Source organism: Botrytis sinoallii, assembly GCF_014898435.1.
Source record: "Botrytis sinoallii strain Bc 23 chromosome Unknown BSIN_006, whole genome shotgun sequence".
NCBI classification, from domain to species: Eukaryota; Fungi; Ascomycota; class Leotiomycetes; order Helotiales; family Sclerotiniaceae; genus Botrytis; species Botrytis sinoallii.
The window spans coordinates 542,401-683,655 of NW_024066033.1; the positions used below are offsets into that span (position 1 = coordinate 542,401).

Here is a 141,255-nt window from a genome sequence, read left to right on the forward strand (position 1 = left end):
TGTTTTAAGATCTGGTTTATATATGATACAAAAGTTGAAACCAGCTAGGAATTCAGTTTATCTAATTTGTTTTTAATTCAATATCTTTGTTGATATGAAGTACTCTAAATTTTTATAATCAGTAATAATCTCGAACGGCTTTTGAGTTTTATATAGTTTGGGTTTCTATTCTTTTAAGAATTTGATGATAGCTAGTAGTTTCTTATCATAGATTTCGTAATTATATTGGTAGCGCTGTGTTTTGAGGAAAAGTATGCAATCGGGTGTAGTCGGCTCTCATCGTTATATTGAGAGAGTACTCTACTTGTAGCCTAATCGGAAGTATCTGTCTTGATAACTGTGTAATAATAATAATTAAACATTGCAAGGACTGGAATGGAGGTAAAGGTATGTTTTAGATTTTCAAAGGTATTCTTTTAATCAACAATCTAATTCTATATATTCTCTTTTTTCGATAAATGATTTAAAGGTTCTGTGATTTTAGAAAAGTTGTAAATGAAGTATCAATAGAAATTAGCGAACTTTAGAAAGTGTTGGAGGTCTTTTAGTTTAGTTAATAATTTCTATTCGAGAATAATCTTAACCTTGTTGGGGTTTATCTCGATATTATTAGGAGTAATAATTAGGTTGAGGTATTTTGTTTTTCTTGTTTCGAATTTATATTTATCAATATTAATTTGTAATCTAATATCAATGAATTTCTAAATAACTTTGTGAACTTGCTTTTAATGATTTGTAATATTCTCAGAATAAATCAAGATATTGTTTAGATATATTGTATAATTTTTATCCAAAAGATTAAAAAGAATATGATTAATATAATTCTGAAATAAGGTAGAAATATTGTAAAGGCTGAAAGGTATCATTAGAGATTCGAATAAGTCGAAACGAGTTGTAAAAACGGTTTTCTATTTGTAATCTTCTATAATCCATAGTTTATTGAATACAGCGATGATATCTAATTTGATATAAACTTTAATATAACATAAAGTATCAAGAGTTTCTTTGATTAATAATAATGGATAATAGTTTTTAATAATAACATTATTCAGTTTACAATAGTTCTAGCAAATTCGAATGCTTTCTTTGGGCTTTATAGCTAAAAGGAATAGGGCGGTTGATTAGAAATAGGATTCGTAAATAAATCCTTTATTTAAATTATTATTAAGTTATTTGTAAACGATTTGAAGTTCGATTGGGAATATTGAACAATCTTTATTGTATAGAGGCTTTTTGTCTGGCATAATCTCGATCTTGTGATTCCAAAAATGTCATAACAAAAGCTTATTGGTAAGAGAAGATAAAAATCTAACAAATAGATTGTAAAACTAAAATAATAACTTACTTTAAATTTTTGTTGTAAATAATACGGATTGGTTAATCTTTTTCATAAACTTTTTAATATTGCTTTTTATGATATTATGATATAGTTAAATAGGATTGTTTATTATTATATAATATAATTCGCAAGTTCTATTTAATTCATTTTAGGTTATTTTTGTAATATAAGCTTTTTGATCTTTATAGAATTGAATAAAGCTATTAGCTATAAGGAACTTTATATTGTTCATTTTCTATTGGATATTTTGTAAGGCGTTAGTTAGTTCCTTAAAGGACTTCTATAACGATAGGGGGTTTAATGGAGATAAAACGTTTTGGTTTCGTGGCAGTCTTTTGTATATCCTAAAGCCTGTAATGATCTGCACTAAGGCCGGTTTCAGGATCGACCGGTTTGATATCATCTTAATATGGGTTTCTGTTTTTCTATTGATTCAGTAAATATAGCGGTGGTTTGAGTTGGGTAATATTGGATTAATAGGATCTATATTGTAAAGGTTTTTATTAGTATTCTTCTTCACAATTAAAGTCGGAGGATTGTATTCCAAAAGTATTAACTAGTTTTGGGATGAGAAGGAGGAAATCTGGAGATTTTTGTTGATGATTTTTTCGGTAAAGGTATAATATGAGGTTGAGGTAGATTTCTTCGAAGTAGATTTCAAAATAGATTTCCTAATGGGTGTATGTAGTATTGGATTGAGTATTGTATTTACTGGGGTTAGTATATCGTTACAATCAGGGATAACAGTTGTAATAGAGTTAATTGAATAGCAATATCTAGAGTAATATATGAATATAAATTTAAAAGTCATTGTTACTCAATTAATAATAGGGTTATAATGTTGAAGTCATAAAAGACCGAGGATTATAAAATCCGTATCGAAAAGATTGATAATATAGAATAAGCCAATTTCTTTATAATTATTAATTCGTAGATCTAATAGTGTATATTGAAATAGAATATCAAAAGTCCTTTTGTTTACAAATAATAGGTTACAGGTAGTAGAAAAGGAATGTGTAAAAATACCAAACTTGAATATAAAGGTTCTATTTATAAACCCATATCCCATAGCTCTACTATTTATTAAGTTAATAAATAGGATAATTATGTTAGGTATAAGGAAAATTTCTATTAAGATTTTAAAAGATTTACTATTCATTGTTTTAAGATATAAAGAATTCCTAGATATAACCGATCTCTTAATCTACAAAGGCAAACTTTCTATAAAGAATCTCGATTTGCAACTATAAATCAAAATTAGTCTTTTAATATATTTAACTAGAAAATTGAATTTCTATTATTATCTGAATATACAAAGCCTTTAACGAATTCGCCCAGATCTTTATTACTAATAGGGACTGGAAAGGTATATCGAAATAATACTGCGATAATCGGGAAACAATTAGCAAACAGAAATGTATTTTAGTAAATAGAACTATAAGTGTTGTGATAGGGTCCAGGGTTGTAATGATAATTGGTAACAGGAAAACGGTGAATATTCAGAGTGTATTGGTTTATAGCAAAGGGATAATCGGGGTATTATATAATTCCTAAATTGATATTATATTTTGCATCATTATATCGCTTTTCTTCGTAGTTGAATTTGATATAACCAGGCTTTTTGTAATAAAAATAGAGACTAAGATCTAGATATTGTTCTTTATTATAATATAATAAAAATCGCTGACCTTAACAAGCAATATTCAGTTACATAGGATTTCCAAAGGGATTAGGTATAAGTATTATAATAGTGATAACAAGCTTCTTTTCATTAGGTTTTTTCTGATCACTAAAGTTAGTACCTTGGTTTTGTATTGATTATCAAAATAAATCTTTTCCTCTAAATCATCATAGATATCTTATCACCAGACTACCTATGTGTCAATATCAGTGGTAGAAGGTTTATTAGGATGGTTAATTGAAATATCAATTAGTTTTTATAAAACTTTAAGTTTAAGATTAGCGACTTATTATTTAATAGTCTTCTTATATTTGATAGCAAATTGTTTGAATTTGATAATAAAATTATCAAATAGGGTCTTTTTCATTTTATATTTATTATAATCCATAGAAACTTTATATAAGAAATCTAGAGTCTGGTATTGCTTGTTTAATTCACATTAAATACTTGTTACAATATATTATTCAGAGGGTTAAAGATTGGAATTATGTGTGTTGTTTGTAATTATATCAAAGTATATCTAATTGTTTGTATAAACAGAATCAGAAAGTAGACTAACAAGAAATATGATTTTCTGAAACTCTAATTCATTTTTGTAATCCGTGGTCAACAGTGGATTGATTGTATTACGAAAAGTTATGTACTAATCTTGATATTTTGTGATATCTTATTTATTATTATTAAACTTTTCAGGAGTAGCGAGATACTTGTGACGAGGTGAAGTTTGTGAATTATTGTGAATAGTAATCTTTAATATCTCAATTGGTTTTTTCAATTCAACAATCTTTGATTAAGCATCAATGGCTTGGGTCTGAGCAGTGGCAGTTTAGGCTTATAATAAACCTACAATCGATTTGATCGATTCAAATATAACTTGAGTAGTAATAAAGTGGTATAGTATTTGGATTATTGAATAGATCTGTAAAAGGAGAGATATCGGCTTTGCAGAGTTGAGAACGTGGTTCAAGAAAAGGAATTGTGGAGGTTAAACCAATACAGGCGTTTTCTGGTGCAGGTGTTTGTTCATCTATCTCGGCACTTTTTGAGGCTCAAAACATCAGCGACAGGGTGTACAATAGATCAACAGTGAATGCAATCGCATGATCAGAATAAGACATTAATGGGGCTTTGGAAATAAAATAAGAAATAAAGCTGTGATAGCTTATTTGAAGATGGTATAAAACTGTTAAGGTACAGGTAAAGACTTATATTGTACTATAAAGGTAGAAGAGCTATGGAAGAGTGAAGCCCTATTTATAGGAAGTAGGGCGCGTTAGTATGCTGTGCCTGAGGCACGAAGGCAACTACAGATCATGTAGTTGGCGCCGTGACAGTAAGGGAATTCGATCTTTTTTTGTGATCCAATTAAGCTTTTGATAATTGATATATAATCAATAGCCTTTTCCTTTTTTAGAACGAATATAATAAAAGCTTCTACTGAGCTGATGAATCTTTTTATCTATTTTTTCTTTTGATATTTATTTAAATAGTTTTTGTAGTATTATTGATTCTTTTTCTAATAAAAAATAGATTAAGTTTTATAGAGGGGTTGAATCGGATTCAAAATCAATATAGTATTTTATAGAATGGTATTCAAGCAAAAAACTACTTTTTTCTTTAGAGAAAGCTTTTTTATATTTTGGAATTTCTTTGGTATCTTATATAAGGTTAATACGAGTATTAGATGACCCCCTTTTATCTTTAAATACAATATCATCTTATTCGGAAAGATTGTGAAGATTGCTTTGCTTTTTTTTATTTCCTAATAAAATTTTTTGTAAAAATAATTTCAAGTTTGCTTAAGATGTAATAGTATTAAAGTAATGTCGATTTCTAATCAATATTGGGATTGACTATTTATAATTATAGAAGATCTAGGATGGTATCTATTGTGGTAGGTTCAGCATTACTGATATGAAATTATAGGTATGAATTCTCTTTTCCCCTTTTTTATCTTTATTTCAATAGGGAATTTGTAATCCTTATATGATACAATTGCGGTACCATTTGCTGATATAAGGGAAGTGCTTTTTTTAATAGGAATCCAGTTCTACTCAATATACTTACTTTGCTGTATAATATTGGCTTGCATTTCTGAGTCGATAAAGTATTGAAATGCTATCGATTTTGCTATTGTTATTAAAGATTGCTATGGATTATGAAAATTATCTGCCTTTTTTTATATAGATCTAGTATCAATAGGATATTTATATAATTGCTTGGGTCGAGACGTTTTCTATACGAGTAGTTTTTAGGTGAGTTATTTTGATAGTTAGGTTTTTTATGCCTTTCTTTATAATGTTTATATATAATATTATTCTAATAGATTGTAATATAGTATCCTTTTGTTGGTATTTATAGTATAGTATTCCGAATGCGATCTGCATATAGTATTTCAATGGAATATTTCAGAGCCTTAAGGGATTTCTTTTGAAAGGGTTGGTTGGATTTTTGGGCCTTTGGTTTAACAATTAGGGTTAGATTGTTTTTTAGGTAGGGGTGTTTAAAAGGATTTCGATATTAAGAAAGTGATTGGTTATGTTTGTGAGATCATTGTAGCTTTTTTGTATCTTTTCTTTGGAACAATTTCTCTATATTTTTTAATCTACAAGCTTATCTTATAAGCTTATTGTGCGATTCAGATTATTATAGGGATTCTGAGATTTTCTGGTTATATTGGATAATAGATCTACTAAGAACCTTTCGATCCGAATATTCTCCGTTTCCTGCTCGATATCTTCTTCAAAGTCTTTCTAAATAGTTACAAATGTATTACAGTTTCTTTTTCCCTTTGTCTTGTATATACAATCTTTTGGATTGCTCGTTGCTGTTTAATCCCTTTATCCATAATAGTATTAGATATATATTCCCTAAAGGTTTTCTTAGTTTATTTTTTGTACACTCGATTGCTTATATATTGATACCAAATCACCAAAAGCTGTTTTCGAAGTATTGATGATATGTTTTATTTCTTCGTATTGATGGGAAAATAATATCCACTATTGTTTCAAAATATAATTTCTGTTTGGAAAAAGAAATTCTTAGTTTCTTCGATATTTCTTTTCTTTATATTATTTTAATCTTTACAATTTTGATGGTTTTCCTAAATTGAGATTGATAATCTGGTAAATTATATTCGATACAACTACGGGTTGGTTATGCTCAACCGGGATAATTGTATATAAGATATAGTTATAATTATTTTGTAAAGTTTTTTTATAATTACCATTTTTTTTTTTTTTTTTAAAGTTATTAAGTCAATAAGACATTCTGTTATTACTAGAAAAAATGTAATAAAACCAATAAGTATCACTGCTGATACCCTGCAGAGAAATTGATCAACAATTTTATCGGATTGATTTTGAATGTATTACAAGCATCCCGCTTTCCTTTTAGGATAAATGTTTTCTTATTGAAATTAAATAATATTGATAATTATTTGATTAAGAATAATTGACGAATTATTTTATATATAGAATGAAAAGAATTATTAAAGTAAAATAATAGTAATAAATCAACTAGACGTAATATAATACAAAGACTTTCATTAATTTCTTTAAACTATAAAAATTCTACAATTTATAATTGTACGCGGGTTGGCGTCGGCCCAGGGTAGGCCCGCAGGGCTACTCACATGTCCTCGCCAGCCCTTACGCGGATTGACCGTGACATTAATAGTTCAATAAAAACTTATATTAGAATTTGTTAATAAGATTTTAGAATAATTTATTGAATTATTTCATATTAATATTATCGAAATAAATTTAAGGTTTCAAAAAATATTGAAAGTAAAGTTTTATAAAAGTTTTTAAAAATATATATGATTTTTTTTGAAGAAGAAAAATAGTTAAAAAATAGTTTTTAAATATATATATATACTTTAATAAAATTTAAAGATAAAAAATGATTTTAAATTTTATTTATAAATGAAATATTTTAATAATAGAAATATATAGTATAATAATTGTGACAAGTCACATTATCTAGTATATAGACTCTCTTCTTTAAGATCTTTCGATCTTAAATTATCTCTTTTGGGGTTGTGTGGTTTAGTGGTAAAGAAGAGAGCTTTAGGTCCGTTATATTATTTAAGATCCATTGGTTTGAAATTTAGTTCGATTCAATCATTGGAGGTTATGCTAGTATAAGTATATTCTTTGTACAAAGATATCTGAGTCTGAAATCTCTCTTCTAAATCGAATAAGGTCATACTAATGTAAGTATATTCTCTACAAAAAATGTCTAAATCTGAAACTTATTCGATACTAGGGCTAGGTCGTATTAGAATAAACATATTCATTTACAAGTATTTGAAATCTAGTTATAATTGATTAACTGAATATAGAACTTCAAAGAACCTAGTCTTCTGAGAATATTTCTATCAATTGTATATTAGCTGTATATTAGAATATCGAGGAACTAGAGCAAATCCGTACATATTCTTATGAATAACTATTACTAATCGATCGGGGGATCGATCCTTGATGAGGGGGGTGATGTGATGAGTCATATTATCTAGTATATAGATTCTCTTCTTTAAGATCTTTCGATCTTAAATTATCCCTTTTGGGGTTGTATAGCCTAGTGGTAAAGAAGAGAGCTTAGGTCCGTCACAATAATGATAAAATTATATAATAATATAATTTTAGTTAGAAATGATATTTAATTTTATTGAAAACTAGTAAAAAGGAAGAATATATAAAAAAAATATATTCATTAAAATATTTGAATATAATTATTTGATATAATTTTTTAAAAAAAAATTAATAAATACTTTTTCAATTTTTAAAGAATTTTTTGTTAGAAAATATCTTCAAATTCTATAATATTCTCAATAATTTTGAATTTTAAATTCGATTTTAAATTGATATTATAAGTTATTTTATTGAATATTAATATAAATAATACAGATATATTATTTAGCCAAATCTATCCCTTGCTTATCATAAATAATATATATTCTATGAGCATTGTATACAGCTTTACAATTCACTTCATTATAATATATTCTAGAAATAGCCCAAGGAGCTTACCATAATACCATTAATGTACGGTCATGAGCGTTCTGCCACACCGCTAAGCGCACTGGGTCGCACCCGATCGCTCTCATAATAATAATAACGATTATAGCAATAATCAATACGGGGGAAAAGAATAATATACGATTTATTTACAAAGCAATAATTAATCAATTCTATAAGAAAAACAAAAGCAATAAGTAATCTTAAAAATCGCGAGTGTAATTGATATATATATTAAAACCTTAAGCAAAATGAAATTGAGCTATACTAACAAGCTAAAATCTACATATATGTCACGGGATCACCTCTGGGAGTAGTCAGAAGCTTTACCGCTGAGCTAAACGCCCAAAAGACTAGGAGGTAGAACTGGAAGTTCTACCTTACTCTCACATATATAGCAGGACAGGACAGGACAGGACAGAAAGGGCTTAGTGTCACCCCGTGACAATATATCAATAATATAATCAAAACTACAGAATAAGCTGAATCTTATAAAAGGCTTTGTATTAATTATAAAAGCAATTATAAAGGGATCTACTAAATCCTATATTAATATACTTAAGGCTAGGGAAGTGCTTTAGGCATTAAAGGGTACCAAAACGAGTGCACTCAAAACAATAGAAACATTATAGAAATATGAATAACAAAAGCGAAACAGCTATACAATCCTTATAAAAATAGGAAGTGGGCAATAAATGATTATTAATAATTCTTTTGAATTACAATTGAAAATAAAAAAAGCAATTCCTGAACTAAGATTTAAAACTAATCCCTTTGTTTCATTATAATAAAACAGGATGGACCCTGGAATACAAGGTATTAAAGAATTGCAAGAACTTTTTATAAGATGATAATTATATAAGACTAATCATTGCATTTGGTGTGGATAATGTTCAAGCTACGGAAACCTGGTATAACTATATTATACCCCAGATTCCTTATAATATATTAGATATATTCACAACACTTTCTGATATAATTATTCAAGAAAAAATCAAGATATAAATAGGAGAAAATCCAATTCAATATAGAACCTTTAAGTATAGGGTAAATCCTTTTATAAGGAAGGCTAATTGGATTATTAGCTTCAAGAAAGCTAGTAAAACTATTCCGATTATTTAAATATCAGCGAATACTCGAAGCCTCTTAATAGATTGCAATGTCTTCAATTATAACAGTACTCTAATGAGTACCAGCTATACTATAATCTGTAATATATGCTATCATTCAGTACATTGCTTTAGGTACAGCGATTAGCTGCTAAATATATTGATAGAAAGATTTATAAGCAATATCAAAACAATACTTAATGTATAGAATACTTTGGGCCGAATATGGCTATGTATTGATAGCACCTCAGTGATCTGGGGAATGCAAAAAAGCACTGCTGATTTCTTCTAATAGGTCTATCATAAATGTCATCAAACAAATACGACATTATAATGTCATAGTTAAGTAATCCTCTGGGTATATTGAGATAAAGGGTAACGAGGCAGTCGATCGTCTTACCGATTAGGATACAACTGGACCATTTGATTCTGATTTATTGTGCTTTTCTACTATCAGCAACTCTCATTCTATTCTATATATCAAATGTCAGTATTCAGAGAGTAAGTAATGGAATACGAAAAGAGATCTGATCTCTAAAATATATAATATATGAAAGCCAGCATATAATATCTTAGAGCTAGGAAGCCTTAAGCTTCTTTACAAAGTACTATATAGACTTATAGCGATGCGGATTGGATATGATAACTTTGTAGCCTATTATATCAAATTCAACCACAAAAATAATAAAAACATTTATATATGTAGAATCGAGAAAAGCTTATTATATTTTTTTTCGATATTCAATTAATAATCAGATATACATAATTGATTGCTTATATTAAATCGATTATAATCCGAATGAAATATAATAATATATATTAATCGCGTTTTGTAATCACAACATAGCTTTATTAATCTTTTTATCAGATCCAAATTCTATATTAGAATATATTCAAACCATATGTAATCATATAATACCAACCTGCTTCAGTACCCCAAGAACAAGTTTTTCATTTTAATCAATCTAAAATCTGTATCGACCAGCTATAAACACCCTGAATACTTTCCCGATTGATAACAATCGACCCGATCATCTGCCAATACCCAGATGATATACAAAACAAGGTCCCTCTAGAATAGGATGACAAACCCTTAAACAGAATAATTATAGGATTGCCATAAACAATATTGAGTAAGGGATACCAGAAACAATAAGCCTCTGATTAGCTATATTACATTACTATAAGCGACTAGAATGCTAGCGGCCCCGTAGGCCCATTCTTAGTATATCTAGAATACCCCTTGGGAGATCAGATATTAGATGTTAATCACTATAAATAAATAAATATAAATAATAATTATATCTCTAGAATACTATATTAAAAAATTAAAATTTGAAAAATATCTTTTAAATATTATATTATCTTATATTTTATTTATTAATGTTTTTCTTATTGTTACGGAATTCACCGTATAGTGTAACCCTACGGTATTAATCCTAGTACTCCTCCGGAGTACTCATTCCTATAATTACTAAAACTATTTCACTCAGTTCATTTGTGTATCCTATATACCTAATTAGGCGACTCCATTTGCCTGATCAAGGTATATAAAACAGATATAATCCTTATAATCACACTGTTACGTAAGCGGACACAATAGGAGTTATAAGCTTTACCACTACGCCACACACGCAATCTGTCCAAAAGGCACAGTATCAGGGATCCGTTTCCTGATAGCTTACTACTATATATATATCCATATAATACACACCTTAAGTCAATCTAGTTTATTATCACTCTATATATCTATCTCCTGATCAAAGTGACCATTAGACATAGCTATACCTCCGTGATACTTATAAATAATTATATATATATTTATAATATAAAATATGATTATTTATACTTTTTAATTACAATTAAGATATAAATATCAAAATGTAATTAAAATCTTTTAAAATATTATAAAATTATCGATTTGTAATTAATTTTTAATATAAAAAATATTAATTCAAAAAATTCAAATTATATATTAGTATAATTTCGAATTTTTAATAAGAAAAACCACTTTTCTCAATTATATATATTGAAATATATTAGAATTTATAATTTTTTTAAAAAAAATATTCTTTTTCATTTGTAATATTAAATAAATGAATATAAAGAATTTTGTATAGTTATTTTTAAAATTAAGATTTAGATTTACATACTAATATATTTGATATTTCAATTAGCTTTTAGTAAAGAATATATATTATTCTATTCATTTTATAAGTTTTAAGAGATTATAATAATTTGTTGATTATAGATTGAATTTAGAATATTGATATAAAAAGAAATACAAGTGTGCAAGATACAGGGTTGTGCAAGATGTAGGGATATCGGTTAATTTGATCCTAGTCAGATGTACCTAGTTTTTGGATCCAGTTTCGACGGTTTATATTGTTGGCCAGCTTTTGGATTAGCCTAAATTTAATATGTATCCACTAAAGTGATCGAAGATCGAAAATCGATAGACCTTCCCGTCATAAAATCTCCGCCCAAGTGCCCCTCTTTCTTTTCTGGAGAAGCTCACGCATATTGGACTGGAGTATCAAGAAACTCGTTGCCAATAACCAGATTAAGCAGGCAAAACAAGAATTTACGAGGCGGGATTCAAGGTTAGATTAATACAATGGTGCAACTGCAAATATGATACATTCTCAAGCATTCTCCTACAACCCATCCTATACGTTGGGTCCCAATTTTGAGGTTAGCCTCTACAACCCCACAGGCTATTTTTGTGGCATTCTTAGTAGATACCCAAAATGTTGCCTACCATTCTCTTGGGATTCCTTGCTCAATTTGACCGGTATTCTCGATTTGTGTAAGTTCGTGCTCAGACCCTGAATCTGTGGGCTGGGAAACCTTTGTGTTCGAACTTTTGCCAGTCTTGTAGTATTTTCCGCTGCTAGCAGTCGAACTGAAATTGTATCCTGTTGGCGTAGTAAAGTATCGGTCGTAGAGTGTCTTAAGAGGAGGAACACTTCCACACACAAGCACGACGAAATTCTCGGCACCACTCCACATAACGAGGTTATACGTTACCCCTGATCAAGCCAGCAATTAGAATGCCGTTCCCATGTGTGAAAGAAATCGACGCAAAAAAGAAGAATCTTTGTAACTCACAGGTTATATCGGAGTGAGCATTCAGAGAGTACAAATAGGTTATCTTTACGATGCCGGCAACCGCAGCACTTTAAGAGTTAATGAGCTTATCTGAACCTCAATGGGCTCGAGTAGACACAACTTACAAGAGTCCTGGTCCTAGCAGCAAGCAGAGGATCAACTTGTTCTTTTTTGGCATCTGAAGACCCCAGATAATGGTAGCAGGCAGAAGCGCAAAGACCGTGTCAGTGAACACATTGAAGCCTAAGGATGGAGAATTAGTAAACAAGATTTCAAGCTTGAAAATGTTGGACCTACTAGCTTGGAATATCGAGAAGTTGGCCTGTACTGTAGGATTCCAGCAGTGTGCCTTTACTGTTGGCTCCCACAACGCTTTAGGGGGATTGCATTGGGCATATGTGAGGATGCTATCAAGTGTATTGATGATGGTCATGAGCGTCATGATGGTGACGATTGTCCAAAATTTCCATCCACGGATCGGATGGAGAATGCGTATGAGAAGCAGACCGACAGACAACTTGCTGGGTGTAAAAGCACTTATGCCCCAGCACTGTAGTATGTAGTTCCATTTAATAGTTTCGGTAAGCTGTGATGGACTCAGGTAATAGAGATGCTTGAAACCGCCGATGGTTGCTTCATACGTGCAGAAACAGCTCAAGGTGACTTGGAAGATCTTTATAATCTCATTAGCAAGAACAATGATCGGCAGTGAAACTGCGATGGAGATCTCACAAGACTGATAAGCATGAGCCAGTCATCAGCACCAATGGCCCGAACGAGTCGACGAGAGTAGAATCGTAGACCAACTACTAGCATAGCTACTGCGGCTATTGACCAGTACACAGCAATGACAGCTCCACCACGATCTTGGTCACCATCTGCTGGTTTGGGGTAACCTGGGCTAGACATTGTCGATAATTGCTAGACAGATCTTTGATAATGCAGTGTCAAACGACTTTGAAATGAGACAGATTTTGAGCAGCCGTCTTTCCGTTGAATTGAAATTCAGCAGGTGGAAAGTGATTGCAAATCATATCAAGTATTTCTCAACGAGCACATCGAGTTACTTTGAGAACGCGAAGGTGTGAGATCGAGTCCGTGAATTGTAGTTTGAAGATTATGGCCCCTACAGTAGGTTGCCATCCTTCATTAAGCCACAAAATCGAAATGCAACTTCATTTTCTCTTCACTTATAAATAAATCATCTCTTGAATCACCCACTTACAAATATGAGTGCGTGAGCCATAATCAGGTGGTAAATTAGCAGCAACCCCAGCAACCCCTCATCCCCCTTAAAAAAAATCGACAACCATGCACCAACCGTTGGTTAAAATTGGGTCCACTCAGGTATTTGTCACAGTAGGGTTGCAGTGCGGCTCAGCAGCTCAGTAATCCAATTTCTAGGGTGTGTATTGTGCTGTGCCACCGCTAGAGTTTCCCGATTGGCTTCTTATTGCAGAAGCTCGGACAAAGTACCTCCGTTCGACAGCTCCTTACCAAAATCACTACATTCATTTACCCCATCAGCGGGAAAACCAGAGATTCCTCACTCTTTTTTTCTTCTGGTAGATACTCAATCCATTCACATTTCTTGATCTATTTGAAAAAGTCTTTGGCGATCATGGAGGCAGTTGCTACTCTTGCGGAGAAGATACGAAATGCAGCAGCTACTGCGGATGAAGCTGGCCGCAAAGAACTGCTGGATTCCCTCAGAGATTTGCAATATTCTATCGAGAAGCCAGAAGATACAATGCAGAGAGTGATTCATCTGGTAAGATACTCGCTCTCCATCCCTTAATTGCAAGTTAGTTTCTAAATTGATGACTGCGATTTTGCAGCACCTTGTCATCGCTATCACTCGAACTGCAATTGACCTAAAACTTTTTGATATTCTTGGAGAGTCCGAAGGCTCTCAACAGCTACGAGACTTGGCCTCCAGGACTGGTGCCGATCCAACACTTCTCGGTTAGTCATAGAAATTTCACTCTCAAGTCCAAATTTAAGAGTAACGGTTGTCATGTGTTAACATTTTTCTAGGCAGAATACTACGCATGCTTTCGTCATTGGGTATGATCAAAGAAACAGGGGAAGATCAGTTTGCCTCAAGCCAAACGAGCAAAAACCTTTCCATTGCTGAAATCCAGGCTGGTCTTTACCACAAGTAAGAGCGTCCCCGTGAATTATCTTCATCTTATCCTCTGACATGGTGTGTACAATGATAGTTACGATGTTCTTGGTCCCGCGTACCAGCTTCTCCCTGACTTTCTAGCTTCTACAAACTACCAAAGTCCCACAGAAACTCATAAAGCTGCCTTCCAGAAAGCTTGGAATACAGACTTGCCTTTGTGGCTATGGTTTCAATCGCGTCCCAAGGAAACAGCACAGTTTAATCGCTTCATGATTGCACAGCGATCTAGCACACCTAATGCGTTCAACTTCTTCCCGATCGAGGAGGAATGCAAAAATTGGCCTGCAGATAAACCACTCTTTGTCGATGTAGGAGGAGCTTCGGGTCAACAATGTATTGAGTTTAGGAAAAGGTTCCCTGAAATTAAGGGTCGCGTTATATTCCAGGATCTACCTGGAGAAATTGAACACGCCGTATCACAAGACCTGCCTGATGGAGTCGAGGCCATGGTCCATGATTTCTACACTCCGCAGGTTATAAAAGGTGTGTGACAAGAAACTGTTGTGTGAAAAAAGTTATTAACATCATCCAGGGGCAAAGTTTTACTACTTGCGTGCTATCCTTCACGACCATCTTGACGATAAGGCAATTCTCATTCTGAAAAATATCATGCAAGTCATGGAAAAAGATTCACTGATATTGCTCGACGAAATGGTGTTACCAAACCACAATGTTGACTGGTTTGCTACTCAAACGGATATGACAATGTTGACAGCATTTGGTTCAATGGAGCGAACCGAAGCACAATGGAAAAACCTTCTAGATGGTGTTGGATTGAAAATCCGGAAGATTGTTACTTACACGCATGCATTCAGGCTTAGTGTGATTGCAGCAAGCCTTTGACAGGTTTCATTTCATACAGAAATGTATCTTCGTACAGAATAGATAGATTTCGCGAAAAGGTCATCTGGAAATGGAATTTACATGCATGAAACTGACTACTTAAATTGAGTCGATAATGACAAACCATTGATTTTTTCATGAGAGATGGGACAGTACTAAAATGCATGGAAAAGATCGTATTTTAAAATATGGTTGGTAGCATCCTTAATGGTGCTCGTGGTGATCCGTTGCACCGTGAGCTTTTACTTTCTCTCTCTCTTCCTCTATTTTATAGCCCTGCCACTTTTCAACCCATTGTGTGACCTGGCCCCAGTCCTTGCACTTGTGTTCGACACCAAATCCAGACACCCCTCCTCTCTCTTGATCCTTCTCTTCGATGGCGAGATCGGGTTGGCACATGAGGCTTTGTCGAAGTAGATCGATACAATGTCTAATATGTGGGGGAGAAGCCATCATTGGGATTTCATCTTCAAGAATAGTAGGCCCGGTTGTTGCAGCTGAGAACAGTAACCAATATGTGTTACGAAGACCGTTCTTTCAATCTGTCAGAATGTTACAGCCATCTTATCAAGGCTCGACGCCTTACCAGGCAATGCAATTGATGAAACACAGAGAGCGCAGAGCGGTGAGGTGCAAGCGTAGGATGCTGGAAGTATCCTCCTTGAGAAGGAAACAGAGAGTCCCATGCAGCGTCTGTCTGATTAGATGGCTTCTCGCCATAAGTTTGATTGTACACAAACGTCTTCGACTTGCTAGCGACTAGTATATTGTCAGGGTGCTCTTATAATATAATATACTCGGGTGCAGGTCACAACTTACGATGAAGGAAGCCATCAGGCTCTAATTTTTCATAGTACCTTCCAGTAAGAAATGAAGCTACAGTCAGAAACATTACCAGTAAACCCAGAAGAAAACGTGACATTGTGCTCGGTGCACAAGTATTCCGAGGTTGCTTCTCCAAAGGACTAAGCAAGGAGTGATACCGAGAAGATTGCATTGCAAGTATTCTTACCATTCTGGACCTTTGTGATTACAAAAATAAAAAGAGCAAGAAAAACACGAATACATTCCTCTATATTAATAGGACTGTCGTGAAGCAAGTCGCCGAAACTGTTCATGCAAATATTCGTTACGACCCCAAAACGTAATCAATTTATGCACTTCGCCTCTCAACGACACCCTGCCCGGGCAAATTGGTGCCGAGGACAAATAAAGAACCCCAAGTAGGGACAAGGTTACCTGGATAAATAGGTACACTAGGTACACTAATATTGACAAATACGATACCCCCATCAGCTTCCGCCAGTTCTTAACCTTGTTCATCTCCCAGAAACGTGAATAAAACCCCAAGTTTGTCTTCTCAGACTTTGCGTACAGTCCAGCAACTTCATTATGAGTCTCTCAAAAACAATGCAAGCAATCTATGCCTCCCGACCTTCAGCAACAGCACAACTCCAACTTACTCTCAAATCTTTGACTGTCCCAACTATTCCGTCGGGTCCCAACACAGCTTTGATTCGCGTCCACGCGGCAGGAATCAACCCTTCCGACGTTGCTAACGCAATTCTTGATAGATTTGGTGGAAAGAAACCTATAGTTCCAGGTCGCGATTTCGCTGGTACAGTCATCCAAGCTCCATCTGACGCCCAACTTGAAGGTGCTGAGGTGTACGGAACTTCTGGTCGAGAACTTAGTCTCTCCATTGATGGGACTCATGCCGAGTACGTCGCTGTACCTGTAGAAGGCCTGGCTATCAAGCCCAAATGTCTCAGTTGGACTCAGGCATCGGCTGTGGGTGTTCCATACTCAACAGCTTATTTGATGCTGGAGAAAGCTGCCGCACGTGCTGGGGATGTGGTCCTGATCTTTGGCGCGAGAGGAGCGGTCGGGAAGGCTGCAATAGAGCTTGCGAATGCCAGAGGGCTCAAGATCATTACTACATCGAGGATAGATGGTTCTGATGTAAATGTTACAACGGATGAGAATTTAAAGAGCGTGTTGGAGTTGAACAATGGAAGAGGACCTAGTATTATTCTTGACTGTGCAGGATCTCCCGTATTGATGGAGAAGGGTCTTGCCATTTTGGGAAAGTCTGGACGATATGTTTTCGTATCTGGCATGAGAGGAGGTGGACCAGAAGTGAAGATCAATGTCATGAAGATGCTAGCGTTGGATCAAAGCTTGCATGGAGTCAATAGCTGGAGCCTCACTTTAGCTGAGACAAAGGATATCATGGATGAATTGAGCAAAATGTTTGAAGATGGAAAAATCAAGGGCCCTGAGGAAGAGTCTTTGACCAAAATCAAACTTGCAGATGCGGTTGAAGCATATCAGGAGGTTGCAAAATTTGATGGAAAGAAATTCGTGATTGCCGTGGAGGATCAGTAATCTGATGGTTGGCTTTTATGGTAGATTTGGGATGTGGTTCTCTCCGCAATTTCTGGCTACCCAGGCAGTAATAATTATGGTTTCTGACTGCACACTCAGAGTTCACAAACCTTGAAAATATCTTTTTGAATCTCAAAACAATATCGTCAGTACACGTGATTTTGAAGCACGTGGTGACGCGTTTCGTGTTGTCTAAGATTTTGTAGAAACTCGTCTTGTCTCCTGCTAACCTCATACTTGTCATCGCCATCATAGTCATCTTCTGATATAACTTTCAGCGCTGTTGATAGATCTTGTCATCAATGCCAGCAATGATCTTTGCGAGCGAAAGAAGTGTTGAGGCTAATCTCTTGCTTAACATATTTGAATGATATCCCAGAGCAAGCTTTCGGCTGATAAAACCTTACTCGAGGTTTTGTCCTTGGATTAGGAAAAAGCCGACGACGAGCCAGACAGATTGCCTGAATTATAGCCAATGTGCAGAAAGAAAACTTCGGCTGAGCATTCTTTCAACTGTCTCGGAATATCATACACATCCAGGAGAAATGCTACCAGTTACGAAAAGCTCTTTGGCACGTGATATTTGACGACGTTATTTTCGCGCTGCTTTCTTCGTATCCGTTCTGTCATCCCACTCTCACACAGTTCAAATGCCGAAAGCACTCCTCCAGTGATTAAAGACTTGGAAGTTGGAACAAATCCTGCAGAGCACCGCAACACAACACAAAAATTAAATCGGACTTATGAACTGAACGTCGTTGATTGGTGCCAGGAAACGATGAATCGTAGGGAATAATCGATCTTTAGACATGGTGGACCTCAGATTCTCAGATGCTTTATAGACCTCTTTTGATTGGCTGAAAAGCTGACTAATATTCTGTGCATCACCATTCATGACATCAACCCTGATTATCCCATCCACTTATTCACTATTTGGACGGAGCACAAGCTCCTTCCTAATGTCCCGGCCCAGATGGAACAATGAAAACATGGATCTTTTTCAAATATTCAGCATCGTATTCGCTGTTTCGTGAGTAGTTCTCTGTAAAGAGAAATGAGAACAAAAGATTCTGCGGAGAACATGTTCCACAATGCTCTTATCGCCGCAAAGCTGCGTCACCCATGATGTAATATGCTTGACTAGAATATGGGATTTTGCGCAAAATCCCATTGTCTATTTATTTGCCCATCTTTCTTCCTTTTCTTCGTCTTGAACCTTATTTGGATGTTCAGTTTACGATAATCTAACTTTGATCATAATAATGCAATCCGTTATTGGAGCCACAGTACAGAAAGCAGGAGCAGCAGTATCTTCCGCCATGTCCGACAAGAAGACGGCAGATATGCTGCCTGAGATGAGAGAACCAAATACAAAGGAACCTCTTACCAGTGACTTCGGTGTCAAACACGGTAACCATGACAATTGGCTATCTGCTTCAACCGGCGATCGCCAAGGTCCCTTATTGTTAGAAGACAACTTTGGTAGGGAGAAGATCATGAAATTTGATCACGAGCGTATACCAGAAAGGGTTGTTCATGCACGTGGAGCTGGAGCTTTTGGTACCTTCAAACTCTACGAGAGCGCCGATGTAAGTATCTCATTGTTTTACTCGGTGCCAAACAATCAAAGCTAATATCAGGCATAGGATGTTACAAACGCTGGAGTTCTTACAGATACTTCTCGCACCACACCTGTTTTCGTCCGCTTTTCGACAGTCTTAGGTTCTCGTGGCAGTGCTGATACTGTTAGAGATGTACGAGGTTTTGCCGTGAAGTTCTATACCGAAGAGGGCAACTGGGATGTTGTCGGAAACGACATTCCCGTTTTTTTCATTCAGGACGCTATTAAGTTTCCCGATGTCATTCATGCCGGGAGTGAGTGCTCTTCTCTTAAACGTACATTCATAGTCACTAACTTTGCATAGAACCTGAGCCAGACAATGAGATCCCTCAAGCACAGTCTGCACACAATAACTTCTGGGATTTCCAATTTCTGCACACAGAAGCAACACATATGTTCATGTGGGCCATGTCAGATCGAGGTATTCCAAGATCTTACCGCATGATGCAAGGTTTCGGAGTGAACACATATACTTTGATAAACGCCGAAGGCAAACGATCATTCGTCAAATTCCATTTTACTCCAACTCTAGGTGTCCATTCACTAGTTTGGGATGAAGCATTAAAGATTGCTGGTCAAGACCCAGATTTCCATCGCAAAGATCTTTGGACTGCTATTGAAAGCGGGTGTTATCCCAAATGGAAGTTTGGTATTCAAGTCTGCGACGAAAGTCGCCAAGATGAATTCGACTTCGACATCCTAGACGCCACGAAGGTTTGGCCTGAAGATGTTCTCCCAGTCAGATATATTGGTGAACTAGAGCTCAACAAGAACGTCGATGAATATTTCACACAAACTGAACAAGTTGCTTTTTGCACTGCTCATCTTGTTCCTGGCATCGGTTTCAGTGACGATCCACTACTCCAAGGCCGCAACTTCTCTTACTTCGACACTCAACTCTCAAGACTTGGTGTTAACTGGCAAGAACTTCCCGTCAACCGACCAGTATGCCCGGTTATGAACAACCACCGAGACGGTCAAATGCGACACCGAATTACAAAAGGCAAAATCAACTACTGGCCCAACAGAGAAAGTGTTGTTCCTCCATCCAAGCAATCAGAAGGTGCCTATTATGAATATCCCGACAAGGTTGTAGCAATGAAACAACGACTAAACTCCATAAAGTTCAAGGAACATTTCTCCCAAGCTCAGTTGTTCTGGAACTCAATGTCTGAAGTTGAAAAATCTCACATCATCAATGCCCTAGGTTTTGAACTCGATCATTGCGACGACCCTGTTGTATATGAGCGTATGGTTGAGCGACTGACTGATATCGACCTTGGCCTCGCACAAGCTGTAGCCGAGAAAGCTGGTGCTCCTACACCCACTCAAGCCGGACGCCCGAATCACGGCAAGAAGGCCAAGGGTCTATCACAATTTGATTTCACCCCTGAAGCTCTGGGCTTACCAGCTACCATTGCTTCTCGTATGGTCGCAATCATCATTGCAGATGGGTTCAACTTCCTCGAGTATGAAGCAGTGAAGGGAGCATTGACTGCAGCCGGCGCTCTTCCATTCACCATCGGCCCCAAGAGACAACCAATCAAGAGTTCCGGTGGCAAGAGCGTAAGCGCAGATCATCATTTCGAAGGTATGAGAAGTACCATGTTCGATTCGATCTATATCCCTGGTGGCGAGCATGTATCTACTCTACTTAAACAAGGACGAGTAATCCACTGGGTTCGCGAGGCTTTCGGCCATTGCAAAGCTATCGGAGCTACTGGCGAGGGAGTCAAACTCGTACAAGTTGCATGTGCAGTTGATGGTATGACTTTCAGCACCTCCAGTGAAGTAGTCGACTCGTATGGTGTTGTGACTGCGCAAGGATTGGGCAAAACAGAGGAAGGATTGAATATGGTGAAGGGAGCTAAGAATTTCTTGGATGCGTATACGTATAATATCTCGCAACACAGAAACTTCCAAAGAGAGTTGGATGGATTGACTAGTATGGTTGCTTTTTAAGTTGGCTTCTGTGAGTGAATGATTAGCATAGGGCTTGGGATGATGGAGTGAGTAGTATGTGTTGTTGAGGGATTTTGGACGTCTTCAAAACTTTTGCAAGAATACCTTTATTTCTGTTAGTTGTGGTAATGGTAATAGTTAATAATATCTTTCCCCATCAACTTACATGTCCTTTTGTATCTTTGACTCTCGCATCGAGAGGTGAAACCCACTCTGCTTATATAAAATGTTGAATAACTTTCCCAACCAAGTAGTTCATATACTGGCCCATAAGAACAACAGGTTATCACTACCCAGTTTATTTTCTTTCTCAGAACAATCCACTTTCTCCCCATCTGTACTTCTCAACCGAAATCATCCTTCTAATTCACTTCCTTCGCGCGATGCAGAACCATGTGGAGAAAATATCAGTTTGCTGCAACCGTTCATTCACCTACAAGCGAGGTGATTGGAAAGTTGAACTTCAGCGTATGATGAGGGATTTAGTGCGATACCTATGTATGGAGCAGGGAATTCACTAGGAAGTGAATTTGAAAGCGTATCCATCTTGCAATGAGAACTACCGCGGCTGGTTGGGGCGGCTCAATTTGATGGCTTGGGAGAGTTTGTTAAGAAGAGAAGAGGGGTGTGATAGATGTGTGCCTGGTATATATGATGTATTGCGGGCTGCTCTATATCTTGAACTCTGGATGTCTCCTAGGCTTGGTTTTTATAGAAGTGGAATGATGTCCATACCTAGTGTCGGTATCACATTCAGACAATGAAGCTCACAGAGACAGTTGAAATATGGCAACATTAACGAATATACCAATTTGCCGTGTGCTTTCCTCCCATGGAAACCCCAAAAATAGAATTCCAATTCCAACTCCAACTCCAAATATCGTTTCCCCCACACCAGCTGCGCTGTAGGTAATTAAGTATGACATTCACCTCTGCGCCCCTACAAGACTTGAAGTGAAGCGCATACCCTATCGCATCATTTCTCTTCGCCTTCCGATTATCACAAACATTCACTGTTTAACCGATTCACAATTTTCTCGGTAACCGTATCTTCGCTAGCTGGAATTCGCACTGTTGATATTCTGGAATTGCAAACTTGAGTTCTTTTTATTCTGTCCTCTCTTGAAATTCAGATTCAGAGAGTATTCAAGACATAATCTGTTCCAAGTATATCTTGATCCTAACTGAAAGTAAAGACTTTTCCATATTAAGAAGTTCTTAACTCTCTGATCTTCTGGACATATATCAGTGTGAAGATCCCAATCAATAAAGAAAGTAAGTTTCCATCCCACACAAGAAAAAAAAGTTCTTTTCCCTCTAACATTTTTTCTTCTTTCTCTCAAGAAATGAATGAGAAACCTGCACCCTCCTACTGCTTCAAATATTTCGTGCATAAATGGGTTCGATCTCAAACTACACGCGGGTATATCTCACCTTATGCAATACCTGCTTACCCCGCTTTACGAAGGTATAAATCTACGGTCGAGCCATCTCATCCGGTTATTTCAAGTACTTCCCCGCCTGTACCAAATAATCCTCGTACACGACCATACCTCTCATCACTCATCCCTGATACACATCAGTACGTCCCACCTTACAACCAACCCACCATGCCTCCTCCATCTCAATCTCGACGAACAAAACGCACCCGCAAGAACGGCCCCGGCAAATCCAACAAACCCGCTGTTCTTCCCCCACCTATTTCACCACCTTCCCCCCCTCTTCCCTCTCCTCCCCAACAACCCCAGGATCCCCGCTACTCACTAACCTACATCCTCAACTCCTCCACCCCACCCATCCACCACCACAGCAACCCCACCCGTTCCCTCCAAAGTCTCCCTAACAAAGTACGCCATCTAATCTGGAGCTACGCGCGTTCCCGCACCATCTGCATCACCATCTCCGATGATCTCATCTACAGTCGCTCGCCCAGCCCCATCACCTTCCGCATTAATCGGGAATCTCGCTCCGCAACGATAAACCACTATTCTGTTCATCCACACTTTTATATCCTGGATACGCAACGCAAGAACAAGAGGATTTACTATCCATTTTTTGATCCCAGTGTTGATAGCGTGGTATTGAGTGATATTCCTATGGATTACACTTCTGCTCTGAGTAGTACCATTTTTGGTTTCTATGACTCGGGCACGAGAGAGGTTGCGTATCAGAAAAGAGAAGTGCTAGGTTATGCACACTTGGATGTTCTGCAATCTTTGCATATTCCAGCACGAGCATGGGATTGGAACCGAATTCAAAGAGCGCCAAGGACGGAGATCAGGTTTCGAAATTTGACGGAGATTGTTTTGGAGGGGGGAGCGATGGGTTTGAAGACAAAGAGAGATGTGAAGAAGTGTAGGGAGTTCATTAGGGGTTGTTTTGAGAGAAGCGTTGGGGAAATTGCCGAGGAAGAGAAAATTGTCGATACGGATGGCATGCAATTTGCGAGTCATGGGATGGCGAGAGATGCGAGGACTACGAATATGGGAATCAAAGTTCCGGAGGTGAGGGTCATTATGCCTAATGGCCTGGACCATGAATGGATGTTCGAAGAAGATCAGTTGGGGATGGAATCGATTGAAGAGCGGACATGGGTGATGAATTTTATTAGCAAGGTTAAAGCGGGTCGCTGACGATAATGGAAGACTGCTTGGCGTTGAGATTATGAGAGGAGACGGTACTGCAGTTATGATGGCAGGGTTCGCAGATATAACAGTTGTCCCTAGAGGGTTGTTGATGGATGAAGAATATTAGCATAATCGTAATAAACCTTGAGTCGTATAATTGATCTTATCTTGAGATGTGAAATGTCAGTCCAAAAGTTGTAATACACCCCACTCATAAACTTGTGCACCCCCTTAGAGATACTACATATGTTAGTTAATAATATCAAATGCCACGAAGCAAAAACGCGAAAAATTCAATAGGACAAGAACTCTGCTTTCAAAAACGACAACAGCATAAATCAAGGGTGCCACAAAATAACTTTTGTGATATCGACATAAATTTAAATCGTACAATAAACAGTTTCCTCCATAATACATCAAATCATTATTACAACGATACAGCCATCAAGCATACTGTAATCTCTCCTCAGTCCATCCAGGCTGCAAGTATGTTGCATCAAAGATGGGCTCAAAACTACTTGCAAAAGCCCCTGTAACCTTCCATCCAACATCAACACCCATATTCTCACCACCCTCTTCTTGTCTCCAAACACTCAAACCAATAACATTATCTCCATCGTAATTTAAGATTCCAGGTGGTACAGGGAATTCAACTTGGTTTCCAATCCAGGGACTAAATCGTCCATATTGGTATCCGTTCACGAAAAGAAGGGCACGAAGAGCTGCGTTTGAGGGTGAAGCGTTGAGTGTGAAAGATATTGCCACGTCAAGACCTGTAGGAATGGCTAAAGGAACGGTGGTGCGGTAGAATGTTACGCCGGCTGAAGAAGAAACGTTGCCTGGGGATGCGGAGGACCATTCACTGTCGTCGAAACCTGGAAGATGCCATCCGAGACGTTCGGCGTAGAGACCACCCTCTGAGAGAATACCACGGACAGGATCGATTGCTGTGTCTGGCTTACCAGCCGTACCGGTGACTTTCCATGATGTGAAATTCTTGGCAGAAGAACTGATTAAGGTTGCATTATTGATTCCTCGTGGATTGAGTGCCTCACTGGTCTCATCATGACCAGAGTTATCCTGAAGAACGAGAAGGATATTGGTAGAATTTGAGTTGACGGTGACATTACTGAAGGAAAGTGTCAATTTTCCTGTATCTGGGTAAGCAGCTCCCAGATATGAGCCGATAAACTCGCCATTCAGCCAGGCACTGTAGCCGAAAGCACGACCTCCAGTGACGCTGAGATATACTCCGCTTGCTGAACCTTCGAATCTTCCACGCCAGAGATGATTTCCAACATGGTATCCATAATCATCGATGTAGAGCACTGGAAGTGTTTCTGGCTTGGTTGGATTTGAAGTGTTCATGTGATCGGCAGCGATCCACCAGCTATCATCATATGTTGATAGACGTTCAGGTAAGCTGTCGTTTGCTTTCCAGCCAGAAATCTCTGGTAAAGTCAAAGAATCAAGTGTGGGACCGGTAAGACTGCCGATTAAGCTACCGTAATCTGTCTTGGATGTCGTAATGGATTGACCGTTCCATGTAACTTTGCTTACGACCTTGGGTGGGAAAACCTCGATCTGTGTCGAAGTTCCATTGTTGTCTCCGGTGAGCTCCAAAGTTGTACCATCGGAGGAGTAGGCAACGCTTCGGACTAGACTTGGGCCTTGAACAAACACAGTTTCGTTCGCAGGACTGAATGGATCTGCTGTGAGAACTGGGACCCAGAATTCATATGCGTATGATCTATCCATGACGAGAACACGGAGTCCATCGTCAAATGTCAAGATACTGATACCTTTGGATTGAGAGATGGTGACGAGGAGATCATCCCCCTGGGGGTAGAAACCAACGGAAGAACAACCTCCACAGCTGGAAACTTTACCGGATTTCGCACCAGTGATAACGAATTCGCCAGCTTCACCAGTTGGCATCCAGAGAGCTAGAATGTCTTGCTCACCTACAACAGAATGGGATAAAACTTCAGCTGTTGAGTATAATAGCGAGTGAGATCCAAAGCTGAAGTCTGTGACGATAATCTTAGATTGGAAGCCATCCAAAACAATGGGTGCAGCCTTTTGAGGAATCGTGAACTCTCCTTTGGATGTGTTAGCGTGGATGTAGAACTCCTCTCTAGTGCCAACTGTAGATTCCTGGTGGATCGTAACGTAGAACGCACCATTTGTATCTGGATTGCGTAGTTCGGAGTATACGATATTTGGGTTGGTAGAAGCGGTTTGGTTTGTGCCAATTCGATCAGTCTTTGTCAAATCTTTGGCTACACGAAGGAATTGGCCGAACAATTTGGTTTCGGCATACTTGTCATTGATCATTCTGTTTTCAGAGATTGGACTCGAGTAATCGTAACTAGTTGCCACGACGGGGGCTGCTAACCAACCCCAGTTTGTTCCTCCGTAAAGCATGTAAAGACTCATGGCTGTCACTCTTTGTCCAACGTTATTGCGATAGAAGAGATTTGCGAAATCGGGGGGAGAGTTTTCTGGACATCCACCTTCGGGGCCACCCCAGGGATTGAAACTACCACCTTGAAATTCTGGAAGAAATGATGGCTGGGTTGGCGAGATTGCTTCGAAATGATCATAATAATCGATGACGTTGAAAGGTTTGTATGCTCCGTTTGTGGAATCGCACTCTGTCAAATTGCAAGTCCAGCATGCTGGATAAGAATCCATACCATAGATGTCTACTGAACCATAGCCATCATAGAAATCCTTTGACCACGAGTCTGAGTTGAGATTAGGATCGTTGGCTTGAAATGGTATTGTAATACCTTGAGCTCGTGCAGAGGCTTCCAACGCTTCCATATACTGAACGGAAGATAGATTGGGGACTTTTTTGGATGGGGTTCCACGCCATTGTGAGCCCAGCTCGTTCTCAATTTGATAAGTGAGAACATTTCCTCCATTGGTAAGTTGATATGGGGCAACTATAGAGGCAACCTTTTCCCAGAAAGGTGTCCAGGCTTCAGTATAGCGAGTATCATTATTTCGAAGAGCTCCATAAGCCCCGGTCGTCAACCATAATGGGAAAGCTCCAGCATTGGCCTCGGCATTGACATAAGGCCCTGGGCGAAACACGACATACTAAATATGTGATTAGCCAAGTCTTTTTCGTTTTCGAACCGAGATTAGATCATTTAAACCATACCATTCCCAATTCTTTAGCAAGATCAAAGATCTTTGTGAAATCGTGTGCTGCATTCTCGAAGTCGAGCGTTTCAGAATTTGGATTATGAAAGTACCAGTGTGTATAAATCGCAAATGTATTGAAACCAGCAGCCTTGATCTTTTGTAGAACATCAACCCACAGTTCCGGCACGGGAATTCGCCAATAATGGAGCTCGCCGGACCATAAAAAGAAACGTTGTCCATTGACTATCATACTATAATGATCCCATTCAATCTGCGTAGTGAGACCATTGTTGTGTATTGGCCATGTGCCATTTGTATTGTTCTGGGCGACGCATGACCCTAAAGTCAATGCCCACGCAAATAGTGACTGCAGCAGCATGGTGCGTAGGAGATGAGCAAAGGACCTGATTGCTTGCTTGAGAAAACAACATCTAGGATCAAGCTCTTTTATACACAACTTTGGTTATATATGACTACATAAGTGCTTAATATGTAGCTTTCGTATAAGCGACCCACTACGAGGTAGTTCAAGGTCGTTTGTACCGAGGATGGTAATATATCCCAAGTATGCATATCTTTAAGCTGCCCAATAGAACAAGAGAAATCGGACGATTCTGGCCCGAACATGGATTCTGAGAGGGGTAGTACATTGGCGATCTCGTAGACATATTAAAGTTTCGAAATTCCGGAATATGGTTCTACCGCAATTTGCCAATCATATAAACCAACAGGAATCAAGCCACATATAAGTCCCGCAGGAACCAAATTGTTGGCAGATTCCTCGGCAGGCGACAACTTCGATCGGGACGGTGTGGATTTCTTTGACAGTTGTATGGTTACCCCCGCGAGATCACGGAACAACTTGGTATATTTTTTCCACCCAATAAATTGATGTATACATCAAGTTGTGGAGTAAGTAATTTCTTAGCTAACCTTGGAAATAGAATTTGACAGTTCAAAGAATGGATGTGGCAGGTGCAGGGGAGTTTCTCCGCTTTTCGGCACTACCCGAGGTGTACACGTGACACTGTGATGACATGTCTCCAGATGCCGATCAATATTAAAGATGGTCAAGGGCAGAAGAGTATCTGAAGGGAGTGAAAAGTTGAGAATGTGCACCACCATCAAGCTACTCTCCTAATAAGTGATAACACAACCAAATAGAAATAAGTCCGATCAGGTGATACACCGGATCGTTTCCATTGATCAAGAGCTCAAAGGTTCGGGGGTGAGAGGGCGAGAAGGTACGATTAGATTTTCCCGATAGCACTACTCTTACGTTCCCGATTTCTTGTTTTCTTAATCGGGTTTCCTTTCGAAGGGCATTGATAAACTGGATGAGCCTTCAGCATTTAAGATCGGATTCTCAATAGACATCCGAAGAGATTCGTTGAAGAGTAGGGGGGCATTCCCATCTGACTATCCACATTGAGCAACTCTACAGCCAAGCAATGAATGATCAAGGTGGACAACAAACATTGCCAGGATTCGGTAGGAAACTGGCGTTAAGCTTTCATGTAGGTACATGAGTGAGAATGATCTCAGGAAGAAAGGGAGACAGATGGGAGAATGGATTGTATTGAATCGTGTAGAGCAAGCAAAGACTAACATGAAAAACTTTAGAAAGGTTTTCCATAAGATTTAGATGAACTAGATCATGTTTGACCAAGGCCAAATAGTCAGTTGAAAAATGATTGCAAAGATTCACATAAGGCTTTCCATATATACTTCCCATACAGAGAGTAGCTGTCAATAGAACTTTGATGTTTAGTTATGCAGTTGAAAATTGGATTGATGTTTTCCTATCCTGCCCTGCTTAATTTGTAACTTGATGCCAATCTTATATCTGCCATTGCTTATGTAATAATTAAATTTGTTGGTGCAACATCACACAACATAGGTCTTTTTTGCAATTGCTCACCAATAAGCAATACCAATACCTCAAGATTTCTTCGTTCGCTCGTCCTCTCATCTTATTGGAACAGCAATCAGAAAACTGTTTCTTTATGCAAATAAATATATCTTGACAACTTTTCTCCACAGCATTTTTCATCGTCTTACAAGATATCGCAACTCATGGACAATAGGACGCCAAGACTCAAAATCTGCCAGGGCCAGTTACTACAAAAGTGGATACATAGCAGCATCGAGACGCGAAGAGAGTATCAAATCGCGTACTCCGGATTCATCTAGTTGACACGATCAACTCCAGACCTCCTCCAATCTGTGGTCTTCGGATCTCAACTCTAGATTTTGGTCCATTAAACTATACCTCCGATACCTCACATCATAACACTTTCACTTTTCGCGAACTATCGCATTATAAGATCATTCACTTCCCGATTATTTACACAAAATCACGTTACTTGAGGTCTTCTTGGCCTCCCCCTGTCAACTCGTGAGACAATCAGAAATCGGTTTCGAACAAATTTTCAATTTATTATCATGCGTTGGATATCCAGTTTCAAAACCTGCTTGTCCAAGAGGTAGCATATCGCCGTGATATACGATAAAATTGATTTTTGAAGCGAAATCGGATTGAAGATGTCGGGAGTTAATGGGGGCAGCGCATCGCGCTCCACCAGTAGCATTCGTGGTTATCCAGCTCAGTCCGTATTTATTGATCTCACAGACGATAGTGATGAAGATAAGAAGCGCAATGGGAATCGTAGTGAGGAGCGTCAAGAGAAATTCAAAGAGATTCCCACGCAGAACCCGAGAGAGATACCCAAGGAGAAAAGTAACAAGTCTTTCATTGACTTGTGTTCATCGTCTGATGATGAACCTTCTGCGCCGCTAACATCAAAGGCGAAGGCGAAGTCAACCAAATTGTCAGCCAGTAGTTCAGCAACATCGACAGAAAAGCTGCCAGTAAAGACACAAAAGTATAAGACTGGGGGAACATATAGCCTTTCATCGGACGGTGAATCTGATGATGAATTCCATAAAAACCTATCAGAATCAATTTCAAAGCAGAATAGCGGTGAGCGGAGCAACGATTTTATAAATAGAAGGTCGCATTCGGGCTTGAAGTCTAATGGATCAAGGGATGCAGGCAACGTTTTCTTCTCCACGACAAGACACTGGCCGCACTGCCCGCAAGACAGTGGTCTCACATCGAAAGTCTAACTCAGGATCAGTTGGTCCAGTTGGCTCCGATTTAAATCAAAATAATAACACTTCTTCGCCCAGCTCAATTGGATCAACGCCGGCAGCATCGAAAGGTTTAGATTTGCAACAAAGCCATCAGTCACTTCAATCTTTCCCAGGTTGTGGGCCAGCAGTCAAGTCCAAAAGCTAGTGCGCAGCCAGCATCCGATCTCTCGAAGATGGATTCAAAGATTGCCAAGGAAGTTAGCACAGAAAGGCTCCCATCCAGCAACGCTGTTGCACCGCTCCCTTCGGACACTTCGTCTCTGAGAAACGACCCTGCTACAAGTAGTGTTCCTACCAGACTGGTGCCTAAAAGAGTTTCAGCGACGATCAGGCAATACTCTAGATCGCCCGAGATCAAAGAATCTCCACTTTCTACGAGAACATCCACATCAAGAATGTCAGACAAACAAAATCAAAATGACAATGATGAATTTGCAATTCAAAACGATTTTGCAGCTCAGAAGGAACTTGAGTCGCGAAAGGCTGCAGGGCACTTGCGAGGATCGCGGACGAGAGGAGCAACTGGGTCTTCTGAATCAACAGCAAAGCGAGACAAGAGCCCCAGCTCATTTATAACAAATGAGCTCTCTGAGCCCAATCTTAAAGTCAAGGGAAGAGATATAGAGAATGGTGCTGATATGCATAAAATCCGAAAGGGTCCTTATCAAAAGAAGGGGAATCATGGCGGTGCAAGACGCGGGCCAGCTTGGGAAAAACAGAAGATCGAAAGAGAGGAGCGCTCAAAATACCGACGAAGAAGCTGTAGATGATGACATTGGTGATGGTGAGGATGATTTTCGATCAATACTACAGAAGAGAATGACAAGAGGTCAAACATCAAGCAACGTAACTTCGAGGCCTGCATCTACCCGCTCTAATTCACCTTCTCTCAGAGTGCAAGAAGGGGAGAGACGTGGACGATTGGCATCATCTATCCCGAGATCAAGAGGAAAGTCCCCAGTCCTAGATGCATTGTCTGACATGGTATCGCGAGAGTTGTCCGCAAAGGAGATCAAAGCAAGTTTGGTAAAACTAGGGGAGACAGGAATGGAAGATTGGGGATTCAGCCTTGAGCGTCACTTGGAGAAACTACAATTGCGGCCCCTTGCAGCGTCAAATATATCTTTACATGATGATGGCGAGAATCCTTTTGCATCTTTCACGGCGCAAGACGAAACTTTTGATGATGCTATCGATCTAATCACACGAGTATGTTCTAATGAAATCATGTAATTCAGTATTTGCTAACCGCAACAGACATCCAAGAAAGCGAAAACTTCAAATTATGTATGCCCACAGATAATGGGAGATGGTGACGTAAAGCGAACGCCGAGCTACACTCATCACATCAACGTCACACGAAATCATATAACAGGAGATGATGATATCCTGCGGTATGTTCCATTGGTTGTTCAGAATGAAGAGAAAGCTATGAATAAATTCGAAAGGGAATTGAATACAGCGTACACAGAAAGGCTTGATAACCCAAGAGTGAAAGAACAAATAACCCAAATAAACAGGCGAGTAGTTGTCGCATTAAGCAACATAGGATTCGACAACAATTGTGATATGGACACGCTCGTTCAATACTTTTTGGGACATCAGTCTGATAAAATACCATATCCTACCAGAGAGAAACAATTGGTCCTAAAAACACTTGGTGGCCCTCTATCTGGCCACTTATTGAAGAGAATGGCTATGGTCGCTGAGGTATTGGCTGAATACTTCAAGATTGATCTGGAAACTGTGGTACTATCTCAATCCCAGTTCAAAGCTTACATTGAGAGATCAACTTCTGAGTTGCACAAACGATCTGACGAACCATCAGCTCGATTAGAGACAACGGCCCAATTTACCTGTTTAATATGCCAAGGTGCTGCATGCACAACGCATGGTGAGTATAATTACCAAAGGATCAATAAGGACATTCCTAGTGAAGAGAATTCCTCTGAGATTGGTTCTCCTCAGCAATCATACTTCAATAAGTTTGATTACGAGTATGCGTGGGAGAAATCTATCATGCATTTGCCAGATGTCTTACGGAAACATAACGGCCGAGACCATAGTGATGAGGATTGGCATCCGGAGCTTTGGAACACAGAAAAAGACATTGTCGAAGCATGTAATGATGAATGTTACAGTGGATGGAAAGACTGGACAAACTATTCTTGGACCGAAGAGGAAGAAAATGAGTTGAAAGATGCACTTATAATCAAACCTAGTAGACCATGCGTTCTTGTGGAGATTCTCGAAAAGCCCTGCTGGCAGATTTATTCCAAGATTCTAGAGCTCGAGGACAAAGCCCCTATGAGCAGAAGTAAGAGTCACCAGCCGAGCGAACGAGTAGAGTGGTACAATCCCAAGGCCGTACCTCGCAATCGTGGCCTCAAACCGGGTTGGCAAGATAGCACCATGGCACACTTGCACGAACTACGCTCCCAACCTGTTCCTTGCGTACACGAAGGGCCCTGTAGTCGGGAGATGAAATGCTATTGCGCTCTCAACAATCTTCTCTGCGAACAATTCTGTGGTTGTTCAGATCGTTGTGAACGACGATTCGCCGGTTGTTCTTGTCATTCGACGGGTCTTGCTTGCGCCTCTGATACATGCATATGCTTCCAAATGAACCGCGAATGCGGCGATCAATGCAATACCTGTGGAGCAATCCCTCGGATTCGCCCGCAGAGCCGTCATAAGAACGAACTTTTTCAGTATGGTTGTCAAAATATAGCCTTGCAACGGGGCGTGAATAAGAAACTAATTCTCGGGAAATCTCCAATCGAAGGAGCTGGCTTTGGACTTTTCACTGCAGAGCCTGTCAAGAAAGGGGATTTCCTAAGCGAATACACAGGAGAATTGATTTCTGATAACGAAGCCGAACGCAGAGGAGTGGAATACAATGCAAAGTTCATGAGTTTTCTGTTTAACTTGAATAAAGAATGGACGATAGATGCTATGCGGATGGGCAATAAAACGAGATTCATAAACCATGCGGGATCAGAAGCCGATGGGATGAACTGCGCTGCAAGGATTCTATTGGTTAATGGAGAGCATAGAATTGCGTTCCGGGCCACTCGAGATATTCTCATTGGGGAGGAATTACTTTTCGACTACGGTCGCAATTTTGCGGAGCTATACGGCTTGAATAAGAAAAGTGCGAAGGGGAAAGGAAAATTACCCAAGACGAATAAAGCCACGTTGAATAGACTGGGTGGAAATAGCGGTAAAGGAACGGTGCCGAGAACAGTAGCAGCGAAGAGAAAGGGCTGGCAGAAAGGAAGACCAAGAAAAGCGAGTAAAAAGGCGAAGGTTCTAGAATATGATATTGCGGGACCATCGAATGCTGCATACCCCGGTGAGGAAGAGGCTGGTAATGGCGATGAGATGATGGATTCTACTCGCAATCTCAACGACAAAATGATACAAGATAGCGATGCCGAAGACGAGATGTTGCGTGGTCAAGGTTCAGATATCGAGATGGGCGATGCGGACGAGGAAGAAAATGAAAATGAAAATGAAAATGAGAATGAAGATGAGGATGAAGAAGCAGCAGACTTTGCGGTGAGAAGAACAGCTCGTCGGGCAAAGATTCCTTTGAGGTATACGCGATGAAGAGGGAACAAGAATTTTATCGCTGAAGAAAGAGATCTTGCTATATAGCTCTCGTGCTTTTTTTCGTTCTTTTCTTTTTGCGTAACTTTCGGTGTATTCATATTGAAGTGTGTATAGTATCATATTGGTGAGGTAGCTGCATGATGGACTTGGGGGGTGGTGGTTGGTTATTGAGAAGTGTGGGCGGATGGATTTAGAGCAGTTAAGTACATAGGTACATACATACATAATGGAACGAAGTTTATATCTGATGCGATCCTTCTACTTTACTTTGTGTGGCAGTGAGCTGGAAAGTTCCCTGGCGTAGTGCAGAGCAAAAATCCAGAGTTCACAGAAGGGGCTAAAATATTGATGAATTGTAATGATAACATTGGATCATCTAATAACTACTTAACGAACTGAACAGAGGTTTATACAAGCTAACCCAAAAATGTAGCTACGACATTAGCAAACTCCTCTGGCTTTTCAACCATCGGTAAATGTCCCGCTCCTTCAATAACCTTACACTCAACACCCTTTCCATAATTCCCCGCCATCTCTTTCATTGTCTTGGGTAAAACGCCATCACCACCACCAACTACAAATAACGCCTTCTCAACCTCTGGATTCTTCATCTCTTCTCTAATGTCATACTGATAAAGAGCCTTTACACCTTTCTGGAATCCTTCAAAACTATTTTCCTCAACCTGTTTCTTCACATCCTCAAATCTTTTCTTCAATATCTCATTTTCGTAATTTTCTGCTACAAACCATCTGCGAGTTGTGACCTCGGCCAACTCTGAGCCTACAATCTGTTCATCATTGGGCGATTTGGCAGATTCGGCGGCAGACATGGCGATGCGCTCATCCCATGCTTTGGGGTTAGAGGGAGGAGCATAGGCATTTGTATCGCAGGATATAAAAGCATTAACACGATTGGGGTATTTGAGGGCAGTGTTGAGAACGGTGACACCACCGAGTGAGACACCGATTAGACAAGCTGCTTTGGGAACACGCAGAGTATCTAAGATGTGGATGATGTCGGAAGCGAGAAGATCGACGGTTACGGGTAAAGAGCCGGCGTTGGATGTGCGTCCACGGGAGTTGTAGCGGAGAATGCGGTAACTTTTGCCAGTGGGTGACGCAAGGAATGCTTGAATGAAGGGTGTCCAGATTGAATAGTTTACGAGGATGGAATTGCTGAGGATGATAAGGGGAGCAGCTGGGTCAGAAGACCCTTCGAGTCGGTATGCAAGATCAACTCCATCTTTTGTTGTTATGTGAGACTCGATGGCCCCCCCTTCAGCAATCGTATTTGGTCCAGTGCTTGTTTTCCCGTCAATCGATTTCCAATTCGTCGAATAGGATTTTGAAAAGTTGGAGATATCTCGGGGTGCGGCGCCGAATGTATAGTATAAATTGTATTGCCTAGAATTAAAGGAATTCAAAGCGGTCGATGTGAGTTTCTTGGCCCATTCTGTGGAACCAACGGCTTTAAATGCATCCCCAAATGCATCGTTTTTAGGAGCGAATTCAGTGACATTCAAATACTCCTTTCCTTCTTTGCCTCCCAAGATACTGCTTGTAACAAAGCGCCTTGTACGTCTCCAACCTGGAATCTTCGCAATCATTGATAAATGTTCTTCTTCCATCCACTTATTGAATTCCTCATCAAATTCCTCCTTGACTTCTGCCGTAGAAGTCACCACGTAATTGCCCTCATCATACCCCACTTCCTCCACTTTCTTATATCCGTCAATTTCCTTGCCACCAATGTAATCATACAATTTCCTGTCCACCTTAATCTGTGCCATTGTTTCCTTTTCTCTATCGGTCTTTACTTCGGGCCCGCGGAGTCGAAGATAGGTATCGGTGTTCATGGCTGCCATATCTGTGACATCGTAAATGGCCATCCATTCTGGATGGGATGGAGAGGCTGGCTTCGCGGAAGACAAGTCGCTTGCGCGGTAGCGAAAACCATTTGTGATGAAGGGAAGACGCAATCGGAGAGGTCCATGTTCATTGTTGTACCAGTCGTGCCATTGAGAATCTGGAAGAGATTCTTGAGGCTGCATGGTAACATACAGGATACCGGGTATGGGTGCCATGGTTGAGTATGATGTAGTGGGACTGTTTCGAGTCTTCTGTATGAATTGACTTGATTGTAAGGTTCAATCGTTTGGATAAGTGAGAGATATCTTGATGAGAGGATTCCTCGAGGTGAATTGCGAATAATTTCGCATAGTGGACGGGACCGAGATGATTAAGGGGGCAGAAGGCTTAACCGTCTCACATGGCCATATCTGCCCCTCCATGTTTGTTCGCCATGAAATATCGTCCCCATATTATTGAGGGGTGGCTCGAGGGTGGTTGAATAGCGGTTAGAAATCCGGTATGTGTTTGACACGGAAACTTCTCCGGCATTTTCCAAGTGAGGGGATTAAATTCATGCCTTAACCTTGGAGGTTTTGAGGCATTAAATAAAAGGTTCATCATGGTTTCTAATTGACATGTGGAAGGAAATACTTGGAATATTTTTTGTAAAATTATTACATTTCAACAATTTACACTCTACGTCGTGTATACCATGTCACAAGTATCATTTATTTCTGTCTTCTATATTCTTCAATCATACCAAATGGCATTCATACCAAACCCAGGTTCCGGGATATCAATTCTCGCAACCCTATACAAAAACTCCTCATGCCATCTATAAATTTCAAATCCACCATCTTGATCGTCTGTCAAAGCCAACCACTCATCACTCCAAGGGCAAGGACTGACTGCATTTGAATGACCTCCACTTGTTGGCGTCGGATTCAGACAAATCTGTCTTTCGATATTTCCAGCTGGTCCGAGTTTGAACGCTGCTATGTAACCTGTAACCTTGAAATCGTTCGATCGTGATGTCGCAAAAAGATATTTGCCGCTATGTGATATGAAAACAACATCGGATCGATATAACTTCAGATTCGGAACCCCTATTATGAAATGTTAGTCGCTAAGCGGGAAATCTTCCGTGAAAATGAAAGAAAGGAGGAACGCATACCTGGGGGTACCAGAGGATATGTAATGTTTGTGAATACTGGCAGATGAGTTTTCTCATCAATGACATAAACTGCCAGATTATTTCCTGCTTCATTCAAAGCATAAAGATACTTTCCATTTGGGTGTATTTCAACCCATCGAGGATGATCTCCCTTCTTCGGCGCATCTACACTTCCCACCAACTCAAGTAAACCTGTTTGGCTATCTTTTTTATGTGTCCATACTTTGTCCCCCCACATATCTGCGGAATAAAGGTAATTCTCTTCTGCGTCAAATACCATGCCATGTATTGCAGATTCGGGACTATATTCATAATTTTGAATGTTCTCCTTCAATGCGCCATTTTCATCAACAGAGAAAACATTTCCATGGCCAGCGAATTCATAGAATGGATTGCCGTAAACATTATAAGGTGCTTTCTTTGATGCTAAGCAGAAAATTGCTCTCGTTCTCGTGTCAAATTTCGATGCGGATGCTATTTGCAAACGCGATTAGAATGTTTTCGCAGAGAATACAGCGACCGAGGAAGTTACATACGGTCATGGGACATAGGATGTGAAGTGGTATGTTGGATTTCCGCAGGGCTTGTGACAGAGTGACTTGACCACTTCTTCATTGAAGCTCCATATATGTTTTTCTTCGCATGCTATTCAAGAAGATGTTGGGTCAGCCTACTGGCGCTCATTAGACTCCCACCCGACAGAGATCCCAACTTACATCAAAAGTCATCCAGGAAATTGGCTCATCTTCTGGAATTGGTGTTCTCTTGAGCAATTTCAAAGTTAATGCTTCATCATCAAACTCAATGGTAAAAATTGCACCTGGAGGGGTCCAAGTTCCCACCATCAAATGATGAAGCATTCTTCTCGGTTGTAGAGGGTGAAGTCGGCGAACAAACGAATTTTTGAACATACACGTTACAACCAATGTAAGGCGACCGACCAACTTTGAAATTTAGAATTGGAATCTCGTAACGACTTCTCTCAATTATGAGCTGATGACGGGAATAGACCGTAATATTATCTTGTAGAAATGGAAATTGTTTTGTTATCGAGGCATTCCCGTCATACAACCCCCTGGCTTGCTGTTGGCGGGGCCAAAGCTAGGTTATAGGAGTGCGGGGCGTAATCCGGGGACTTCGCACGGGAAGTTTGGTGCTGGCGGTTAAAGACTTTCCCGGACAGTTCCAAGAGGATAACAGAACTCTGTTAGCAAAACTTTCACACTCACACAGACACTTAATCGTAGTAAATGCGGAGGGCGAATTAGATCAATTCAATTATGAAGCTAAGACAGATGGTTTGACATACAGTCTAGTGATCGCGATTCCATTGTCGAATGATTTTTGGACAATTCATATGGCAAAAGATACTTCCGGTCAAACCCGTGACTTAGCGTTAGCTGTAGCAGCGTTTCCGAAGATCAGTGCCGTGCTATTTTCAATGCTAAACCACATTATTCTGACACTAACAGCCGACTGAACTACCGTCTCAACCATCGCTAGAACTTTGGAGGGGTCACTCGATCACCAATTCTGGAGCAGGCATTGCGGACTACTCCCAAGATGCTTGTTGATTCGTTCCCATCGTTGGGGCGAATATCGTGAGGATACTTGGGGAAATAATCATATATAGGTAGGCCTCTTTCCTCGAGCTAAGTTGTTCCTCTCCATCATCAACATCTTCTTTATATTCATCCTTCCATCGCAATCTCCTTTGAGACTATCATTCAAACACTCCATCCACATCTTCCCCAATCAATATCAATATGTCAACCCAACCAGAAACCACCGGTACCTCCAAGGGATTCGAGAGATTCGACCCAACTTTCACCACCAATGTCATCAAGTCTATCGGTCCCAAGACCGATGCTCGATCAAGACAATTGATGGGCTCTCTCATCCAACACATCCATGACTTCGCAAGAGAGAACGAACTCACAATCGACGAATGGTTGACCGGTGTCAACTTCGTCAACACTATCGGACAAATTAGTACCCCCACTAGAAATGAAGGTCACAGAATTTCCGATGTTCTCGGACTCGAATCGTGAGTAGCCAAATCCATTACCCCACATTCACATCTAACAATGTTCTTAGTGTCGTCGATGAAATTGCACACTACATCATGACCGAGTCTGGCGAGACCCCTACATCTTCCTCAATTCTCGGTCCATTCTGGAGCCCCAACGCCCCATTCAGACCACTTGGTGGTAGCATCATTCAGGACCCCGTACCTGCAGGTGGACAGACTACTTTGATGCACGGAACCGTTACCGATTTGGTTACAAAGAAGCCAATTCCAAACGCAGTTGTTGACATCTGGCAAGCATCTGCCAACGGAAAATACGATTTCCAAGACCCCGAGAACCAAACCGATAACAACTTGAGAGGAAAGTTCAGAACCGACGAGAACGGACAATATCACTTCTACTGTCTTCACCCAACTGCCTACTCTCTGCCAACTGATGGACCAGCTGGTGTTCTCTTGAAATTGCTTGATCGTCACCCAATGAGACCTGCTCACATTCACTTGATGGTAAGTTACTCCGCATATTTTAATATGATTGGTAAGCTAATGCAGGAACCCGCAGATCTCAAACGAAAACTACAAGCCAGTCACAACTCAAATCTACCCAAATACCGACCCATACCTCATCACCGACACTGTTTTTGCTGTCAAGCCAGATCTCGTCGTTGACTTCAAGCCCCGCCACGGTGACCCCAAGGCAGAATTAGACCTCGAGTACAACATTATCTTGGCACCAAAGGATTTGAAGATGTAAATGATGAAGTTCGGATTAAAAGGATGAATTAAAATGCTGGATCATAGATGGAATGAAGAATTCTACATGGGACGGGGTGTGGTGTTTGTGTATATAGCCTTGGGTTATCGGCGTTTTATATGTTTACGATTTTATGTTCGAAATGAGAAATCCTCTTTCACCTTTTATATCTATCATGATCCTTTCACTTTTGATTTACTCGCTTTTTAAATATCTTGTGGGGATGTGCAGAATATTTTTGTTATGAATTCCACATAATAAATACATCCAGAAATTTCAGATATCCGAGACAAGTATCATACATCGACACAAAGTCGTTCGAATAGTGTCATTTAAACTGTGCCTATTCATTCAGAGCACAAGTTGTTTCTTGGGCTAGGAATCAAGACAATAACAGAGTTATACCTCTCTAACGCTATTATTTGCGATTATACTGAGGCAGGCTCTCAAAGGAAGGGCAAAGGAAGAGGTTTTTAGCTCACTCTGATTCTGAGGGTCACATGAAATAGGGACGGTGAAGTAGCAGGATAGAATTGTATCAGCCTGCTTTTTGCAGGTGCTATATAATCTATATCGAAGTACTGATTTCATTTAAGGTTCTGGTCAAATTCACTGTTCATTGGATGGATTCACTTTAGGGCCTAAATTTTGTAGTTTATTGCCATGACAGGCTTTCGATATTTTGATTTGATTTTTGCGCTTTCGCTGCGAAGGGAGATCGGTTATTTAGGTGCGAAAATTAAGGGAAAGTTTTCGATTTGGACTCAAGATGACTTGGATCATTCTTGATGAGCTTGCTCTTCTTTTCTCTCTTTCTTCCTCTCTCTCACACGACTCACGTTCATTCACTCAACTCTTGAGCTCCCCTTCGACTGGTGAATCCAATCGCTCGCACCAAAGAATCGATTCTAGTCCAAATTCCCGCACACAATTGACTTCCATTGAGAGAGCGTGGAAGGCCCTCCAAGGTTTCGTCTCCTTCTCGGCGTAGTCAGCTGGCAAGATCAGTGGATTGACCTTGATGATGTTAAATAGTCTCGAGTAATATATTGGCCTGGGATCTAGTTCTCGAAAGTTTGAATGGCTCTCAAGCTCAAAAACGAAATCCTTGCGGATTAGTTGCGTCGAGATCTAATCTCTAGTGAGCTTGGCATACCATTGGCAATTGATATCGTTGTTCAGGTTCGATACGCAGACCAAATTGAGTGACTACTGAAATGGAGACCAGACGTGCCTAAAGATGATTCCGGGTCTATTTAAGTCGATTGGTGCTTCTGGAGATAACTCGAAAACCTTGATTCCCTCAACCAATGGGACGTTGTGGGTGTCCGCGATTGCGATGCTTACGAGGAAGCAGATGATGAAGTTGATGATGAAGTTCTTCATGATTGATATTGCTGGTTTGAAGATTTTCTGTGGAGATGAGTTGACTGTTTTTGTGGTTTCAATATTTGATATAGTTATTGTTAGTTCTATGTCTTGTTTGATACTGAAGTTTTTCTGGGAGAATCAAATGAGGGTTGAAGGGGCCCTTCTCATACCCCTAAGAATTCATTTGTTTCAGATCTGTTCTGAGATCTCTGTACAGAGACAAGAACCTTTCAAGGGACAAGTAAACATGTTTATGAGAATTCTTAACGTAACCAACCGCTGGAACGCATGTATGTGGCTGCACGTGCTCTTGGTGAAGATTGAAAGATCGGCTGGTTAACATAAGCCATTTTCTACTTGCAAACAATCGATGAATATGATACCATGTTTCAAATGTCGTTGGAGTAATTACGGATCAGGCCATGATGTGCTGTTCTGATGTTATTTCTCCGTGGTTCTATCCTCAGTTAATGAAATGAACTGCGCAATAAATCGATAATTGTTGACTTTGAACATCCAAATTATATCTAAACAACAACGTGGTTTCAAGAATAAATAGGTTCATGTTCCTCCCTCTACTTCATTTCTCTTCAAACCATTCCAGTCCTCAATACACCTACTCACAAAACCAACAGCCAACCAAGCCAACATCACCACCACAAAGAACCAATCCAGAATCTTCAACATGTGTCGCCACATGACCATCACTTACTCCTGCGGATGCTTGACTAGGTCCGTCGAGGCTTGCCCCCACTCATTGAGCATGAAAATTGCTCCCGAAGACTGCCAATTCCATTTCTCGGAGCCAATCCACAGAGAAGAAAGTGACTGTCTCAGCTGTGTTGTCAGAACCACCCAGCGCATTCAAAAGAAGCTCGAAAGCATGCAATTGAAAGATTTTCATGTAGCAAACCTCAAGTTTCCACCATCTCCATCTCCACCGCTATCTCATCCAAAATCTTTAGGAACACGAGTCCTCAAGAAACAGGAGAAAGCCAAGGAACTCGATAGATCTTATCAAGTTCCGGTAAGGAGAGAAAGCGGAGAGGAGGAAGAAAAACGAAGAGACGCCCCGTCAAAGTTTCAGTCAACCATCCAAACTCCACGAGAGATCGAAGCAGACATCCAACACCGGAAAGCCAACGACAAAGACCTGTTGCGGAGCCACGCACAATTCCAGTCGAGGGTGAAGTCGAGTCATTCACGCCAAAGAAGTTGGTGAGAAAGATGAGCGAAGGGATGAAGAAGATGGCGAGGAGTTTCTCAAAGAAGAAGTAAAAGGTAAGTGGGACATTCTTGGGGGGTTTTAGAAGATAAGTAAAGGCGTTGACTTCTCATAAAACACAAAAAAAGTATCAAGGAGCAATCTCAATAGGTTGGAGACTGTCTGAGTTACGCAGGCTTGATTAATAGAATATACAATTTCCTTTCAGAATATAAACGAAGACTTTATGATATGCAGATAGTGTCATTGTATGTGAAAATTAATTAATATGTGACTAATGACAAAATAATATAAATGAAGTGTGGAGGCATGCACTCTTCGCAAATGAATTTATTTTCGCTAAATGGAAACGCTAATGAATTCACCTCATCATTTCCCCTGTGCCAGCTCCCCTACCCCTTTTTAATTTTATCGCAACTAGTCTCGTTAGATCAGTTATTTATCCTTTAACGGAGAACTTTCTTTGAGGTTTGTTCTGGTGAGAACAACAGCATTTGAACAAGAAGAACAAAGAACGCGTTCTTTAAGTTCTCAAACGAGGAAAACCCTCGGATCCCGTTCTAGCATTTCCTTTGTCCGATTGCATCAGAGCTATCGAAATTAAAAACTTATTGCTTATGACAAACTAATGAATTCCTGGAAAAAAAGCTCGACACTTTCATCAACTACTATAGTTTTTGATATATTAAACGCCAATGGCTAGTAGAAGAAGACCCAGTGCACGACAACCTGCTGGTAGTAGACGGCTGCCAGCTAAAAATCGTATTCTTGGTCTTACGCAGCAACCCGTCAGCGCTAATATAACACCTAATATATCTTATACTCCCATATTTAGTATAGAATCACCACGTACACCACCTCCCGGGCAACCCTCTTCTTCCGATTGGGATTCTTACACTCCTTCGCAGCGCGAACAAATACAAGCGGAAGCATGGAGAAAGTTAGCTGAAACATGGCAACAATGGCCCGAATTCGAGAAAACATGGGAAGGGGTGCGACATCTCGGGAAAGGCGGTGCCGGCTCTGCAGATCTGTATCGAAAGATTGGATCGCAAAAGGGAACGGAAGCAATGCCTGAGTATATTGTAGTCAAACAAGCTGACGGATCAGACAAGGATCTTTTGAGCGAGTCGATGTTACTCCAATTATTCGTGGATAGAGATACGTCACATGTGCTGAAGATATATCAGGGATACCATGAAGGCGAGGTTGTACCACATAACATTGGAGGAATGTTTGATATCGGGAGAGAGAATTTCAAGAGGCGTCAGAAGAGGTGTCAAAGCAGGATCTATCTCGAATTTTGCGAGAAGGGCGATGTCGAAAACTGGATGACGAATCAAATTGAGTAAGTGAAAGCTGTGGTGAATTGGGCAAGAAGCACACTGCTGAACTAATGGTAGAAAGTCCGGTGCTGTACTTCAAGAGAAAGACATATGGAACATCTTTGAGTGTTTAACTCGAGCATGCATCGTGCTCGAGAGAGGAACTGAGAATTTAGAGGCTGAGAATGATCGAGACTGGATCCCTATCTGCCACTTGGATATTAAACCGGCAAACAGTAAGTTGCTCCTCTTGTCTTGTTAAGTCGCAATTATGTTTATTCTTTCACTTCCTAGTACTCATTGGAGATAAGGACGAAATTCATGATATCGACATCTTTAAGGTAACTTAACCCATAGAAGTCCACAAGTTCAAATTTTTGGTTGGCTAATCAAATATATAGATGGGAGACTTTGGCTTAGCAAGCCATGTTCCTAGCAACCCACAAGATCCCGGATGGCTCGAACATGTTGCGAATAATTTGACGCTCGGATGGGGCGCCCCAGTATGTTAATCTAACTCAGTTATTACCCATATCTCGCCGCTCTCTAATCTCTCAAAAGGAACAATTTTTTCCTCAAATGCAGAATCGTTTCTATAGTACACCTGCCAATGTCTTTGGCGTAGCTGCAATACTATACTTTCTAATGACAAAACAACAAGTCAGAATAGGCCAAGACATGGCGTATGTAGGATTTCCATCATCAGACACTGATTCCACAGTAGCACTACAAACACCAGTGCTAACATGTGGACGGAGCCTACTCGATGATCCCACGATAAAAAGCTCGGGTATCTATTCGAAAAGTCTCATAAGAACATTACTCCAATGTCTCGCGTATTCACCCCACGAGCGCATGACTGCGAAGCAATTACTCGATGTCTGTACCACTGGTAGATTCCTTGCAAGAATATGGGAGAGAAATACATGTATGAAGATAGCCAGCCAGTGACCAATTACTGGCCAGGAAAAATCGCGCCAAGCATTCCAGAATATCAGGATCCCAAAAAACATTTGAAATATAATCCAACGCACGAATCGATTGCAGAGGAGAAAGAGAGAGAAGGCATATTCCTGGCGTCTTTCTGGATAACTCCACCTAAACAAATAGCACCGCCAACCTCGTTTTCCGCAAGTGCCTTCAACTCCACGCTGGACTCCAGCTCAAGTTCAGGTGCAAATATGTCTTACAATTTTGGAAAGCTAACCTCTGCCTCACAATTTGGTGACTCTAATCTTTTTGAAACTGAAAATACCTCTGGCGTTAAATTCACTCCAGGAAATAGCTTTATGTTCGGACGAAATCAGCCTTCAGAGCCTCAGCATGGCAACCTCGAATATTTTTGGTCCTGGGAACGCCTTTCGTACAAGTACTTTTGAGTTTGAATAATGAAAGTCTTCGAATTCTCACTAAGAATCGCTCAGTCTGGTAAACAAAACGATTTCCGGTCTGAAGTTCTTCTAGTGGTAGCTTCAGTATGGGGGTTCTCAAGTTCGGGCGTTGGATGATAATCAAGTATTCATCACCAATACGAGTCGGTATAAAAGCAAGTCAAATTTATTTGACCACGAAATGTGAGATATGATGATCTACATATAAATCTGGTATGCAGTTATACAACTACCAGACTGTAGAAAAAATGTCCGATGAGGAGTGCACTAGCTGACCATGACGATTCATCTCGTGTGAAAGAGCTCCGAGAAAGAAAGCCAAAAATAAACATCTGTAATCATCATACTCGAAAGTTCCATACTTTAAAGTCTATAAACGTTAAAACATAATTTATACCCCCATTTTCCCCCATCTATGATAAAATAACAACATTTATGTCACGCACTTCAACGACACTTGTGTCCCATTATGCGAACAGACGACCAGAGTATATGCTTCCTGCCATGGCTTGTCATCTCTCGGCTCAATCTCCTCAAATTCCTGCAACATTCTTACAATCACAAACGACGCTTCGATCAATGCGAATTGCTCTGTGTCCGAAATTTTAATGAGTCACCATTAAACTACTTGAATTACCACAAAGGAACAGAAGGAACTTACGCCCTAAACAAATTCTCGGCCCTCCATTGAATGGTAAAAATTCCTATTCAAATTAGTATGGCTGAAATACAAGAGATTTGGATCAGGATTCATACCCATTTCGGCTGTATCTGATCCCAGCGTTCTGGACGAAAGGTTTCCACATCTTCACCGAAGAGATCTTTACGACGATGCATCGAGTACACGCTGTATAGAACCTGGGTTCCCGCTTTAACAAATAACGGTGCTTGGCCATCTTCTCCCCCACCACGTGGAAGACAAGTGTCGCGGACGGCTTCGCGAGTGTTAGCGGGGACTACAGGATGGATACGGAGAGCTACTCGATTAGCATTTGATTTTGGACTTGTAATTAGGGGTGGAAATAGGGCTACTACACTTACATTCGTTAATACATTGACGCAGATATTTCATATCTCGCAAATCGTTATACGTCGGCAATTGACCGTCAAGTTCCATCACTTCAGCTCGTAGCCTTCTCCATACATCCGGGTATCGTGCTAGCATGAAAAACAGATTACTAAGTAAACTAGCTGTTGTATCTCGGCCCGCGAGAAGGGTATTCAACACCTGGTCCCTCAGAACCTGTCGATCTGTGGTCAACTTGGCTATCTCTTCGAGAAAAACGTAGGGGCCAAATTTGACATCGTTTGTTTCGGTCTTCTTCGCATCCTTTTTTAGCGCGTCGAGAGCTACATCTATGTAATGATCGACGTACTTAAAAACGGTCTTTTGAGCCCTGTTGGCCGCAGGGTTATATCGAAACCGTGCAAGTGGTCCAAGCCGTACATTATGGGATGCTTCGAGTTGGGTATAGGTATACTGTTCGACAAATTCTGCATCGGATACGCCACCCGAGGAATGGTCTGAGTTGGACTGGGAGTTGACGGAATGTCCAAAAAGAAACTGGGTAGCCGTATCTATGGTGAATTTGAAAAAGAGATCTTGTAGATCAATAGTAGACCCTTCGCGAGGAATACGATTTAGTAGATGTTGGAAATGTATCTCAGCAACCTCTAGATCAGATATACTCTCCTTTGCAAAAGTAGGTCGAAGGAGTGCGCGAGATTTGTGCCACAGTTTTCCATCAGTTGTAAAGATCCCATGTCCGAACACGGGTTTCATTGCATTGACTCGAATAGATGAGAGCCGGAAATCATCAAATTTTGTTGCAAGAATGGTTTTGACATTCTCTGTATCGATTGTGAAAACTGTGGGATACGTAATAAGCTTGGATGTAAAGGTATTTCCGTGCTGCTCATAACGCCTCCAAGTTCCTTCGAGATGTCGTAAGTTTTTGGCGTTTCTGATTGTATCCAACACCAAATCAATACCAAATATTGGATCTTTCAAAGGGTATTTCACTTGAGCTGGTTGACAACCGTTTGATTTTTGGAATCGGCGTCTCGTGAAGTAAAGCTTGATTTGCTTTAATGCATAATAAAAGAGACATAAAGTTAAAGAAACTGTAATTATATTGGAGCTCGTCTCACTGAAAATTATCATATTTGCGATCAAGAAATGAAGTTAATTTTATGGGTAGTTGATACTAGACAGCATAAGTTTTTTCGTTGTTGGTGGTGCTTTGAAAGACATGAGAACAGTGACTGTTCTTTATGATCAGTTCGGAAAGTAACTATGTTGTCACTTTACAGGCGATAGAAACATAGCAAAGCTTTATCTGCATATGGCAGGGCTCATAATGCCAACATTTGGTAAGGCTATGCCAAGTTAAAACCAGATATCGAATTGACGAGCGTGGGCATTGACAGATGCAGAGCAGATCAAAAAAGCTATAAATAGTAGAGATATAATAATCAAAAGCAACGCAAAATATTATACAGACTTGTCTCTCCATCACACGTGTCATAATACGTCAAATCTGACCCCCATCAAGCAAGCTTTTGACTCAGGAGATCACTAAGACATCTCATAAATGAAAGATACTACAGCCAAATTAAAACTGGGGTTCAGATTGATAAGCGTAGACATCACATATGCAAAGTAGATCTTTGATACTACTTTAAGCAGGGAAAAATTTTGACTCAGACTGTCACTAAGAAACCCCATGTATCAAAGACACCATATAGAGCTAAGAACTTTGACAGCTATCTCATCCACTATTTTGAGATACTGACAGCTTTTTTCTTTTTGATTGAACATTGTAACCTTCAATTACAGATCGTAACATATTATTACAGATCGCATATTAGGAGTTTACAACCTTACAACTGTACATCGTACAATCTAATGTTAGAGAGGGAGATCTCACATCTCACGTGATACTGAGCAACACTTATTATTACTATAAGCATGCAACACATCAGCCCAAGGAATCTTAATTTGGATCCCTTTCAATTCTCCATAGAACTCTACATCATTGTAAATTGATTTCTATTTATCGTATCGTGTTCTCGCATATAATCACGGTTACCAATGCGTATGACTATACTATTTGATTGTATAGTCAGCTTTATATGATAGGATATATGCGATCTGCGGCGAAATGTTATGAACTCTCAACATTCATCACTGTTTGTCCCAAAAGTCTTCATTTAGGGTCCACAGACAGGCATGGTTTCGCACGGCATATGATAGTGACAAGAAACGGGCACTAAATAATTCCTTGGCCATGTAATAAGAATTACCCCTGTGATATGTGAACGGGTACTATCAACCGATGCGCGGGTAGACATGTCAGAAGATATTCTTATGACACTGGGGACGTCAGATTTGAAAGGCATTGAATGCCATCTGATGAGTACTTTGACATCAGTTTTCTAGCGAAATCGCAACACTGATCCTAATACGGAGCAATAAGAAGATGTAAGCTGAGAATAGAACAACAGGAAGCATGGTGAGGATGGCAGGAGTCATGGATATTCCAGGTAAGCAGTAGTATATACAGCTTTTGTATCCAAGTACGCTCTCGAATAGGATCACACGAAGACAGATTTCCTATGCAAGCTTTCAAATCAATACTTCAGGTGTGCTGATATGCTCTCACTTGACACGACCTTTATCATGCCAAGATTCAAACATCAAAGGAATAAACCAAAAAGATTGATGTAACCTTATAATCATCAAGCGGAGATAAGATAAGATCATATGGTTGATTGTGGATGTAAGACTCCGCGAGCTCGTCATTTGTATTAATCAATACTAATTTGATCATAGAATCAATATTGCGACACTAGTCTCAACTATTCGTAAATATTAGTGTACATAGTTACAAGCGATAAAGGCTCCGTCAGAAGTAAGATATGAGGTTCGTGAGCCACTCCCAACCCGAACTATATGAGTCAGCTGAGATTCTCCGGAGTAAGTTTCAAATGACAAAAATAATTTTTGACTTGGTCCAACGACTAGGAAGAACCAATACTTTGGAAAATTTATTTGCATCGCCAATTGGAAGTTTACAAACTCGGATAATCGCTTTGTCCACGATCGTAAAAAGCCTGTGGCTGTAGTTTTCAGTTCTAAAAATGTATTTAGCAACGTTTTGTAGGAGAACAAAGTACCAGGTCAGCAATTCATTTCTCAGGAGACTCGGGGCTCACTGTCAGCAATTTTAAGCGAGGTGCCCGACACCGCCATGTGCCGCCCGTCAACGTAAGCACCATTGAAAGTTACTTACTCTGAGATATGTGGTGTGGTCAGATATTCCAAGAAAGATAAAAATTATCCCCCTTGATGATGCTAACCAAGCAAGTTTGATGTCGTAGCATCTGCTATTCTCATCATGCGCAAGGAAGGTTGATACCTAGTAGTGAGATGTACAACGGAAGGCTGTTTTGTTGTGTTTCATTTATGTACTTCAATTATATCCATCTGGGTTGACTCATTGTGCAAGGCTTGGAGCCCGTGGTTGGGTTGTCTCCTTGTAACCGTTGACTTATTTCTTGAGCAACGGAACTGTTGAAAATCCCTACGTTGGCTGGAAAGTCGTCGACATTACTTGAACGGTATACTTCATACTTTTTGAAATTCTGATACACATTCAATTCCGAATCTGATAGAGTATGGATACTTCAACAATTTCCGATGAGTTTCCAGTCGGAAAACTCAAGGCAGAGTGCCTTGGTCTTGAGATACCCGGCATAAACCAAAGCCTATGGGACATGTTTGCTGCGGCTGCAGAAAAACATTTGAATGAAGAAGCTCTTTGTTCGCTTTGGCAGCCTTCAGATCATCTTAGCTCGAGATTCGAAATCGAACAGACAGACCTTGAGACGCATATAACACCAATTACCAATGAAAATGGGGTCGAAATGGTCCACACCTAAAGTATTCTCAGCGCCACTGAGATGGACTTTTGGCCAGCTTCGGGAGAAGGCCGAGTCATTGGCAATTTGGTTGCAACAACGTGGCTGTACTAAGGGTGACAATCTTGTAGCTTTCGTTTGGAATTCAGCGGAATGGGTCTTGTTTTTGTGGGTTGCCGCGAGGCTCAGAATGCCATTTGTACCGTTGGATCCAAGGAGTTCGGATAAAGATATTATGCATTATCTGAGCCTGGCTCCCCCTCAAGTCTTAGTTGTTTTAGATCCAGACATGACCCCGATTCTTGAAAGTCTCGGAAATGTCAAAGTTCGGATATCACTTTCTAAAGTTTCCGAAGGGAGAATGAATTGGCATTCACTGCATGGAATAATGGGCAAATTGCCAATGGAAAACATTTCATTTGCTCCTTTGAATGATGATTGTACAGAACTGGGTCAGGAACTTGCTATGATCCTCTTCACAAGTGGGACAACTTCAGTTCCAAAGGGATGCCCTCACACTGCATCAAACATCTGGTCTGCAACATACGACTATGATCCTGTTGCCCGAAAAAACGGCTGTCAAAATAAGTGGCTTATCCACACACCAGTGTGGCATATCTTTGCAATGGGCCAAGCTATACGAGGTTGGAGGGATGGAAGCTCTGTGGTGTTTGCTACCGAGAAGTTCGACGTGTCTGCCTCCTTGCGGGCGCTCCAACATGAGAATATTACACATGTTGGAGCCGTTCCCCTACTAGTAAAAGCACTTGTCGCACACCCAGAATTTCCTGGCAAAGATTCACTGTCTCTATCGTACGTAACCATGGGAGGAACATTGATAAAAGATGAAGATGTTAGGTTCTGCAAGGAGCATCTTGGTAGCGAGGCAGCCATTCAAGGCTTTGGTATGACAGAGGGCTCTCCTATGGTAAGCTGGAGGCGCGATGATCTAATGCTTAAGAACGGCTATCATCTCGGAGTGGGAAAAGTTTTACCAGGTGCTAGACTAAAGATATGTTCTCCGAAATCTAATGTGCCTCTAAATAAAGAAGAAGCTGGAGAACTCCACATTGGCGGGACTTCCGTCATCGATGGATATTTGAATGGTATAGATTCAGAATCGTTTTATACGGATGACGTTGGGAAGTGGTTTGTTACCGGTGATCAAGCTATGATAGACACAGATGATGTCCTCTACATCAGTGGACGATATAAAGACATCATCATTCGTGGAGGTGAGAACTTAGTTCCGTCGAAAATAGAATATTGCCTTCAGGACCTTGGCATAACCGTGAGTACCAACCCCTGAAACCAGTTTTCAAGCTGACATTGAAAATTACAGGCTCAAGTGATTGGCATCGGGGATTCCATAGCCGGTGAGGTTCCCGTCGCAGTCTTACAGTCTTGTCCTAAGGAAGTCACCAAGGCACATATGTTCAAAGCTATAGTAGAAAGTTTGGGTCAGATATATGCACTCCATTCTATCATAACATTAGATGAACTTCATCTAAAAGCCTTTCCGATGACTGCGACAGGAAGATTCGGAAGGTGGAATTGAAAGATATAGTCAATAAGCATTTCGCCACAATCTCAGAAGCGAAAAAAACAAAACCCAGCGAGAAATTAATTGCTCAATTGCGGGGGATCTGGGCAGAGCTTACGAGCGCAACCTCGGATGACATTTCAGTCGAAGACGATGTAACAAATTTTGCCGATAGCATTACAAGATTGAGGTTTTGTAAGATCTTGTGGACCAGACTTGGTCAAAGATTGTACTTGCCAGATTTAGAGAAAAACAATACCATTGAGCAGCAGAAAAAGCTTCTCATTGAACGAGGCTATCATGGAGACTCATCTACTTTCCTTTCAGATGACGTAACCTATGTTGAGGACCAATGCAATCCGACTGCATCTAATCAATCCTGTCAGAAAGTACCACACTCTCAAGGAGAAAATGCACGCCAAAATCTTCATACTTTAGCCGAGACGACTAACGCAGCTTTGCAAAAGTTCGGTCTAACATGGGAGAATGACATAGAAGATGTTTTGGCAATAAAAGACACATTTCAGGAGTTTGCAAAAGGACAAAGACCACAATCATATCGCCACAGAATAGCATTCGAAATCAAGGATCGCAATTCTAGCCAGATCCGTGCAGCATTAGAGAAATCTCTTTTGACCAGACCGGTTTTGCGCACAGTTTTAGTCGAAGTTTCGGGTGCGACAGCTGTTCACGCGGTCCTCCGTCCATCTCAAGCTGTGTACGACATATTGATCTCGCGGAGGAATCTCTCTCACGAGTCAGAAATCCAAGAATATCTAATTGATGATTCCGACCAAAGCTTTGAAGATCGAATGTTCCAAGCTATAATTGCAGATCTTGAGGGCAAGGATACATCAGCGTTGATCTTGACTTTAAATCATTCCGTCTTTGATGCATTGTTCGCATATGGATGGTATAGCGATCTCGATATGTTTATACAAAATCCAAAAGCAACAGCGACCCCTGGCACGCCCTTTAGACTTTTCGCTGATCTTTATCAACAATACCAAGATAGCTCACTCGCTCTCTCAGATGTCAACTTTCATGTTAGGAGGCTTCGAGGTATTTCAAGATTTACCGAGGCTCTATGGCCACCAAAACGAGCTCCTGGTTGGATGGTTGGGAATGACAGCATATCGAAAGATTTCATCACTCGTAACACCAAAAGAAGGAAGCTTAACATAAATTCGCAGCCGAGACCAAGACTTGCTCGAATGCAGGATTTCCCTGATATTGAGCGGCTTCGGACGCAGTACTTTATCCAAGCACCAGTCATCGTTAAAACTGCTATCTCCATCTTCAACGTCATACAAACAGGAAAGCCACATGCGATTTTCAAGAACTTCGACGCAGGTCGTAATTGGCCATTCCTTCCAGAGTGGATTGCAGATCGTCTGCCTTCTGCCATGAGCATTGATGGCCCCACTTTGACTTGGAACATGAATATGATACAGATTAAACCAAAAGAAACTTGTGGTGAACTCTTAAAAAGAATAGGCGAAGATGAGAAAGCGCTGAGTTCGCACACTCATGCACCATGGTTCAAGATCCTGAGTGGGCTAGGCGAAGACGAGGGGCCTATTGCGAAAGAGGCTGCGATGAGACAAGCATTCAATTGGGATTTGAGCTTGAAGTATCTTGATTCTAGTGTTAGCGATTATTCGACTCTGAAACCTTTGGGAAGAATGGACTGGCCTGACTGGTGAGAGATCTTGATCTTCAGAAATTCACAAAAGTTACTAACCCATAATTCATAGTGGCTTTTTCTGGAACTGTGGTATGGCAAATATGGAACGCTTCTGCTGTGTGGTATCCTGGGACGATACGCAATTAGATATCAATGAAATCAACGGCTATGTGAGCAAATTGCTTGAGATCATCGGGTGGATCACACACCCTAGGAATTGGAACAATTCGGTGTCGAGCTTTCAAGGGTTTCCGATGATGACGTAAAAGATGATTATTTTGGGAGGAATAAACTGTGGGTAAGGAAGGGACTGGCCGTCTGCCGAGGAGTTCAATATCTTGCTATAAGTTTTGCGGCGGTGGAATTACTTGGCCCTATCCATGCGTTTTCCAATAGTCGATCCTACATAACTCGGGAGAACGTGGATGTCTGCGACGAATTCCCATTTCAATGATTTCATGCTTGCTGTACAAAGAACTTGAAAATAGTGGCATGAGAATTCCAAGTTCACCTCGATCCTTTGCGATGTACTCGCACTGATTGAGAATAAGCTCTATCTTTCCTCCATATTCAATCCTTTGATATCTTGATCGACAAAGCATCGTCGTTACAGACAAGACGAAATTCTCCACAAAGTCGGTGCTTCTTGCCATTTCGATAGATGCACAAGTTTAAGGCTGGTGTGCCTATTCCATTCCAAGTCCACTTAATCTGTCGACAAACTTGCGGAAGCTGAAACAATCACACTCGCCAATGTGCACGACATAAGAATTCAAGATCTGATGCGCTCAAGTATATGATTGATGGCCCCCAGATACATTGTAGCTTCAGATAACCTTGTAGTTTCATGTCCGATGTAATGAAATAGGCATTGAACGCGGAAATACGTCCTTTTCCAACAAACGCAGGAGTCTAAAGTCCGATTGGGATACTTTAATGGGTATATCATAACGGCACCTGGAGCCCACTTTCAGTGTCATTTAACGAGGCTTGTGGAGATTATACTCCGCAAGGCGAGATCAAATCCTCAAAAGAGGCGCAAAGGAGAAGAAACGAACGAAAGTGTCTTAGTTGAAGGGTCGATCATATCCAAAGAAGAAATAGGTTATCCTTATATGTCATAAACTCTTGAATAAGAACATATGGGGCATTTGATGAGTAATGGTTTCGGCATGAGAAGAGATGGAGAGTCGAGATATCTGTTTGCGTGTATTCTATATCTTGCAATAAGAGATGAAGAGACCAAGGAGATTCTACTCCTGCTTCACGAATCACCGCCAATATGTGGACTCAGCTCACTCGATTCATGAAGAGAAAATTCAGTCAAGTTGGTAGAATCGGACCGAAGTCACGTGTAACCAAATTTATGAGGAATTGTACCACACAGATTAAAGCAAAAAAGCAAAAACAAGCTTCTTATGATTTCCTCCCTCATCCCTACTCAATTACTGTCACGAATCTCTAACTTGTCGATCTCCTCTTTCCCATATGAATGGAAGTTAATTCCAAATTCTTTAGAGGAATCGACAGGAGCCGACAGGAACTATTGTACATAACGGTATATACAGTACTATCCGTGGACAAGCAAGCAGGACCACAAAAAATCTTTCCCACCAAGGACCAAGAGCTCCGATTGATCCACATACTGAATCAAACCATGGCTTCAACGTTTGATTTTTCTACTTTGCCATTGTCAGATATCGATCCTACCCACAAAATTCCCCTTCATCGATGAAATTATGACGACTTTTCAATTAGGAATCGCCGTCCACATAATGCTATATGAGGCCACAATATTCAAGGTAAGTGGGAAACCTCTTGTAAGTGTATTTCATTCATTCGCAGAGATTTATGCTGGACCTTGTTGCCTTTTGATATCGTTTGTGTAAGTGAGTGAAGAAAGGCAACATCAATCAAAATCGACGTTCTCATGGCAGATCATCACGATGAGGGGCGAGAGACTGGTCAAAACACTCCAGCGCCGTCGGTCAGAGACGGCAGCGTTAATACACAAAGAACTACGAGAACCACGAGATCTGCGAGAAACGTTCGTCCAAATGGACAAGCCCACGGCTCTAAAAGATCACATATGCCAAGTTTACGACCCCATGGAGTACGCCAGCCAACAAATAATACACCTCTCGAAGATCGACCGCAATACTCCTTAGCTGGTAATAATGGAGGGGTTCAACGCGAACCTCATTATGTCGACAGAGAGTATTACGATTTCAACCCAAATTACCAAAAACCTAAAGATGAGCCAGTATGGGGATTGGCCAAACCTCTCCCGCGAGTGGTAAGGCCGGGAATGAGACGAGGGAAACAGGGCGTGGTCGAGAATAAGGATGCAGAAAATGCACAGCCAGGAAGTTCTGAGGCTATACCGCAACTTGGAATGATTGACGATCAGAGGAAAGGGCAGGCAAAAAAGAAATCGAATCGACTTGGTAGGAATGAGGAGGACCGAGGTTATGGTCACCAACAACAAGAGCGAGGACGGAGACAGAGCTACAGATCTAATAGGCAGGATTCTGAGAACTTGATATTGGATCACAATGGCACTCCGCTAGCCGAGAGAGATAACCCTATGGATGAGTGGAGATCTCCTCAGGATGATGGGGAAGGAGATCTGGGCCGGCAAAACACGAATCGACTATCTGATGTTGAGGAACATCCCTCAGGATCAACGTTAACTCATCATTCTACGACACAAAGTGCAGACTTTGCAAACGACGAGAACGATGATGGGCTTGATTTGGAGAGGGGAGATAAGGTAGAAGACGATGAATGGTCTTTAAGTAGTGAAGAAGCGGAGCAGTATATTCAAGAGGAAAGAGACAACCACAATGCTTTGGCAGCAATTCGTGAAAGATTTCGTGAGCCATTAGCCGAGTGCTTAGCAGTAAGTCCTCTATCCGCCAGTGGTCATCCCACAAATAATTGATTCCACACATCTAACGAAGCCTAGACAATGATAGCAGTCCTCATTGGTATAGCCACTAATCTTGCTGTTCAAACCTCAGCAGACACTTCAGGCAATTATCAATCCACAAATTGGGCTTGGGGTTTAGGTATCACAATAGGTATTTACGTCGCAGGTGGAATTTCCGGTGCGCATCTTAATCCCGCCATATCCCTCATGTTATGTATATCGAGAGGCTTCCCTATACGAAAAGCATCTATTTATATCCTCGCGCAAATCCTCGGTGGTTTTCTCGCCGGACTCATCGCATACGGCATCTACAAAGATGCAATTGCCACATATAATGCTACTGGTGGTTCACTCGGCAATGGCCAAGTAGTCAACCTACTAGCCGGAGGCACAGGCACATCTTTCTACACACAGCCCCAAGCCTTCGCTAGCCCCTCGGCGAGTTTCTTTAACGAATTCGTCGCCACTGCCATCCTCGCCTGCACCGTCCTCGCCCTCGGAGACGACTCCAACGCACCCCCAGGAGCAGGTATGCACGCGCTCATTGTCGGCCTCGTCGTCACCGTGCTCACTATGGCTTTCGGCTACACCACTGGTGCATGTCTTAACCCGGCCCGAGATTTCGGCCCGCGTCTCGCTACCGCAGCAGTAGGATACGGCAGAGAAGTCTTTACCGTCTCGAATGCGTGGTGGATTTATGGGGCTTGGGGTGCGACGATCACGGGTGCGTTAATTGGAGGTCTGTTTTATGATGTGGCTATTTTTGTAGGAGGCGAAAGTCCGGTTAATTATCCGAGAAAAAGGAGGAAGCAAATTGCGAAGAATGCAAAGGGAAAGGCGGAAAAGGGATGGTGGATTTTCAAAAGAGATGTAGAAATGGGTCTGAAAGGGGATTTTGGGAAAGAGGGATGATTTTTTTTTTTCGATTTTCGTTTGGGGGTAATTTTATCTTATGAAGATTAGGCGTTGATGAAAAGTAAAGGTGTTGGGGGATTGTATTTCATATCTATATATAGCGTTGAGGTTTTCTTATTCTTTGATTCTGAAATGATAAACAAGTATCATCGATTTTATAATATTCATCATATTCCATACACCATATACTGTATATTACACCGATTATTTTATCGATCTATTCATTTATTTTTTATTCATTCATTCTATACATAATATAGAACTATTAGGTATATTATATCATATTGTGTATTTCACTTGTCTAGATATATAGTATTATCTACTATCTATACGATATAATATATATCATATATTTAAGTATGTCTATATTCCTATTTACTTAGTCACTCTTTTAATTATTAGTTTACTTATTAATTTATCTACTTATTCATCTACTTATTCATCTACTTATTCATCTACTTATTCATCTACTTATTCATCTACTTATTCATCTACTTATTCATCTACTTATTCATTTACTCACTTACTCATCTAATTATTTATCTACATATCTACTCACTCACTTACTTACTCACCTACTCCCTTTTTATACCTACTCATTTATTCATCTAATTGTTTTCCTTTTATATTTATTCATTTGTTCATCTCCTTTCTATACTTACTTATTTATTTACTCATTTTCTGTTCTATATTAATTTATCTACCTACCCACCTACTCACTTACCTATTCACTTTTTTCTATATTTACTTCATCACTCCCTTACTCATTCCTTCTATACCCACTCATTTACTTATTTACCTACTTATCCATCCATCCATCTCCTTTCTATATCTCCTTTTTATACCCATTTATCTACCTACCTACCTACCTACCCATCTACCACACTTTCATTCTACCCTCATCTACCCATCCACCCAAACTTCAAATTCCAAGAATAAACAACCAATTAATCATTAAGAAATCTCTATTCCTCTCTCCTCCTCTCTGCTCCTCTCTCTCCTCTCTCTCCTCTCTCCTCTCTCGCCTCTCTCTCCTCTCTCCTCTCCTCTCTCTCCTCTCTCTCCCTCTCTCTCTCCTCTCCTCTCCTCTCTCTCTCTCTCTCTCTCTCTCTCTCTCCTCTCCCCTCTTCTCCGGCTCCTTCCCATTATCACATATATAATAGTAAAAATAAAAATAAAAACAGAAATAAAGATAAAAATAACCACACCAATAAACCTCACATTTTCATAAACTCACTTTATCATTTCTCTAAATCCAAAAATCCAAAAATCCAAAAACATAGTAGTAGTAGTAAATTCTTAATCGATTTGGTCTATATTGCTAGGTATGCTAAGACCATGCGATGCGTCTGTATCTGTATCTAACTGAATGAAGTAGATGGAAAAAAAGAAATAAAAACTCATTCCCTTCGGACTTCTTTAAGAAGACCCTCGGGCAATTCTATATATTAATATACATACATAAATCCAAAACATTAATCAAATCCACATTTACTATATACAAATCTACAAATCTACCTACCTACCAACCTAGATAGTTATCCTAATTCCCCAAATCCTCCTACTCTATCTATCAAAATTGTAATCTTACCTTTTACTAATAAATAGATATCCAACCCTATCCTACCCAACCCTATCCTATCCTACCCTACCCTACTCATCCACCAATCAATCCATCATCCATCATCCACTAAATTGTCCATACAAACATTCATCCATTCATCCATACAATCACCAACCACCAACCACCCATTGCAGACCCCTAAAATCCATCATCTACCTCTTCCCTTGCTTTTATAGGCCCTCCCCCCCCCAAAAATCCCTCTACACCCAAAAAACTTCCAATCCTCCACACGAATCCGCATCTATAGGTTTCCCCATCTCCCCATCCCCTCATCCCTCGTCCCTCATCATAACAACACTTTTCTCTACTCCAGCGCCAAGGATTTTCGAATGAAGAAGCGAAAGAAAAATAGAAGAAGAAAAAAGACTAAGAAGAAGAAAGAATCAAGAAGTCGAAAAAAAATCAAGAAGTCGAAATTGAAGTTATATGTTCATGAATTGAAGAGCTCTCTTCCATTTTCTCCCTAAGGATTGTAATGGGAAGAAAGAAAAAGTAGGTTATGCACCCATTGCATCTTCCCGCTGTAAACCTATTCCGAAATTGGACTCGAAGGAATCTTTCAGAAGAGCACTTTGAGAGTGTCCTTTTACTTCCAGTAAAATTATATGTACCACCTAAGCACGCTCGAACCTCCAACGCCAGCCTTCCTTCCCGAAACCCAGAACAAGAATTGAAGAATAAGTCGCATCCTCTTTCCAAAAGCGAGGTCACCTCAAACTTTATACACCTTTTACATGACATCACACTTTCCATCCCCATCACCCCCATTTGGATTGACACTCAATGCGACTCTAGCCGCCTCTGTAAACGCCTCGTTAACTCCTCTATTCCTCATCGCCGAGCATTCCAAATATCTGAGCGCATTGATTCTCCTCGCTACTTCCAAGCCTTGATTGTAGTCAATCATTGGTTTCTTTTCTCTCGGTTCTGCACCTTCTGTTCCCTCTGCCGCTTCATCGTCTGCACCTTGTTCCCTCAAATCACATTTCAATGCGACTAAAACGAGTTTGACACCTTGACAATTCTCGGCGATTTCGCCTACCCATTTGGACTCGACGTTTTCGAGGGAATCTTTCGAGTCGACGGAGAAACAAAGCATTATTGCGTGCGTATCATCGTAGGAAAGCGAGCGCAATCGATCGAATTCTTCTTGGCCGGCTGTATCCCATAGAGAAAGTTCGATATGTGTACCATCGACGAAGATATCTAGATTGCGCAGGAACGTGAGTCGGTATTCCGCGGAAATGATGACGTAGTCATGAATTGATCATCAAAAGAATTGGAACATGAGAAACTTACCATGAACATAGTTCTCAAAAACCGTAGGTTCGTATACCGTTGGGAAATATCTAAAATTCCATCATCAGATTCTCCGTCATAACAACTCCAAGATAACGTCATAAGAATCCAAAACCTACCCTCTCGTAAAACGTTTAGTAAACTTGTTTTTCCGCAAGCACCATCCCCTCTATGATAACAAAACATTGTTAGCAATCTTTACATTCTTTTTGGAATCCAATCTTCAACAGTAGATCAATTGAAGTCGTAATCGCAGTATCAAATTGAAGATATCATTTCCACCACTGCGCCTCCCATGCGACTCAACCCCGACGGTACTTTCGTCGCATAATTTGATCCATATGATAGAATCACTTGTACATAAATTCGGGGTAGAAAAATCCTCAATGCAGATAAGTAAACGTAAAATATAACATACAATAAGACCAATTTCCTCTGGGTAGTTTTGGAACCTCCGAGTCCGCACGGCATATTGAATATGAGATGATGTAAGATTTGGTAGGTAAGGATGTCGATATGTAATGCGAAGGAATACCTATCTCGTAGTATATTTCGTAGGTGGAGGGAGAAAGTGACAATCAGATGTTGGAATTGTGACGGAGTGATGGCAGAAGGATGAAGGATGAAGGATGAAAATGATGATTCCAGGATTGAAAAGTAACTGAATACTGGATGGGATGGATGGGATGGATGTGGATGGATGAATGGATAGACCGAGGGTTGAGCCTTAAAGGGGCCAGGCCAAAGAATGACTAGGGTGGGAGTAGTGGTGGGTGGGTGGGTAGGTAGATGGATGGGTTATTTTGATTATTGAATATCCGACTTGTTAAACTTGATGGAGATTGTATAATTGGATAGTAATCAATTCATCAATATATCAATGATGTATATACCTAGGTAGCTGGAGATATATATAAATCAATTGAAGAAATTGAAGAAAAGAAAAGAAAAGAAAATGGTGAATTCGAAGCAGATCAATTGCAATTGGAAATGTAAATGAGAGTAGAAATATAAAAATGTAAGGGCAGGTGAATAAGAATCAATGATAACAATAACCTTGGAATGATAATGAATGATAGTTGAGAATTCCCAGTCCCTACTCGAGTATCTACCCAGGCAAGGAATTCCTATGCGAGTCTATTCCGTAGGTATATAATATTTGATATCTACCTAGTATCTACGGTACTAGTAGTATGTATGTGGTGAGCGGGATCAATGCTTGCTTGAGATAACTTCTTCATTAGAACCAGCCGTTCAAAGTATTACTGAATATATCCCTTATCATCTACTGGTATCTAGAGAGGCAAGCAATAACAGCATCCCCAAATCCTTGAAGAAGAAACACGACAACGTCTCCCAAAACTTTAATAAAGTACCCAAATGAAGTCATGAAGTCACAAAATCACAAAATCACAAAATCACAAAATCACAAAATCACATCAGATGACACTACACTCTATCAAGTATCCCAGATACCTATCCCCAAAACTTTCTTCCAATCCAGCTGGACATTTTCGACATACATATTTCCTTTTGACCCCATCACGATATCCTTTCTTTTGCGCAGAAACTTTCCAGAGACCTGCATAGGTAAGCTGCGTAACCTTACCTGATACCTATCTAGTAGAGTAGAAGCACGATGCGAACAACAACCGTATCTCCGAAGTGATAATTTTGGCATCGGTGGAGGGGGGGAAGGAACTAATGCAGCCAGAAAAAGAAATACGTCGCATGCCCGATATAGGTATCACTCCGGAGCTGGAGAAAGTTTGAGGTACCTATCGTACTTAGATAATGGATGTCATATCGTGGGGAAAAGATGATGAATCTGGAGTCATGAGAGAAGGAGGGTATGTATGTATATATATCAATGGATACACGATGAATCTCTTTCTCATTCAAATCTCAACAATGGATCTACGGTATTACAGTCTGGTCTGCCATCTGTAATCTATCATTTACAGTCTATATTCTTAATCACTTGCTTGGATTTCTCTAAATTCTCTATAACATCCATGGATAGTACATCCATATATACACATTAATAACAAACTAATACTGTGGCTGATCCCCGGGAATTTATCTTGACATTTTGCGTGGCTCAAAAAGTGCAATGAACCTTTGCATAGGTAATGAAAAATAGAAGAGAAAAAAATTGATGGAACCAAGCGGATGATCGTCACATGGGGGGAGGGGGTCAATCCTTGAATAGGAGGAAATTGCTGCTGTACACTCTGTAAAGCCGCGGGTCCATAAATCAGTCTTGCCTTGTTCAGAGTGGATCAATCAACATTACGAGTGGGCTCGAGGTGGAGAGCATTTCGACTTTCCAAATTGGAAGCTTATATTACAATTGCTTTTCTAATCTGCAATCTTGCGCAATAATAAAAGCATAATAACAACGAGTCATCAAGTTCCCATGACAATGAGAACCCCATGCAATCTGCCATACTTAAGGGTATTCGAGCAATAACACACCTCCATTGTCTTCCACATAAACAAAAAAACAAAAATTAAAATCACTCCTCTTCCTTGATGAATCCTTGTCCTGCACGACGCCCGATTCGATCACCGAGATTCATATTTCCAGCTGTTCGATTGAGACCATTGATGAAATCGCCTTTGTCCGAGTACTTTGATGTATTTGTTCGTGCCCTATCCTCAGCTTCATGGGCGGCCTTCTCCTGTTCCTCCAATGCCCTTAGTCGCTTCTCCCGATCAGTTTCCAGACTTGATGCATCTTGCTGCATAGCGGCCAATTTCTTTTGTCGCTCAACCTCCTTCTCTTCTTCCGAAGGTCCTTTCGGCTGCTGATGTCCACCATGAGGTCTTCTATCATCGCGTCTGCCATAACCATTTCCATTACGTTGATTATCGTATCTGTTCCCGTTATCCCTTCGGTCGTAACCATTCCTTCTATCATCTCTATCTGCTGGGTAAGATCTCCTCCTATCCGGGGACCTTCGTCGTTCTGGCGTGGGGGATCTAGAATCTGGACATGAACTATTTCTCCTTCTCTGTTTTTTGTCTTGATCCCTGTCTGGTCTACTATCTTGACGTTCATTTGGTGACACAGGTCTTCGGCGGTCGTAGTCTCTTTCTCTTATTGGCCGTCCTCTTTCTCTATTATCCGGTGATACTGATCTTGGTTTTCGTGATCTGCCAAAACTATCTCGTCTTTCGACAGGGGAACGAGATCTTGAATATGAATCTGAACGTCGTCGATATTCATGTTTGCGACTTCTGCGATCTCTATCGTCATCGTAATCATCACCACTTCTGCGACGCTTGCGACTGCGATCTTCTTCACGACCATCCCTATTTTCATCTCTCCTACGCTTTCGTCTTCGCTCTTCATCGTCGTCATCATGATGCCTATGATGGTGACGATGTTTTCTTTCCTTCTTCGGCTTAAGTTCCTTGGTGTCCTGCCCAGCCAATTCAAGCAGTTTGCGTCGTTTGATCGGATCATTCATCATAGCCTCATATGCAGCCTGCTCCTGTCTTTTGATAGCAAGCATGGGATCTTCACGAACCTTAGCTGCTGTGTCTCGTAGAGTATTCGCATTTTGTAAAGCCATGAAACTAGCCTCGGAAGCTTGTTTCTCGAGATTTTTGTGCTCTGTGCCTTTGATCAATCCATCAATGCGCCTCTTTCCAAGAAGATAACCTTCCATCTCTTCAGTGGTTCCAGCTTGACCACTTGATGGACCTTGATACATCCAATCGACACGATCAACTCGCTTTCTCGATCCAGCGGCTTCGAGTTTGTTTTGAATCTCTTCCTTCGCTCGTTCTTCCTTAAGCTCCTTAATCCTCTGTTCTGTACGCCTTCTTTCTTCGAGGGCTTTCTTCTCTTCCTCCCATACCCGCGTTTGATTCTTCATCAAATGGGGATGCCATGACTTCTTCAAATTGAGATCGCCACCCATTTTGAAAGTTGTTTGACTTTATTGTAGAAGCAGATTCAAGATAAATCGTCGTCGCAGGTGGGAACGTTTTTTCACACAAGAAATACCAAATATGGAAATCGAAGAATGAAGTAATGAATCCGAAGCCAAAATAAAATTATTCGTAATCAAGAACTGCGCTATGTACGAGTTGCAATAATTCTTGACGATAAAATACAAACAGATGTTTTAATGTTCATCGCAAGGCGGAAAGAAGCATTTCAAAATCAGAAAGGCAGGATGGACGCTAAGCGATTTGTAGCCAATCATACAAGACTGCGGGGATAGCTCTAGGCAAACGACACACAGCCTTATCACTGTACCGTACCTCAACCTTTGACGTTCCGTGATATCTTTAAACTCGTCATTACGGAACCTCCAAATTCTTTTGAATAAATGCGACCATAATTTATCAATACAGATCCTCGTATCCAAAACCCTCGCCTTACAATTAAACCAAAAGAATCGCAAAAATGTCTGACGATGATGATTTCATGCAAGATTCAGACCAGGAGCAGTATGTCAAGCCTTACCAGACATTCGATGGGTACCTAGCTAACGTTCACAGATATGACTTCGAATATGAAGACAATGACGACGAGGAGGATGCCGATGTCGATATTGAGAACAAATACTATAATGCCAAACAGATGAAATCTACAGATCCTGAAGGTGCGATCGAGGAGTTTTTAGGAATTCCAGCTCTCGAGCAAGAGAAAGGCGATTGGGGATTTAAAGGGTTGAAACAAGCTATAAAGATGGAATTTAATCTTGCTCTATATGATAAGGTAGGGTTCTTGTCTGTTCCGAATGATCTTATCTAACAATTCATCAGGCTGTTGAACATTATCTTGAACTTCTTACCTACGTCAAATCCGCCGTAACGCGAAACTACTCGGAAAAATCTATCAACAATATACTCGACTTCATCGAGAAAAAGACTGAAGATGATGCGGCGAGGAAATGCATGGAGGAATTTTACTCAAACACCCTACAATCTTTTCAAAGTACCAACAATGAACGATTGTGGTTGAAAACTAGTATCAAGCTGGCGAAACTCTGCCTCGACCGCAAGGATTACGCTGCGACAACAAAGAAATTACGAGAACTTCGCAAGGCATGTGAGTTGGAAGATGGTACAGATGATCCAAGCAAGGGCACCTACTCCTTGGAGATCTACGCACTCGAGATTCAGATGCATTCCGAAACGAAGAATAACAAGCAATTGAAGCGTTCATATGAAAGAGCTTTGAAGGTCAAATCAGCAGTCCCACATCCTAGGATTATGGGTATCATTCGAGAATGTGGTGGGAAGATGCATATGACTGAGGAAAACTGGAAGGATGCACAGAGTGATTTCTTTCAATCATTCAAAGATTACGATGAAGCTGGATCTTTACAGCGAATCCAGGTTCTCAAGTATCTTGTTTTGACAACCATGTTAATGAAATCCGATATCAATCCCTTTCGAATCCCAGAAACCAAACCATATAAAAACGATCCTCGCATCGCTGCAATGACCGATCTCGTCGATGCCTATCAAAGAGATGATATTCACAGATATGAAGACGTTTTAAAGAATAACAAAGATCTCATGTCCGATTCCTTCATCCGCGAAAATATTGACGAGGTAACTCGAAATATGAGAACCAAAGCCGTGGTAAAATTGATCGCCCCTTACACCCGTTTCAAGCTCGACTTCATTGGCAAAGCTCTCAAGATTCCCGTCTTGGAGGTTCAAGATATTCTAGGCTTTTTGATCGTCGATAAGAAAGTCAATGGAAAGATCAACCAACAAGATGGAACTGTTGAAATTGAGGATAACAGAGATGCAGAACGTCTTAAGGCAATGCATGAATGGACTACAGCTATAGGTTCATTGTATGAAACCATTTTCGCAGAGAGTGAGGGCTTCAGGATGAATGATGTCAATCAGATTGGGGATATAGACAAGGAGTTAGGTTCTATGGGCGGATATATGAGTCCAGCTAACACGAGTAACGTGAGATTTGGTGGACAAAAGGGAGGTAGATTCGCGATGGGTGGAAGGGGAAAAAAGGGATGGTCGGGATGATTTGATTGAAAAATCTGGTGAACACTGGGTACGATGTTGATACCATGAGATCACATGGAGTGTATGGGAGTCGGGAGTTGATGAAGAAGCTTAAGGGGGATCACGGTAATGATGATAGATGAATTATGATCAATAGATAGGTACCCTCCCTTAGCTACCTACCTACCATAAATACATATATTAATAAACAGAGACATACAAATTAAATTTTCTTCGTCTATGCTTAAACCTAATACTCACGTTACAATTCTTTATCTCTCATCCATTCATCCGTGTAGTAATATTTTATCATCCAACATCATTCTTTCCAAAACTGTTGAATAGTTTCAATGTATCATGTTAGGTAGACATCCATATTCTCCGAATAAATCCTCGCGAGATAGCTGAGATTGTGGCTAGCGGGAAAGGAGTGGGGTGTGATATGTTATATGCTATATGTAATATCACGAATGGATATAGGTAAAGTTGAGAAGGGGAGAGAGATAATATGGGGAAAATTCGTAAGATTAGGATGGGAGTAGTAGGAGGAGAAGAGAAAGATGTGGGGATATGGAAAGTGGCTGGTGGAGGTTGTATAATCTCTCTCTCTCTCTCTCTCTGTGTGTGTGTGTAGTGGGGAGGGGGGGTTGTAGGTGGGTTTTGAAGGTGGGTTTTGAAGGTGAGGGAGATGGTTTGGAGATGGTTTGGAGATTGTTGGAGATGGTTTGGTGTGTGGTAGGGATGATATGTCGGTTGAGAGGATGGAGGTGACTAGGGGTAGGAGGTAAGATGGTAGATGGTTGATGGTTACGAGGAGGGGCGTAGATGATGTAAGAGATGGTGTGAGAGGAAGACGGAGACACCCAGAGCTTGCTGGCTGGGTATTTAAGTGAAGAGATGAGATGGGGTGGTGGTAGTGAACCCAATCTTATGTTTTATGTTTATATAATGTGAAATATGTAATATGTAAGATATTTGGATATGTAGATGCATATTATTTGGAGTAAAGGCGATGAAATCTCATCTAGATATCTAGATGAGATACCTTGAGATAGGGACGGAGGATTAGCGAGAGCTGGGAATACTGGTGTTTATCTGGATTCTGTGGTGGGAATGAGGTGGTGCTGAGGAGGGGGAGGGGAGGGTATGTATGTGCAATATAATAAAGTAGGTAGGTGTGTATATACATGTTTTATATATATACATGCATGTTCATACAGAGATAGAATCTTACAGTACAATACAATGAGCGGTAATCGGAAGAAGGGAATTTTTGGGTATATGTAGATGGAGTTAATGTGTGTGGGATTTCGGAGGCGGTGATGAGGAAAGAAATCTTTAGTCTGTGGATATCTCGATGTCTCGAGATCTTGAGTTTGCTTCTGGGTTCTGGGTTCTGGGGAGGAGATGAAGGAGTTGGTGATGATTTTATGTTATGCTATGGAGATGTATGATGTGTATGTTGTGCGGATCCGGATCGAAGGTATGTGAAGCTGTGAAGCTGTGTAGGTATGTATGTATGTATATATGCAGGGAGTATGAGAGGTGCATTTTGCGGCTGGCTGGAGATGGGACACCGACTAGCGAGGGTTGGGAGAAATGAAATTGTGAGATTTTTAGTTAGAGGAATGTGTGTGTTTGTATGTGTTATCTTGTTAGTGGAAGATTGGAAGTTTCTGTTGTGATTGAGTGATTGATTGGTTGATTGACTGATTGATCGGTAGGTTGATCTTGGGATATCTGGAACGGAGTGGATGGTGTTGAGTATATGGTGTGAAGAAAGTTGGTTCGGTTAGAATGGGCTTGAAACGATGAGCTTGATGAGGCTTGAGATCCTTGAATGGAAAGGGGTCAGGGATGATATGTGATGTGCTGTGCTGGTCTGAGGGGGTAGGATTGAATGCGTTGAAACTCGGATAGGATTGGATTCCTGGTAGAGAGATCGAGGGATTAGAGATGGATGGTAGGTGTAGATGAGGGGAACTTGAGGAGAGAGCGGGAAGTGAGGGGTTTGGTTCACTCTAGTGAGAGTTGATGTATTAGTAAGGCTTGAAGATGCAGGATATGAGCAGTACAGCAGAAAAAACGAACGGCTGAACACTAAAATGTGGAAATGTGGTGAAAATTAAGATCTGACTCTGACTGCTTGTTGATCAACAGATGTGTGTGTGAGATCAGCATCTGATTAACTTTATCCACAACATGTAGGATGTACATAAAGATGTGTGAGATAGAGGGGTAGATCCAAAATTAGAAGTAGATGACACAAAATTCATACTTCTAGGTGCTTTTTTAGTTACTTCTCACCATGCTTGCTAGATATGGAATATACTTAAACCCATCTGTGTAAAATATGTGATACGGTATGCATGGAAAGCAATCAATCTAGTACTCTACAATCTAATCTCGATCTTCATCAGATTAAACATGCGGGAGATTCACCCCTAGTAATGTTTGACTCAGTAGTATACATGATGATAACCTATCAGAAGCATCAGAGTTTAGAAAGGTGGTAAACCAATAGTCGATGGGGTTTTCGTGTGGTGGATTTTTTGGAGGATTGAGGTAGGAACAATGTATTCATGTAGCATCGGGCCAACTCGGTTCTTTCTAGGTGTAGACTTGGCGGGGTATTGCCGGAGGGGTTCCTACCTACCGTTCCTCACACATTCATGATAATGATTAGCTTTTGTGAGATGTGATAGATATCATATGGGTAGCATGGAACTTTGTGTCATGCATGATGATGATAGGTACTTTGACTCTTGGTACGGGTGTGAGGATGCGGGTAGGTCTTATTTTCCGGGATGTGTGCGATAGCATTGAAGATATGATAGATGTGTTGATGTAAGATGAATCAATTGATGAGAGGAGATCAACACGAATGGTAGAATCGGGCTGAGATAAGGTGTGTAGCATGGGAGAGCGTGGGTTGCGAGGTTCCGTGGTTAGGTCTTGCATGTATTGGTACGTTGAAATCGGAATTGGTGTGATTATCGGTACTTGATGAAGGGGCATGTAAGATTTTGATTGTATTTTTCAGAGATTAGCAATGATCTAGTACTTTCTTAGATGAATCTTACTTATTAGTTCCGTCTTTTATCTTTCATTAAGAAAATACGACTTGATATTCTTGACACTAATGTTCAGGGACAATAACCGAATGAATACATACATACTTCCAGCTAATCGTATGTACTCAATGCATGTCTAATCGATATTATTTATAACTGAAGTTCAATTAATTGGTGGATCGTGAATAGAATCCCTACATCGCAGTAGACGATCCAAAAGTCTACTAACTCTCCATTCTGCAGTAGACCAAAGGTTATGCGTATAGAAAAAATGCTAGGGGACACTCTGTAGCTTCCCCGAACCCATGATCCCAGCTTAATTTGCTAAATAGCTTTTCTCGTCTATCAATGTCACTATACTTTATTTACACTCCTGCTTTCTACTCTGACCCTACTCTTGGCAACCAACCACAAATATCAATTGTTCCTTATCCTGGAAAAATTCTTCCTGCCCTATCGTTTTGCTCGTCATCTCGAAATGCAATGTTCAATACTCATACATGATGTTTATGCATATAATCTATAACCTAGTCACGATACCGAACAAACAAACGGACAGGCGGAATGGTGCGTGATGTTCCAATTTCAAGATGGCATCGAATTGGTTAAGTTTCAATATAGAGAGTAATGGTAGAAGGCGACCTGCATGATAAGGGTATGTATGCACGCAAGCAAGCCATGATAAAACTCGGGAAGTTGAGTTACCGTTGGGATCAAGATGATTGAGTAGTGAATGGTAAGGAGAAGGAGAAAAAGCTTTTCCTCGCGGAATATCTTGTAGCGATTATTCTGTGACAATGAAGCATGTGAGGGAGGATAGACAAAGCCGAATGAATGGCTTCATTTTTACCCAATTGCAACGTCAATATATCTTCGGTGCAATATCCGGAGGTATGTATATGTACGTATCAACGGGCATTATTTCAATAGGTGAATAATGTACAATCGATGTCATGACATGATGAACATGATCTCGCCCCCATGTCACTCATTGTACAATACAGATACGCACGGAGTAACAAGGGCGGTTCTCTTTCCTACAGGCATGCCTTGTGGGTTTAAAACTATTGAGTACTTAATACAGAGGTACATGGGCACAATATGGCATGGTACTCTCGGGGAATGAGAGAGGGTTCCGTTTCCTCGGGAAAATTTGGAAAGGACGAGACAAGAGACACGAGTAGACGAATAATACATCGTTACATGTGAGCGGCAGTACGGCCCGCAGGGATGCAAACAATCAGTGCGTTCTTTTCACCCAATCGCAACTTGGATGATTCCGTCTCGATATTTTGGTTGGGTTATCTCAAAGTTGAAACTCTAGGACCCTTAATTCAAATTTTTCGTATCCCATGTTGGCTGTTATGTTTTGCCTAGCAATTGTTTGTTAATGTTGTTGCTCGTGTTAGATGGTTGTTGGATGCGTCGTGCTCCGATAGTTGTTGGTTTCCTTGCCACGCCTACTTACTTTAAATTACCCCGATGGAGTACGGAGATTTCGAAATGAAGAAACTTCATTGGTGAAATTGAAATGGTAGTCACTTTCCAAGGCTGTCATGTTCAACATCTACTTGTTATAACCATACATAAGGTCTCGATCCAGACAGCGAATGATCGAGAACTCTTCATTTATCTTCACACGGGTGTGATGTGATACCAAAGCCATCACTACATTCCCGTGTGTGAAACCTAACCTTTCCCCTCATTGTGGAAAGGGAACGTAACTACCCGTGTTTTCTTCCTCTTCGGCTTCCACAAGGAACTCCTTTTCTTAAATTTTTCCCTGGCCCTTCTCTCTTCTCCACATTTCCTTTACGGGATCCTTCATTCTCTCAGTCCTCTCTCTTCTCCGTCGATTCTCCTTCCGTAAAGTTAAGTGAGATACGGTGGATGATTTTCGTAAGTTACCAACCAACAATTCCGATGTCGAGATGCAAAGACGGAGAATAGCCAATTAAACAGCCAATAACGGAGAAGGGGACCTCATGAGGTCGCATCAAGTGTCAGCAGGCAAGGGTGGTATGATATATCGAACGCCATATAGCTAGATCCAGGTGTTGAAGGGTCCCATAATGGGGAATTAAACGCTATTAGCGCGCGGGAGGGTGAGTAGGTTGAGACACAGAACTATGTCCATCGTGGGTGAGTGATCGGTCGGTATGGAAGAAGTAAGAGGAAAGATGAAGATGGGTGTGATACATGAATATACCTCCGAACCAAGGAAATGAAATGAAACGGTAACAAGTGGAAGCTGGAAGGGGTGGCAATTCATGCAGCCTTCAGCTACAGATACATTACATGAAAACCTTGATACGTAGGATGTCAAGCTTCATTGTAGAGGAGCCGTGTTCATGAATACATGATGTGAATGAAGTTCATGCAGCCGCGGAGAAAATAGAACGTCTGCACAGGCGACTAGGCAATTTGAGGCCTTGGATCACCCTTACTGTTTTCCTATATCTGAGGCGGTTGATACTGATCGCAAGATTTGTACATAATGTGTATATTACGTATTACATACAGAGGTATCTCTTCAATGCGAGAGATTTGAGGAGCATTAGGAGTTGGGAAGTTGGGGAGTCTCCAAATGAAGCATGCACGTACACCAACAAGCATAAGAATGATAGTATCGATAACAAAGATTCATCATAACATAAAAGTATCATGCAATTCTTAATTAGCAGCCGAGCATGTAAGAAATCTGCCCAGCTGCAGCTCCACGACCGACGGAAGAAGAAGAATTCATCGGGCATTTGCAGAAGAAAAGGTGGGGCACTCAGCATCCGTTACATATATACATTACAGTACGATATCAAATCTAACACTGCCTGCCATACAATACCATACATACATCAGGCTACATCGACGAGATCAAGCCCAAAGTCTAGTTTCAATACTGATGACACCTCATACACACGACGATTTCTACCCAGGCAAAATTGAGAAAAAGAAAGGAGCCACGGAAGAATCAACTGCTCATTCAATTATCCATCTCCGTAATATAATCTTCTCGTGTACATGTTGTTTCGTCTGGGAATACCTTTCTAATCCACCTGCACTCCTTATATTTTTGGCTGAATCTCAAAACGACTTGACGATAGAACGAAGCTATATATTACCCTACATACCGATTGCGTATTTTGATTCCTATAGCTCATGATTTGTCGAGGGGTCTAAGACCAAGACCAACGGGGAGCCGACAGGATACGCAAGGTAAAGGGCGAATAAACGAATGGGATCTCTTTGAACTTTGAGCAGGGCCCTTGTACTGGATTTTGCAGTGAGATTACCGGTATATGCATAACCCAACCCATCATCGAGCGGACTAACGAAGAGAAAGAAGAACGGGAGATTCTGCAAAGGGCCTGGACGCATACATGTGAATGAGTCAAAGAGGGACGAGAAGAAAAAGTTGGAAGGGAATTGTCATTCATGGAGTATTTGCCGTGATTGATTTGTACTGAGTTACAGAGTAGGGATTCTCGCATCAAACGAAGAAGGTCGAGCAGGGAGAGGGAAGGAAGATAACAGATATTGGGAAGGGTTACAGTGACCGTGCACTTCTGTTTGGTCGATCTCAAAAACACACCAAAAAAAGCCATTTACTACTTTTTAATAAATAGATTATGATTCTTTTGAATAATTTTATTATATTGTAATTTAAGAAATCAATAATTTATAAATTAATAAAATTGAATATAAAATCCAATTTTATTTAAAGTTATCACAAAATATGATATGTATTTTTGAAATCTTAATATCAAAAAGTTCTTGAAAATTCGCTTATTTTTGCTATAAATTTTAATAATCCAAAATCTTAAAACTTTAAATCACGATTTTACAATAAATAAATTCTTTAAAAATAATTCGAATAATTTTTTTTTAAAATAGTGTATAAAAATATTATAAAAATACAAATATCTTCATAATAAATATATTATTATTATTAAAACTACATATATTTAGATAATGAGTTTTGGTGCAAAATAGCTGTCGACCAAGTAGAAGTGCCCTAGTACTGTAAGTATAATACCATTGAAGAACGACTCTCGTCGATTTGCATCAACAATCATAGAATCCAAAGACATATGAAGAATAAACACGATACATACGATACATACGATATACACGGGATCAATATATGGTCCAAATCTATAACCATCGTCAATCCACTTTCACTTGGCCGGATCATCTCGTCACTCTTTGATTCGACTACTGCTTGCTCATTTGTCTACTACCCTCGCTACTACCTCACACATACATATCATCTACTCCAATACCCCCTTTCCGTATCCATTCTCGGCATCTGAAGAGCCCAGTCGTCGGCCAATCTGGAACTTTACTCCAATACCCCGTCTCCATCTTTCTCTCCGTCCATCATTTATCCCGTACTCCGTCCATTTACATTGACATTATCTCCCATTCGCTCTCTGCTCCCCCTGGTTACTTCTTGGTACTCATTACATATATTTTGTACCCCTACTGGTACCTCTACCATTATATCTCCATTTGCTGTGTGTGCACTTAGCTTAACCCATTCGAGTACTTTCTTCATCTCTTGCTCGGTCTCGCAGGTCCTCTCCCGTACCATCCACCTTTTTTATATGCTCATGGTGTGTCGCATCAAGTCAAACCACATAAAGTACCAAATTCATCCACCACGCCCCCAAAGCCACTCTCCGAGCATCCAAGACATTTCGATATCGATACACCCAGACGAAGTAGAGCAACGGAGAGGAAAGGAAAGAAAAGGAAAGGAAAGGAGGTGAAAGCAAAGAAAATCTTCATTCATCAGCCAGACGCAATTCACATCACATCACATACCAACCTCACGGCAACTGAATAGATAGTGTGGATATTGATCGATCAATCAATCAAACAATCAATCATTCCATCAACCGACCAATCTAACCCAACTTAAGCCTCCCCCAAGAAGGATCATCTTGATATCATTTCCATTATTATTCCGATATTCAATTTCCCCCCAGATTCACTCACTCTTTTGAGGTTCTCTTGCGTGGGTACGGGATTATTACCATTCAAGGCTTGGTTGTTGTTACATTCCGCTTCTTGTTCTTATTGTCGATCATTAATTATTACTCTTATTAGTCTTACTATCATCACTATCATACATATCTATTTGCTACGACCGAGACTACGACCGATATCACTCTGGACCTTGATCAATTGATGATCTGATTTATCTTAAGGCTTAAACCACTTTTAAGCCTCGCTCAAGCTTCCATTGCACATCCATTAATTCATCAAAATTAATCAATCAAATCATTCGTTATTTTTATATTTTTACTCATTATCCTGATACTCCGTCCGCACTTTGGTCCCTTGGTCTTTGGGTTAGAGTTATATATCTGATGCGTTAAAAGTCCCCTCAACTCACCACCTCTTTTTTGCCATACATATATACATGCATACATACATACATACCTATATTAATTGATTCTAATAACAAAGGAGAAAGGAAATTTTAAAACGACGACGACGACGTGGAAAAGAAGATTTCGGTTGATTTCTCAGAATTGATTGGTCTTTTATTTCTTGGAAAAGAAAAGAGAGAGAGACGGAGACAGAGGAAGAGACAAAAGAAGAAGGGACGGAGTAGGAAAAGAGTGAGAGTGAGTAGGTGAGAAGTGAAGAGAGAAGTGAAAAGTGGAAGAAGTAGGAAGAGAGTGAGAGAGTGAAGTGAAGAGTGAAAAGAGTGAAAAGAGTGTGTGAAGTGAAGAAGAAAAAAAGAAAAAGAGAAAGAAGAAAAAAAAAGGAAAGAAGCTCTCTCTCTCTCACCTCTCCATCCATTATCATTATCATGTTCCAACCACAACCCACACCATTTTCACCCTTCTCTACATATGGATTAAATATATCTCCACAACCGCAACCTCCTCCACCACTTCTGGATGTCAACAAGTTCCATCACAATCACAATCACAATCACAATTACAATCACACCACTCACCCTCACCCTCACAATCACAATCAAAATCAAAATCTTAACAACCACAACCACAATAACAACCACAACCACAACAATCACAATCACAATCACAATTCAATTTCAAACACACAATCACTTCATCAACACCAACATCAACATTCTCATCCTCAATCCCACTCTCAATCTCAATCTCACTCACTCTCCAATTCGCATTCTCACCCTCACCCTCATCCTCACCCTCATCCTCACCCTCATCCTCTTAATCATACACATACACTTACACTTACACATACACACTCACAATCTCACGCCCAACAACAACAGCGCTCAAATTCTCTATCTCATTCCTCTCCCTCGGCATGTACACCACCAACAACGACAGCTATCGTGGATAATCTAAACTCAATTGTTGTTGCAACTCAACCAGGACAAGGTACGACGGCGGGACGCGGACAAGGAAATACCCTGCAACAATTCCGGCAGCGACATCCACAACAACCAATTTTTAATCCCATCAATAGTAGCGCTGCGACTTCGAACCCAAATCTGACGGGCACTATCAATCTACCCCACAACACCAATACCAATTCTTCGTTACCACCATTGTTCGCACATCATAGTCAGCAACAATACAAAATGGAGGATAATGGTGTCAGTGGAGTTAGTGATATGGAAGCACAGGAAGCTTTAGCCAGGGAATTTCAACCAGCGTTGGAGGTATGAATTTTAATTTTTTTTGGTATCATCACAGAAGCTTCAAAATGGCTATGAATTGGTGAGATTCTTTGAGTACAGAGCTTGAACTGACAGCACAGTAGGGTCCATTGGTGGGAGAAAAGAAGAGCAGTCTGGCGATAGCTGAAGAGTATGCAAAAGCTGACCCAATTTATGTTTCGAAAACTTCTGTAAGTGTTCTATACCAGATGACATCCTCAACGCTACTCGCGACTAACAATTGGTGATAGGCATTACCTCAGAAGTATTCTCATTATCGACCGATTCTTGGCGATGGAAATTGTGGATGGCGGGGTAAGTCTTCTGAGCTTGGTGCTTGATGATACCCGTGCACAAACAACATGATATTCGCCGTCAAGAGACATTGCTATGGGTAGAGCTGATTTATTTGGTGTTTAGCGGCGGGATTCTCCTACTTTGAGACTTTACTGAGAATGGGAAATAGAGGTCAGGTAGAGGAAGAACTAGCAAGGATATTATCGCTCAACAGTCTACTCACCACGGCTGGAGGATTCGATGCGTGGATCTTTGAAGATATGGTAGAAGAAACTACCACGTTGTTGAGAGACATGGCAGATTTAATGGATACCTCTATCCAAGCTGCCGAATCCTTGATCTTGGATCGATTCAACAACTCGGAAATCTCGAACGCTATCGTATACCATTTTCGATTATTGGCTAGCTCTTGGCTCAAAGCTAACCCTCAAAATTACCAAGGATTTATACCAGACGGCGGTGGTGTCGATCAATATAGAAAAGAATGGTTGGAGCCACCTAATCAAGAGATAGATCATCTTGGTATGACTTTACTCATCGACATTTTACTAAAACCTACTCGATTCTCCGTTGAGATTGTCTATCTCGATCGCAGTGAAGGAACACAAGTCAACAGTCACATGTTCCAAGCTGAAGATTCAAATGGTCAGCCCACTCACCCAGGAGGTCCAATTATATACCTTCTCTATCGACCTGGTCATTACGATATCTTGTATAAAGATCTTGTACGGCAAAGTATTGATATGAGCTCAAATATTCAAGTCAATCGAGCCACTAATTTTACTCATCAACACTCGACTGAAGCACATCCTCCTATGAATCCATATCAAACTATGGATCTCCTCCTCAGTATTCCGGGTGTCAGTTTCGCATCACCATATTCGAACTTTGGTACGCAATATCAATCACCGATGTCTCAAGCATTTGCTCCTGCGCCATCGACCGCCTTATCACCCATGTCATCTACAGGAAATTCAGTCTCCACACCACAATCCACAACCTCAGTCACAAGTCTTCCCAATCGTTCAACATTTACTTCAATCAATACCCCTACCCCAATTATCACCTCTCCACACCCATTCAAAAATACACCAATCTCCCTTCCTATTCATACCCTACCTCCACCTACCCCTCATACTATCCCATCTCCTATTTCATTAGGTATACCAGCAGCAAGTTTTCGCCCAAGCAAGTACGAATGGGCGATATCAGCCGATCTACAAGAGGGACCCGTGCCCAGTTTTCAAACTAGCACGTTTAAAAATAGTCATTATAATACAGCGCATTACAATAATCCGAATTTTCAACCAGAAGAATGGACGCCAGAAGAAGATGGCTTAGGTGTGGGTAGCAAAGGAGGAGGTGGAGGAGGCTATGGTGGATGGGCAAGAAAGAGGAGTAGTTGATGAGTGAGGTTAGACATGGGACATGAAATGGGGGTTTGGGAGGGGAAAAAAATTATGATATTAATGATGCTGGTATTGGGGATAATTTTTTGTGTTCATATGTTTTAAGGGAGTTTTGAGGAACTTGATTTGGGGGATTTTGCGAAACATGCAAATTTATATTATATCATAACATGATGATTTGTTTTGTTGATTTGAGAATTCAGTGAAATAAGTTTATTTGAGTGTTGTGTGAGTGTGTTTTACTTGGATGATTGTTGTGTACCTAGGTATGGTTTGTTATATGTGGTTTGATGTGTGCTGAGATGTTATATGTACTTAGAGATATTGTGTGAGGTAAGGTGGGATGAGATGAGATGAGATTATATGAAATGAACCGAAATGAAACGAAATGAGAAGTGTTCAAGCAGTAGGTAGGTAAGTTTTTAATATCTAAACTCGGGAGACTGACTTACAGAGATTGATAGTTTAAATATTATAAAACACACTAAAAAGCAACCAAGCTTTTCCCTATTTTTATTATTTAGATTAATTATATTATTATACTAATTGAAAATTTGTATAACAAGCTCTAAATTATAAAATTATTATAAAATTATTTCAACTCTAACAAAGTCATTCAAACTTATCAAAATTCATATTTTTCTTTTTAGAAATATTATTCTATTTTTATTTAGAATCTATTAAAAACTTTAAAACTTTAAAAACTTTAAAAACTTTAAAATATAAGAATTGAAAATTCGAATAAAAAGAAATTCGAAATTCAAAATTTCGAAGGAAATGATTGAATATTTAATAAAATTAATAAAACAGTAACGTAGTTTATCAGTGCGTGCATCATATCAGTACATGCACTACTCATTTTACATACAAAATTCGTCTATGCATAACCGTGCACTTTCTTTATTTATTAATATAATTTAATTTTTCTTAAAAAACTTTATAGTTATTTATATAAACAGTAAGAATTTCTAATCAATTATTAGGAATTTGATTTAATATTGTTGGAAATCACATGTGTAGCACGTGTGTGGCACGTGCACACCACTATAAAAACTCCTTCTTCGGACTTCCCGGATATATAGATCTGATATACATATTTCAATATATCACTCCTTATGCGTAACTTGCTGTCTATTTCTGACAAATATAATAGTTATTTTAAAAAAAGTTTTTTTGTAACGAAAATCGTGACAATTTCAATCTTTCTTAAAATATAATGAAAATATTTATATAAAAATTATATTTCTGAATATTTGAATTATAATTTTTATCAAATATTTTCTTCTTTTCAAAAAATAATGATTAATTATTAAAATACAAATATTAAAAAAACCCTGATTTTAGTATAATTTTGAAGTGGTGCACGTACTGATATAGTGCACGCACTAATAAACTACGTTATTAGAATTTTATAAAATAATAACTTTTATTGAAAATAAGGTTTACAAGACTTATCCTTTCAATCTCCGTATATTAGTAACGAAAGAAGAGGGAAAGAGAGGAAAGAGAAAGAGGAAGAGTATATTATTAGTTTTAAGACTCGTTCGAATCGATTTTTTATTTAATGGATTCGTAGAAGCTAACCTCAATATTTTTTTTACTTCTGTATTATGTAATCATATATCTCTAACGTGGTTTATCAGCATGTGCACCATATCAGCATGTGCATCACTTTTACCTTAATTATTATCTTTCCATTTCAATATGCGATTTATCAATAATTCATTATGCAATCGAATAGTAAAAAAGCACAAATACTTTTAGTTATTGGAACTATTCAAAGAGATAAAAAACTGAGTATTCGGAAAGCTGTTAAGCTATATAATATATTATATACAATACTTATCCACAAAATGAATAGTTTGACCTCTTGTATAGAATTCTGATCAAAAAGTTATAATTTGATTATTTTGGAAGAGGAGGTTATTATTCAATATATATTTGATATAAATAATAAAGGATTTAGTTCTAGAATAAGTAATATAAAAGATATAGTGAATAATATTCTGGAATTGAAGAATAATAAGAAAATTGAAAAGCTTTAAACGAATCGATTTGTATAATAATATCCGGATTTAAAGATATGTTTTATTTGTGTTTATAATTTTTAAAGAGTTTTTTACAAAGATTCAGAGTTTATTAGAAAATGGTTTTGATTAGTAATGAATATGCAAGCTAAATATAATATTCTCGATTGCGATTTCTATAATTTTGATGAAATCGGTTTTATAATGGAATAAATATTATTATATATAATAATTATTAGAACTGATCGATACGGCAGAAGTAAAGCTATACAATCTAACAATCGAGAATGGGCTATAGCAATTATTTGTATAAATGAAGAGGGTCACAATATACCTCCGTTTCTATTAGTTAAAGGCGAATATCATCTCTCAAACTAGTATACTGAAAGCGGTTTATCACACAATTAGGTTATAAAACCTACTTTTAATAAATAGATAGATAATAAAACCGATCTTGAATGGATTAAGTATTTTGATAAGTATATTATAAATAAGAAAGTAGGTAGATATTATATACTAATACTTAATAAATATAAAAGTTATTAATCTATAGTTTTTCGGGAATACTATAAGGAAAACAATATTATATTACTTGGTTTATTATTTTATTCTTTATATTTAACTCAATTATTCGATATTAATTATTTTAATTCTTTAAAGTGTTTGTACAATCAACAGATCGAGAATTTTATTAAGATATATATCATCCATATTACAAAAATCAAATTCTTTCAAATTTTCAAAACTATATATACTGAAGTAATATCAATATCAAATAAAAAAACTGGATTCCATAAAACTAGGCTTATCCCATTTAATCCGGAAGCTGTACTTTCAAAACTGGATATTCGAATAAGGACTCTATCAAATAGATCAATCTCAACCAATCCTAAAATATAACAATCTCAAATACCTCATAATTCTATCGAAGCTTTTTTTCAATCTATTTTAATTAAAAGTTGTATTGTATAATATCTAAACAGTTCCCCTACACCTATATTTGAAACAGTTATAGCTTTAGCTAAAGATATAGAGTGTGACGATCCTGTCATATTAGTGGATCGGCTAGGTCCTCACGTGATCCACAATCCTGTATATTACCACTTCCTTCCGAAGAGCTCTTCTAGCTCTTCATCTTAATATTCTAAATAATGTAATCGTCATATTATATTAAGGTTATATAAATTTTTTAAGCTCTTGATCGCTTCTGCAAAGCTTCCTATTGCTAGCCCGCTCGCCGAATGCCTACTGCCTTCCATGCCCGCTCTCCTGATACGATTATTCATACAACCTCCGATCAAGACCTCTTCCTAGCTCCATTCCCACGAACCTCATTTATTGATAAACTGATATCTTATTATCATATCATTTAGAGTCTCCTTGCTTTATCGATAATGGATCCGAAGATCCTAAATCTAGTATGTAAACTGTAGGAATTAATCGATTCGAAATATCAATATACTTACACAATCAATACCGCAACAAAGCAGCTTATTCAGTTGATCTACTAGGCTAATCCACATTCCACCAACATTTCCGCCGCTCTATCAATACCACCAACAAAAGATACATTTCAAGCGGATCTCCTCTCTTTCACTCATTTTATCTTTCAACAATTCTCGAAACCTTTTCCTATTAATTTCGAAGCCTTTCTTACAAAAGCAATAAAATTGCAAAACACATACTTCCGCAAAGCAATCAATAATGTTATGAATTATATTATAAGCAATATTAGAATTAGTATTAGAACTATGAATTAGATATTAATGGTAGTAGAGAATATAGATCATAATATAGTTGGATTGGAGAACCGTATTTAGAATACTATTAGTACGTTCGAGAGCGAGCTTTTCAGAAGGGGGGGTAATGTGACAATCCTGTCATATTAGTGGATCGGCTAGGTCCTCACGTGATCCACAATCCTGTATATTACCACTTCCTTCCGAAGAGCTCTTCTAGCTCTTCACCTTAGTATTCTAAATGATGCAATCGTCACATAGAGCTCCTAGTTTATACAAATATGCTTTTAACTACTAAGATTCATAATCTTTATAAAACAAATAAAGCACTTAATAAATATTATAGAGCTCAAAAGGCTTTTATACGAAAAGGAGGAGCCCTTTTAGTAGAAAATGGATATAATATATTAGAGCAAGAGAATATAGATAATCAAATATAATATAATGAGTACACAAATGATAGTTCTTCAACAAGAAGACAATCTGCTATACAATGATATAGTAAATGCGATAGTGTTTCATATAATACATAAACTTGTTAATTGGATCCAGTATTAATTGATCTTTAGATTGTATATAATTTGATTCTATTTTATAGTGTTGTTGTTATTTTATATTAATATAATGTGGGTAATTGAGGTAAAAGTGGTATACATGCTGATATGGTGCACATGCTGATAAACCACGTTATAAGCATGCCAAATTCATAAGTCAGGCACATTCAAGCTCTCTTCTGATAGGTCATAAGTCACCGCCGACGCTAGGGCAGGGTTGTTCCGGTCCGATAGGGGTGAAAAGCTTACGAAATCACTTTAATCCAGTACACAACCTTAACTCAATCAATAAAATAATTAGAAAAAACAATTAGATTAAAACAATCAAGAGCTTTCGAATGCTCTAATTAGTTTTAAAATAGGCCCTATAATAATGATAGAATCAATAGATTGAATTAAAAGAATTAATGAAAATACATTTAAAAGTATATTTGAAAACACATTTGTAAACAAGAATATATATACCTAAAGCACAATTGCCTTAGACATTTTTCGATATCAGAATCTAAATTAGAATCTATAAAAAGAAACTACTATTCTACTATTCTATTATTCTACTATTATATGTCACGGAATTCACCGTATAGTGTAACCCTACGGTATTAATCCTAGTACTCCTCCGGAGTACTCATTCCCATAATTATTAAAACTATTTTACTCAATTCATTTGTATACCCTATATACCTAATTAGATAACTCTATTGCCTGATTAGGGTATATAAATAAAATATAATCCTTATGATCACACCTCAAGTCAATCTAGTTTATTATCACTCTATATATCTATCTCCTGATCAAAGTAACCATTAGACATAGCTATTACCTCCGTGATATATATTAAATAATAAGAATTAATCTAATTAATCTAATTAATCTAATAATCTAATAAATCTAATAAATCTAATAAATCTAATAAATCTAATAAATCTAATAAATCTAATAAATCTAATAAATCTAATAAATCTAATAAATCTAATAAATCTAATAAATCTAATAAATCTAATAAATCTAATCTAATAAATCTAATAAATCTAATAAATCTAATAAATCTAATAAATCTAATAAATCTATAATCTAATAATCTAATGAGATACAATGACTCTCACCTGTACGTGGTGTATCCTACGAACCTTCGATCATGCGATCGGAGAGTTAAGTAGAGTCAGCTGGAACCAGGTAGTAGTTGTACACTAATCAGAGGCCATACTAGAAACAAAGATACATACAACTAATCACCAAAGAGTAATCGTAAAGATACTCGAAATAAAGGACTACCAATACAACAAAGATAAAAAACCATTTGATAATAAAAAGAAAATAAGAACAAGATTGATACAGAATCATATCTTTACAAATCTATATAAGAAGCAAAGTCAGAGTATATCACGATAAAACGTTTATGAAGCGGAACTAGTCTTTAAAACAATGAATAATAAAGCTTCTATAATATAGCTGAGTCTGATTGAAGCTTGTATTGGAAATAGGGCTGATATCCTCAACTTGATAAACGAAAATCGACAGAATACCTCTGGGACATTAGTATACAGAGTTTTTATAATCCAATAATATATACAATCTGCAAATATATTGAATTAAATATTTATAAATAATGAGGGGAGTAATAGGAAGTATATAAAGACTAGGACAGTATTTACTAAGGTTGGCAGAAGTATATATAGAGTAGGAGGAAGGATGTTTTTAGCATTTTATCTTTAAGTGTGTAGAAGCGGTATAGTGGTAAAGGAGTTTTGGTATAGAAAGAATACTTTTAGTAAACCATACTCGATAATACTCGATCGGTATTACAATAACAAAGGATTTCAGGTAGAGGCTAATCTTATAATATATATATGCAATGTGCTCCTAGTGCTTTATTTTTGACTACAAATTATATATTGGAGGAATGGATTCTACAAGTAGAGTTTTGATTAATAGATTGGAAACACTATAGAAAGGCTGTCTGGCTAGAGGTTTGAAATAGCAAGCCTACAAAACATAGTCAGTCTTATTGTATAAAAGAAATCCAGCAAGGTAATGTGAAATGGCTATTAGCCATAAGGCATAGTATATAATAACAGCGATAGCGATATTATCTATATAACTCGAGAGGACGGATATGTGTATCGATCTATAATCGGATACTATAGGGCAGAGGGCATGATGGAGGTATTAGATAGGCTTAAGGAGCAAACAGGAATGAAGATGTAAAGGAATGGTTTTGATTCTAATTAGAATTTCTAAAGGTAATTATATAATAGGTGGTTTAATGTAGTCAAAAGATTTTATAGAGGCTTAATACTAATGGTTTTATTACAAGTGAGCCGGGAAAGTGTTTGTAGATGTAGTGAATCTATTTTGTATTATAAGATATTCTAGAAAGTAGTTATAATATAATTCATTTCTGCTGGCAGCAGGGAAGGCCAATTGCAGCCAGCTAGAATAAAGGTCTAGGTGATCAGTCAATACCTTTCTTAAATCAAGGAAACAACTTTAGCAAGGTTTTATTATATATCAGAATATTGAATAGATCCTATTAGAAGCCTTACAAAAAAGATAGCGGCAGAGTAGTTTTAGGAATAATGGAATAAGTGTATATACAATCAGATTACTATATTCTCTAATGGATTGGAATAAATCGATAAGGATAGTAGGCGAATAGGATATAGATATATTATATATAAAGGATAGATAATAATATATAAAGGAAACGATAGATTGTATTATAATTCTTATATATTCGATATGGAAGCAATCAGGGTATATCAAGATCTCCAAACAGCAATCAAAAATATTATTGATATAAAACAAATGAAAATCTATATATATCGATAGTATATCAGTAATATAGAGAATAAAAGGTATAGCCTCTATTACATCATAGTGGGCTTTCCTCAAATATTATAAACTAATACAAACATACTCAATTCAGATCAAATGGTCATTAGATTACACAGGAATCGAAAGGAATGAGTATATGGATATATTCGCTGATAAAAGGATAAGAAAATTAGCCTCAGGGTATACGAATCGATTTATAATAAGTGGTATCCGCTTTATAGCAAAAACTACTATAGAATCGGCAGTATAAATATGATGGATTAAACAGAAACCAATACTTTTTAAACAGTACTAGAAATGGAATCCAAGGAGTACAAATAAATACCCTAATGAACTAGAACTCTTATAAGCTATTCTCTATTGTATATTAGCAATCCGTTCAGTATATAATGATTTCGAAAGCTATCACCAACGATTTAAATATAAGGAAGCAACAATCCATTGCTTATATGGTGTATACAAATCCTTTAAGCATATTGTATATTATTGCAAAGTCCTTGTAATCTACAAAACCTGGCCTCCAGATATCAGATCCAAATACTCACTCTACAATCAGATGGCTCAAGAACGATTACTAAAACAGCTAATGCATATATTAGTCAAGTTCACTGAATTTATTGTTATAACAGACTTCTATAGGAATATATGCTCTAAAACGTTATCAGAAGAATAGGAAGAGGAAATGGAAATGGATTGATTGATTTGAATAAACACAAATATAGAATAGGAGGCGATCGATATAGTAAGGCTATAAAGAACAAAATCGATATATGCAATATATTGCGTTATACTAGAATATATACAAAAGCTACTCTTACAGAATAAAATAGCTTTCAATCAAAACATTATATAAAAGATCGGAAAGTGTATATAGAGGTGCTCAAAGGATCGAAAACAAAAGCGCAAGCACGCTAGCTATCGCTTGGGAGGTTACTGAGGGTATTAAGACCCCACTCTTAAAAAAAAGGGATCATGTAAATTAGAGATCATCCCGCAGTTAGCCCAACCGTAATGCCCCCTGGGAGGTTCGCCTATACGGCCCGGTTGAAAATTACTAATAATAATAATAATAATAATAATAATAATAAATCTAATAAATCTGAAAAGAAATCTGAAAACATAATAAGAATAATGAAAATTTAATATATAAATTTAAACTCGAGCGTAGCGAGGATCGGAGGCTTGAGGGCTGGCCCCCATATATATTATATAATATAAGAATGAAAATTATTATTATTATTATTATTATTATTATTATTATTATTATTATTATTATTATTATTATTATTATTATTATTATTATTATTATTATTATTATTATTATTATTATTATTATTATTATTATTATTATTATTATTATTACCAGCCGTCGGTGAAAAAGAATTTGAAGTCTACGAATTCGTAGAGTTTCAAAATTATTATAATAATTAATAAGAAAAAAGAAATTCTACGAATCCGGAGTCTGAAAAATTCTTTTTCCCCGACGGCTAGTATAAAAAAGATTGAGAAAAGGTATTGTATTTATTATTTTAAGATTATTCGATTTAATATTTTATTAATTTAAATATCGTATTTGTTTTGAAATATTTTAATTATATATTAGATTTGATGTCATCTAATATATAAATATTAAGCTCAATATTGTATTCGGTATATACGATATTAGATTAATATTTCTAATATATTGAGTTTAAGATTGAGATTGGGATTAGGGTTAGGAAGGTATATCTAGGTATGTATCTAGGTATAAATATAAATATAAATACAAGAAGTTCGAAGAAAGATTTAAGAGGGGTTCTTTTAGAGGCGTTCTTTTTTAGAGTACGGGCAGAACAGGAGAGGGGAGGGGTGAAGCTGTGAAGGACTAGCTGCTGCTGCTGCTGCTTATCTAATTATGAATAATGAAATGAGGTTGATTTTTGGTGATGTGATAGGATGGGCCGTATTTTGATCTAGAGAGGGGGGGGGGGGGGTAGATTCTAGGAGTGAATTTATGGGGTTGAGTGGGTTGATTGGGTTTGTGGATTGGGTTTGTGGATTTGGGTTGATTGGGGGAATCTCGGGGGGTTGCGGGGAGGATTAGAAAGGGAAGGGTAGATAGGGCCGGTAAGGTAAGGTAAGATAGGGGAGTAGGCGAATAATGAGAAGACGGATAATCTGAAAAGATGGAATGGGAATGATTGATTGATTGATTGATTGATTGACTAATAGATGTGTGTGGGTATCTAGCGGGAACTAAAAATTAGTTCCCCGACGGGTAAGATCGAGATTTTAATTCTAGATGAGATCTAGAGGGTCGAGGAGGGGGTAGGGGTAGGGGTAAGGGTAAGGGTAGCTTATAGAGGGGATGTGATGATGTGATGTGATGTATGTGATGTGATGTGATGAGAAGGAGATCGGAAATCTGGGCTGAGGTGAGATGAGATGAAATGAGATGGTAAGGAGGTATTTATGTATTGTATGTGGATTATGTATATGTGGTGTAGATGTAGATCTATACTAGGTATGTAAACGGATAATTTGGATGTGATATTAGGTTATGTAGGGAGAGATGAGGAACGAGAGTGAGGACGAGAAGATGTGGATTCTAGATTCTAGATTCTGGATTATGAAGTTATGAAGTTATGAAGTTATGATTAAGTAATCCAATACATCTACCCAGGTATAATTTCCAAAGAATACTCGAGTAGCATACCTTAAACAAATCGTGGAAGAAATGAAGTTTGAATAAGTTATTCAGAATGATGTAATTTTCCTTTTCTGCTTGTGGATTACCTATTGATTTGATCATTGGGCTTTTCGCATCTAGATTCAAAACTGTGAGATCAGCCGAGATGCTCCGGTGATATAGTACATATGAGGGGCAATTATCGGTGTTAGATGTATATGTATGTATGTATGTGTGCGGGAAAGGTCGGGATGGGGATGGGATGGGATGAATACTAGGTAGGTAGGATTTGGGTTGGGAGATTTTATGTGATGAATGAGTGAGTGAATGATTGGTTATTGAATTGAAGAAAAAAAGCTAATTTTATAAATTTACGAGTAGTTCTTTGGGGGTTTAGTAGTATATCTAAGGTTTTGTTGGTTGTAGGTTTGTAGATTGGTTGATTTGGATTTTGGTACTAGTACTGCTACCTATCCCGAGTTGAGTTTCATGTGTATGTACCTACCTGTCTATACATATCTAAAGATCTAATTAATAGTTAGGTAATCGTGATAATAATTATTGGTACTCGTACTCCGTCCGAAGTATGTTCAATGAATACCTACCTACATGAATATAGTGAAGATCACTAATATGAAAGGATGTGGGGCTATGAAGCGGCGGGGAAGTGGACAGGAGGAGAGAATGGATGTTTGTGTGATAGATTTGTCAAAGGTGGGTGTGGGTAGAGAGGTATGATGGGTTTGTAACAGATGGGAATTGGATTGTGAAGATATATGAATATGTGAATATTTCTTTAAAATTGATGATTGGGAAGCTGTAGATGGTAGGTCTGGGAGGAGAGTCTTTTTTAGTAAATACCAGATATCTAGAGACTCGGTGAGAGATGATAAAACGCAGGGTTGGCTGTGGGTTACTTGTGCGGCCAGAAAGTATGCAACTCCAATGCTATAAAAACCAGGTTAGTCCTCTTATAGTTTACCATCTTGTCGTATATACATCTAGCATCGGAGTTGCATATTTTCTGACAGTATGAGTAATGGTAAGAAGGATCTAATAAAATTGGATTTAGGGAAGTAATAGGGTAGCTGAGTAGGCACGGTAGATTTCTGTATTGCTTCTAGTGAGGAATATGTATTCTGATTTATTTTGTTGAAGATTTATTCGAGTGAGTGTCATTCTCATCTTTTCAACTTCGATAATCTATTTCCACTTCTTTCCGGGGAAGAAAAAGAGAGTGAAGAAATACAATACATCCTGAATTCGAATCTCAAGAAAATCTTCAAATCCAACTCTCAAATCATTCCCGACATCTCTAGGCTAAATAGCGTATGAGAAATATCACAGATGACCTACACACATCCATAAAGAAGAAGATTCTCACAAACTTTTCCTCTTTACTTTACTAAATTCAATTATATGTAAAGCGTATCGCATTCAATATAGAATTAACTATAATTAGATAGACTGAATGGATTACGGATTTAGTACTGCTAGTTTCGATTCAAGCAATTTTCATCTCAAATACTTGTAGACGTATATGTTAGTCGTTAGTTTTCTTACTAATATATGTATACCTAGGTAGGTAGTTCAAGTTCGGTTCGCTTGGATATCCTAAGCGATGAATAATACTATTGAGAAGTGACACTTAATACTGGAATCAAGAAATTATATCTTTGTTATCAATATACTAATATATGAGCTCAGTAAAAGTTCGAGTAAAAGACTTATTTATCTTCGTATCGAGTGTATATCACTATGCTGAAATTCCAGCTACTTGTTTCGAAAGTCTTGGTTGAGTGACGTCCTAGTTTTGTCTGTATGTGTGATGTGATATAATGTAATATCGTAAATGATAGGATGGTGAGTATTATTGATGTTTATGATGACTGCTTGAAAGAAGAGTGAATGATCTACTTTTCTTGAGTAAATTCTAAAATGGATTTTCTGTTCTTCGCTTCGGGAAGTTAAGGGGTTTGAATTTGAGTTGTAGATCTAATATATAAAGCGGAGTATTCCTCCTGTCACAAAATCATAGAATAGATTAAATAGTATGTATAGGATATCTCTAGTATATGTGAAGGATGAACAATGAACAATGAACAATAAGCAACGGAGAAATTATAAGAATACTAATATCAGATTATTCCTTAACAAATTAATAACAACAAAATCTAATCAAACTCTGCATCTCCATTCCCTTCTTTATTTATCAATCACTCATCTATATCCTCCTATCCGCCACTCCATACTATCCCCAGAACATCCAAAGCCCCGCTTGAAATCTTCCTCAAAAATCCCTCGTAAGCCCTTTCTATTCGTGTTTCATACATTCCCACTCATTTTCCTTCAAAATATCAAAATTTTAACCTCCCAATCTTGAATCTTCCAAATATCTATCTCTATTATTCAGAAACTTTCAACCCTTAAGAATTTTCACATGCAAGTAAAAAGAAAACAAATCCACACCCGGCATCTCGGAAAAGATATATCTATAGAAAACCCTAGGGAGACTTCCCCGAAGATTATAGCCGAAAAAAATGAATCCATTACAAAAATTATATCCATCCATCCATCCATCCATCCCTCCATAAAAAACGGGTAAAATCTAGCCCTAAGAATCCTTCACTCCAAGTGGATTCATCTAAGATTTGTCGATCTCCTGCCGCAAGGTTTCTATACCTACCTAGTACTCAAGTCCACTCGGCTATCCATAATATCCATAATACCGTTACACACAAACTCATCCGGGATAGGAAGCGTGGCATTGAAGAGCAAGCGACCCATACTCGATTACTCAATACGATGCATAAGCCACGGAGATACTTCCCAAAGCATCCGTCCCAATTCCATCCCTCCATCGACCTTCCTGAAAGCGTACCCCGGAATGCAAGACCCGGATTGTGTCCCAGGGACTCGGTTATCGTCTGGTGAAGGATGCGAGCTTGGGTCCGCGGTGCTCATAGGTGGGATGTGGTTTTCCCGTTCGGATCGGACCGAGCGGGTGGTGTGGGAAGCGTGTGCGGTAGGGGTTCGCGGATCATCCGTAGCCTGGCGGATTTACTTGAGATGATGTTGAGTTTTGTATATAGTTATTACAGTAATGTACTGTGGTACTTCGGAGATTCAAAATAGTATCAGGTGGTAGGATATTGGTAGTTCCTGCATGAATGTGATTTTACCCCTTTGCGCGCCGAGTGTTTGTAACGTTGCTCATTTTTGAAAAATGATGGTCTTGGGGAACATGTTTGATTCGGATCCGATACTTCTCAATGCTTCATTGAACGATGATATGCAGATTGAAATCTCGTGATAGGAAAATCTTGTCAATTTGATTGATAGTATCTTTTGGATAGGTATTTCTTTCTACCAGACTTCTGTATGCTGATGATCCTCTTTAGATTCTTTTTCAACAAGGTACGTTGTAATGCCATGATAAGAATCACTTCAAATGAAGATGCATCTGAATTGAAAAGAGTAAGAACCCCCATTTGAATTTATCCTGAGGTGCTTGGCTGTTCATTTCTATTGCGTGAATATGTCAATATTGTCATCCTTTCTCGCAAACCGTTTGTATATTTCTGGATATATCAGCTTGATATATAGATAAGTATGAAGGTTTCTTATGCTCTCGAAAATGATATGATATTGAGAAGTGAGAAGTGATAACAAGGTGTTGTCCTCAATAATTTATTTCATTCTTTACTTACCTCACCCTCACCGCCTTTGGTTATTTATTCTGCCATTGGATTAATCTCTCATTCTTCACTGTTGAGATTGATGAAGATGTTATCTTTATTAGAATGAATGATTTATTCCAATTATTGATTGATATGTATCTTTTTGATGGGGGCAAGCCCCCAAACCCCCAGTCCTCGCTGCGCTCGATTTTATAACTACGTATACTTTTCTCCGTAGAGTGATATGTTCATCCACGGTGATCTACCTAGTTGTGATTAGTAAGGCTAATAAGGTCGTTTGTCTGAACCATCCATATCATAGTTATTTTCCTCCCTTTGATAACCTAGGTAACTAGTAGATATAAATACGTCCTCTTCGCATATCTATCTTTAATTATATATCTTAAACTCATAATTATCATGCATCTCAGTAGAATCGGAAAGGATGATAGTATTGGATATCATATCATACATATAATGATCAATGAGAGATGTAGATAACTTGGAAGGGCATGAAGAACCAATCACGTGTGGTATATTTGTGGACGAGAAATGCTCAGTGTTGTAGACAAGTACCAGGTATTTCTGTTTCTCTCTGAAATGCGGGGAAGTCATGACTTTCATATAATTGTAAAGTGATGTTATTTCCTTCGTATCAAGTACCGGTAGTCATTGACTATTTGGTAAGATCACATAATTGAGGTTCGACCCTTGAGCCAGGGAATAAGATATTAATTAGATGAAATAACGTGGTTTATCATCAGGTCGCCAATATCACCGGGTCACCACTTTTTTCATTATTCAATCATTTCAATTTCGTATTATTCAACAATTATTTAATTAATTGATTGAAACTATTAAGAATCTAATAATTTAGAATTTATTATATTATTTTGATAAGTTTTTGAATTATAATCAATTCTTTTATATATATTATAACATCGATTAGAAAATATTTTTTTATTAAAATTCCTCTTTTTTTCATATTCATTATATTGAATCTGAATATCAATCTTTTGTTGAGATAATATATCAAGAGTCTTTTGTTTAATAAACATTTCTTTTTAATGTAATTGAATCTTTTTTATATATCAACATTTGCTTAATGCTTTATTTGTTTTTCAAAATATATAATTTTCTATACTCAAAAGTATATTCTTATAAGCTAATCTTTTTATACCTTTAGTTAGAACTAATATGGTTTCGAATATAAATATAGGAGAGCTTGATTGATATTGATCTATTCGAAATTTTATTAAAATTGATTGAAAAAGAGCTTTAATTGGATTATAAAAGATTTAAGAAATCTAAGGATTTGAATCGAAAGGGGGGGGAGTAGATATATGAATTTGAATATCTAACTTTGAGAGTATAGCTTTAGAATTAAATGATATCAATCTAGTTTCCTGAAATCTAGTTTTTATATTTTGAGATATAATTGATTATTGATATGTAATTTTGAAAGTCATAAAGAATTTAATCTTAAAGATATAATTAATATATATTTTGATAAATCTATCAATTTGATTATTATATAAGTATTTCAGAATATTAAAATATTCAATATCGAATGATTGAATTAAATAACTAGAATATATTAATAGTTTTATATATATTATATCATTTGCTTTATAATATAATTGAAAAGATATTAATTCATAACTTTTGTATCTATCCAATATTAATATTCGATATTTGCTCTTTCTTCGATAAATAATATATTTATTAAAATACTTTAACTATTCTAATCCTATCTTATTATTCATTCATCTATTAGAAATAAGTTTAATAGCTCAATTTATAGAAAGATCGGTTTCGATATATCAATTCGAAAAATAAACTTATTTTTAAATTATTAGAAATAGAGATATAGTTTTATTCTCTTTATTACTATATATAATTGCTATAGCTCATTCTTGATTGCCTAATTGTATTGCTTTGCTTCTACCATTTCGTTTAGTATTAGTTATAATTATATAGATAACTATAATCCTCATCATAAAGCTTATTTCATTGAAATTATAGAAATTGTAATCTTGAATATTATATTTCATTTACATATTTATTATTATTTGAAATTACCTTTTAATAAGCTTAAGATCTTTATAGAGAGTTTTTTGAAAGTTATAAATACAATTAAAATGTATCTTTAATTCTATATAACCACTTTACAAATCGATAAGTCCAAAGTTTTTCAATCTTTTTTGCTTCTTGCAACTCAAGAATATGATTTGTTATATTTTCTATATTATTCAATTTAGATACAACCCTTTATTATCTATATTAATTATATATTGAAAAAACACTTTCTTTTTTAATTCAATTATTTTATACTTATTTACTTGAATTTCTATTTGATTGTTTCGATTATTGATTCTATCACATAATATAGATCGAAATACTGAATAGATTTTCGTAGCTTTCATAATTATCAAATTTTTAGATTTTTGAATAGTTTTAATAACTAAAATAATTCAGGCTTCTTTTGATTATGTTTTTATAATAATTCATTGAGATATTACAAATTGGAATTGAAATGGTTTAAATAATAAAAAAAATGGTGACCCGGTGATATTGGCGACCTGATGATAAACCACGTTATTTGCATTTATCGCTGGATATATAATCAAGCAGTTAGGTAAGCGGGGATAGATGGAAGCTACCGGTGAGGAACCTTTCTTCCCCTTCCCATGATGGTCCGGCTGCAAACGGTTCCGCTCACTACCAGCATACTAGTACTCGTGATAGTCACGTTTCCATGATATTGGCACCACTTCGTGCGCTTTATCGAAATCAAGACATTCTAGAATTCCAAGGACGTCCAATCGCCAAGAGGAGGGGTAGTTTCCATCATCGAATCATCGTAACGTCGCAATAACTTGATTAATTCTTGCGGAAAATCAAGTTATCAGATGAACTACGAGGTACTGCTGGAGGTAGGTAGGTAGGTATCTATACTATTGGATTATTTAGTTTTCGAAATGGTCATGGATTTGAATGAGAGAAGGAATTGTCAAGATGTGTACTTCCATTAGACTTTCCACCGAATCATTGTCGTGGGGTAAAACTTGGTTGCAGAGAGAAAGTGATGATACCATCACCATCACTATCAACATCACTCACTATCAACAAGGGAAAGAAGAATAAAAAATAAGGTCAAAGCTTTTTACTTCTCACTTCACTCTTCTTGCTTCAGTCTTCAGTCTTTAATCTTCACTCTTCACTCTTCACTCTTCACTCTTCACTCTTCACTCTTCACTCTTCACTCTTCACTCTTCACTCTTCACTCTTCACTCTTCACTCTTCACTCTTCACTCTTCACTCTTACCTCTTACCTCTTTACCCTTAGATCGGTGGAGTGGATCGTGGATCTTCCTAGGAGTCGATCAGTGCAGTGGATGGATTACCTAGTGAGGTCACTAGTAAGTACCTCCCTAGTCACTCCATTATGACGTATGATCGATCACGTCCCTCAGCCACATCATCCCAATATCCAAATGTCAACAGCTTCATCGGTCAAGTGCATATGTAATCATTGTCAAAGCACTGTCGACTTTCGTTTTCAGTTCCCGAGGTATGAAAGGAAACAGAAGACAGAAAACAGCAAGGAAGTCAACATCAACCAAGGTGTGGCACGGCACGGCACGTGAATTGAAGAAGAAAATTGACGGTACAAAGAAAGAAGACGGGCGAAAGAAAGAAAGAAGAAAGAAAAAATAAATGAAAATCAGATCCAAGTCTTGTACCTACCTCGAGATGACATCAATCTTTACAATATCTTTGACCTGTATGGAGTGAAAAGACAGATGAAGCAGAAGCAGAAACAGAAACAGAAACAGAAACAGCCAAGCTCAATGTCTAGCTAATTATTTGAATACACGAATTACACATATACACATCGACACATTATATCACATCACTGCCATCATCAACCTCCACATCCATCCATCCATCCTCACCTCCACCTTCACCTCCACCTCATCGTTTCCTTCCCTTGAAAATTCGACTGACTAAGTTCTTGGTAATTATCAATTATATCACGTCAAGTCAATATTCAAGTCAATATTCAAATCAAACTCACTTGCCCCAAAATTTACTAGTGGAAGCGAACCGACTATCGTCATCGCCGTAACTGCCGCCCGCTCCCACCTCCACTTGGTTTGGTTCTTCCTTGAGTTACCTTAGCACATGAAATATACTGCATGGACTAAAATTTCAACCCTTATTAAAAGCTTTCCGTGGGTTGCTCTTTCAATCTTTTTCTTTCCTTTCAAACAAACATTCCATTTTCCTCAATATATTCCGAATATCTATCTTTCCGTACCATCTTGGAAAGCCTTGCTCAATTTTGATACCCCTCATCTGGAGTAAGTAATTTCCCGCTCTTTCTGTCAATGAATTGATGATGCTGCGATAAGTGATACCTACCTGCAAGGGATCGCTTGTACGACAGCGGAGATTTTTCCTACCAGGTCATTTGTACGATAGGCTGGAACAGAGAATGTAAGAGGCTAACATGGCATTTTGAATAGTTTCCCATCATTCTTCACAATTGCATTGCATTCCTCTTGTTACATTCACGAATCTACTCTTAATATCTTTCAATTAATTCGCTTCTTCCATCATGGCGGCTCGTAAGTTCTCATCTCTATCTCTCAGATCCGTGGTGACACCACCCAATTCCTTCACGAAGAGTCGCTAATCATTGATCAATTGCAGGTGGCATCATGGCCTTGGTCTCCTTGGTCCTCCTCGGTGCTTCCATCATGTTCATGTTCTTTGTGATATTAGGTGGCATAACAGGCACCACTCCTTTGGACAAAACACAATTTCTCACAGCCGACACTTCAAGCATTGCCGGAGCGAGACCAGTGTCACAATGGAATTTCTTCAGAGTTTGTGGAGCTGGAAACACCGATTGTGGTAAATCAGTACCGGCTCTTCCCTTTGGTTATGCCTGGGTTGGAGGTGGTTCTGGTGCGCCATCCAGTCTTCTTGGGTAAGTGGTGCTCAATCCAAGAATACGCGACGGTAACTAATCTCATATAGCTCGCACGCAAAATCCACCACTAGCTTCTCTTACTTCTACATGTGGAGATTTGGATGGGTATTTTATCTCATGGGACTCTTGTTCGCAGTCTTTGCGTTCTTTGTTTCGCTCTTAGCAGCGACCGGAAGAACAGCATCCTTTTCCGGATCGGTTTTGTCAATGGTATCTCTCTTTTGGTTCTCCCTTGGAGCTTCATTAATGACGTAAGTTTTTTAATCATCGTTGTAAAATTCATCACGTCTAATCAAGTTGCAGTGCCGAGTTTGTGAAAGCCCGCAACCAGTTCCGTCGCTTCGGTATGGATGCGAGCCTAGGCCGCTATGCATTCGGTTTCACTTGGGCAGCATGGGCATGCTTACTAATTTCTGCTCTTCTCCTTTGTATTGGAGGAACTGTAGGTGGAAGTCGCCGAGAACGCCGCCGAGATAGCCGCCGAGATAGCCAGCCATCCGCTGTTCGTGATGCTCCCATTGAAGCAGCCGGTACGACTGGTGGCGGCGGTATGTTTTCATTCTACCGCAATCAACGCGAGAGGCGTGCTACTCGTGGAGACGATAGCTCCTTCACCAGAAACGAAAGTCAGCGTCGGGTTGTCAAGGATGATTATGCTTAAATGCGCATCTTCATTTTTGACAAGGCCGATGCTAACAATCTTGTGATCTTTAGCTCGACGTCGACCCACTTGGATGACAAGATTGCGACCGGAATGGATACGAATGAGGAACAATTAATCGATACCCACGATTAGCTTTCGGTTGGATGAGTATCAATTCGTGAACGGGCTCGACGGGTTGGGGAATCCGTATTAGCGGCGGTGATGGTGTCAGGGGATCTCGCGAAGATTCCCGTTAGCGATAATGATAGCGGATGGGTGGATGGGGATGCGCGTTTCTTTCTTTTCTTTCCTTGCCACGTGTTTTGTTGGTGGTTGTAATAATACCTTAATGATAGTTGTTTTACGAGTAGTATTAATGAATAAAAGCTCTTTTGAAATATATAAGTAATTCGTATGTATGCGAATGAATGATGAGGGATTTTAATGAGATTTTGATAAAATGATATATATTATTGATTTACTCGATTATTTTTCTTTATTTGTAGTTATTACTTTTCTTTCTTATTATTTATTATTCAGTTGTGATTTTATCTTCTTAATTAAAATGAAACTTTTTATTATAAGGGTTATAATTGAGATTAGGATTGAGATTAGGATTGAGAATTGAGAATTGAGAATTGAGAAGAGAGAAAGAGAAGAAAGAAGAAAGAGAAGAAAGAGAAGACCGAGAAGAAGAACGCAGAACGCAAGCGAGAAAGCGAAGAAAGAGAAGGAAAGAGAAGACAGAGCAGAAAGAGGAAGAAAGAGAAGAAAGAGGGAAGACTAAATAAGTAGATATAACGAAATAGTAGCTAAAATACCAGATCTATATAATAATATTCTATTTAGATCTTTTAACTTCTCGCTTGATTGTTTTATTACTTAATACTTTATTTGATTACTTGTTTGCTTATTGATCTTAAATTGCTTAATGGCTTATAGGGGGGGGGGGGAGAACGCGAGATAGAGCGCGAGAGAGAGAGAGATACAAGTAGATGGATATCTACTCTAGACTACTACTATTTATCTTACAAGGGGTTTAAATATCTATTTAGCTAAGTAGATATTCACTCTTCATCTTGATTTCAATTCATCTCATCTACTACACTTGAAGTATTCATTTTATAAGGTAAGATTATAATATAAGAGCAAGAAAGCTTATAGATAATACCTAGTCCTAGGTAATTATTCACTCAAATTCTTCCCCTTTACTCCTCTCTCCACCGTCGATATTCCACATATCCCCCTCCCGTACTAATATTCAATTCGTTTCCCCCGCGTATGTCAAGCGGAATCAAGTTCCTCACTGATTCAGGCATATCTTCCCATCCCATCCAATGCTTCCCATTTACATTTCCCAGCTTTGTCGTTTCTTCCGATGTAGATGTGACATCATTTTCACTCGCGGTTCTACTCCCCTCACATTTCTCGCCGCGGTCGAGTCGTCCTAATCCCAAGGCAAATTCGTCGACCCATGTTTGGGCTACCGCAGCTCCGTTCTCTAACATGGCTTTGTATGAGGAGTGCCAGTTTTCTAGCTCGTTTGCGAAACCTCGTTTTTCTATATTTGGCATTTGTTCATCGATGCCTACGATTTTTTTGCCGTCGAGTCCGCAGGCCGTGATGCGATCCCACCAGCCTCGTTCCATGATCATGTTCAGTCCTACGCCGTAGCTACTCACGTTTCTCCGTAAGTGGACACCGAGACTTGCGATCTTTTCGCCTTCGTTCAACCAGACTCCTGGATTCTCGGTGCGTCCCAGGATCTCCAGGCCCATTTTGTGAAGAAGTCGGATGGTGGATTCTTCGAGGAGGTTTACGTAGCATTTTGCGCCGAGGTTGCGGAATGCGAGTAAGTCGATGATGGGATAGATGACTAGTTGACCGGGACCGTGGAATGTGATGAGTCCGCCGCGAGGTGTTTGCACCACGTCGGCTATTTGTTCTTTCTTGGAAGAGGGGCTGAATGGTTTGCGGATGGTGGGGAGATGGGTGGTTGAGAGGGGAAGAAATGGTTCGCGAAGAGATTTGAGGAGGGGTTCTGAGAGGGGGGTTTGGAGCTCGCGCCGTCCGGTGGTATAGACGGGTGTGGGTTGGAATGTGAGGACTGTGGGGATTGGCGCGGGAGGTTTGAGATCGGGATCTTGCTGAGCTGAGGTTTCTGCTTGCTGGGTTAGTATCATGATAGGAGAGGAGAAGGAGGGAAATGTGATGTCATAATAGGCATACCCTTTTTATATTCAAGCAATCTGGATACGAGCGTGGATTGAATGGTTTGAGCAATGTGGAAGGGGGTAACGCCGCTGAGATGAATGTGGCGGATGAAATTGCTCCGGACTGAGGGAGGAGGTAAAGGAATCATGATTTGGTAATCATAAGGAAAGACAGGAGATCAATATGAAAAATGAGAGTAGCATTAGAGAAAATCAATGCGACAGAGTATTCTGCAACGAGGACTTCAATGCAAAAGAAAAGAGCAATGTGAATTTTGACAAGAATGAAAGAAATGTTGTAGAGGAGATTAGATAAGAGCTTTTCAGAAATGGCTGCAAATAAGCCCAAATCTTATCCTTTCTACTTTATACTTACATTGATAAAAGTATACATAACTATGGCAGCAATAGAGGATACTTCCTCTATCTGTTTCATGAAATTGGGAATATGTGAATGAAGTTGTAGAAATCCATTGCTTTAGACATCGAGGTTACACTTTGCGATCAGTTCGAGATGAAGATTAGAGCTTATCGAATATTACGTAATCAGACATCATCAATAAGATCAGATCAGGTAATGCCCCGCCATGCCCGATCTCCTCTTACATTTTAAGCTTCTCTCCCATCGGTACTCGTCGCTGCTTCGACTTTTCTTGAATATATCACAATTAACTTCAGATTACATCTCAAAAACATATTGACACAAAGAGATCATGGCGGAAGCTCCTTTGAACTACGAAGCCTCAGCTGGCACCACCAATCTCCGAGTCTCGAGAACCTTACCATCGGAAGTCGTTCAATGTTTAGAAAATGCTAGATTTGTATGTCGTCGCCTTTCTCAATACATCTTCTTCACGAGCAACACTGATAATATATAATCTATAGCTACATCTCGCAACATGCACATCTCTCCGTCCTCACGTTTCTCTCATGAACTATACCTACCTGCCCAGCACCCCCTGGTCTCCCTATCCCACCATCATAATGACGACGAATCCCTCCTCGAAGAAAACCTACAATCTTCTTGAAAACCCACACGTCTCGTTATTAGTCCACGACTGGGTCTCGCATAGGCCGCCTACGGGAAACAGAGCTACGAGTCCGCCGCGGAACGCGGGGGGGAGAAGCAGTTTGGCAGAAATGCTGATAGGATTGAATACAAGTGCGATTAGTAGTATTAGTGCGACGATTAATGGGGAAGCGAGGATAGTCGAAAGGGGAGGAGAGGAGGAAAAATGGTTGAGGGAGAAACATTTGGAGAATTGTGTTTTCCTTGGGGAGGAGGGAGTTAGGGCTGGAGAAGGAGATGGGGGAAGAGTGTTTGTGGAGGGGGAGGAGGTTAGGGTTGTTAGTGTGAAGGTTGGGGATGGCAGGGTAAGTGATTGGAAGGGTGCAGTTAGGGATTGGATTTTGGAGGATTCACGGGAAGGAGGAAATAGTGCTGAGGGTGAAACTTTATTAAATGGTGTTCATTGAGGTGGCGATTAGGAATGGAGTCCAGAAAGTTGATTGATACATATTGGAAGTATTTGACTTTTCATAGAGAAATTCAAAGTAAGAAAAGCAGTGCTCTAGCAGGAACAACATCAGCTCGAGACCAAGATTAGGGTGAAGCGAGGATTCGAGGAATATTAGTGCAGGGGCGAGTTGTCTTTGAAGTCACTGGCTCATCCATGAATTCGGGCTCCATTCAGGTTTTTATAAATTGCTTGCGTTTAATTCAAATGACATTTGACCAAGGGACAGAGAAAACTCAATATTATCTCAATAGCTCATTACCAGGTTTGAGAAGAATGCTTTTGGATCAATGAGAGATTGACAAGAGCACATCAATAACTAGATAACTAGATATGACGCTTAGTTGCTTTCAAATGGAGACACGGTGTCACATTTTCTCGATCTTTTATTTCCTCTAAAATTTGGTTAAAGAGGTTCAGTAATTTCTACACCATGCCAATTTATGATTAACTCAAAGTTTCTTGAGTCTCTAATTTGTTATTCAGTTCTGTAACGTCTCTCGTTCGAAGGTGGACTCGGTGATTTCCTCTTGTTGAACTCCTGTAGTCACTGATGTTGATTGCTTTGATTGAAGTGTTAAAATACCTGGGTACACAAGTGTATATAATCCAGTATTCGGCGAAGTAAATGGATGCCCATGGTATTGATATTAAAATGAACACTTGCATAGAAAGCTAGGAGAAAGGTTAAAAGAACTTGTGATGGCATATTCTACAATATTGAAGCTCTTGGCCTATCACTTCCTAATAAATATCCATTTCATGCTCATGTATTCACAGCTTCTGTAAATATATTTCAGAACTAGGAAACAGTTGGTGAGGGAGGTGCTAACAGGTTGACTGTTTTCGTTATTTTCTGCATCGAGCATGAGATATGCGAAGCTTGAATTGAATGATGCTTCTTATTCGGAGGAGTCAATCTGGGACTTGGTTGTCTGGCAATCATCAAGTTTCCGCTTGAAAGTGGTCTAACAAGTTGAGACAGGAGAGTAGATACCGAAAACTGACATCTTGTCTTCTTTGGTGTTATATTGAGATGAGAAATTGTGCAATTTCTCAAGTCTCGAATCACTCAAGAGCATATTGAGGCAATTAGACCACGAACTCTTGTCGGTAGATGGGCACCACATCTTTTCTGTCTGCCTACCTAGCTATACTGTTAATGTGTAGAAATCACTTAACAACAAGATTGATCAAAACAAAACTGAGGCAATTCATCTTGAGCGAGAAGTCAAACAGATACTCGGGATATTGCTCTGTTAGGTAGTTTAAGAGAATTTGATGATGCAAATTACGATGAATGTGGTCGTCGAATCTGGGGATTAATACCCATCTAGAAACACCCCTCATCTTACAAATTATCTTCTCATTTATTTTTTGTTTAAGTTCCTTCACTAGCCATCAAACTGACAAGCGAGAATTTTAATCATTAAAAAGCATCCCCCTTTCGTTTCCGTCCCTTTCTTTTCTTCCATCTTTTGACACACAACACCACGATTCAGTGCTTGTGCTTCTTTCTCCTGATCACTACCTGTTATTATTTACACTGGAATTGTTATCTTAAAGTTTGATAAAGCGGTAAAGTCATTCTTTTTTTCAAGTTACATGTTTTGACGGCTAAGCTACCTCCTTAAAAGGGTATTCAACATCAATCGAACGAATCAAGAAGTCCTTCCGCTATCCATTTTGTGATTCCAGACAGCTGTTTCGAGACATTCCAACCCACAAAATTCCACTAAGAAGTCTATCCGTCAACTTCTCACAGTCTTCATGATGGGAAGCAAACCTAGTAACCCCATAATACCAGACCGTCTCACACACTGGGCATTTATTCCCGATAAAAATTCCATTCCACACCTATACAATCCAACTTCCTCAAATACCAAACCATCTCCCCCGACGATTAGTTCAACACTGCGGGCGAAGGAGCCATTGGTATCGGTACGGTTCGTCTTGAGGTACGCTGCGGTTATATAGGCAGAAAGACATGGATTTATTTATAGTGCCCCTTGTAAAAAGCTTGGTACTGATTGGAATTGATGGTAAGTTATGATAGACTACTTACCGTGACTGAAATGATCATGACGCTTACCTGTAGATTTCTTGTGCTTTCCACCTTTAACGCTCGACTCTTTCTTTTATAGGGTTAAATCATATAGACAGACGATTGTTCTTTTTGAGAGACAACAGTCGAGAGAAACGCAAGAATAGTAGCTCCAGATCCGTGATCCCGATTCTGGTGGTCTTTCTTCATTATCTCCTCTTATTTTCTTTCGGTCAATGGATTTCCACGGTAAACCCTTCATTTTCGACGTTAAATGTAACATTTTAAAAATCAAAAATTATGATATATTTGACAGGCCCTTCATCAAAATCTTGTACTTCATTCTGCTGGGTGTGTTCCTATTGGGAGAAATCCAGGATAGTTTTGCAAGTTTCATGATTTTGGGTTGATGATAGAGCATAGATCTTGTAGGGTTTCGAAGGATGATATACAACTTTTCTGCGGGACAAGTTTTATTTGAACAGCGATGGAAATAGATATTGCGAAATTGAACTCTAGATTTGAATCTTTCATTGGATGTTGTTTCACTTCCCTCTGGAAGTGAAATTGTATCACTACCATTCCGTGGCTTTGATACAGCAATCTCGAGATATACCAGCTCTAAACATCACAAGTGAGTAGATGGCATCTTAGTGCATGGATGCATGATCTCGGGAGTATCACCACTATGGTATATATTCTCACAGAGGCACACATCGAATTCGAAAGAACCAAAGATGGAAGAAAGAATTTCATAACTAGCATGTTGAATGCCACTCCCCCTAGTCCAATTTCATCATCATAAAAAAAGGTAGATACAAAGAAGAGAAATATATATATATATATATATATATCCAAAAGAAGCATAAACCATACCACCACCCAAAGTGATGTACTTCATCATTTTCTTCCACTCCACCCTACCCAATTTCCTCTCTCCACCGTTTACTTTCTCCCATTCCATACTCTTTCCAATAATTCCTATCCTCAATTTCCCTGTCTACCTTAAGCGATCTTCCCCAAAACAAACGACAAAGCCAACGATTGATACTTCGTCACATACGTCAAATGAGCCAAAGTATCCAATCCCGAGCAGCAAAAAGGATCTCCAAAATCGCAGTACGATTTCACGATACTCGAATAGGCTGTGAGCGATTGATCGCTCGAGCGGGGAAAGAGTCCGTTTTGGAAACAGGTTCCTACGTGGAAAGATTGTTGGTTGACCATGTAGCGAGGATCACCCATCTATTCGAGAAGATTGTTAGATATCATGTGATAGGGATGTAAACTGTAGACGAAGAACATCGGCTAAAAAGAGAATTAAAAGAGGATGAATAGGAGAGTAAGATATATACCATAACAGCAGCCTTAACATGCGAACCATACGCGGAGTCAATCGCCGGAGTTTTCGTCCCCAATGTTCCGCCGCCGCCACCTCCAAGCGTATCACTGATACATTCAGCTGTAAATTCATCACACATCAGCAGTGCAAAATAAGATAAGAAATAAAGCAGAAGAAACTCACCACCCTGCGAATATCCCAAAAGAACAATTTTCTGCGACGGACACGCATCAACCGCCGCAATAATATCCGCCTTCATAGCCGCAACACCACTTGCAACACTGGGTGCATAAGGCGCCAGCACCGCTGGATAGGAAACCGAAGTTCGCGTGACGGATTTGCTAGTCGCGAGTTGGATGGCTGACGCGAGGGAACCGATGATGCCTTCGCCGGGCATTTCGGTGGATGCGCGCGCGGTGATGATGCGGATGTCGGTGCAGGCTGCGGTTGCGTTTGCGGCGGAGGTTTCGGGTACGGGGATGGGAAGAGGGAGAGGGTTTGCGTGGATGAGGGAGTTGGAGAAGATGGAGAGGAGGGAGAGTAGTGCGAGTGGTGAGTGCATTTTGAGTGGTGTGTTGTTGGCGAGGAGCTGGATTATGCTGGGTGTGTTTGGGAAGGAAGTCACAGTAAGGATGAGAGATAAAGAATCAGATGAGATGAGATGAGATGAGATGAAACTGATATACAAAAAATCAGAGGATATTCAATGCTCATATATAGTTACACTTCCTTGGAATGTTTCGCCAGCCTCATCCCATTAAATTGGCTCACATTACATCAATAATTCTTACCCACAACACTAAGCTAACAACTAGACGAGAGAGAAAAACAAACTCATCACTTGCTGGCTTGAAATTCCCCAGGTATTCGTCTAGAATATATGAAGGAGTAAAAAGCGGGTCTTCCCGCGAAATATTCCTTTTGCAAAGAGACGTTCTCCCATTGTACCAAGTGGGTACCAGATACTCCACCGTATTGCTTTGTTTCCTACTAAAAATATGTATATATGACTTCTAGCAGGAGCAGATACACAAAATTGATATGTCACTGTTCTGATGTCGCCCCGAGGTGTTCTTGGAGTCTGCAATGCCGGGAGTTAGTGCTCCATGTCTACACCTCGCGGATGCAAGCCGATATGAGCCAAGAATGCGGGGTATTCTCATCCAATCTTCGATTTCCAATATCATTCCAATGGAATGTAACAACTGTACTCACCCCTCTTTACGTTCATCATCTGAACTGTCAATCAAGGCTTTGTTGACATTGCATTGAAGAACATAAAAATACCTCGGCGCTTTGTTCTCCAAGAGATACATCATATACTTGAGAGAAACAATCCGAAGAACACCAAGAAGGAGTATGAGTTTCGCAAAAAAAATCCAAAATCAAGACGTTTTTTTTCACATTAGTCAATGTCATTATGACAAGGTTTCCCCACAATTTTCCACTATGATTGCCGCCACGCCATGACACTTGCATGTAGATCATGATCCACGGGTAAGGTTCAAAGATAAATTGGGATCATAGATTGCAGTTTCTCAAAATAACATTACTCCTTTCATCTCATATAAATGGGGTTTTGTCTGGTCTGAGCTATGATCCATCGTTGAGTTTCCAAAAATTTCTTGATCTGAAAGCAAGTGGAGTAAATTGTTTCTTGAAACAGGACCCCTGAGCCAATCGCATCTTTAACGAGAGTTTCCATGATAGAATTAAAAGAAGCATATACAATGATGACCTTATGCAATTATCTGAGCACAGTATGAAACATCTAACCACTCTGCAATGTCATGCCGAGGTGTTTTTGCCATATAAGGGAAATCAAATGAACATTAACGTAGAACATCAGATGGTGCTACACAGGTTGAGTGATCATGTAAGTGATTGGTCCACAGGAGTTGCAGCATCTCACATGCGGCTTTCCCCACAATACGGGATCTGATAGACTAGACTAGAATGATGGGGCTGGACGCAAATTGTAAGTAGACATGATACTCCGAAAATTAATTTGCTTGAATGGAAGCCCAATCCACCGAGGTATACCGTAAATTCTACTAAGGTATATGATCCAGATCATGGGTTCTCAAGACTTTTTCCGCAGTCATAATTTTGTTTCCCACTCATGAAGGTTGACATTTGATCATTCGTAAATCTGGATGCTCGGCATGCAACTCATTACAACTCTGCTGTCTCTTTCCTAGGGACTAAACATCAAAGAATAGCGACCTGAATTTGCGTCATCATGTGTGCAGCCTTCCCCGACCCATACACAAAATTTAACACCTTTGACCATTGTCCTTCAGCCGCTACCAAACGTCGCGAATTTTCCAATGAGATTGCATATATTCTAACCGGTAGAATTCAAATGTAGATCCGAAAACCCTTTGCGAATATCAAGCCAGAGGAAGCTAAACATGACTTAATGATAGGTCGAGATGGTAGATACATTGCGCAAATCTGGGGAAAGGCAGAAGAAGCTTTTTTGCTCGCTGTCGTGCCACCGATTAGAATGGTAGGTGCTAGATACTGGAGGGCGAGGGCTGAATACGCTCCATTAAGGACGAATATCTAGTAGGACAAGATATAAAACCTGTTTAGCCAGCCAATCGCAACTTTTTACCGTTTCGGTTAGCCCTGTTTAGCTCGATGTGGAATTTGACTGCGCCATTGGCCGCTAACCGAATATGTTCTTGCAACCTTTTGATAGATGACGACCTCTCCTTTGATATTTGAGGTCGACTGTACGGAATCGATTCCAGATCATCTATACCAGTCAAGTCGTCTATATCTAGAATTCTGGATGTACCAGAAGCCCTGATTCATAGGATCATGCTAAAAGCGACAAAAAATAGTTTCACTGAATTTCATATCTTGAGGTATCAAAATGAGTGAAGAAGTACACTTGGAAGCACTTCATCGCATGCCAAAATAATCGAACCTGCTCATGTGTCAGTAATTGCTCTCTTGATACAGACGGCAGAAACTTACCAGTCTGCGACATCTAGAGTCGAAGGAATCATTTGTTGAAAGTCCGGCTGTATCCAGTATGCCATCTGATCTGGAGATATGTAATTCATGCTGCTAGGATAATTAGGGTCTTGATATTGAACCGTTTCCTGGTTTGGGTTGGGTATTGAGGTAGTAGGCCACAAATCATCAGAGGGGAAATATTCACCCCCATGTATTGATGGAGTAGATTGATGCTCAACTGGTGGCGCAGACGGTATGCTCGTGGGCGAAACACGGTCGTTGTTACCATTGAATGTCCGACCCTTATTTGAAATACTTGCACCCTTTCCTGATACGAAATTCAGAATTGCTTTTTGGTGTGCTAACAGAGAGTGCGTAAGTGGAAGACTGTCTTTCTTGGGCTCTCTCGCTGATTGTGATGCTGACAATGGCTCTTCAATGAAGCTAAACACAGGCACTGTATGTTCACCAATTTTCTTGAAACGTTTGGTACCCTCAAGAGTGTAATTCGCAAATCCTGCTGCCTTCAAAATCGTCTCGAAAAGACCTCTAACCATCTTAGCGACTAGCCATACATCAGAGAGCTTGTCCAGAGCAGACATGCAAATTGAAATTCTTTTGCGAGCATCTGAATTTGTTGATGGCAGATAGATTTGTAGTTCATAGACATGCATGATCAGGGCAGACAGTAAAGAGTATATTCTATAGCATCATTAGCAACCATAAAATATCCAGTATACGCGACATTTTTCCTTACAAAAATGGAGGAGCATGCCTCAACTCGTTGCGTGCAATCATATTTTCAGCGACTGAAGTGATTGCGCCTGCAGATTGAAAAGCAGGGTGTTGTGAAATATCAAGCTTCTCGTGAAGTTCAAATGATGACTTGACTGATGGCAAGTAGGCACGATACAAGAGGCACCTTGTAGTGTGGTATATAGAGTACAAATACGAGGACCAGAAGTTGTTGTTTGAAGAATTCCATCGAATCTGTCTGGGGCAATTCTGAAGCCATTCATTTAAAGCTTGATCGCACTGCTGTAGGATGAGAGAACTATTGCCATGCTTCTTGGATTGTAAAGAGTAATGCTGAAAGAGTATGTCATCCATGATCTCGCAAATTTTCACATAGTGCAGAAAGAATTGCACTTGTATTTCATCCTCAGGTCCCGTGTGATCGTCAACGAAATCTTCTTCCCGAATCATTTCTAAATCGGAATCTTCCAAATTGATATGTGCTGGGCGTCCAAGGGCGGTTGCTACGGACCGATCTCTGATGTACAAAGTCCACCAGATCCTTTTCCAAAGCCTTTTGTCTGCGGGACTGAGACGAGAGCCACTGGGATTTCGGTGCATTCCGAATCCTTGAGCGATAGTAGTCGCCAGCCCATTCCAATAAAAAACATTTTTTGTAACCACCCCTGGCTCTTCCCAGTACTATTTTGAAATATTAGTATTCTAATCAATGACGCAGATATAAGGAACCAAGAACGTACCCATCCTAAGAGAATAAGTGCCTGAACTATAACAACCCGATCTTCCTCATAATCAGCATCGTAGAGCGCTTTTGCTCTTTTATAGAATATTGTTGCTGCTGGAATGGGGGAACCATTTGCATCCAAAAGCATGGATGTAGTGCAAACTCTGGATCCAGCTAATAAGATTGCTTGCATTAGAAGTAAGGGAGGCTGATTATCGAGGTCGTGCCAACGTTGCATGAACCACGATTTATTAATGATTGGAATGACGGGAGCTACCCATTTAAAATATGCATCAATCAATTCCTCACACAAATCTCGAGGAGGAAGTTGTAGTGCACCTCGCTTTGCAAGGATATCCATTTCTTCTGGGTTCATTTTTGTAGCCATGCGTTGATTTGCAGCGTCCACCGGAAGAGGATAGTGCACAGCGTCCGTTGTGCCATAACAGTCCTTCATGAGCATTGCCAATGATGATTTTTCCTGTAAGTATGCTACTTTTCCAGGATTTTCAATTGCCGATGAAGAAATTGGTGGACTTATTAATTTGACGTATTGTTTGGTACTATCAGGTTGCTGCTTGATATGGTGACCAGCTTGAAGAATCAGAGAGGCAAAATCATCGTGATTTGACGCGACTGGCCGAGGAAGCTCATCATCGTCATTCTTTTCCTCTTCTCCATCGCCGTTCTCATTGGAATGACCGCGCTGCTTAATTCTATATTCGTGTAAGAATACAAAAGCAAAAATTTGAGGGATGAATTTCAGCAAGATCTTGGTCTAAGTACTGACAATGAACTGGCGGACTTTCTTCTTCCGGCGGTCGTTCCTTCCCTGCTCACGTTCTTCTTTCGCGGGGGAATATTGCAGTCCAAGAAGAATGCTTCACAATTTGTACACTACAAAATCGTGGAGTTAGTAATAATGAAGAAGTAAGCATTTAAAGCAAAGGAATTGGTGAATGGTTTATACTCACTGGGATTCCGTGAGATCCTGCGTCGCATCGCACCTAGTTCGCGTCAATGATATACATAAAAGTATGATTCAAGGTGAAATTTCATACTCTTCTTGAATGGCACATCTGTTCAAGAATGGCATTAGTATCGACTGCCATCTAGAGTGAAGATGGTACTTACCCCGCATGCTCTACCTGCCCGAGGTCTTCATTTCTATTTAGCAAACTATACATAGGAAGAAAACTCTATTCATGGAGCCCTTACCTGCGAAAAGTTCGACGACATGGCAAGGAAGTAGACTTCGTGGACATATCTTCTGGTTTGTTATTTGAAGCACCATGATGTCCCAAGTGGTCCTCTTCAGAATAATGTTGTTGGTGTTCAGGAGCAAATTGGAGACCGGTCGAGGGATTCATCGTTGAAGAGATCGTTCTCGAAGACAAAAGTTTGAGAAATTCTCATGATATGTAGTCATGATCATGACGAATGAGAGAATGAGAATATTATTTGGGCTCTCCCCAAAATATGGGGATTAATGATTTCTAATGCTCGTACGATATTTAGCTATTAGGTGATGGGTTTTTAATGTGGGGTGTGGGAATAAGAAGAGCTAAGGTCGATACCGCACTCGTAACTTCATGCATGCCATGTCCCTGAAATTCTTGGAGTGCAGTAATAGTGCGACACAAGCCTGGACGATGTACAGATGACAGTATGAGAATCACAGTGAGATATCGCGTGGCACCGAGGCTCTAAGATTGGTGGTCATGGAGATCGTTCGGACTGCACCATGGACACGAATACATCGGATCGTTCTATTGTCTTGATGGCTTTTTCTAAGTTTCAGTGCGTTGAGTTTCCAATGTTGGCATTCCGTGCGAGTAACTTTAACCTCGTAATGTTTATACTGCTCGCATTGATTGGATAGTAGTAACAATGGAAGCTCTAGCTATTAACTGCTTAAAGCTCCCTATACAGTTGAGTTATTCCATAAGCTATTCAAGCAGTCCAGTCTCATGCTCCAGATGTTTACAAGTCTAGAACAATCATTCGGCCTAGATTGCAACATAGATTAGATAGCTCATGAGTCTGCAATCTCATGCAAATCGCCTGTACTGAATATTTTTGACCACCAAATAGCTCTCGTTGGCATTTCCCCCCTTGTCTGCGATCAATCTCCATATATTTTGTTTCGGACATGCTACTTGATTTGTGTCGTTGCTCGTGCAGGCGTGACATCAGCCCTTATTTCAATCGTGTAACCGCAATACTTCCTCACATCTTACATGCAACTCGAACAGCCCAAATTGGGTATCAAATTGACATGTCCTGTTTCTTGTTCAGAGGTCAATAGCAATGGTCATTAATTTCACTTCCAGGCTGCAAAATTCTAAAACAAGGTCTCATCATGAAGTCTGACGGGTAATTTGAATTAATTGTTATTTACAGGTTGTCTTGATAGCCTGTAGGGTATTGAAACTCCTCCAGAAAGAAAGAAGTTAGGGGTAGCGAGGAAGTGAAAGCGTGGGCCAAAGATGCAGAGCACACTAATATATCTGCAAAGATTTCCCATTCCCACCGACCGAAATATTACTCTGTCTGCCTCCGATCGAACTTCTACGATTTGCCGACTCAGAACGCACTTTGCGCTGTAGATTCATCGCTCCTCCGTTTCCAGTGCCATCTGCGTCAGACTGATATGTGTAATTGGTCGGTCTGTTCATCTCCGTGGTGTCCCTCGCAACACTATAATGATCAAAAACTTCCTTAATCAGACCATCCACCTCTGATTCACTGATTGTCTCTCCCCATCCAATTGCTAGCCTGGCATCGCATTCCTCTATAAAGTCTTGCACTTTTCGCATCTCAAACTCGTCTTTGCGTAATCGATCGGGCAATCCCTGACTCTTCAGGAGTCCTAGGACTCCAGCTAAACATGTGTTGGCAACTCCCAGTATAGGAACTGCCTGCGGATATACTTGGGATAGCTGGCCAAAGGAAGCGAGGACACCACCGATAAAGAGCTGCGAGAGTATAGAGATATAGTATACGCCTTCCATGAAATGATATTGCAAGGAGAAGTTGCGTTGTTGAATAAGAACGGACTTGTAAATACCGTACGCATTTCCACGTAGACTTTCGAAGTCAGAGGGCGGAGAATTGGCAGGCGAGGTTATAGGAACATTGATTCCGACTGCGAGACGAAATTTCTGGAGGGCAGGTGGAAAGAACGATGCCGAGGATGAGGTGGATGCATGGCGGTGATGCGAAGGAGCGAGCTCAGATAAGAGAGGGGTGTTCTCTGCGGACATATTGAAAGTTGATTGAATATAAAGGACTTACTGAGTAGTTTGACGAATTAGAAGAGTATTAGGGGTACAGAGACACAGGGGAATATATATCCATTTGTATGTCCCATCATGTCCTCTTGTTGATAGACAGAAAAACAAAGTTCACGCGACTAAATCATGATCGAGTCTGATTCAGTGATTACGACCAAGGTAGGTCGCTCCCACCGGTATCGTGATAATTGATCATTACCTTCGTGCGTGATCAGACGAAGCCCCCCCCCCTGATGACCTAGTCTGTAATTTAGAGAAACAGAACTTGAGAAACTCAAGGTTGATATGAAGCATTTTCATGGTTGAGGTCTTAAGTCGTGAATAGATGTTGCCTGACCTTGCCCGTATTATAGCGTCGGTAAATCCCGACCGAGATCACGGCTAACACCATTTGCTGATCCAACTTTCCTGGTAAGCTTCCTTTCAGATTCTACCTGCTACCATCTTATTACAACAATTACGAGTTATATCATCTCTCACCATCATACTTTTGATCATAACCTTCCAACACCGATGAATTCGTTTGCCGACGTGGAAGGTACTGGGTCTTGCAGATCGCTACAGAAAGCAGCCAGCCTCTGCAATTCGAATAGTAATTGCTGATTGAGGGAGGCTGCTTGTGGTGAACGTGATCACAACTGGCATGACGAGTCATCGCGTGAATGAAATTTGGACTGGAAATGGGATGCACTCAGATTTTATTACTCACATCCAGGTGGAGAGAAAAAGGAGATCTCCACGTGCTCAATCCAACACCATGGTTCGATTGTTCGAGGTATTTTGTGCGGTTGATTAAACATCTCAGACTTTGCATTGATTTTCTACTACATGATATCGCAGCCCATCTAGTGCTGACCCCATACTAAACCACTGTTCAAATTTTTCATCCAGACAAATGAAGAAGTTCCTTTTATCCCAAGAGAAGGCAAAGGAATCTTTCCCATAGATACTTCTCTGGGTGATCAAGATCGAGCCAGTTCTCCAGCTTAGACGCACTTCTGATGCGTCGTTCTGCACCTTGAAGGAGTTATGATGTAAATTACGAATCTATCGATAGCTCAAAGATGCGAAGTTGTATCTCCTATGATTCAGAAAACGGCAGCAATTGTATCGGCAGCAATTATATCTCAGTATTTGACAACACCTACCACACTGAAACCTTACTCAAGGTTGAAAAATCCATTCCAAATATCAACTTCACACACGATCGCGCAAAATCAAATCATCTTTATTCACAACACACCTGCACTGGAGCAGTCAAGAAGACAGTATTAAGGCTGGATTATACAGCTCGCAAAAAAAAGTTTCGGCTTCATCGATTTATTGAGGATTGAGAAACAGAGCGACCGCAGATTGTGATGTCATCGCCACGAAGCTTGCTATCTACAAGCTACGTATCCTAAATGCCCATTATCACCGGAGAATTAAAGTTGGAATCAAGCTCGCGGGTCTCAAGATGATGCGATGAATCCTGGCATATTTATGAGATCTTCTCTTTCAGGTTTCAGATGTGAGATAAGCCAAGGATGAGAAATCCACCTTGCAAGGAGGCACAACGCATCGTTTGATATTCCGTCCCATCTTTCATTCTGTTTTGATCTGATATAAATATCATTTGTAGGTTTGGATGCAGTTTATCCATTCCTACCCCTTTGCTAAACAATCTGGACGCTCCGATCATGTTTTGTGTGTGACAAAGTAACAACTCAAGTCAGACTTGACCAGATATCATACTCTGTTGCAAGATTGGCAGTAACTGGTTCATAACCCAGATAAACTTTTAGAGTTTCGTTGCCTTTTACTACACTGGAGGATTTCGAAATGAAATTTCTCGTATGTTGGAGCAATTGCACTTATTGAAATGTAAGTTAATTGTCATAATTTTTTTTGGAAAGCAGGTAAGCCTGTCAAACGACCCCGCGTTTAGAACACTCCAGACCCCTGAAGGGTTGTGCCATTCATATTTCACATATCTCATCCTCCAATAATGGCTCGTATCACATATCTGATGCTCAGGAGCTCTAAGTTTCGAATGTACCGCCGCCGTTCTTCGAAATGATACACAGATTATTGCAATAAATAAAAACGGTCTTCTCATCCTTATCCTCACTTACATTCTTTCAGCTGTGCTGTAACTCGCTTTGTTGCTGGCCACTCTTTATTTTATGTTTATAATATGTTCTTTCGTTGATAAATTTAATCATACTTATCATTCTACTGTTTAAGGATGCGCTTCCTCCCGGGATTCTTGTGCCATAAAATCAATTTCAACATCATGCGATTTTCATTCTTCTCTCTCGTCTTTCTTGTCTCATACTTTGCGAAGGGTGATTTTATACTTCCTCAGCCAACGAGTCATATTACTACTGGATTTCCAACTCAGATATCCTGGTCTACCGATCCAGTCACTGGCCCAGTCTCTTTATTTCTTGTTCCAGCAGGGGTGCAGGATGCTAGCACTTCTATATCTGCTATTGGGAGTATGTTTACCAAGATCTTTTCACTGTGTATACTCTCAAGAGTCAGTACTAATTGGTTGCACAGCTCAAATTCCAAATGATGGGATGTATCAATGGGTTCCACGCGACACGCTAACTACAGCGGAGTCATATTTCTCTATACTCATGGTCGATTCCAAGAATATTCAAACAGTATCCGGTACCTTTCTCATAGTTGGTCTACAATCTTTTCAACCGGGTGGTGAACTTCGTAGAAGAGTCAATAGCAGTATAAAATCGTCAGATAGTGGCAAGAATGAAGGATACAAAAAATCCAATTCAACGGAAACGAAAACAGTAAAGTCAGAGAGTAAAGAACAACCTTCGAAGTCTGTGGTCCTGGAGACTGGTTTGTCTGCTTGCAGTGCTGTAGTCACAAAGACCAAATATCTGTATTTTGGTGCTACGAACGTGGCTAATACCAAGACGAAAAGCTCAAATGGATCGAAATCAAGCGGCACTTTGACACCTTTGGCTTTTTACCTCGATAGACAGTCTACAGATATCTCCGGCTCGTCTGAGCTTATGAGCTTGGGTTCCAAAAAGTCTTCCGCGTCTAACAGCACATCCAGCTCGAAGTCGACGTACCAATATTCTAGTTTGAAACATAACTATGGCTTAAATTCTTCATCTTTGTCTTCATCCTCTGAAGCAGACTTCAAGAAAAGCCATGACTCACAATCCTCGTCTGATTCTAGCTCCAAGAAAGGCTCTGGCTCGAAACACTCAGCAACTAATTCCAACTCGAAAGGCAACTCCGGCTCAGAGTTCTCATCTTCTAGATATGAATTAAAGGGAACCAAAGATTCATCAGGCTATGAATCTGGGTCTAAAGAGAGCAATGAATATGGACATGGACATGGACACGGACACGGATCTATCTCTAATTCTAACTTCGGTCATGAATCCAACTCTACGTTGGAACATACCTCTACGCAAACTGATTGTACATTGGTAACTTCCACAACTATCATATATGTGTCGTCTAGTAGAAATACTCACACTCAAGAGGTATGTATTATTTTATCACCCTTCCAATATTCCCTTACTACCTTCGGCTTCTCCATACATCATTAACTACACGAAAATTGACTAATCCATACAGACCGAGACATCCAACATCGATAAAACCACCTTGATACATACTAACACAATCATCAGCACCGCCTCCGAATCCCTCTTCTCCATCTCCATCTCCACGACTCTGGCATCGACCTCCACACTAGCCGCCTCAACTATTTCCCTCGCTCATATATCCACAATATCAACAAGTATGGTTCAAACCACCAAAGTCCCTCATGCCTCCGAGACTTCTCAAATCTCAAGTCTCGCAACTCCCGAGCCTATTCAATCCATTCCCCTCTTCTCCGTCTTGATTAGCATTCCCTCACTTACCCCAATCACTACATCTCCACCCCCCGTACTCATACCCCCAGAAACCACATCTATAGCCAGCTTTTCCGGTATAACCGGTATAACCAGTATACAAAGCACAACAACCACAAAAGCCACACCCAGCACACCACCACCAAACCCATCCAACACAAACTCACTCACCCCACCCCCATCCCTCTCCCCTCAAACCACAAGCTCATCCGAAATCCAGACCTCTCTTCCCCCCGTAACACTCACAACCCTCTCGAGCTCAACCACTTCATCTGCAGTATACAATCTCACGATTCAGAGTGCGACAGGAACTGCGCTGCCTGTTTTTACTGGGGGTGTGGGTTTGCGTTATGCGGGTTCGAGGGAGGGATGGGTGATGTGGGTGGGGGTGGGGGTTGCGGGGTGGATTTTGTGAAGTGGAGGAGGGGATGGGGTTTGGGATGGTGGAATGGGGGGAGGGGAGGGTTTGATATAGGATGGGATGGAATGGATATGGAAGTATGGAAGTATGGAAGTATAGATGTACCTAGGCAGTGTAGAGTGGTTTATGTATCATGATTTCTTTTATAGAGAGGTTATGTACTATAACAATCAGATAGATAATATATAACAATTAGATAACTAATCCATCCATCACATTTATGCAAAGTACATCGTGTGGAATCATAATCACTTCTGAATCTTTTAAACATTCCGCGATATTCGGCACCGTGTACTCAGTGCGGTGGTATTTCGCTGGGAATATGATTTGAATCTTTTTAATTAATATGTATATAACCAACTATAGCACTGATTTGAGAGACTATGTTGAATTCTAGGTGTTTCTACTTGAAAATGTAAAATCATGCGTCGATTCAAGTCGAAACTAATAGACGCCTCCAAATTGTGATGTAGGAGATTCTGCGGAACAAAAGTCTCTCGGAAAATTGACCCCGAGAACTCATAACCTCCACACACTCCATCCTCTTGAGAACATTATATTCTTCTTCACATATCCTTATCACCGGATCACTATCAGGTGAAAGACACCTTGAGATTCAACGGGGATGTTGAAGCCTACAGCATGGCCGCATCTAGCAAAGATGTATCAGTAACCGTCGACCTGATAAGTTGCTTTACTTCTTCAAGAACGAACTGGAAAACCTCACACGCCATTAAGAAAAGCCTTCGTCGAACCGTTTCCGGGAGGAGTCTAACGAGCCAGGGTGATAACCATCGTGCCTCAGGTGGGCATGAGGATTTTGCAATCAACCCAAGAAAGGAGAGTCACAAGGATGCAACTTTTTCCTCAACGCCTTTATTTTGATTAGAGTAAAATTTCCACACATCTGGCAAAGACAAATTCGCATATTTCCTCTGAGATGCAGTGATCGTGGGCGTCGGTCATAGTATAATAATCAAAGTGGATAGCTTCTTATCGGCTTTCAAAGTAGTTAAGAAGGCCAAAAGTACATTATTATTCCATGCTCGGATGTATTGCTTGTGTGGCCGATTGGCAAAGTTGAAGTAGGTAGAAAATATCATTGACAAGAACTGTTATGTCGGAGTTTCGAAGGTCTGAATGACTGCTGAAGAAGTACCAGAGCTCGTGTCCTTTCACAAAAACCTGACGTAAGGAGTATACATGACCTGGCTCTGTTCAAGTATCTAGTCACAATGCCCATTCGCTATTTCTGGGTAAACCATATGAGTAAGCAAGGAGACTTGGTTTGTGATTCTCTGGTTTGTTCCTAGAGTATCATCATTGCGAAATCCATCGGTATTTGTTTATAGACTCTCGAAGCGAAGCCAATCCACACTGCATCGAATCAATCTGGATTCGCGATTCAGGAACATGGTGTTTCTAGAGCCTCTGCGGGCCGTCATTATGATAATCTACTCGTTGGACCATTTCGAAAACTTGGGCAAGCTTTTTGTACTGTTGGATAGCCTCTGGGAGTTCGGTAATACTTCTTCTGAGCATTCTGCCAGAGGGAGCGCATGTTCTCCTAGAGTCTCCTCCCATTGCTGATTCGATTTCTCGGTTGCCTTGGATACCGGCTTTGTGCCGTCGAATTTAGAGAGCACAGGTGCTTTGTCTCGCTTGACACGAGGCTTTGCATTTTTCAGTTCACTTTCCTCTCTCCAATCATATCCGACTCGCACAACCTCTACCCAATCATCTTTCGCAAGATCACCATCTGGTGTTTCTACGACATCCCATTCACCGTTGGATCGAACCCAAACGACCTGATCGAAACACGCTGGGCAGAGAAGGCCTTCGTCTGTGAGAACTTCAACTTTACGGGTACAGGCTCGAGGATCTTGGTTGTAGAGAGGACATCTCGTTCGCCGGAAAGGACGGTGGTTGCAGTTGATATAGGTGGAGAAATAGGTAGTACACATATTGCCACGATATTGTCGCAATAGCTTTTACGATGTGACTGCTATCTTTTTATGGATCGCAAGGAAGTGGCTGATCCAATTCGTCAGTGTTGTTGCCTCAGACTGGTATATGTCGTAGATAGATGGATGGTGAAAAGGTTACAGTTGAATACCATGATACAAATTGAAGGAGCACTAGATTAGCGCACTTGAGCTTAGCACGCTTAACCAATGTGACACATGATTCAGATGACCGTTTGTTCAATAGGAAACTGATGACTCAGTAAACTAACACGGCGCTTACCAAATATGAGGTCTTGATTAAATGTATATTCATGAAGATGTGGGATATTGACCATCAAATAACAAAATCTGGGATATTCCTGGGTGGAATCTGTGATGAATGAATAATAATTTTGAGAAGAGTTGAGGAAGTGCAATGACGAATGATGATTCAAATGAACTGGAGAAGTCTGTGCCATTTGATCTTATCTTGATCTTATCTCATTATGCTTATGTACTCTATCATTGATGCTAAGATAACATGCAAGGGCGGGAGTTCGTTATCATTTCTCCAGCCAGTCTTAGTCACTAGACAGCGCGCTACGCGTGACCCTGCGGCCGCTAGTCTATCTTGGCAGCCTCGGTCCATGTCTCGCGACTTCCGGTCACTTCAACCTTCGGAATTTGCCCATTTTGGTTTGATGATCTTTTAGAACAATTGACACATTCTTGAGGAAGCTACGGCACGGGTGGTTACCTACGATTTTTTGAATATGGCAGACGAACTTTCTTTACCACGATTGATCAGAGATAATACAAATTCTACTTCAACGTTCACAAAAACAAACTTGTCGCGAAAACGCGTCCGCGATACTCCCCCTCCTGATTCAAGCGATCCTCCAATATTCTCTAGCGACGATGACCCCTCAGTAGAGAAATACTCACAGAAAAGGACAAGACGGAAGCAAAAATTTAGAGGACCTTGGTTTGATCAACAGCTAGCTTCCGATTCAGCCTTTGAGGATGAGCCCTTGGACCGCAAAGTTCCCATAAGAAACAAGAGAACATTGAATAAGAAAGTTGACAGCGGGGTATTTATGGGTAGTGATGGTACGGACATGGAAGATTTAGTCATGGAGAACGGAAAGAAGGCATGGCCAATTCCTGCGCCATCACCTCTCAAATCAAGAATTGTAGTCGATACTCCTAGGGATAATCATGCACAGAAAAGGATTGAAAAGTGCCTTGAAGATGGAGAAGAATACGTTGATCTATCGTAGGTGAAGACTATCCCTCTTCACAGTTCTGGCTAATTATCATTAGTCGTATGGGTCTTGATCACCTTGAAAACTCCACAATACGCCCCTTGGGAACTTTCGTTAAAACTGCAGGCGGTTACGCCGTCGAACCTCATCTGAGGATAATCCTTTCGGCCAATGAGTTAGTGAAACTTCCCGCCGAGCTATTCAACCTAAATCGATTATCCACACTCAGTTTACGAGGCAATAACTTAGAGGAAATACCACCCAGTATCGGAAATTTGAAAAGATTAGAAGACTTAAATATTGCCCAAAACAACTTAGGATATCTCCCTTTTGAAATTCTTGACCTTCTTGTCGGTGGACTCAATTCGATACCGGTAAGCGACGTCCTATTTATCAAGCCTTGGTCAATTGCGCGACAAAAAATGAAGCCATTTTTTAACAAACCTACCACGCTCAAATAACCACTAACAACACCTCATAGATCGATTCTGACACACAGCCGTTATCTGAAAGTGGGAGGACTGGAAGATTATATGATTTCCAGCTACATCCGAATCCATTCTACCTCCCGATGGCAAGACCCGAGAGTACTGAGAATGGCGCACCACATTTTGAGATTGATCTACAGCGCCAGTCACCATTGATCTCCCGAGCATTTCCCACTGCAGAAGATACTATATCTCTGCCTCTAAATCGTGATACACCAGGTCATATATTTCACCAGTGGCATCAAGGCACTCTACCTCGCCCAAGCACACCAATCTCGGGTGGCGAGAGGTGTTCCTTGTCTTATCAATGTAGAACAGAAGTCAGATTCCTCGACGCTTTTGGACAGCTTATAAAAGGGCCTATGTTCCCTTCTGATTCTCGGTGGAATGGGAATCACGTGGGAAGGCAAATCCAACTGCCCATTGCAAGCCTGGGTGATATTCCGCAACCCCCTGCGGCACAGTCTCGCGTCCAGAGTCTGGTAGAGAAAGCTTTACAGGCTTGTATTCGTCACCCTGAACTCACACGTCTCGAATCTCACATGGAATACATTCCGCCTCGCATTCCATCAGTACTACGAAGAGCAGAAAACGTCCATTATTCCGGGCCAACCTTGTGTACTATTTGTGGCACCAGTTTTGTAGTTCCTCGCACGGAATGGATAGAATGGTGGGAGATTGAGAAGGTATCCAAGAGAGATCGTATGAACGCGGCTTCAGCGAGTGGTCCTACACCCAGACGTGTAGTTAATGAGAGGGACATGGTTGAAAAGTTTGTACCTTTGATGCGGAAAGGCTGCAGTTGGTCATGTTTGCCAGCAATATTTCTACATGGCTCAAATCAGCCTTCCGATGCCGGTGAAGACGACGCCAAAACTGAGATGAACATAGACACGAATGTTTAATTTACTATTGTACATGGATTAGAACTGCTATAGGGGGTATCTCGTCAGCGTATATATCTTTCAAATGCGAGAAATTCCGCGCAAAGCTTACCTTTCTATGCTATTGCATTGAGCAGACTTTGATTTGACTTTTGGGCCCTGCTGTCTCATCTAGTGATTTAGAAGTCGACAGGCTGTGTGCCGAATGGCGACGCAATTCATCGGAAAATTTTAGGTTAACCCAGAAGTCTTATTTCAGTTTCAACTTTCCTCAACTGTAGGCGCATGGTCTCTTGCGCCATCTAACGCGATTCGACAGGTATCAACTGTTAAAGCGGTTGAAAATGGAAGTGTATATGCTATATCTCTGACCTTGAAAATTCCTGATCAACTGCTTTCAATGTCCCACCGATCAAGGAAGTTAATCTACAAGATGAGCTTAGTCGTATGATCAATATCCAGACTAGAGGCGGCAAGACTAGCTCTTGGTTCTCACATTTTTAACGAAGTAACAAGATACCCCGTTAAAAGATCCATAACGACCGAAACTGACGTAACATATCTCACGGTGAGCCGTGGTAACCGAGTTCGCAAGAATATTTCTAGCTGGCCAAGCAGTGAGGAGTGTTTTCGCCTATTGACTTGATAAATTTTAGATGAGTCTCAATGGCTGGGTTTTCAGCTAGTTGACGGGAAGATATTCGTTTCCTCATTAAGAATTTCAGCTGTGAGAATTTCTTGTACGCCTATTTCTTTCTTATGTGAGACCTTTACTGCGAGCGATGATTAATAGGATATAAGCCATTCCAGTTCCATTTGTTTCGAGTGAATGGATGGGTTTCGTTCGAAAACGCGTGATCAAAGCGCATTGACCACCCTAATCGACCATATCCAATAGGTGGGATGATCAAGACGGCAAGGAGGTGACTCGTGAGTTACATTGCTCTGCCCTAAGAAAAGAAATAGACCACTGCACAGGAGTTGTTTTCATGGCACACTTCCATCATGCCGCTGACCGATATCCTGAATACCCACCGGCCTGAACTCAAGTCTTATGAAGTGTTATACAAACACTTCCACTCAAACCCCGAACTTTCCAATCAAGAGATAGAAACATCGACCGCCATTGTCAATCATCTTTCCACAATCTCGTCAGACTTTGACATTAAGACAAACATTGGGGGTTATGGTGTTGCTGCGGTTTTTCATAATGGTCCTGGCCCCATTGTGCTCTCACGGGCCGACATGGATGCTCTTCCTATAGAAGAACGAACTGGTCTCCCATATGCCAGCACAAAGCGAGTCATTGATGTTCATGGCAAAGAGCAACCAGTGATGCATGCATGTGGCCACGATATGCATATCACATGTCTTTTGGCATATGCTGAACTTATGGTATCGGCGCGGCAATCATGGCATGGAACTATTGTTCTTATCTTTCAGCCCGCCGAAGAACGAGGTACAGGTGCTCAAAGTATGGTCGACGATGGACTATACGATCTTGAAAGGCATAACATTCCTATTCCTGATGTAGTTTTCAGTGGATATGTCGTTCCAGCCCGAGCTGGTGTCATTGGTATCCGACCCGGTACGATGGCTAGTTCTTGCGACAATCTGCGCGTGACTTTCCACGGTCGCGGTGGACATGCTTCCATGCCTGAGCGTCTTAAAGATCCTATTGTCATGGCGTCCAGTGCCGTCATGAGATTACAAACGCTTGTGTCCAGGGAGGTTCATCCCAGTCAACATGCAGTTGTTACGTGCGCAAGTTTCATTTCTGGCTCGACGACTACAGAAAATGTGGTTAGCGATGATGCGACAATCACTGTTGACATTCGCGCAAATGACGAGACTACAAGGCAGAAACTCTACAATGGAGTTCTGCGAATTGTCAAAGCTGAAAGCGCAGCGTCCAATGCAGTCGTTGAACCGACAATAACTCCTACTCGATCGTTTCCCGTAACCTATAATAATGCCTCCGTTACTGAAAGAGTGGGCAAAGCTTTTCACGATCATTTCAGGCCTGGCGATGAAACTTATGTTGCAGACTATCCTAGGCTTAGTTTTAGTGAAGAATTTTGCATCCTTGCATCTGCTGTTGAAAGTCCTTCTCTTTTATTCGCCTATGGTTGTACAGAACCCGAGAAAGTTGACTTAGCCCAAAAAGAAGGGACACTGGCGGAGAGTATACCAGGAAATCACAGTTCTCTCTTTGCTCCACAAATATTTCCTACAATGCAAGTAGGTATAGATGCATATGCTTTAAGCGCTTTAGCGTGGCTATCAGAAGAACAAGAGGAGAAGTGATAGCAGCTGAGGAATTTCAAAGTGGGGATGGCAGAAGGAACAGATCTAAAATCCATATCGATATCATTCATGCCTGCACATGTGTAAACGCTTCAAATGGTGGTCAGATTTGAAACAAATTATTCGTGCCTCTCTATGCCTCGAATGATCTCTATTGACTAATGTTCCACCACGATATGATGGCCAATGGATCTAGTACTTTCAAGCTGCATATAGCCGCACAGAGCGAGTCATTTCTACAAACCTTCGCTCGTCGGGTGGTGGAAGATCAGACGCAGAGACTTTAACTCCCTTTATGCAAAGCTCAACCAACGCCTCTTGTGGTTTTAGCTTTCAATTCTCTTCAGAAACATCAAAAAATTTAATGGCAATCTGGTTTGTCCGAAACCAGCCTTCACTTCACCTCCGTAATATCAGGGATTTCTCGTGCTGAGAACTTCACTTTCCGAGAATCGCAAAGGACTAGAATGAACATTTGCAAAAGGGTAGTAAGTCAACGTAAAAACCACGAGTTTTGCTGTCGATCAGTGATAGACCACCGTAAAATGCCTTCATGAGAGCCATACCCATGCTTCAGTTCTCCCACTCAATTTCGATTGGTACTCAAGGAGCAAGAGTGACCAAAGTCGCAACCCAATCCATCATGCGATCATACCCATTCATCCGGCCCTCCACATAATACTGCTTAAACAGCATATCTTCATTTGCCTCCTCCCACCGAACCCTGACATAAACCCACGTAAAATTTCCCACATCATCATCAATTCTCTCCCAACCCAAAGTGATCCACCCATCTTTAGCCTCGAGCACGAAACCAGAAAGACGAAATTCTGGACACTTTTCTTCTTGCCTAGCAGTGCTGCATAGTTCTACCGCGTCGTCGACTTCGAATGCAGTGCGTGTCCAGTTTTTGCTTTCGTTGATCGACAGGTGTCCGTGTAACATGTATCCTATGCCGATTTTGAGCTCAGCTTCTCCGCGTCCAATTAGTATGTTCTGCTCTTCTGGCCATTGTGGGATGGAGAATTTGTAGGCCCATGGTTGCCCTTCGTGAACGGTAATTTTTTCGCCATTGTAGATGTCGATGAGGGTTGCGTTGACGACGAGAGAGATGTTTGTGTCGTCGTTTTTGTTGTATACGGCGTCTTCCATATTGTTCTAAGAGCTGCATATGCTGTCTGTTTTAAATCTGAGCTGAATATTTCTTTTGAAATGTTGTGTTTGAGTGATTAAGGTAGTCGAGTTATGCAAGAAGAGCTCAGCGCTCCATTCACCTTGTTTATTTTATTTGTTTGCATATCGTACTTATTGAAGTAGGTACTTCAATAAGAGATCGGGATAAGGATTCACTGTTCTCTGCATGAGCTGTCTTCGTTAAATGTAGAGAGTTTTCGCGGTGAATAATTGTCGTCTGCAGCTTTCAGTTGACTTACTCTAATGTCGATGATTCGCAAAATCTCAACACCATGAAGGAAGATGGGGCATGATAATGCCATTCACAATCTAGTAAACGGCAAACCCTAGTTTTTTGGAAGTTAATCATAATTTTGCAAGCTCTGTTAAATATCACCTCGTTTCTATAAAGGCGCTCTATATGTTCTCGTTCTCGTTCACCTTCAAACCTCCCAACAAAGATATACAATCAATCACTGCCTTAAAAAGATTAAACACACTTCAAACATACCCCTATTCTCCCAAATATTCTTCAAAATTGGGTATTATGGCTTCTGAAGCACCACCTACTGGTCCTGGCCGTGGCGTTAGTCAACTTTATCCAACAGCTTCAGTGATGGGCAGAGAATCACATCCATCATCCGCTTCCGCCTCAGCTCGGAGTGTTAGCCAGCTTCATCCATCTCCAAGTCGCTCTCCATCTCAAGCTCCTAAAGCCCTCTCCAAAGCACCATCTTCAACTGGTCAGAACCAGTCTCACCATCCATCGGTAAAATCTTCTCAAGCTCCAACTATTACAGGTCCATCTCAGACTATGTATACTCAACCAACATTAAGACCCTCTCACGCTGCAACCTTAAGAGGCGCATCCCAAGCTCCATCGCACCAACAATTTATCAGAGCTTCACATGCAGCAACTCTCAGAGGTCAGTCCCAAGCTCCATCCTCTTACACAACATCTCGTGGTACCATCAACTACACCGCCACATCCCCTCGAACTCTAGGCCGTGGACCTTCCTTAAAACCATTCGATGATACCACTGAGCTTCAACGTGACATTTCTCGCCAACCAACAATAATGCTGCAATCACCATCTAATCGCCAAACATTTCTCCAACGTGACCCTAGCATTTCCCAACCCACACTCCTCAACCGAGACCAATCCCAAATGCACTCATCCATGTCAACCATAAAAGAAGTCAGCATCGCCCCCTCCAAAATAATAGAAAACATGTCTAGCGTCCGCAGTATCCTCCATACCCCCAACGACATACAAATGGCCAGTCGTCAACCCACAATCAACAATATGAAAGGTGCGGAGCGTGAAGAACAAGAATCCTGGGCCTTGGGAAAACTCGGGAAATTAAATACTGGATGTCCACAGAACTATGGGTGGTCTCGTAGAAGTGATGGATATATATGTGATGGGGGAAGTCACTATATTACAGATTTGTTGCTTGCGGAGGGAATGGGTGGGATATTTGCGGTGAAGAATAAACATGAGTGGCAGGATAGAAGTCAGGGTCCGTATTATTGGGTTGGGAAGAACGCACAGGGTAAGAATCTTTTTTCGAAGAATAAGGATTATAAGATAGTTTAGGGACGTTGCTAGTGTATTTTCACTTGATATATGGGTAGATTGATTGCGTGTGTATTGGAGCAATCGATGCTTTTCTCACTTGTTTAACTAACCTGAACTGGAATGAAGATCAAATGAAAATGAACATTCACAATTATATGAGGATATGAAACTGTACATGGGCATCTTAGTACTTCGAGTGTATACCAAGGATATTACCAAGCCAGCATCAAGTATTTTTGTTTGTCATAATTTTATTTTTCCTACCCCAATGAGAAGGGTTGGTTAGCCCCTTGATTATGAATCAGATTCTCATTTTGAGGTGAAAGAATTTTATGGGAACACTTGGGGTCTCGAAACTTGTCATGCCCTTTTCTTCTTCGAACTGCTGTATCTTTGTCTTCAATCTCTCGTTTTCAGTCTTCAATCTGTTTATTTCCTCCTCCAACAAACCCGCCCTAGGAGCATCCTGCTTGGGCAGATGCACAAGTGTCGGCACATTTTCTCTCAGCAGCACCGACGAACCATCCACTGCTCCTGATATGTTTTCCCCAGTTCTCATCACGGTAGCGAATGTACTCTCTATTTCCCTTTCCAGATCACCCATATGACCATTGATTGCCTTGATTTCCTTCTGCAGCATTGAAGTTTCTTCCTGTAAGATAGGCATACTTTCGATCTTTACTCGAGTCATTCTTTTCCTCATCTCTTTAATCTTGGTCGAAAACATCTTGCTTAAAATATCTCTGATCACCCGGAAATGACACGCAAGATTATGTCGAACTTCAGGCGAAAGGGGCAAGTGGTCTGAGATCTCGACTGTGAAGAGTTAGATTCATAATGCATTGATGATAAGATTTTCGTGCAACACACTTGCATATTGTCCTCTCACTGTGCTTTCAGCATTAATGCAATCTGCACATTTGTCTTCGGGACCTTCGTCATCACCGTGATGACTGTCGTGCGGTACAAAAACCACATGTCCGTATTTGGAATAAAAATAGCATCGACATAGACATTTTGCTGGTTGAGCAATATCGCATTTGGACGCGGTGGGACATTCTTTCAGAATTTTGACTAACCTGTCAGTTTGCAGTACCTTTTATTGCTGAAGATTTGGAAACTTACTTTCAAGGTCTCTAGGTTCTTCGCCGAGCTCAAGAGCGATGGGTAATGTCAATTTCTTGGAAGGATGTAAATACCATATTTGGAAAAAGGGATCTTATAAGGAACTTACGTTCTCGAAGTCATCACTCTTGGTTCCAGCAGTTTTCTGCCTTTTCGACGGTGGACCGTCATCTGAAGGATCCTCATCGTACAAAAGATTCATTTTGGACATTATGAACTCCTAGACTTGGTTGATATCGACATCAAGAAGAACTTTCTCAAATAAAGGCAAACAAGAGATATTAAGAGTCATTCCTGCGTGTGATGAAAAATGTACATACTTCCTGCGTTTGAAACCATCCGACGGATCTCTACATTGAAAAATTTGAAGACCAATCAACGGGGGCCAAGCAGAGCCGAGTTAAGCCTGCTGCAAGCCTTTGTGTAACAGTGCATGATCTGGGTTGATCTGGACCGCGGAATAGATTGGATTTATGAGTCAGCACAACATGATGCAAACGCGGCGGTTTTGAGTTACTCTTGTGTAACATGTTATTCTAACATTGCAAATCTTAGGATAAAGTAACCTGCTGAGCAGATCTCTGTTTTTCTACGCATATTTCAATGAGTCTCTACAAGCTTCCAACCAATCTTCATTGGCATAGGAACTTAACTCGCCATGCTCAACCTCCTTCAAAATCACGCTTCATAGTCAAGTATCTCTCTGAATACATAGCCCGCGAACTTCAGGTCCTCCTCTTCATTAACTTACCTTTACATTTTTGCCTAAAATCTTTGCTTCGCATCTTCGTAGCACCGAAGCCTTCACTGAGGCTTTGTTTCTCATGCCAAATCAGAATAACGGTATTCAATACTTGGAAGCAAGCACACAGATTTTTTCTAGGCTTAAATTTTTTTTTTCGCTAATTGGGCCATCTAAGCTTTTGTCCTGTTGCTTTATTTGGCATCGCATCCACAAGAACGGCAGTTCACTTTGGGGACTTGATTTTCTGCGACGTCTTCAATTGAAAACTAAATTGCCTGATCAAGAGAGGACGAGACGGTGATGAGATTTCCATCAGGCGTCTAGTCGTATATCAAGTTGCAATTGAGCTAATGTGAAGCTAGCGCCATACAAATGTTTGGGTAAATAGACTCTCTCACACGAGATTTTCGTTGAAGTGACGATGGGGAAGAGTTAGCACACGGATATAAAAGAGAAAGCATTAATCTGTAACTGTCATGGAATCCGACTGTAACAGTGGACATCAAGTTTTTTATCTTGAAGCTGTATGAACCACGCCAGTTAGACCGGGCGAGTGGTAACTCATCCAATTGCAAGAGAATTAACACGAAACTCTGCTTTTATTTGAAAGACGCAGGCAACTCTGGCATTGGAGCAGCGCCAGGACGGACTACAATTATCAAGACAGCGATAAGTGTCTCAAGAGAGCAAAGATCACAAAAAATAAGTACGCATCCATATTCCACGTGAGCAAGGGGTCTTAGCTGATCCTCAGGACAGCAACAATCGAAATGTACTGTGAGCAATCCAGCTTTTAAACTTCATGATGGCCAAAAGATCAAAAGGGAATGCACGTAAGTAGTGATGCAGGAGGCAAATTTTAGCTCATGATCGTGATGATGTCAAGAGGAGGAATAATTCATAAATTTAGAACTAGCACACTGGAATCTGATCCCGATCAATTTGGGCTTTCGTAAAGACAATTTTTGCTTTATTAACGCTGAATGTAGATGTCATGGGAAAGAACGATTGGAAGACGTCACCTCGTAAAAATCTTGTGTGAGTTTCTTTTTATTTGTAGCCATCAATGAACGCTTGGTAGAGCTTTCCTCTCTAGATCCAGGCTACATCTGCGTGCATGAGCGGCAATCCCATTCAGAAAAAAAAAAGATACACGCGATCATTCCGACTACTGCGACAGCAATGTCTTCTGCTGATACGCCATTCTCGAATAGCTCGATCAAGAAGGACTCCTCACCCATGTTAAGTGATCTCAAACAAGAGATACTTGAGTTACCTGTCGACCCCAGAAATAGGTCAAATGGATTGAAAACCAAAAATTCTGCGTCTTATCAGAAGACTGGGATCAAGGTAAACAACCCGAGCCCAGAATATTCTCCTCAATCCGACGAGAAAACTGTCCCTGGATTGCAATTCCGTGATCTTCAGAGAATGGAGGGACTCCATGACTTCATAGCCTCTGCTTTAGCGCAATTTTCAGTCGATGAATTCATCAAAAGGTTCCATGTGACAAACAGGACATTGCAACGATTTTTCACACACAAGACGCAGATTGATGCTGATCAAGGTTAGTCCTTGAATCTCTAAAATAACTCCAATCCTTTGCATTCGAATATTAATCTGAAGTCACCTCAGGTGAAGAGATTAGCAACAATATCGAGGTTATGAAAGCAGAGATTCTAGAATCAAGGAAGGCTCTTTCCGTAATTAAGGAACAAATCTGTGCTTTTAAGCATTTGAACGGGACTTTCCAAAGACGAAAGCGGAGGAATTTGAAAAACAATACGTTATTGATCAATTGCAGAAGGCAAAAAAAAAGTTGGAAGCGCTGGAAATGATGTGCGTCAGGCTTTATACTATGATTGATCAATGTTCGAGAATATTGGGAGGTAGATGGAATAAGTATTAGAACGAGGTAATGGATGTTCTAAGACTTTAAAGATTGAGGGCGAAGTAAATGTACAAACCCCCTATGAATGGTGTGAATTAGCAAGCAAGAGGGTTATGGTGGAACGCGGCGTCACATCTGCTTCGCCTTTCGTAGTTCACGTCGTAGATCAGAAATGAAGGCGGATTTGTTCATAGTGAAGTTTTGAGTACGTTGACAACGTGTCACGCAAGTAATGATGATCATGTATCGGAAAAGAAGGATATGAGTTAAGATTGATTGGTGATTACTAATGACGTCAGGTGATAGAGAATCTGCTGTGTCTCCAGGGGCAGGCACTTGCATTGTCCTGGCCCCGAATCACAGGGGCCAAAATAATCATTCCACTCGAACTCTGACACGACTTGGCTAATCATCTCACTGCCAGCAGGATAAATACAGTCAGCGACTTCTATTTGTATTCATATCATCAGCCGGAAGTGCTATCCGCTATCCTTCTACAAATCATATAATAGGCCATCGTTTGCCAAATGAAGATAAACGTAACCAGATATCTGACCATTCATAGCACCTCCGGATAGGTATCCAAAGGCTGAAACTGATATGGCTAGAGCCCAAGCTCCACGACTAACGGCCCCTACATCATGGATCGCAATTCAAATCCCCGTTAATAAACATATCTCAGATAGTAAATCAGAAGAAGGAAAGAAGTGGCTTGAAATTATCAAACCGCTCACAAAGGAATTACAGCCAGATTTCGAACATGGAGTATGGGGTCGATTGATTGAACGACCCAACGAAGTTTGGCTTATCACTGGCTGGGAATCTTTGGAGGCAATAAGAAAATTCGAGGAATCGGATGTGTATGAAGGACAATTGAAATTATTGAGAGAGCTTTCGGAGGGGAAAGAACCAATCATTACGCATGCTCAACTATCAGGGGACTTCTGGAACATGTGACTGATTTCACTGGGATTACGGATGTTTATTTCCCGGAGGACGTAGAGGACGAGGCAAAGAAGAGGGTTAATGACTTGAAAGGGTTGATTTACTTCTTTGCGCTCGGAAAGAAGTCTGGTAAGAGTCCATACAGCGGAAAGGCAATTAAGGGTTGGGTGAGTGAACCGGTTGAGTTTGAGGAGAAGCAAACCAGAGTCATGAGGTATCTGCATTACTGGCACAGTAAATAAGGGGAAGAAGAATTCAAAGCAGAAGCTGGATTTTCCAAAGAAGCTGGAGAATCGAAGAACATATTCAGTGAGTGGGTGACAGGCCTAAAAGACCAGGGAATGCTGGGATGGAAGAAGTGCATTGCAAATTTGAGACTATTCCTTGGAAATTCTGGAACTATACATCTGAAGAGGAGAGAGAAATGGCAAAAATGGATGCGGAGGAGTAGAAGACGGTCAATTTTATTAGTAGCTCAACTGGGCTTTTCAGGGCGTGTGCTGCTAAATAAACGTCACTATGATTCAGCAATCATTTTGCCGATATGCTCACTTCAAAGGCTGCTAGTGCAGAGAAGCCACGCTAATACTGTCGTTCCTACAGAAGATTGGTAAATAACCAATACATCAATCAATGTACATCTTTACACCTACCAGCTCAAAAATTATTGCATGACAAGCTTTTGATGATATCTGCGTTTATCAATTTCATCAGATGCTACTCTTTAGTATGCTTTTCTCTTCACAGTATTAAAGCAGACGACGGAACTTATCGAGTTCATGAATATAGAAATTCTTGAACCCATTACTGATATAGCTTCTCGGCAAGCATTTGTAGTAGGACCTGGTTGTACGTAACTTCTCGATCCAACATATACAATCATTCGTGATACATTTATTATCATGTCAAGTTTGGAATTTATTCAACAGCTCCAGGTTTCGATCTGGGAAATTGAAAGCTGTCCGTAGGTTACCTCAAGTCAGATAGAACTGGCGAGTTGAAGTGTTAGCAAGTAAAGTTTACACGGCCATCACCTTCAAAATCACAATATTAATTGATTAATGCGAAATCCTCAATGGCAAGTCGGCAAAATTTTCATATATACACGAATTTGAATACAATTTCTTACACTGTCTCGTACTTCTCTGTGTCTTCGTTTCAAAACTATCTCTATTTCTGGGCAAATTCGCCATGCCATTTATAGCTCGGATTACCGTTCTTGGTGAGATAGTAAGACCACGCCAAGAACACATAAGAGTCTGGATTGACTAGACTTTGGGAACTTTGCTTATTAGCTGTTTGCGCTAGACATTCAATTGATTTGGCTACAGAGAGCTCTGTTAGTAACACAAGTCAATGTCAAGAAATTAGGTTGACTTACTGGCACTATCCGGTGTATCATCTGCTCCTTGTCCAAATGTCAAAAGGATCAATTCATGGAAAAGTGTCAACGATCTTGGAGAAGCATAATCAAGATAAGCGCCAGCAGTTTCGCCTGGGTCGATGCCATAGCAATAGCTATGGTCTCATATGGTTCTGAATCTGTACTGAATGCATCCGGGCAAAGCGTAACGACATCACGATAAAGGTTCGTACTCGTAAGACCAAATCGAACTTCCTTGTGTGATAGCGTCTTTTCTCTATACTACGAGGGTGAGCTTCCAGGGTATCGATTTGCCTTGATTTCTAGAACGTAGTCGTGCAGATCAGAGAAATAGCATGCATATCTTGCCCACTTGAGATATTTGCCTAATTGCATGTCTTTGACCAAGCTATTGTGCTAGCATCGACTGAGCCAGCGAAGGTGCGAAAGTTGGCCTGCTTGGTGGAGTCTTTTGGGTCTGGAACCGGTTTTCCGGTAGGGTCGTACATGAATTCTGTTTCCACTTGCCATGTAGAATCATAGAAGAGCCAATGCTTTTCTGTACCGTCTCCTTCTACAGTAAATCTCGCGTTGTGTCTGTTGAGGAATCTCTGGACACCTTGCAATGTGGCTATTGTTGTGTTAGTTCAAGTATTTATCCACAGACTGGTAGTAAATGTTGGAAGATTGTTTGGGCTTGGAAGAACAGTCACTTACTTGCAACAGTCGTAAGTTTACCATTATCTGAAGCATGCACCTTGCCAGATTTGGTAAGCCTGATGCCAAAATAGGCGAAAAGATTATTCCGCATATTTTCATCGGTTGATAGGCATCAATACCACCAGGGCAGCATCGACAAGAAGAGCAATATTATCAAGCAAATTTTGTATAATGACTTTGTTTGCACCAAGATCACCAGGTCCTGTTGTTTTGGTGTTAAGGAGGGAATCTAGAGCAACCGCGTTGCACAACCCAAGTAGCGCGGAACTATCAGGTATGTAGAAAACTTCATTATGAAAGGAAAATAATGCGTATGTCAAAAATAGATTTAGTGGTTTAGAAAGAATGACTTGAAGGAGACAACGAAATCTATTTTGATACAAAGCGGTCAAGGCATAATCTTAGAAGTGATAACTCTTATCCCAAATTGCTCGATGATGAATACGAGCGAAGATTGAGGTTAAATTCATACTTATTCCGGTATATCAATTCTATAATTTCCACTGGGAGTCTCGATGCGAATTTAGGACTCTCTTGGGGGCAAAGGATAGCGTGAGTAAGCAAAATTATGCTGACTTGCTGAGAAATGTGTGTACCGAGAATCAACCTCCTTCTTGTCCAAAGGCGATAAAACGGATATTACCCCTGAGAAATGAACAACGGGACTTCTGACGTTGTAATTGGAAGTTAGGCTTATTCTCCTGCGAATTTAGCTGCACAAATGAATGATCCTAATGATTGCTACCCTTAGAAGGATTTTGAATACCTAGTTTTAGATTCGTTTTGAGAAAGTCTTTGATTTGAGAGACTTTTAAGATGTGCTGAATATAGATTTAAACACTCTGTTGCCGGTATATATGGAATAAATCGTCGCAATCGTTTTCTCTCTCTTTCAGTTCAGTGGTTTTTCTCATCGATTTGTCGAGCTCATACTCTTTAATAACTCTTTCCCACATTTTATATCCGCTTTATTGCTGTGAACATGCATATGAAGATACATGTCGACATCATAGCGTGTATTTGACGAGAGTCAAGAACTCTTTGATCACGCTGTGATACACTTCTGATGTCTGCTTGTTTTTTAACTCAATGCAGCTTGTCACTCGAGGTGTATTCCACATTGAGTAGGTAGTGGATCTCATCAGTGGAGAATTTCGGTGTTATTTCGAGATCCTCCAATATCCGTAGTTTTTGAGCAAAACCAACATGCCTTGCCTCCAATATTAAATTCATGTGAATGTGAGTCGATGACATGGCCCTTATAAGCACCTGCTTTGCGCAATGTTTTACAAACGATCGTTGGCAGAGACATTCCAACTTTATGGAGAGCTTTGATAGGAGCCCCATCATAAACTTTTACATTAGGATCTGGTGCCGAAACAATCATGAAAGGAGTCCTCTTGCTAACATCTTGTATACCGAAATCAAGAGCATGAAGCCTGTTTAACGGCTGATGATTATCGCTCACTATGATGATATCCGTTGACTTCAAAGTGTTCTCGATGCAAGCGAGATAAGCTATCCCATCATTCAGCGAAATCATTTGACTCATCATGAGCCTCATGAAGTCACCCAAGATTGTTCTTTGATACTCTGTCAGCCTACGGAGAACCATCTCGTGCTCTCCTCTAGAGCTAGCGTTCCTTTCAGCACGATGATAGTTTGCTTGTAGAACTTGTGCTATGGCCAAACGTTGCTTCCAGTAATACCTTCCCCCACTAAATGCTGCAACAAGCCGTAAAGCTAGTTTCCAACGACCACTGGCAAAAAGTATCATTGTTATATCTCGACGGAGACCCCCATTCAAATCTCGAAAGACTTTACCCAAGCGCCTTATTATGCGACAAGAACCAGCCCAGCGACCATACATGTTTACGCTCCCACCGAAAATGCTAACTTTACCCTCTTTGACATGTACTGTATCAAGTCCGGAATACTGTGAGGATTTGTGACGCGTCTTAAACGGTGGCATTATACAGTTTGTACTGGTAAATTCGGATATGACAGGAGGAAGAAACATCCAACGATGATGCCCTTGACGTATTGCTTCCTCCCACCAAAGGGCCCAAACATTGTTCTGTCCGGTGACGACTCCTGGGGGTATAACTACCCCCGAAGCTGCCATTGCACCATAGATCTCATCATCTGGAAACGAAGCCGAGCGATTTCCCAAGAGCTCCATGACACGAGTCTGATTAATTCTCCCAGCTCCAGCATTCACCATACCGGTGTAAAAGTCGTAGACTTTAGCATATTTCCCACCTATTGCTTCCTCGATATTGAAGAAGACATCACACAAGTCCGGCAGTGCACTGAACATAACATCGTCTATTCGAAGACATACATTTTCTTTGCCAACCCAAACAACTTGTCGAGCAAGAATATACTCCTGCAATGTCCAGATTCGATCAGCCCATCGCGTTCTGGTGAAAAACTCAAGACAATCCATCCCCTCAATGATTTTTTGTCGACCATCTCCATGTGCCCAGTACTCCGACATGAACTCTGTATATTCTTCACCCTTAGAAATTGCGATAGCTTCACCTAGGTCCCTGGTGAGTAGATCCAAATAATCTTGCGTCATCCAACGCGGGAAATCACAAGTTGTGACGATCACTACCACTTGCGCATTTCCATATATGTCACCCATCACAGGTATTTGAAGTTTCTTGTCTTCTTCGTCATTTTGATCGATACATATTGTATCGATCCAACAATATTTTATGTTAGGAAAGAGTGTACGGACGGAAGTCTCGATCATGCTTCCACCAAGCGTGTTCTTGTATCCCTGTGGTGGCATAATCCGTGATTAACAAAACCATTGTTTCGTTAAATACAATAAAAATTTTAATCTTTAATATTGTATTGAAAAAATGAATCCTAAAATATTAATATGATTAATCTTATATACATACATAATTAGAAAATTTTAATTTAAAAGAACTTAGAGAAATTTTTCGAATTTCGATAGTTGATTGAAAGTTTTAGCCTAAGACAATCATTTTTAAATAAAAAAGTTTACTAATATTGAATTCAATAATCGATTAATAATCGATTATTGATCAATACTACATAAATTAGAATTGATTAGTATTCTTGTTTAAACAATATATTCTATATACAATATATTCTATATTGTATAATATAATGATAAAGTTTTTGATTGAAGAATAAATTGAAAGTAAATAGCAAGATATGGATTTTTTTTAATAAAATTTTCGGTTAATACCTTTTCTTATTCTTTAGCTTTTGTACTTGCTTCTTTGCTTGTTTCCTTTCTCCTTCTAATTTTTCTGCTTATTTTTTTTTTCTTTTTTATTTACCTTTTCTAAAATTATAAAGGCTTTTAGTTGAAACAATCTTTATTTTCTTTTTTATTATTATTAAAATATCAATAATAAATGGATCTCAATTTGGATTGATTATATTTGTTGATAATGAAGTATATAATTCGTTAGAGATGAAAGAAGTTTCAATTCAATAATATATATATTAAATATTTATATAGGAATTTATATTGATGTTTAGACAAAAAGACCATTGTCCTCCGCAAGGAGCCTGGCTGGTTCAGTGGTAGAGTGATCGGGTCACTCTCCTACTGTTCTACGACTTATGGCTATAGCGATCTGATCCACATGGATCCACCCTATATGCCGCCTCATAGGCCACCTTAGTGTGGACCTCCTGACACAGCTCCACTGAGCTCCGACAATCTACCGCTAACCCTAATAGAGCTTTTCTATTATGGGCCGCAAAAGCGATCGATCGAATGCTGAGGGGGAACTGATCCCCCCTCCAGCCGCCACCACTGCGCCTATGCGCCATTCCGCTACTCAGCGGAACCATCGTTCCGGCTGCTCCTCTCGAGCGGCCCAATAGCCGAATCCTCCGCTCCTCTGGAGCACCATCACACACACACCCGCTTCTTTGAAGCGGCACACCTGTACACACCGCTCCTGTCCATAAAACATGGTTCTATGACAGAAGTAATTGTACAATCAGAGCGCTCCTCTCCATGAGCAGAAGGAAGCGCTAGGAATATGGGGCCAATCAAAAACGGCCCTATTTGCGATCATTACACTGGCTTGTTTAGGATATATAGAAGGAACTGGGTTTACCCTGTGAGGTTTTACTAGCGTGCGCATCAGCGCCTTTCTGTATTTGTAACTCTAGATCTAGCCACGTCTTTCATACCCCTCGGGAGGTCCTCTACAAGACGTTAATCACTATAAATAAATAAAATAAATAAATATATTGATGTTTTATTTGTATATATGTTAAAAGATCATATATGAGTTGGTGGAAAAGCCTTGATATTATTAAGTTCTACATAGAGATACGATATATATATGTGAACTCGATAGAGTCACATGTAGGCTAATCCCGATATAATATAGTGTGATATATAGTATAAGCACCTTTTCTAATACTCCCCCATGCTGATATCGTATATCTGAAGCTATGTAGCCTATCGAAAGCTATAGGGCGTTATATCGTAAGTCAAGACTATAGTTAATCTCAATCAAGCTAAGTGATATGATTTATATTATATAGATATATATACAACATTTGATCATTTTTATTCAATAAATCTCGAGGATCGTTAATAAGTATTTTGGAGTTAGTGAGTTGATTTTAACAGATACTAAAAAGTGTTTTGAGATTGTAGTTATCAAAATTATTGTCACGGCGCCAACTACATGATCTATAGTTGCCTTCGTGTCTCAGGCATAGCATACTAGCACGCCCTACTTCCTATAAGTAGGGTTTCATTCTTCTATAGCTCTTCTACCTTTATAATATAATATAAGTCTTTATTCATATCTTAACAATTTGTATTATCTTTAAATAAGTTATCACAGCTTTATTTCTTATTTTATTTCCAAAGCCTTATCGATACCTTATCCCGATCGCGCCGATTGTACTTACTATTGATTTATTATATACTCTACCGTCAATATTTTGAGCCTCAAAAAGTGCCGAAGATAGGTAAACAAGTATTTATACCAAAAGCACCTGTATTTGGCTTACCTCTGCAATTTCTTTTCTTAAATTACATTCTCAATTCTATCAAAGCTAATATCTTTCCCTTTATAGATTTATTCAATAATCCAAATGCTATATACTTCGTTATTATTCAAATTGTATTTGAATTAATCGAATCGATTGTAGGCTTATTACAAACTCAAACTATTGCTGCTCAGGTTTAAGCTATCAATACTCAATCAAGATTATTGAATTGAAAGATATAATTGAGATATTAAAGATTACTATTTGTAATAATTTACAAGCTTTATTTTGTTACAAATATTTCGTTATCTCTGAAAAGTTTAATGGTGATGAGTAAGATATTATAAAGTATTAAAATTAGTATACAACTTTTATAATACAATCAATTACTGTTTGATCGCGAATTACGAAAATGAATCAGAGTTTCAGAAAATTACATTTTTTGTTAATCTATTTTCTGGTTCTGTTTATACGAATAATCAGATATATTTTGATATAATTACAGACAATATATATAATTCCAACCTTTGGCTCTCTGAATGGTATATTGTAATAGGTATCTGGTGTGAATTAAATAAGCAATATCAGATTTTAGATCTTTTATATAAAGCTTTTATAAATTATAATAAATGTAAAATAAAGAAAACTCTATTTGGTAACTTTATTATCAAATTCAAGCAGCTTATTATCAAATACAAAAGACTGTTGAATAACAAGTCGCTAATTTTAAACTCAAAGTTTTATAAAAATTAATTAATGCTTTAATTAATTGCTTTAATAACCTTTTATTGTTAATATTGATATATAGATAGTTTAATGGTAAGGTATTTATAATGATTTAGAGAAAAAGATTTATCTTGATAATCAATACAAAAACTAAGGTATTAACTTTAACGATCAGAAAAAATCCAATAAAAGAAGCCTGCTATTGCTGTTATAATATCTATACCTAATCTTTCTGGAGATTCTATATAATTGAATACTGCTTGCTAAGCTAGTGACCTTTATTACATTATAATAGAGAATAATATCTAGATCTTGGCCTTTATTTTTATTATAAAAAGCCCAATTATATCAAATTCAACTACAAAGAAAAAGTAATGCAACAATACAAATATAATATTAACTCAGGAATTATATAATACCCCGATTGTTCCTTTGCTACAACCAACACACTCCAAATGTTATTATTTTCCCGTTATTGATCACCATTACAACCCCGGACCCTATTATAATAGTTATAGCCCTATTTATTAGAATATATTCCCGCCTACTAATCATTTCCCGATTACCACAATATCATTTCAATACATCTCTCTAGTCCCTACTAATAGCAGAGATTTGGGGCGGATTCGTTGAGGCTTTATACATTTAAATGATAGTGAAAATTCAATTCCCTAACTAAACATATTAAAAGACTAATCTCGATTTATAATTATAAAATCGAGATTCTTTATAGAAAGTTTGCCTTTATAGATTAAAAGATTAATTATATCTAGAATTCCTTTATATTTTAAAATAATAAATAACAAATCTCTTAAAATCTCAATAGAAATTTTCCTTACACCTAACATAATCATCCCACTCATTAGTTTAATAGATAGTAAAGTCACAGAATATAGATTTAAGATAGAATCCTTATAAGCCAAGCTTAATATCCCTATATATCCCCTTTCTATTATCTACAATCTATTATTTGTAAATAAAAGAACTTCTGATATCCTATCTTAATATATATTATTAGATCTATAGATTAATAATTATAAAGAAATTGGCTTATTCTATATTATTAATCTTTCCAACACAAACCCTATAATCCTCAATCTTCTATAACTTCAATGCCATAATCCTATTATTAATTAGGCAATAATGACTCTTAAGTTCACATCCACATACTGCTCCAGATATTGCTGTTCAATTACTCTGCTACAATTGTTATCCCCGATTATAATGATATGCTGATTTCAATAGATATAGCACTCAATCCAATACTACATATATCTATTAGGAAAATCTATTTTGAAGTCTATTTTGAAGAAATCTACCTTAACCTTATATTGTGCCTTTACTAAAGAAGTCATAATAAAAATCTCCAGACTCCCTTTTTTTTATATTAAGATTAATCAATACTTTTGGAATACCAATCCTCCAACTCTAGCTGTGAAAAGGAAGATTAATAGAAACCTCTATAATATAAATCCTACTAATCCAATGCCACCCAACTCAAACCACTGCTACACTCACCGAATCAACAGAAAAACAGAGATCCGCATCAAGATGATACTAAACTAGCCAATCCTGAAACTAATCCTAGTATAGATTATTGGCAGACTTTAGGATATATAAAAGACCACTATAAAACCAAAACGTTTTATTTCTATTAAACCCTCTATCGCTATAGAAACCCTCTAAGAAACCGATTAACATCTTATGAAATATTCAATAGAAAATGAATAATATAAAGTTCCTTACAACTAATAGCTTTATTCAATTTTATAAAGATCAGAAAGCTTATATTATAAAAATAACCTGAAATAAATTAGATAGAACTTTCAAGTTATATTATATAGTAATAAATAATTCTATTTAATTATATTGCAATATTATAGAAAACAATATTAAAAAGTTTATGAAAAAGACCAATTAATTTATACTATTTATAATAGAGATTTAAAGCAAACTATCACCCTGGCTTTACAATCTGTTCACTAGATTCTTACTCTCCCTTACCAATAAGCTTTTGTTATAATACTCTTAGAATTACAAGATTGAGATTATATCAGGCAAAAAGTCTTTGTATAATAAAGATTGTCTAATATTTCCAGTTAAGTTTCAAATTGTTTGTAAATAGCTCGATGATAATCTAAATAAAGGATTTATCCACAATCCTATTTCCAATTGATCATTTTATTTCTTCTAGCTACAAAGTCTAAGGGGGGCATTCGAATTTGTTAGGATTATTATAAACTGAATAATATTATTATTAAAAACTATTATTCATTACTACTAATCAAAGAAATCCTTAATGCTTTATATTATACTAAATTATTATTATTATTAGTAATTTTCAACCGGGCCGTATAGGCGAGCCTCCCAGGGGGCATTACGGTTGGGCTAACTGCGGGATGATCTTCTAGTTTACATGATCCCCCTTTCCTAGGGATGGGGTCTCAATACCCTCAGTAGCCTCTCAAGCGATGGCTAGCGCACTTGCGCCTTTGTCTCCGATCCTCTGAGCGCCTCCGTACGCGCTTTCCGATCTCCTATATAGTATTTGTTTGAAAGCTGTTTTATTCTATAAGAATAGCTTTTGTATATATTCTATTACAGTATGGTATACTGTGTGCTTCAATTTTCTTCCACATAGCTTTTCTAGATCTATCCCCTCCTACTCCCTACTTATGTTCGCCTGAATCAATCGATCCCTTTCCTTTTCTCTTTCTATTTTTCTGATAGTGTTTTAAGGCATATGCTTTTATAGAAATCTGTTATAGCAATGAATTTAGCAAATTTGGCTAATATATATATTAGCTATTTCAATAATCATTCTTGAGCTGCTTGATTGCAGAATGGATATTTGGGCTTGATATCTGGGGGCCAGATTTCATAGATCACAAGGATTTTGTAGCAATGCATAATATGCTTAGGGAATTTGAATACTCCGCATGAGTAGTGGATTGTTGCTTCCTTGTATTTAAATCGTCGGTGGTAATTTTCGAAGTCGCTATATACTGAGCGGATCGCTAGTATACAATAAAGAGTTGCTCGTGAGAGTTCTAGTTCCTTAGAGCATTTGTTTGTGCTCTTTGGATCCCATTTCTGGTACTGTTTGGAGAGCGTTGGTATCTGTTTGATCCACCACGCCTGTGCTGCCGATTCCATAGCAGTTTTTGCTATAGAGCGGATACCGCTTGCTATAGGTCGATTCGCATACCCTAAAGCTGATTTTCTTGTCCCTTTGTTAGCAAGTACATCTGTATACTCATTCCCTTCAATCCCTGTATGGCCTAATGACCATTTGATCTAAATCAAATGCATTTGTATCAGTTTGTGGCATTTGAGGAAAGCCCACTACAATATGATAGAGGCTATACCTCTCATTCCCTATATTACCAATGTGCTATCAATACACATATAGATTTCCATTTGTTTTATGCCAATAATATTTCTGATTGCTGCTTGGAGG

At 39.5% G+C, this 141,255-nt stretch overlaps 36 protein-coding genes across 36 annotated transcripts; 19 read left to right on the forward strand and 17 right to left on the reverse strand.

Annotated features, from left to right (window-relative positions):
* Positions 1-11,729: 11,729 nt before the first annotated feature.
* On the reverse strand, positions 11,730-13,435 carry EAF02_004025 (uncharacterized protein). The gene is made up of 5 exons (XM_038900073.1): positions 12,994-13,435; positions 12,559-12,934; positions 12,387-12,504; positions 12,262-12,329; positions 11,730-12,182 (listed from the first exon to the last, which is right to left on the reverse strand). Exons 1-5 carry the CDS (start codon positions 13,168-13,170, stop codon positions 11,908-11,910), a joined length of 1,014 nt encoding a protein of 337 aa, XP_038759780.1. The 5' UTR covers positions 13,171-13,435; the 3' UTR covers positions 11,730-11,907.
* A 447-nt stretch (positions 13,436-13,882) lies between these two features.
* On the forward strand, positions 13,883-15,292 carry EAF02_004026 (uncharacterized protein; the record flags this gene model as incomplete). Its single annotated transcript, XM_038900074.1, has 5 exons — positions 13,883-14,032; positions 14,100-14,226; positions 14,299-14,422; positions 14,484-14,932; positions 14,982-15,292. 5 exons carry the CDS (start codon positions 13,883-13,885, stop codon positions 15,290-15,292), a joined length of 1,161 nt encoding a protein of 386 aa, XP_038759781.1.
* Positions 15,293-15,496: 204 nt separating this feature from the next.
* On the reverse strand, positions 15,497-16,214 carry EAF02_004027 (uncharacterized protein; the record flags this gene model as incomplete). Its single annotated transcript, XM_038900075.1, has 3 exons — positions 15,497-15,826; positions 15,879-16,051; positions 16,112-16,214. 3 exons carry the CDS (start codon positions 16,212-16,214, stop codon positions 15,497-15,499), a joined length of 606 nt encoding a protein of 201 aa, XP_038759782.1.
* A 470-nt stretch (positions 16,215-16,684) lies between these two features.
* EAF02_004028 (uncharacterized protein) lies at positions 16,685-17,680 on the forward strand (the record flags this gene model as incomplete). Its single annotated transcript, XM_038900076.1, has 1 exon — positions 16,685-17,680. One exon carries the CDS (start codon positions 16,685-16,687, stop codon positions 17,678-17,680), a length of 996 nt encoding a protein of 331 aa, XP_038759783.1.
* A 1,262-nt stretch (positions 17,681-18,942) lies between these two features.
* Positions 18,943-21,420, forward strand: EAF02_004029 (uncharacterized protein; the record flags this gene model as incomplete). Its single annotated transcript, XM_038900077.1, has 3 exons — positions 18,943-19,269; positions 19,327-19,555; positions 19,606-21,420. The coding sequence occupies 3 exons, from the start codon at positions 18,943-18,945 to the stop codon at positions 21,261-21,263; spliced, it is 2,214 nt and encodes a 737-aa protein (XP_038759784.1). The 3' UTR covers positions 21,264-21,420.
* A 1,453-nt stretch (positions 21,421-22,873) lies between these two features.
* Positions 22,874-23,896, forward strand: EAF02_004030 (uncharacterized protein; the record flags this gene model as incomplete). The annotated part of the gene is made up of 1 exon (XM_038900078.1): positions 22,874-23,896. One exon carries the CDS (start codon positions 22,874-22,876, stop codon positions 23,894-23,896), a length of 1,023 nt encoding a protein of 340 aa, XP_038759785.1.
* Positions 23,897-24,334: 438 nt separating this feature from the next.
* EAF02_004031 (uncharacterized protein) lies at positions 24,335-27,425 on the reverse strand (the record flags this gene model as incomplete). The annotated part of the gene is made up of 2 exons (XM_038900079.1): positions 24,335-26,998; positions 27,063-27,425. 2 exons carry the CDS (start codon positions 27,423-27,425, stop codon positions 24,335-24,337), a joined length of 3,027 nt encoding a protein of 1,008 aa, XP_038759786.1.
* A 2,165-nt stretch (positions 27,426-29,590) lies between these two features.
* EAF02_004032 (uncharacterized protein) lies at positions 29,591-33,814 on the forward strand (the record flags this gene model as incomplete). The annotated part of the gene is made up of 5 exons (XM_038900080.1): positions 29,591-30,029; positions 30,094-30,185; positions 30,316-30,832; positions 30,897-31,411; positions 31,460-33,814. 5 exons carry the CDS (start codon positions 29,591-29,593, stop codon positions 33,812-33,814), a joined length of 3,918 nt encoding a protein of 1,305 aa, XP_038759787.1.
* A 419-nt stretch (positions 33,815-34,233) lies between these two features.
* Positions 34,234-35,901, reverse strand: EAF02_004033 (uncharacterized protein; the record flags this gene model as incomplete). Its single annotated transcript, XM_038900081.1, has 1 exon — positions 34,234-35,901. One exon carries the CDS (start codon positions 35,899-35,901, stop codon positions 34,234-34,236), a length of 1,668 nt encoding a protein of 555 aa, XP_038759788.1.
* Positions 35,902-36,418: 517 nt separating this feature from the next.
* On the reverse strand, positions 36,419-37,702 carry EAF02_004034 (uncharacterized protein; the record flags this gene model as incomplete). Its single annotated transcript, XM_038900082.1, has 4 exons — positions 36,419-36,774; positions 36,843-37,316; positions 37,379-37,487; positions 37,559-37,702. The coding sequence occupies 4 exons, from the start codon at positions 37,700-37,702 to the stop codon at positions 36,419-36,421; spliced, it is 1,083 nt and encodes a 360-aa protein (XP_038759789.1).
* A 603-nt stretch (positions 37,703-38,305) lies between these two features.
* EAF02_004035 (uncharacterized protein) lies at positions 38,306-39,905 on the forward strand. The gene is made up of 3 exons (XM_038900083.1): positions 38,306-38,889; positions 38,940-39,378; positions 39,434-39,905. Exons 1-3 carry the CDS (start codon positions 38,609-38,611, stop codon positions 39,623-39,625), a joined length of 912 nt encoding a protein of 303 aa, XP_038759790.1. The 5' UTR covers positions 38,306-38,608; the 3' UTR covers positions 39,626-39,905.
* Positions 39,906-41,681: 1,776 nt separating this feature from the next.
* Positions 41,682-42,218, forward strand: EAF02_004036 (uncharacterized protein; the record flags this gene model as incomplete). The annotated part of the gene is made up of 1 exon (XM_038900084.1): positions 41,682-42,218. The coding sequence occupies one exon, from the start codon at positions 41,682-41,684 to the stop codon at positions 42,216-42,218; it is 537 nt and encodes a 178-aa protein (XP_038759791.1).
* Positions 42,219-42,916: 698 nt separating this feature from the next.
* Positions 42,917-44,925, forward strand: EAF02_004037 (uncharacterized protein; the record flags this gene model as incomplete). Its single annotated transcript, XM_038900085.1, is given in 6 exon segments — positions 42,917-43,569; positions 43,625-43,782; positions 43,841-43,887; positions 43,948-44,049; positions 44,108-44,425; positions 44,443-44,925. 6 exon segments carry the CDS (start codon positions 42,917-42,919, stop codon positions 44,923-44,925), a joined length of 1,761 nt encoding a protein of 586 aa, XP_038759792.1.
* Positions 44,926-45,370: 445 nt separating this feature from the next.
* EAF02_004038 (uncharacterized protein) lies at positions 45,371-47,101 on the reverse strand (the record flags this gene model as incomplete). The annotated part of the gene is made up of 4 exons (XM_038900086.1): positions 45,371-45,528; positions 45,599-45,641; positions 45,694-45,914; positions 45,979-47,101. The coding sequence occupies 4 exons, from the start codon at positions 47,099-47,101 to the stop codon at positions 45,371-45,373; spliced, it is 1,545 nt and encodes a 514-aa protein (XP_038759793.1).
* Positions 47,102-49,617: 2,516 nt separating this feature from the next.
* EAF02_004039 (uncharacterized protein) lies at positions 49,618-54,531 on the forward strand (the record flags this gene model as incomplete). Its single annotated transcript, XM_038900087.1, has 5 exons — positions 49,618-49,869; positions 49,919-51,151; positions 51,203-51,294; positions 51,375-53,105; positions 53,161-54,531. The coding sequence occupies 5 exons, from the start codon at positions 49,618-49,620 to the stop codon at positions 53,354-53,356; spliced, it is 3,504 nt and encodes a 1,167-aa protein (XP_038759794.1). The 3' UTR covers positions 53,357-54,531.
* Positions 54,532-57,126, forward strand: EAF02_004040 (uncharacterized protein). The gene is made up of 2 exons (XM_038900088.1): positions 54,532-55,992; positions 56,059-57,126. Exons 1-2 carry the CDS (start codon positions 55,021-55,023, stop codon positions 56,932-56,934), a joined length of 1,848 nt encoding a protein of 615 aa, XP_038759795.1. The 5' UTR covers positions 54,532-55,020; the 3' UTR covers positions 56,935-57,126.
* A 2,165-nt stretch (positions 57,127-59,291) lies between these two features.
* Positions 59,292-60,331, reverse strand: EAF02_004041 (uncharacterized protein; the record flags this gene model as incomplete). The annotated part of the gene is made up of 4 exons (XM_038900089.1): positions 59,292-59,767; positions 59,861-59,910; positions 59,958-60,029; positions 60,279-60,331. 4 exons carry the CDS (start codon positions 60,329-60,331, stop codon positions 59,292-59,294), a joined length of 651 nt encoding a protein of 216 aa, XP_038759796.1.
* A 2,048-nt stretch (positions 60,332-62,379) lies between these two features.
* EAF02_004042 (uncharacterized protein) lies at positions 62,380-63,792 on the reverse strand (the record flags this gene model as incomplete). The annotated part of the gene is made up of 1 exon (XM_038900090.1): positions 62,380-63,792. One exon carries the CDS (start codon positions 63,790-63,792, stop codon positions 62,380-62,382), a length of 1,413 nt encoding a protein of 470 aa, XP_038759797.1.
* Positions 63,793-63,964: 172 nt separating this feature from the next.
* EAF02_004043 (uncharacterized protein) lies at positions 63,965-65,884 on the forward strand (the record flags this gene model as incomplete). The annotated part of the gene is made up of 3 exons (XM_038900091.1): positions 63,965-64,327; positions 64,379-64,598; positions 64,646-65,884. The coding sequence occupies exons 1-3, from the start codon at positions 64,284-64,286 to the stop codon at positions 65,882-65,884; spliced, it is 1,503 nt and encodes a 500-aa protein (XP_038759798.1). The 5' UTR covers positions 63,965-64,283.
* An 8,874-nt stretch (positions 65,885-74,758) lies between these two features.
* EAF02_004044 (uncharacterized protein) lies at positions 74,759-77,909 on the forward strand (the record flags this gene model as incomplete). Its single annotated transcript, XM_038900092.1, has 5 exons — positions 74,759-75,604; positions 75,706-75,792; positions 75,853-75,916; positions 76,022-77,721; positions 77,772-77,909. The coding sequence occupies 4 exons, from the start codon at positions 74,759-74,761 to the stop codon at positions 77,302-77,304; spliced, it is 2,280 nt and encodes a 759-aa protein (XP_038759799.1). The 3' UTR covers positions 77,305-77,721; positions 77,772-77,909.
* Positions 77,910-95,437: 17,528 nt separating this feature from the next.
* On the forward strand, positions 95,438-96,476 carry EAF02_004045 (uncharacterized protein; the record flags this gene model as incomplete). The annotated part of the gene is made up of 4 exons (XM_038900093.1): positions 95,438-95,447; positions 95,533-95,812; positions 95,863-96,066; positions 96,119-96,476. The coding sequence occupies 4 exons, from the start codon at positions 95,438-95,440 to the stop codon at positions 96,474-96,476; spliced, it is 852 nt and encodes a 283-aa protein (XP_038759800.1).
* Positions 96,477-97,666: 1,190 nt separating this feature from the next.
* EAF02_004046 (uncharacterized protein) lies at positions 97,667-98,820 on the reverse strand (the record flags this gene model as incomplete). Its single annotated transcript, XM_038900094.1, has 2 exons — positions 97,667-98,619; positions 98,688-98,820. 2 exons carry the CDS (start codon positions 98,818-98,820, stop codon positions 97,667-97,669), a joined length of 1,086 nt encoding a protein of 361 aa, XP_038759801.1.
* Positions 98,821-99,384: 564 nt separating this feature from the next.
* EAF02_004047 (uncharacterized protein) lies at positions 99,385-100,147 on the forward strand (the record flags this gene model as incomplete). Its single annotated transcript, XM_038900095.1, has 2 exons — positions 99,385-99,492; positions 99,557-100,147. The coding sequence occupies 2 exons, from the start codon at positions 99,385-99,387 to the stop codon at positions 100,145-100,147; spliced, it is 699 nt and encodes a 232-aa protein (XP_038759802.1).
* A 3,090-nt stretch (positions 100,148-103,237) lies between these two features.
* On the reverse strand, positions 103,238-104,136 carry EAF02_004048 (uncharacterized protein; the record flags this gene model as incomplete). The annotated part of the gene is made up of 3 exons (XM_038900096.1): positions 103,238-103,477; positions 103,588-103,694; positions 103,758-104,136. The coding sequence occupies 3 exons, from the start codon at positions 104,134-104,136 to the stop codon at positions 103,238-103,240; spliced, it is 726 nt and encodes a 241-aa protein (XP_038759803.1).
* A 2,351-nt stretch (positions 104,137-106,487) lies between these two features.
* Positions 106,488-109,394, reverse strand: EAF02_004049 (uncharacterized protein; the record flags this gene model as incomplete). Its single annotated transcript, XM_038900097.1, has 9 exons — positions 106,488-106,512; positions 106,563-107,246; positions 107,302-107,981; positions 108,041-108,740; positions 108,815-108,921; positions 108,999-109,031; positions 109,086-109,103; positions 109,159-109,183; positions 109,243-109,394. 9 exons carry the CDS (start codon positions 109,392-109,394, stop codon positions 106,488-106,490), a joined length of 2,424 nt encoding a protein of 807 aa, XP_038759804.1.
* A 1,131-nt stretch (positions 109,395-110,525) lies between these two features.
* Positions 110,526-111,290, reverse strand: EAF02_004050 (uncharacterized protein; the record flags this gene model as incomplete). Its single annotated transcript, XM_038900098.1, has 1 exon — positions 110,526-111,290. The coding sequence occupies one exon, from the start codon at positions 111,288-111,290 to the stop codon at positions 110,526-110,528; it is 765 nt and encodes a 254-aa protein (XP_038759805.1).
* Positions 111,291-113,595: 2,305 nt separating this feature from the next.
* On the forward strand, positions 113,596-115,619 carry EAF02_004051 (uncharacterized protein; the record flags this gene model as incomplete). Its single annotated transcript, XM_038900099.1, has 3 exons — positions 113,596-113,800; positions 113,865-114,829; positions 114,924-115,619. The coding sequence occupies 3 exons, from the start codon at positions 113,596-113,598 to the stop codon at positions 115,617-115,619; spliced, it is 1,866 nt and encodes a 621-aa protein (XP_038759806.1).
* A 1,460-nt stretch (positions 115,620-117,079) lies between these two features.
* EAF02_004052 (uncharacterized protein) lies at positions 117,080-117,589 on the reverse strand (the record flags this gene model as incomplete). The annotated part of the gene is made up of 1 exon (XM_038900100.1): positions 117,080-117,589. The coding sequence occupies one exon, from the start codon at positions 117,587-117,589 to the stop codon at positions 117,080-117,082; it is 510 nt and encodes a 169-aa protein (XP_038759807.1).
* A 755-nt stretch (positions 117,590-118,344) lies between these two features.
* Positions 118,345-120,229, forward strand: EAF02_004053 (uncharacterized protein; the record flags this gene model as incomplete). The annotated part of the gene is made up of 3 exons (XM_038900101.1): positions 118,345-118,847; positions 118,895-119,210; positions 119,318-120,229. 3 exons carry the CDS (start codon positions 118,345-118,347, stop codon positions 120,227-120,229), a joined length of 1,731 nt encoding a protein of 576 aa, XP_038759808.1.
* A 984-nt stretch (positions 120,230-121,213) lies between these two features.
* Positions 121,214-122,515, forward strand: EAF02_004054 (uncharacterized protein; the record flags this gene model as incomplete). Its single annotated transcript, XM_038900102.1, has 1 exon — positions 121,214-122,515. One exon carries the CDS (start codon positions 121,214-121,216, stop codon positions 122,513-122,515), a length of 1,302 nt encoding a protein of 433 aa, XP_038759809.1.
* Positions 122,516-123,118: 603 nt separating this feature from the next.
* EAF02_004055 (uncharacterized protein) lies at positions 123,119-123,667 on the reverse strand (the record flags this gene model as incomplete). Its single annotated transcript, XM_038900103.1, has 1 exon — positions 123,119-123,667. The coding sequence occupies one exon, from the start codon at positions 123,665-123,667 to the stop codon at positions 123,119-123,121; it is 549 nt and encodes a 182-aa protein (XP_038759810.1).
* A 568-nt stretch (positions 123,668-124,235) lies between these two features.
* Positions 124,236-125,288, forward strand: EAF02_004056 (uncharacterized protein; the record flags this gene model as incomplete). Its single annotated transcript, XM_038900104.1, has 1 exon — positions 124,236-125,288. One exon carries the CDS (start codon positions 124,236-124,238, stop codon positions 125,286-125,288), a length of 1,053 nt encoding a protein of 350 aa, XP_038759811.1.
* A 283-nt stretch (positions 125,289-125,571) lies between these two features.
* Positions 125,572-126,606, reverse strand: EAF02_004057 (uncharacterized protein; the record flags this gene model as incomplete). Its single annotated transcript, XM_038900105.1, has 4 exons — positions 125,572-126,086; positions 126,141-126,344; positions 126,396-126,450; positions 126,505-126,606. 4 exons carry the CDS (start codon positions 126,604-126,606, stop codon positions 125,572-125,574), a joined length of 876 nt encoding a protein of 291 aa, XP_038759812.1.
* A 1,716-nt stretch (positions 126,607-128,322) lies between these two features.
* EAF02_004058 (uncharacterized protein) lies at positions 128,323-130,427 on the forward strand (the record flags this gene model as incomplete). The annotated part of the gene is made up of 6 exons (XM_038900106.1): positions 128,323-128,707; positions 128,776-128,843; positions 129,197-129,236; positions 129,597-129,891; positions 129,969-130,190; positions 130,301-130,427. 6 exons carry the CDS (start codon positions 128,323-128,325, stop codon positions 130,425-130,427), a joined length of 1,137 nt encoding a protein of 378 aa, XP_038759813.1.
* Positions 130,428-131,725: 1,298 nt separating this feature from the next.
* On the reverse strand, positions 131,726-132,150 carry EAF02_004059 (uncharacterized protein; the record flags this gene model as incomplete). The annotated part of the gene is made up of 2 exons (XM_038900107.1): positions 131,726-131,970; positions 132,057-132,150. 2 exons carry the CDS (start codon positions 132,148-132,150, stop codon positions 131,726-131,728), a joined length of 339 nt encoding a protein of 112 aa, XP_038759814.1.
* Positions 132,151-133,200: 1,050 nt separating this feature from the next.
* EAF02_004060 (uncharacterized protein) lies at positions 133,201-134,859 on the reverse strand (the record flags this gene model as incomplete). The annotated part of the gene is made up of 1 exon (XM_038900108.1): positions 133,201-134,859. One exon carries the CDS (start codon positions 134,857-134,859, stop codon positions 133,201-133,203), a length of 1,659 nt encoding a protein of 552 aa, XP_038759815.1.
* Between the last annotated feature and the right edge of the window lie 6,396 nt (positions 134,860-141,255).

What these genes read in the sequence shown, in the direction of transcription:
- EAF02_004025 (XM_038900073.1), bottom strand. Translation starts at nt 13,170, where the DNA reads ATGTCTAGCCCAGGTTACCCCAAACCAGCAGATGGTGACCAAGATCGT. An exon ending in CTGCTAGGACCAGGACTCTT is followed by an intron (nt 12,330 to 12,386) that starts GTAAGTTGTGTC and finishes TAACTCTTAAAG; the next exon opens with TGCTGCGGTTGCCGGCATCG. An exon ending in TGCTCACTCCGATATAACCT is followed by an intron (nt 12,183 to 12,261) that starts GTGAGTTACAAA and finishes TGGCTTGATCAG; the next exon opens with GGGTAACGTATAACCTCGTT.
- EAF02_004035 (XM_038900083.1), top strand. Translation starts at nt 38,609, where the DNA reads ATGTCAACCCAACCAGAAACCACCGGTACCTCCAAGGGATTCGAGAGA. An exon ending in GATGTTCTCGGACTCGAATC is followed by an intron (nt 38,890 to 38,939) that starts GTGAGTAGCCAA and finishes CAATGTTCTTAG; the next exon opens with TGTCGTCGATGAAATTGCAC. An exon ending in CTGCTCACATTCACTTGATG is followed by an intron (nt 39,379 to 39,433) that starts GTAAGTTACTCC and finishes AGGAACCCGCAG; the next exon opens with ATCTCAAACGAAAACTACAA.
- EAF02_004040 (XM_038900088.1), top strand. Translation starts at nt 55,021, where the DNA reads ATGGCAGATCATCACGATGAGGGGCGAGAGACTGGTCAAAACACTCCA. An exon ending in CATTAGCCGAGTGCTTAGCA is followed by an intron (nt 55,993 to 56,058) that starts GTAAGTCCTCTA and finishes AACGAAGCCTAG; the next exon opens with ACAATGATAGCAGTCCTCAT.